This window comes from Rhyacophila brunnea, unplaced genomic scaffold (genome assembly GCF_057557595.1).
Source record: "Rhyacophila brunnea isolate RB1 unplaced genomic scaffold, BYU_Rbru_1.0 scaffold_3, whole genome shotgun sequence".
Taxonomy (NCBI): Eukaryota; Metazoa; Arthropoda; class Insecta; order Trichoptera; family Rhyacophilidae; genus Rhyacophila; species Rhyacophila brunnea.
The window spans coordinates 5,971,024-6,103,626 of record NW_028232965.1 but is presented as its reverse complement, the minus strand read 5'-3'; the positions used below and the strand labels follow the sequence as shown (position 1 = coordinate 6,103,626).

Here is a 132,603-nt window from a genome sequence, read left to right as displayed (position 1 = left end):
ATTCATATTACATTCTACATGGCCATACAAATAATGTAGCCATCCGTTTGCAAAAAAAAATACCGCCTTTTAGTTAAAAACATTAATTATTTATCTATACAAAAAGCTTATTTTATTAGTAACATAATAATATGTAAAGTTAGCTTGCTGACTTTCATGGACATACAATGTGAGAGAGGACATTTGGGTTTATCGGCGTAGCTCTTTGGCGTAGGTAGACTGAGGTTGGACAAAAAACATTATTTCTTCATTAATTGCTATTCATATCATGCTACCTATGTCATTATTTAATACAAATTAGATGTGCAAATCATCTGTTCCATCTCAATCTCAGTAAAATGTCTTAAGCGTGTACCCACAACTGCACAGATCATCATTAATTTTCAACTTAAAACAATACATACACTGAAATCATTCTACAGTGGCACCATGGACAATTCGTAGAAGTATATTTGTATGATTTGCTACAATGCCTATTTCAATGCTAGCAAACAAACCAATATGATTTCATCATAGATAATATGAATACATGTATTAAATAAGGCTCTAAGTACCAAAAAGTAGTATTGCCTGTAGTAACAAAATACCGAGTCATTGCAGTAAAATTTCATAAAGCAGACCTTTTGAAAAATGTAGTTTTACAGTGTGAAGCAATCACGGCAGCTTCTATAATTTTGGGTATTAAGAACTCGCAAGTGTCAACACACCATCGTCAGCTATTTTATATTGAATGCCGTTGACCATTGCAGTGCTACTTACACCATTATAAATAAAACACGCCAACGGACTTACAACGTCGACAGGTTTAATTATTTTGCTGTGTTTTTTTGACTTGCTTGAGGCACTTAGACTATAGTTGAAGTTATTGGCGTTGGTATGTAGAATATTTTTCTATAAAAATGTCAGTTTTTACTATTTTGGTACTTAGCGCCTTAATTAATACACGTATTCATATTATATGTAAAAATTCCAGACTAGGCCCCCTATGTTAGAACCCTATGCCAGCTGCCCGGTCGACATGACGTCATATGACATCATTGTGACGTACTACCGGAGTGATAATAGTATTTGAGAAAATAACGCTACTCAGACAGTGGCGCTATTCATTGTCACCATACACATATAGGTGTTTCATCATATTAATATCTATGGTGAGCACTGTGCGCTGGGCGGCATGCCTCGAGCGTGTATTGGCTGACGTCACAATTACGTCATGTCGTCTGGTGCCACACGAGTCGATAGTTAGGAAATCGCGGTCTAGGTATCCAAAATATTTTGTGAAGAATTACAAACAATGTGGTTTTAAATAACTCGATGATTTTTACGAATGTAATGAATATAAATGAAACACTAATGAAGATTACCCAGTGTAAAAGAACAAATTTAAGTAAGGTAAACGTACCAGTACTTGACCACTTCAACAAAAACAACGATTAACGTTTAGAATTACACCGAATGTTGGCAAAGCAAGTCTACTCATAATGGATCAAATGTCTTTATAAATATGATAAGACAAAAATTAAGAAAGGGTCTGTTACAAAAATTTTGTGTTCAATTTTTCAAAACCATGTTACTGTTTCAGTAGTTGACCATCCAAAAAATTTAAAGTTCCAGTAGTTGACCATGTCTAATCAGGGGGCTTCATGGCGAATCTGTCATCAGAATTGCCTCAGGACTTCCTGTCAGACCACTCTAGCCCATAGCTACATGAATCAACTTGAATCAAGTAGCAATGGGCGGTTCAGGAACAAGTTACATAGGAGAGGATTTTGTTTGACAGCCAATCATCTGTCTGTCAGCTTTGTTCGGGTACCAAAGGTACAAAAATAGTTAAGTACTTCATCAAAGTAAAAATACAAAAATATATTTATTTTAGCAACTACATACTACATAGTAACGCATAGGCGCAGTATTTACCAAAATAAAACTAAACATAAAAATCCTTAGATATTTCAAATAAAGTCCAATTCCGGAACTGAATAATATTACGAGTTTTGCTTACTTGTGTCGGGTCATTTATGTGGGATACTACCGCCTTCCATTCACAGCTAACTACATCGGGCCGCTCTGGCCATTTCCATAGTCTCCCGCACTTTTGGGTCAGGCTCGTGATTCGCCGAATCAAAGATCATGCGATCAGATTTGGCCAATCACGAGTCCCTTTTACTAGTCGGTGTGGGTACGGGAAAGTTAAAAAGAAAAGAAAGAAAGTTAGTAAGCGTCCCTTTTCCAACATGTACGGACCTGCGAAACTTATTGTAAAAACAAAATATATAAACCTGTAAAGAAAATTTAAAATATAAGATAATACCAAGTTACGCACGAGACAGACGTTTTTTCATTTAATTTCTCCTCAATTTAAAATATCTTTTTTTGTGAATCCGGGGTTCGATGGACACCTGAGCTAGCCGCTGGAACCCCGGACATCTCACTTTCCTCTGATGTAACCATTGAAGGCACACTTTCAAATTCTCCTGGTACTGTCACAGCTTGAGGGTTCCATTGACAAAGTCCACATTTTCGGAAATTTCTTTGGTACTTGTAGAGGACTGTTGTTGGTGTGACAGCCCCACTACTCCCTGTTACCATGACGGTTATGCATTCTTTTTCATCGGCATTTACCTGGTACACTGTTTTGTTTCTGTTTTTTGGCTATGACCCTGCTCCCCTTGGAGACTTCTAATTAATAAATAATCATTGTTCCACACTTATGAATGTAAAAATGGTTAAAAACTAAGTGATATAATCTTAATTAATTAAAATTTGAGTAGTTGATCCCCCCACAAACTTTCTTCCTTGTAAATATAACTTAAAAATGATATCGATTCTTCAATATTATGACTGGCACGGTAAGAAGACTAAGCAGCCGCGTGGGGCCCCCAAGATCTTGGAATGTCTTTAAAGAATTGTCATACAGACGGATTTGGATAATTTCTGTGATTTGGTGCAGTTCATCATTTACTTTATTATGGTCTCACTACTAAACAGTGGAATGCGAACTATAGAAAGGATCTATCCTACTGAAGTCATTAGAAAATTTCATCAATAATTTCCGAGAAGAATATGAAAAAGTTGAAAAAGAGGCAACTGATTTATCAGGATTATCCTTTAATGATGAATATGGACAAACTCGAAAAACAAAAAAGTCGGACATGAATAATTTACATTTTACAACTAGAGAAGATTTCAAAGTATATTCATTTTACGTCATATGTGATAAGACCAAGGCAGAACTATCGCAAAGAACACAAACATATGAAATAGTTATAGAGCCTTTTCGAATATTTTTTGATTGGAATCTATCAATGGAAGAAAAAAAAACGCGGTATAAAAGTTGATGGATATTTACAAAGAGGACATTCGTGTTTGTACTTTTGAAGATGAATTTGACCATTTTTTAATATTTCTTCAAGAAAACAAGGACACTATTAAAACCACACCAGACATCCATCGAGCCGCCAAAAAAATGTCCATGTAAAAAATTATTTGAGAAGTACTATGGGAGAAGAAAAAGATTAAAAAGTATGGCCATTTTGTATATACAGCAAGAAATTTTAAACCGAATTGACACTGCTAAAATAATTGACAAATTTGCAAGAAATAAAGCAAGACGAAAATTTATTTAAAAAATATTTTTTTTTTGAAATTTTATTTCTATTACCTACCTTTGTTATATTTTATGTTAATAAATTAATGAGAGTTTCTATGTATAAAACTTTTTTTTTCTAACTTGAATTTGGGGACCCCGAAATTTTTAGCGCTCTGGGCCTTCGCTTGACTTGATCCGCCTCTGTCCATATCCTCAACAATTTAATTAAAAATAAAATACTTACTACGTGAGGTGTTGTTTTCAAATAGCTGCTATGACATAATTATGGTGATGTGTTAGTTCCTCAATCCGACCACAGATGGCTTCACTTGTCTGAACTTTACAATTTAGAGCAGCGATACTCAACGTGCGGCCCGAAACACATTTATTATCAGGAATTTCGTATATCTTGAGATTCGTTGCGACTTTGACGCACAGATAGTGCACGCATTATTTTTAAAATCTCAAAAATGTTTTGTAAAAAAGGGGGGGTTTCATGATTTGTTTCGTCACACCAGTAGTGATGCGGCCCGCGTTACTTTACAAATATATGTGTTTGGCCCGAAGAAAAAAAAGGTTGAGTATCATTGATTTAGAGCAATCCCCCGTCTACGTTTCATATTTGGCACTGGCATATTGGGACTTTTATTGAAAAAAGGTCAACTACTGGTACATGGGCAACTACCTACCCAATGGTTCAGTGACACACATTTCCTTTTAACACGAACATAATTCTGCTGATATTTCTCAACATTTTTTTATTCTTCCTCCAAAGCATAGTAAAGCTCTATAACCTAGAGCTTAAAAACTTATCTTTACCTTGGAAATAGGTAAAGTAAATTGTTTTTCAATTTGTGTACGAGTCAGAGTATGGTTCATCCTCTCCTACCCGCCTCTCGAAAAAAAGAATCAAATACTTCCAATCCAAATAAAGACATTTTTTTAGGATATCAGCTACATTTTTGGTTTTCCTTTTTTAATCTTAGCAACACCCGTTCACAGAACAGATTAATTTTGTGTTCCCTGCATCTATCTCATGGAGGGGTTAGTAAATCAATCATCAAGTTGGCCATATTATTTTCAATAATAAGGCAGCCGATTTTATCTGAATAAATGCAAAACTAACTGCAACAGCACTTACCGAGTATATTTTTAGCCTTTGTGTCATTTGAATCTTGTGATTGTGTCAATTTCTCAGAACACTTTCCAAGTATTTATTTATAGAAAAACCATACACGATTTGAAAAAATTAAGGACTGATTCAGTGAACTTAAGTGAACAATCTAGGCACATGTTCTAGTCAACAGGTTGAATCCCACCACTGGATTAATGGTGAACTATTTAAACAATATAATTAAAAATATTGTATTGATACTTTTTCTTTGATTTACTATATTATTTAACCCCAATAAATCCGTATAATCAAGGTACATACCACTCTTAATATAATTATTTATTAATTTAATATCTTCCTCCGTTATGCTCACAGACTTGTGAGAGTTTAGTTAAAATCAGACGTGTGTAGACATACTAATGCATAAATAATTACTACTTATTATTTATGAATTAGTATTTCACCATTGCATTCCAGAAGGAGCATATAAATTCCTCAATGAGAAGATGATTTAACAGATTTTTATGAGGATTAATTGTAAGCTATTCGTTCAAGCCTCATCGGTGCCATGTGCAATGTATGGACCATAGGGGGGAATGGAGGAATATCACAAACATATAATATACAATGTATAACATTTTCACAATAATATGTATAAGCAGCATTTAACTCAATGCAGAATGTCTGGCACTCCCAGTTGTACTCGTTCAGAATCAAATGATACTTCTCAGTCATGGCACATTACAACTCACAGCAACCATCTTAACCCGGCACCTGCCTCAAAAATCGTATGACGCACCATAACTACGCATGAATTTCATTATCGTCTTTGTTCTATACTAAAAAAAGCAATAAAAAATATGTCACAGCTCCAGTCGAGAACCCAAAACCATTAAAATGATTTCGACACACTAAAAAACCGTAATAAATCAGTTATAATATCAGAAACACTCGAACAAACGAATGCTATCCAAATTTGAAAGAACTCACCGTAAGACGCCATTTTGTAGCCAATAGTTAGAGCTCTGCGCGGTGTGTACTATTTCGACACTTGTGCATTACGTTCCCACGAATTGAAGTGTTACTAATTTTCAAGTGCATATCGATAAATCACATATTAATGTCTTCGGGTTGAGTCGTAAACAAATATAAAGGGGACCCTTTTAATATATTTAAACTACACAAACACTTAACTTATTGAATATTATTGATAAATTAATACGAACTCACATATTAAAAAAAAAACAAATACAATAATAAACCTATTTTAAAATTCTTTTGACGTGTGATATATTTTAAAGCAAGGTGACAGACATAACGCAACATCACACGTTGGGCACATATAGCGAGAGAGTTTTGTTTTTTTCGGATTTTTTTTAGAATTCCCGCATACGAAACATCTCCTTCTAGGCTTATCGGTATTTTGTGTCGGTAAAATGTATTCTGGCAAATGTCCCGTTGCACTTTTGGGCAATAATCGTACGGGATTATCGCTAGTTGACGCTGTCGGCTTGGGCAGGGGTGCATTTGAAATTCTCACACAATATTTGTTCACTAATTGTTTTATTACACAGAGTTGAAAATCGCCCAATGTTTTTTTGTCACATTTAATAAATTTATATAAATAAAAAGCATTTAATAAATATAAGTCGATCATGTGGAATGCGACCTTTTTATACCACTTGATCGACTTTCTCATACACGACAAGTTGCTAAGCATCATGTCGGACTTATCTACCGTACCCATATTTTTGTTATAATCTATAACACATTTTGGTTTTTCGATGTTTTCGCCAGTTCTATAGTTCACTTTTCCCGTTGGTCCAAATGATGCATCGTGGAGGGTGGATAGCATGTGAACATCCCTCCTATCGTGCCATTTCAGAGCCAAAAGTGGACTATTGTACTTAGACTCGGTATCTCCCTTTTTCAGTTTGCTGAACTCTGGCATATCTTTACGATTTTTTCTCACTGTACCGCAAGCATTCGTTTTGTGAGAGTGAAGGTATTTAAAAAGCGCCGGACTCGAATACCAGTTATCACACCATAAGGTGTGACCTTTCCCGATGTAGTCTTTCATTAGCGTTGTCACTACCGCACCGGAAATACCGAGATTTTCATTGTCTTGTATGTCAGTCCCTTCCCCACAATAAATTATAAAGTCAATAATATATCCTGTCATTACGTCACACATCACAAACATTTTTATTCCAAATCGATGTCTTTTGGAAGGAATGAATTGTTTAAAAATTAATCTACCCTTAAACACGATTATGCTCTCATCTATGCAAAGATTCTGATACGGTATCATCGTTTCCCTAAAAATTGTTCTTGTGTGTTCTAACAGTAATCTAATTTTAGCTAGTCTATCATTTGAGGCGGTCACACTAGGATCAGAAAAATGAAGCATTTGTAAAATAAGTTGGTATCGATTTCTAGCCATTATTTTCCCAAAAATGTCTGCATGCAGGTAAGGATCGGTACTCCAATGTTCCTCTATCGACGTGTGCTTATTTCGAGTCATCAGCATTGATACGGCAAAAAATGTATACAACTCCGGCACTGACGTGTCTGTCCAATTGTGTGATCGCGATTTCGGTCCAAGGTCTCCCGCACTGTACGAATGGTTAAAAAATGTATTCGTTTGGTTCACTATTTCCGACATTATATTTTTATTCAAAAAATGTTCAAAGAAAAGACATTCGGGAGAGGATTCGTTCAAGTCGTTCGATGTCACGCCAGATCGACAATCATTGAATTCGTGAACTATTGGAATATACGGGCCAGTTCTCCACGACCGCAAAAATTCAATTGGCTCGTCAGAGTCCGTATCGTCGACGTCATGATCAGTCTCATGCTGTTCCAATTCCTCTTCCGACATATCATAATCTGAGTCCAATTCCTCATTAGTACGCACATTTTCTTCCTCCATATTTACGCACTATAAAACTATGAAATGTTTTTAAAATGTTTAACTACAGTATTAGGGAACGCCAAATCACAGAAACCATTAAACTCACACACAATAGTTATTGATATCAGTATTAATTTTCACATTCACTAAAATGGGACACGGTAGACAGTACAAAAAGTATTTTAAAAATCGCGGTAAAATAAAATCATACGTTCAATAGTTAATCATGCCAGTTTTAATGTGATAAGTACACCAGACAGCAAAAAAAGTATTTATCAACGATTGCGGTAAATATTCAACTTGTATGCGATAAATACAATCCCGCGCAATGGCCCGCTCGGTTGAAAGTCTGTCGTATACTGCGCAGTCGCGGCGCGCAGTTCAAACTGATTTCTGTCGACCGGCAAAACTTGGCCGTACGAATTGGTTCGAAACTTTGGTGATTATTTTATATTTAGAACCAATGCTTTTAAAATATGTCATAGGTGGCAGGAGAAGGACAAATCAGGCCAAATTTACGTGAAAAAATCAGTCCCGTATGATAAATATGGACGCGGTGGCATCGATTTATACACATGCGCATTGCGAATTTGGCCGATTTGTACAAGGTGTGTGACATCGGCGCCGGCCGGGTTAATATGCTGCTTGTCACTAATGAGGAGATAAGAAAATGGACCATCCAGTCTCTCGACACATCTAATTGTGCCTGGCTTGGTCACATGCTACAGATGCCTCCGGGAGTCTGAAACGGGCCTGAGTTTTCTTCAAACCATCTGGATTCCACTATCCTGGAAAGTCACTAAATACGATCCACAGGTTGTATATGGCAGAGCTACGGGACACAGGTATGGTCCGAGAAGACATATTAAAATGACTGTGGCACGTTGTGTCCATATTCATTTATTTATAAACATCATGTGCATATTAGAAAGAAGAATATGTAAAATAAAATCCTTTTTTTAGCACCTGTACACATGCATGGATTTACTGGTATCTATAGTGTAAATTCAACTATAGCGATAACAACTGTTTACACGTAAAAGTGCTAACTATCTCATCAATCTGATTCTTGTTGTCATTGCATGGTGCTATTTCACTGGTTGTGAAAATTGAAAAACGTCAAAATGCTCTGTGCGGTGTAGTTAATTTTTTTTTCCAACAGTTTTGCCACTGTCGTTCTACTGCGCAGGCGCAGATATCGCACAGGTCCTAACTGTCATGTGAAAATTCAGACGCTGCTTAACTTTTTTGATCCATGCACATATAAACAGGGTATTAGTATAATATTATCATAATATACACATCAAATTCAGAATCATTGACTCCATCATTTTTGAATACCAATAAAAACTTTATTTAAAATTTCTTTTATACTTTTTAAAAATAATAAACAAAAGTTATTTTAATAAGAAGAATAAACATGTTTAGAAAATTATTGCTGTGAAGCCCAAATATAGGCATTGGCAAATAACTTCTGCCATGGGGAATTAATATTTTCCTTATTGCTTTTATTTCCATTTAGCAGATATGGACATTGCCAGGTAAGGGTACATCTTTCAGGGTGAGGCATCATGGCCAAATGTCGCCCGTCTGTTGAACATATACTGGCAATACCACCTGCAAAATCACAAAAATACTTTTTTTCATTTCTTTCTTTCTTTCGACCATGTCTGATCCTAATTGGATCATAAGGGCCTTCACAGAGTAGAAGTTTGCTCACAAGAGAGTTTTTCACATGAGAGTAATGTTTTTATTAGTCAATTTCCTAATATTTACTGATATATTATATACATCCGTGTGTGTTTGATAATTGTATGGCAACCATAGTTTGCTGACTTAAATATATTGTCACTGAGCTGTTAAAACCTCTAATACACAAAATTGTAATTTTACAAGAGACTTTATAAGCACAAAAATGAAGGTCTCTGAATAACTTGAAAATATCTTAAAAACGAGTAAAAGGAAATCACCAACATCAAGTGTCTCTAATGGCTCTGATGTAATGACTACGTACATTGGAAGTATTACAGTCTTATTAAAATGCGACATTATATATCAGAGGTTTTTATAATTTATTTTATTTCGACTATGTGGTGCGATATGACTGAAAAGAAAATATAAAAAAACCCTTTTTTACTAAATGTGATTTCTCGACTTTTTTCATTTCTCGAGATTGGAAAATACTCTAATTCAAGAATATTAAATGCGTCAGCATTAACTCAGTAGAATTCCATTTTACAAAATGATAATATAAATTATATTAAATTCTGCAGTTTATTTTTAAATCAATAGCTATTTCGGTTGCAACACCATAATCAAGACTACAAAGTTAAAAAACTTGCCTACGCTTACGTATAAAACTCATAGTATTAGACGGCATGATCTATCTCCCTCACCTTGGTACTGAGAATATTACCTACATACTTACATGGAAACGGTATTGATTTAAAACAATAAATTTACTTTCATACAGGTTATTTAGTAGTATTTCCATAAATCTGTACCTTTCCATGGCCTAACTAAAGCATTAACATTATAAATAATTAACCCATATTAGACACAAGAAATTTATCAAATGAGATAATTTAATAAAGGTGAAGATAATGGGCTTTTGATTTATTATATTATTATTATTTTTGGATAATTCTTTATACAAAGCTATTCTAATAAATTCAATTTGAGTCTCTTAAGGAATTTGAATTTATTTTGAGAATGGAAAATTTTGAGAATCATCCTTTCTCATTATTTTTTTGAGAAATCTCGATCACAACCTCTACATCAGGGCTATTAACAGTTCCATATTTATTTACTTATAGGTATGAAAGTCTAATTATTATAAAAGTACTCTATCATTTACAATTAATGGTTATAAATTGAATAATCAGTAATCAGATAATGTTTTTATTAATATAATGCAGTTTTGAAAATAAACTGTTGAAGTTATTTACTCACATATACTTCCATTCGGATTCATAGGATATGCTTCGGTGGGCTTGCCTTGGTCATCCACATACTGCATGCAGATTTGTTTTTGGTCCATGAGACTTTGAAGGACTTGAGAATTTTTAAAAGTAAATCTTCCTTCCCCATGGGCGACCCAAATACCAAGTTGCGATCCCTCCATGCCGCAAAGCCAAATTTTGCTTCCCATTCCTTCAGTGATGGATACACATGACCAACGGCATTCAAATCTGTGATACATGTCAAACATATAAGTATAATCATGTATCGTAGTGAAAATTTGGGCACCCTAGGCAAACTGCACCTCTGTATATAAAATATTTTGTATTCTACTTACTTGAACAAAAATATAAAAGAAATAAATTAAATTATTCTTCTGTTTCAAAAATATTTCAATTAATGTATTATACTTTCGCTGTTTCATGTTATATGGAAAGAGTTATAAATGAATTAAATTGTTCTTGACTTCTCGAAGTTCATTGATAATTCTTAGACGATTCCAACAAAAATGTTAGAAATATTCTCAGTAAAATGTTTGTACCTAATTGGATAAACTCACTCTTTCAATAAGATATTGTAGTGGCGGGCAGTATGAAACACGTGCAGTGTTGCCAACACAGAAACTAAATTTAAACATCAAAAAACAATTGTCAAACTGAAAAGCTCAAAACGTCCGCCATCGGCAACACTGCATGTGTCATAGAAATAACAATAACATTCATCATAAATAGGGGTAAAAATGTGTCAAATAAATGAACAAATTGATTGTTAAAGTGGGTGCCTGGTATGGCACCCCACTCATTCAGCGCACTAGCCATTTGCCTACTACATCACTAAAGTTTTGCATATAATAAATTCATATACACGAATAGTCACTTATTTCTGAACTATGTATTATCTAATATAAATTACCTCTCTGATTTGTTATGCTCAAGAACAATCTTAGCATTCTCCTCTATATTACGCGGTTTACTTTCTGACTCTATCCAGCCTAGCAAGGCCATAAGCTGGCATCCATTGCAAACTCCCAAGGAAAAGGTATCTTTTCGACTCAGTGCAAAATGATTGAATTGCGTACGAAGCTTGTCATTGAACAAAATAGTCGCAGCCCAGCCTTTTGCGGATCCGAGAGTATCTGTGTAATAATCACAAAACAAATTAAATGTGTGTTTTGAGAAAACAAATTAAATGTGAAGATTTACAATTATTATCAATAGCTAAATTGCATAAGACATACCGGCGTAACTGAAGCCCCCTGGGAAAACTACACCCTTAAACATATCAAGGGAAATAGATTCATTCAATAAATCTTGCATCGTCACATCATAAACATCAAACTCTGCCTTCATTAATGATGCAATCATTTCCCGGTCCCCATTGGTACCTAGAAAAGAAATTGTAAACATAATAACAATACGACGATGTTCCTTCATATGAACCTTCTACTGTTTCCCTTATCAAAATTGCCAAAGCAAGTTCCAGTTTGCCGTAAGGGCTATTTCTCTATGCAACAAATAATGATTGCTTCAACATTAATATTTTGAGCAAATCTCATATGAATGGTGTTCTTAGTAGCAATTATTATCATGCAATCGTTTGTGGTTGAATAATGGTCATTTCAGTTCCAAATGTGGTGACAAATGGTAATTTTAATAAGCTGTAAGTTGAGCAAAATATAAATAAGAACATATGAAGGGTACACGGCAAAAATAAGCTCATCACATTTTTTTCAGCAGAGGAAGTGCTCAAGATTGGCATCATTAAAACTACCAAAATCGATTTCATTGGTTCATAAATGAAGAGACAAGTGTAGTCAAGGCAAAAATCAGCTCATTGTGAATATATGATAAACCTGCACAAAAACGTAGGATATATTTTAATTACTTTATTTCACTTTTATTATATTTCAAAATACCCGTAACCCAAAATGACCGTAGTATTTAAAGGTGAATAATTGTACATTGTCATTTAATTCAAGTAGTTAAAAATTGTAACGAACATTTTAGTGCAGTTCTGTCCAATTATAATTGATTTCATTAGCTTACCCTCTTCTCTAATGACGGCCACACGTATGGGATTTGAGATCTTTTTCAAAATCAATTCTGAATCAAAAGTTATTTTGTACATTGGTCCCGTTCTAGTTTTTAAACCTGAAAAGGATAAAGAATTAATAGAACTGAAATAGAAATTTTCTATGTATGCAATCTAAAAAGCAGTAATTTGCAGTTGTGTATTATTGACAAACCAATGTAAAATTAAAATTGAAAGGAAGCTCCAATAAAACATAACAGCATTTCAAGCCACTTTTATGCATAGCAAACATCTGCTGAATAAAACAAATTATGTAATATGATTATTTTATGTGAATAGTAACTAAATATTTTTTAATATTTCCATTTAGTTGTAAATATTAGTTTATTTTTTAAGTCATGTCAAAAAAAATATCTAATATAATAAGTTTGTATCTATATTGTCCACAAAGAAATAATTTTTATGTCAACTATTGTTTGTATTTTGATTCGATTATAAATTACTCCAATTTTTTCTGACTATTTATATGAGAAGTTTTCCGCCACAAGAATTTTGTCAGGCCTAGCTCAGATTTTTTCATGCATTTGATTATAGATATTGTAGTAAAATTATTACACATGATAACAAAACTATGTGAGTGCAAAAAAATAAAACATTCTAAAGTATATTTGACCCGGCACGAAAAAAAAGTCTAGAAAATGCTCTTTTTGAATATAAGGTGAAAAGGCATGATTTAAATAACCATAATAATAATAATTATGATATCGTACATTTAAACATTAGTGTTGCCGGAAGATAAAATATCATTTCACTAATAGTGGACAGCCTCATGCTAGAAAAAGTATACTTAATAATGCTTGGTCTTTTACAGTCAGTTATACATGTTCCATGAAATATATTTTTATGAATTCCATGCAACATTTTTTGGGTCATAATCTAGTATAAAATTTTGTATCTTTTTAATCGGCTATGTATATAGGATTATAATAAATTTGTAATTGATTGGGTGTCAAAGACAGATGTAATAAAGTACAAAGAATGTAAAATATTACCATCCCATTCCTCTTGAACACAATCTGAGTTAGCCTGCAGTAATTCGAGTCTGTAACTGGTTTCTTCCCACGTACGCAGCAACGAGTACACGTCACAGCTGAGGAAGAGCTGACCATTGAAGGTTACAGTTATCGGGGCTTCCATACCCACACCGACCGTCTTACCGATTGGTTGGCATACTACACCGCTCGATCTATAGCTTTCTATACAGTGGTCCACATTATCTGGATTCACTTCTAGAATCAGCCCCAACTCTTCATTGAATAGGGCATATAAATAATCTACATCAGAGATATCCAAATTGACTTCAACGCCGCGCAGTCCAGCAAATGCCATTTCAAGAACGCATGTTATGAATCCTCCGTCGCTGATGTCATGGCCAGATAATATTTGTTTATCTGCAAAAAAAAAAATATTATGCATTACTTTAATGTTCAATATTTTAAATTTGACAAAGATTAAAACTGAGAACTTAGACAATAGTTTCAATTGACATTACGGATTGTATTTAAAAACATTGTGTTCTTTCGATTTTACTCTTTTCAGAGGTTGTCCATTCAGGAGGTCTTTCTTTCACCACTAATTCCACATTCTACCGAAAATTATCAGATGCAAACTCATATTGGAATTATATAAGTAGTCCATAAATGATGTCACACGATTTTCGTCATTTTAATACCCTCCTCCTATTGTCACAGTATCTTTTAGCCCCATCTAAATTGCCATCACATTAAAAAACAAATTTTTTGAAAATTATCTATAACTTTACCTATAACGATCACAGAATTAACATAAAACTTTGTTTTAAAACCATTATAATGAAGTTCCACCGCGTAAACGCCAATTCAATTAATAATAATGATTATTACCTTTGATTAGTTTTTGTGTTACATTAAATGCATTCCGCAAGCAAATTGGATCATCAACATCTGGAGCTTGGTCTCCTTGCTGTTTGTAACATTGAGCTAGAGCAGTTCCGCCAAGCCTACCCAAGAGATTAGTAAAAAAAAAAAACCAAAGAGATTATTAATTAGTTTCACAAAAAATTATTAACAAATGAGAATTTGTATGGAATTACCGATACTTTCCTGGAGAAATTGGCACCCAAAGCAATGTAGATCCCATTTCTTTCAAATATGGCTCAACTTTTACCCTGATATCGGGACACGGTGCATATGTCGAGACAACGAGGGTTCCTGGTGAGTTCACTACAAACAAAATATAAAACACAATGTATTTTTGGGAGTACATAGTGTCATATATACAATCATACACCTACATTATAAACAAACAAAACTACAGGTATTAAAACAACATTATGTGTTAATTGTTGACTAAAGAAAAGTTACAGTGAGGCAGAATTCTAAACTGCTGTCAGTGGAGTCACCTGTAGGAAGCTAATGAAAAATACACGAATTTTAAACCAACAGTTCGATTAATGCATATTACTTATTATAATATGATGTGTCACATACCACAATATAGAAAGGGCAATTTATAACTCTTCACTGTAATACATATCAATGATATCTGTTGCAGCAAACTTAAAAATAAAAAAATTGAATGGATTAATAAATTGTTGTCACAGCAATGAATCATTAAAGTATAATATCTTGAAACCTTTTTCTCCTTTAACTCCGGCAGCCATTGACAAAGAATCCTTTCCACCATCGACCGCTATTCCCAATTGACTCATGATTGAACACATCGCTCGGCAAGCGACGGCCAATTTACCGCCAGCATCTCCTGTCTTCCCACTCCACATCCAATTTCCGGAACACTTCACGTCTTCCAAGCACGAAATTCCGGCAAACACCTACAATAAGAAATATGTCTAAAAAAATTACACCAAAGAAACATATTATGTATTTGGAATGAGATACAAATGTTTTACCCCTCACTATGAAATTATGCTAGATTTACAAGGGTAGTCCCAGAAGTACACGACCTAACAAATAAAACACAAAAAATTTGGGAAAAAATATCTTTATTTCTCTACATAGTCTCCTTTTAGTTGTTACACTTTCCCAGCGATGTTCAATAGCTTCGATACCCTGTTTATAGTGAAAATTGTCGAATTGTCGAGCTCCTCAAAATAGCCATCAACCGCAGACTCCACCTCTTCATTGTTGGCTAATCTTTTACCACCGAGCCATTTTTTCAAGTTTGAAAACAGAAATTAATCTGAGGGGGCTAAATCTGGCAAATAGGGTGCGTGAAGAAGCAATTCAAACTTTAAACTTTCAACTTTTGAAATGCCTACCATGTCTGCTAGCTCGCGCACTTTCAGTCGACGGTCATCCAATACCATAATTTTGTGAATTTTCTTCACCTTTCACCTCATTTGGTCGACCACTGCGATGTTCATCTTGGCAGCTCGTACGGCCTCGTTTAATCTCTGCCACCCAATAAACGAAGGAGCAGACACCCCCAGAGTAGAATCTAGCTCCGCTTTGATATTGGTTGGACTGAAGCCTTTCAAATGAAACTATAGTCAATAAACTATTTCTTTTATTCAGTCTTGTAGCATAATTGATTCAACACACAGGTTGGTGCGATACCATAATGGTTATACGGGATCCGTTGAGGTTCGTATTTTTTTCAAATATGATTTTTTCTAGTGGGTATGTATCTGAAGTGTTTTCAAGTTATGAAAGTATTATCACATAACGATGACCAATTTTTTCCATGTTTACAAATTCACAGAGAGGGTTCACTATTGATGGCTGTCAAACAAATACTGAACAATGTAGCGTCGTCAAACTTCAAACTTAAACTTTATAAGATTGGTATTTTCTAGCATAGTCATTATTTTCAAACAACAACTGCCATCTATACGTCAGGTCGGGTACTTCTGGGACTACTCTCGTACAATTTATATAATAATTACAGTAAAATATAATATGCATACAAACAACTTTACTTACACTTAGTGACTATTGCATCAATTGATGTCAGCTATCTTTTATGAATTTTTTTTTTAATAATCTTCTGTAAATGATACTTTCATGGAAATATCAGATTCTCTTGATTCATGATCTCAAGAACAAAAATGAAATAAAAGCTGTAATTAGAGTCTTATAATATTATTATCACCAAATACTGTGATACTTTTATTTTTATTATTTCATTTTTAGAATTGCAAATTCCGATAATTTGGTACAAGCTTGTAATTATTTTTTTATTTTAAAGTCTAAACAAAAAAGTTGGCCACCCTTAAAATACTGTATTGTGTGATTTAGTGTAATAGAAAAATTACCAAGTTGGTGAGTGCTTCTCCAACGGTCATTCTTGCTCCGATTTCGGGATCAACGAAACCTTTCAATGTCTGCGTTCCGATGGACGTTGCCGCACCGCAAATATCCGAATGGGAGAGAGCGATAATACCGTAGTCGGCCAAAGGAGTGTGCAATGGCCCCACACACTGTTGTTGAGCTATCAACCCAGTTACGCATCTGTCAACCTATCAGAAAAAAATTTCAACAGATTTTTGACGATGATGATGTCATCATTCACATAATATTATATTTCAATAGGTTAGCGTTAGTGCACAGATATTGATGTTTTGAGAAAATCCAAATTGAAAGATTCGAATCAATTAGATCGAGATGGACATATTATGTACTATGGTAGTTAAATGACATAATATCTTCTCAAATACCCTATTGTATGATATAGACAGGTGTTTTAGGTATAACTCAATTTCAGTAAAAATTGAAAATACAATACCTGTGCACTAACCTATTAACTTTTAAATCAAACTGTATTTTTATTTTACATACATAATATATTTTACATACATAACATACATACATCATATATTTCATTAATGCCCTACCAACATAACGACGTTGATCTGACAATAGTATCTATCTGCATTTTTGTCGAATTCTGGGTTATTGGTGTATTTTGTACAAAATTTGGTGACGGATCGGATGGAAATATTATTGTTCTACGAAAAAAATCCTAAAGTTAATTCAGCACTGAATAACTCTTACTAATGTGATTTTCGGAATGGCGAAAATATAATTTTTTATTAACAATTTAACCCCACTAATACGTAACTCATTTTCACCAAAATGTCACCTATGCCTTTTTCTGACTGACTGACATAGTAAATGTATTAGAGCAGCGATTTCCAAACTAGGAGGCGCGCCTCCCTGGGGAGACGTGGAGTGTCGAAAAGAGAGGCGCGAAAAGTTTAACACAAATGTAGCTACAGATTTCAAGTTTGCAAATACATAGTTTATAAAACAGCCGCTAGTTATAAACTATATAAAAAAAATAGTCCTATAAAATGTTATTTGCAAACCTGTCTGAAGATATGGAGACTAATTGGCTGGCTATCTCGAATCTAGGAACGATAACTTTGTTGGTAAACTTGTCTATTTGGTTGAAGTTAAAAAAAAATGAGTGAATAAATCAAGGACCACTAATGCATTCACTGATTTAAAAAGACAAAGTGAAGGCATGTAGAAAATGATAAAAAACGTTCATTGAGTCATGCGGGTGTCGATGCAGTGCGGTACGCATGAGGTGACCTCATTTAATTCAAATTACAAAAAAATAAGTTCGTCATGTTTCCACTTTTAAATGATTTCTGCGCCAGATATATTGAAGCAAACAAAAATCTATTTGCTGAGCACTTGGATAGTTTCTTGGATAGTAATAGACGGATGCACTTTCACATTATTTATTTATAAGATCTCGATTTTACAAAGTTCGTGTGGATATAGAATCCATGGCCCCACAAGGGGTGGGGGGGTTGACAGGACTCGGGCCGGGGGCCCGGCATGGCGGGTCCACCAGCTAAGTGAGATTGACACACATCACAAATTTACTCTAATAGTAAAAAAAAAGTCGCCCTTGTTTCAGTGCTATTAAATATCTGGTTGTGCGTTGCAATTTGATGTGATACCTATATGATGATTGATATATATTCAAAGATAAAAACTCCCGTATATAATTTAGTAAACACTACTTTAGAGCACCACACTGCCCTTAACGTCAGCAATAGGAAGGTGGGTCCGCTTCAGGATGTGGGGCCCCTGATAGAATCCATTTGTCAATGAACGATGATGAATTTGGATAGACTACTATTGAAAAGGAAAAATTGATAGAAATATCATGCGATATTTCATTGAAACAAAAACCCTAGTTCAATGTTGGTTGAATGCAAGTGAAGAATAATATAATACAAGAAAGAAGAATTCAAGAAAAGCAATGCAAGTTGTAAGCACTGCTACCATTTGTATCATCACATTTATGCGAAACGGGATTTTTGCATTAGCTGCAACGAAATCCAAATATCGATCCCGTTTAGTAGAAAAAGAGTGCTAATAAACAAGCACATCCATCGCATGAAAAACAAATTAATTTAAAAATGAATACGATATAAGTAGTAAAACTTTGTTTATTACTAAGTTTTTTTATTTATGTATTAGTACCAGAGCTCGAAATGGACTGGAGCGCACCGGAGCGCCGTTCCTACTCGTGAAATCGGTAAAATTATCGCTCCGTCTCGTAGAAAAAATAATTTGACCGTCTAAGCTAGACAGGCCATATAACAGAAAATCTAACACACTTATTTTTATGAAATATACATAAAATTTGATAACTATGTAAGAAATATCTTCAGAAAACTGTGTAGCGCTCCGGTTTGTAAACTTTTCCATTTCGAGCGCTGATTAGTACATGTCTGACTATTTAAAAAGGTGTCTGTATTATTTAATGAAATAAAGAGGGGGAGATGCCAAGATTAGATTTTTTTTAAAGGAAGGTGTAGTAACATGAAGTTTGGAAACCACTGAGAGCTTGTCCAGGACGCGTGTCTCGCCATGATATGTCGTGACTGCATGTAGACGGCTCAATGAAGTCACCTGTACCTCGACCGCGTGCAAAAAGTGACACGCGGCGATTACATGTGGACGGCTCAGTGAGGTCACATGTACCTGGAATGCGCGTGAGTTTTTACTCGCGAGTCAAATCGCGCCATCTGGATAAGGCCTTAGTGTAGTAAATATAGTGTCATACCTTATTTGTAAGAAATCGTTTGCTGCCAACGGAAACCAATCTCAGAACTCTGTCCAATGCCATCGGTAAATTAAGTTTTGGTGGGAACACGAGAGACTTAACGGGCACGGGAGTATTTGTTAGCATGAATTTTTTTCTCGGCATATTACCTGGTGAAATAATATTATTGATTTAACAAAATTAATCAACATACAAATGTAATTTACCACAATCAAAACGATTGATTACCTAAAACAGCTTCTAGATCAAGGTTGAAAGGCAATGATTCGTCAGTTTTCTTATTTGATTTGTATTTTTCAATATTATCTATTGAATCTTCAACAAGTTTAACGAATCCGTCACCCGTCACCTCGCCGACAAATGATACAGGGCATCTTTCTCGATTACAGATATCTGAAAATCATAAAGATTATTTAGATAAATAATTGCGGATAAATGCCATAAATAATACATTAATTGCGCGTATTTTTAATAAATGAGAAATGTATATTATAGTGAACAAATTAAAAAATATGCAGATACCTTCTAAGAGTTCCCTATGTTCTTTTTTACAAAGAAGTGCATTATTTTCTTGATACTCCGCTCCCCATAGCTCCATAACAGTAATGGTGGGATCACCGAGATTAAATTCCTTTGTGAATACAACAGCTCCTTCGGGTTCAACTAACTCTTTCAGTACATTTCCGTTCCCTCCGGCACCCTGGTCATGTATCGCTAAAAAAACATGTATATTAATTAAAATATACCAAACTACCGACAAATCTTGTTAATCTAAAATTTCCACTTACAAAATGAATAAACTATTTTTTTTTTTTCTAATTGAATTTTAAAATTTTAAATGAACAATATAATATCCAAATTCATCGCTCATCGTGGCCGAGCGGTTTCCACGCCAGCTTATAATGTCAAGGGTCCCAGATTCGAATCCTGGGTCTGGAAAATACACATACTGTTTTTCAATTTGTCTTTGGACTCAAGAGTATGGACCTGATAGGTTGAGCAAGTGGCTAACATCCATTTCTCGGCGGCTCTCGTGGTGCAGTTGGTAAGGCGCTCGCCTTCCACCCGAGAGTTCCTGGGTTCGATTCCCAGTCATGACAAAAACATTTATGTGTTTTTCTCAAAGCCTGGGTGTTTGTGATTGTTCAAAATTACTAACAACCACCTTGTACGAAAAAGCAAGGACATGGTTATTAATAATTCTAAAAAAAAAAAAAAAACATCCATTTCTCATAAAAACAATAATCTGTTAATACAAACCTCCACTCTGTAGATGCCCGTGTGATCTTATTAGGATCGGACATGGTCAAAAGAAAAGAATATCATAAATAATAATGAACAAATTAAAAATATATATCGACAATGTAATTAGTACAATAAAGACTGTTATGATCAGATTTAGGTAATAGACAATTAATTTCGAATTATGAATTTTGAATTAAAAGTAAAGTTTGTATAAAAATTATTTTGTAAAGTTGAAAATTCTGATTGCAGTAAATTTTAAATTATCTGTCATCGAGAGTTAATAGTTTCAAAATCGCATTAATTTCAGAAATAGTGAACCATTTCTCAATATACTAAAGTTCATTTCAAATATATATAGATAGCATACACTAAAAATATCATTTTACCTAAGACAGGGTTGTCAGAAGCTTCCAAGCATGCTCTTACAACTCGATTGAGACGGTTTCCCATTTCAGCGTCTCCTCGCTGTACGGCACCAAAGTCTAAGGCGGCAGCTCGATTACTATCACCCTGAACAGCCACCGATGAAGCTGCCCCACCCCCTACTCCGATGCGGTACACCGGCCCTCCCAATTTAACTACCAACATACCTGAAACCGGCAAAGATTTCTCATATTTTCATTTTTCATTGTTATATTATTTCATCAAAAAAGTCTCATTATGTCACTGGATAAAATATAGTTTTGTAGCATTTATTCATCCACCTTTACAGATACACAATGAAGATTTCAGAATTCTAATTTTCATAAAAAATACACAAGTGAAAAAAGATATAGGTTCAATATTAAATACCTTTCCAGGTAAAAGGCTACCATGTTTACATTTTGATCTCTTACATTTATTTATCTGGTTGATTGATGATTGAAATGCACAGATTGATATCAACCAAGCTTATAGAAGTTTGCACACAGTGTTTGTAAGTCACATATATTTATTGACGCCGAGAAATGAGAGGGTTTCCCATAATACAAAATTCAGATCTGAACATGGACCGTAACCAATCATAGCCATTTGTGCATTGTAATTGGGTAGGTAGGTCCGGTTGTAGAGTCTATGTAATGTTTAGGGTCTAGATTTAAATTACAAAACAAAGTTTAGTATACTAGATGTGCAGTAAAACGGACTTCACCCAAATATTGTCTCGTCCACCAGATATAAATACTTTACGATAATAATAAACTTTGTAAATTAATTTTTAATTTTTTCACAGCCCATTTGGGAAACGCTGGTTATGTATAAAGATGTTAGCCATCTGTTGACGGCATTGGAAACATCCTCAGTTATTGTATGTATTTGAGAATACGTGCACAAGTATTTGGGTCAGTAGGTAGCTAAGGGGTCACGCACTCCAAGGTATAACTAGGATTTTTTCTAATATGTAGTAATGTTTATGAGGTTTTTCAGGTTATGGATATCAATACCTTTAGATGGCTTGATTTTGTTTATCATATTGTCCGGCATGTAGCCAATGCCACCGCTAAACATAATCGGTTTGACGAATTCTTCCCTTACGCCGCCTCCATTTTTTAATCCATACGACTGTACGAATCCAGTGATGACCGGTTCGCCAAACTTATTCCCATAGTCAGACGCTCCGTTACTTGCTTCAATGATGATTTCAAGAGGTGAGGCAAAGTTTTCAGGGTACACCCAATCTTCATCCTCCCATGGTAAATCATAACCTTTAAATAATCATTGTTTCATTAGATACATATTTTTATTTAATATAATATTTCAACGCATACCTTTTTTAAATCATTACTTTCGTAGTAATTGTTATTCTCAAAAGAAAATTTTTGATTTGTGAGTTCAGTTTACAAATTATATATATATTAATTTTATCGCTAAAAAATACATATCGTCAGTCTATCAGTGTAAACCTCATAAATCCAAAACAAACTCTTTTTTCAGGAGACAGTAAAGTTGTGATTATATTGAGATGCACATTGCATACTATCACGTGACGTCACAGTAAGCTGCCGCTACGGGAAAAAGGTATGTAATGTCATTTTTCTTGGTGTTTGAAATGTTATCAGACTGATGTCCCAATCCCATAGCACATTTTGAACCTTTACACGAATATTGTCAGTTAGCAAAATCTGCCAAAATCACCAGAACAACAATGAGGTCACCTCATGCGTACCGCACTGCATCGACATCCGCATGACTCAATGAACGTTTTTTATCATTTTCTACATGCCAACACATTTTCGACTCATGTCAAAAACACGTGTTTTTTGTTTTTAGCGGTTTGCACTATGTATTTTCTATAAGAATGTTGTCTATTATTTATGGTCTGCAGGTTGGGTTCTGTTCAAAATATTATCTATGGACGCAATATCGCAAGTAATTTTAACAAACGCACGTGAAAATACTGTTTAAATTAATTGAAATTAGCATGAACAATGAATAGTAATTCAAAATACTAATATATTAGAGTTGGCACTCTCCATCATTGAATTTACAGAGATCGTGATTGTTTAAAATATCTCGCAAAATGATGAAACCATAGACTAAATTTGTTACCGTGACATCGTGACAGTACGCGACATGCATCATAATGTAATTGAAGCATAATAACCATGTAATTTTCATTTTAAATAAAATTTTGAACTCTTCCGACGACATCAGAGATTATCATTATTGTATTGAATAAAAGTATCAATTCCTCATATCCATATCAAATTGGAGATCAAAGCTGAAGTCTGAAAATTGTTATTGATCATCAGCAATTGATATCAATACCAAAAATTCAGTCAAAAAGTATTGATACTTCAACATTCCAATTTTCAATTACTGGATACCTGGCATTTTAAGATTTCCAACACAATAACCAGCTGTCCCGGCTATTGTGTGGCCTCCTCTTCCGACGGCCTGGACATCTCGAATCCTTCCACCGGTGCCTGTGGTGGCTCCACTGAATGGGGCCACGCCCGTTGGCATATTGTGAGTCTCGGCTGTGAATATCAGATCAGAGTCCACCGTATCCATGTTCATTTTAGATGCAGTAGTCACAGATGACGGTGTCATTTTTCTGTGGGTGAACCCGCGAATAGCGCTAAAACAATAATTCAATAAATCGATTACAAATAAGGAGGTTTCAGTTCAACATTACTAATTTTATTTATTTATTATTTTATTACTAACTTTTTTATTTGTATAATATGACATTATAATGGAACAATTTAACATGCTGAGATGCGATTTATTATAGTACGCACGTCTTATGTCTAGCCTATTGTATCACTTTCTCTCGCTTGGACTATGACTTATTTTCTATCATCTGAACTTCACGCTAGTGTGGTATGTATAGGTAGAGTGAATGTGAATATTGTTACGGTTGCTATTCTCGACTAACATTTATATCAAGCCTATTGCATCGCTTTCTTTCGCTCGGCGCCGTTCTGAGTGTCTTGTTTTCTGTCAAAACTATCAAACCTCTGGCTAATGTCATACGTTTATAGCAGCGATACTCAACCTGCGGCCCGCGGGCCTCATGCGGCCCTTTAAACTTTTATGTGCGGCGCAAAACACATTTATTATCAGGAATTTCGTATATCTTGAGATTCGTTTCGACTTTGACGCACAGATAGTGACATCCGAAGAGGATTGTCATTATGGTCCACATCAGATCTGGTATAAGAGTGTTGCTATTGCACACGATTAATTTAAAAAAACACGCATAATTTTTAAAATCTCAAAAATGTTTTGTAAAAAAGGGGGGGGGAGGGGGGTTTCATGATTTTTTTCGTCACACCAGTACAAATATATGTACTTGGCCCGAAGAAAAAAAAGGTTGAGTATCATTGGTTTATAGTTATCACCATGGATTGCCAAAATCAAGTGGGCTGTGATCTACTTTCCAGTATCAAAACTGGCAGTGATCTACCAGACTCCCATGTCATTCTTCAACTTGAACAAAGGTATTGTATTTGACTGAGGACATTGAGACGTTACTTGTTTTTAACCGTCACAAAGAAATAATCAATTTCCCATTTGTTGTGAAAATGTTAAGTTTTGGTCTTCTTTTGGGCATTTACTGTCCTCATCATCAAACTATCGTCCTAGGGTCCAAAGAGCTTAGAGCGCAACAGTAAGGGGAAACCACACCTCAGTTTAAAGCGCGAGGATTTTTCTCCTCCTCCTTCTCTCACTCCTGCGGCAGGTCATGAGACATGAGTGGTTTCCTCATGGTTAATTTGAAAACGATTTTCATATAAGCTGGTTAAGGAATTTAAAATAGTAATGGTTAACACTTCCCCTTCAAAACCTCAATGAAATTATATAATATTACAATTGAATGTACACGCCTTTTACAATTTCATGTGATCGACGGGTTGGACATGACTGATATAGAGACATGTATCGATCAAAACAAATATTTCTTCATTAAATATTATAATGAAGAAAGTAAAACAACATGGGAAGTTCTCTCTAATTATATGTCATATGTATACATAATTTTTGAAGTTATACTTCTTTTGGTGCGTTTGGGAAAACAGATCAGAGTGTATTTTTGGCGTGTGACAAAGTTGCGCACGCCGATGTAACAAATTTAGCGTGTGACGGAAGTTACGCGGGCCGATGCAACGCATAATTTATTATTTTGATTATATTCATTTCGGTCTCAAGGGTACATGCGCATGCGCAGTGTCATTTACTTATCGTTCAATACAACCAAGTAAACAGCATGTGTTGTAAACATAACAATATTGTGTCATAATAAATATATACATATGTTTATAAACAAATTTCTGGAGACTAACATTCTACACTGTTAATTTATATTCATAAAACTTTATTTATATTGGAGTGTATATCTATTTTTCATTGTAAAGTTTATTTATCAAGATTTGAGGCTATATTTATGTAAGTATTATTTATGAGTAAAATTATATATCAATAAATAATAAATAAACTTTGTGAATGTTGAGTTGTTAAATAATTCAAAAAATATATTAAAATTTGATTTTTTATTAATTCATCATGGGCACTTCTGCATCGATTATAACTGCTGTATGGCAAAGATGAGTTTTGGTCCAATATAATAATTAATAAATTACAATTATAATGTGCTATATGAGACACAGATGAATCACGTATGTTTTCATTAACCTAATCCATTGTAATATTAATAGACTCAGGTAACGGCTTATTTTGTTTTGTTACGCCAAAGAAGTATAACTTCTAACGCGCGTACATAAGTACACACAGCGATTTTTATTTTGGATGTGCACTTCTTGTGCGGTAATTGAAACTGACATGAATAAAGACGGAATTCACATAGCACAGAGTTCCAAAAATATGCAAACTTTCTTGAAGCAGTCATTTATATCTATAATTTTACAAATAGGGCTTTATACAAAAGAAAAATGTGTACCAATTTATTAAGTTTTTCAAATCAGTTGAGCTATGTGCGGCAATAAATTTGACATGTGCGCTCACCTAAAAATTTGTGTGTGGTCCGCACAAGCACACATCTTAGATGGAATACTGATGCTAAGGATAATATAATAATAATAGGCATACCTGCTGTTGTCTCCAAATTTTATCACATTATTCTTATTTGATGTCTTTTGAGTATCCATAATCATATCAATTAAAGATTCTTCATACTCGACATTGTCAAGTATTATTTTACCCTTAAAAAAAATTAAGAATTGTTTATAAGTATACATAATTTACAAGACTGTAATAATACTGTCTTCAAAACCACAATATTTGTGTAACCCCGGAGGAAGTGTACCATCTATCCAAGAAGAATACTTTCAGGAAAATATAATTTAACATTTTTAAGTGTTCAATGTCTATGGATTTTCAGCTGTTTGGATTTAGGAATTTCAGGTTTATATTATGAATAAACTCAAAAAATGAATTAGCTCTGAAAGATATGATACTTTAGTTACGAAACCTGTACCTCATTTTAGGCAAAATTATAAATATGACACACTGGCTCTGAGGTGCATATTTTATTATATTTTGTTGGTTTAATTTAAATAAAATATTTTGACAAAAATTTAAGTTATTATTATGCTATTGAAATTACATATTACCTTAAAAAACCAATGTCGAGAATGTTCACTATTACTTTGGGCAAGATCAAAACACTCGACGCTCGTTGGATTTCTTTTTAATTTATTCATAAATAAATCTGAATAGAAATCTATATCCCAATCATCAAATGCCAAGCCTAAAATTAAATTAAACACATTAATACAATGGTATTCAAAGCATACCCAAGAGTGAGTGATTAATTCTCATGGGTGCCACAGACTATTAAAAAAATAAAATAATTCCAGCAATATTAATTTATGCTTTGATGCGCGATCACAATGATACATTCGTAAACTTTGGCGGCTGTTTTCTTCATGCAATAACAATATTTAACCTGCTCTTCCCTTATCGTAGATATAACACAAGGAATTAAAGTAAAATATGACTTCATTTCCGAATGGCCAATAACCAATCGAAATCTTTCAGGAAAGTTAAATAAGCCAGAAAAAAGAAAATGGTCTCTAATCTAATTTCAAAGGGAATATATCTATTGGCTGCTGAAACATTATTTTAGGACAACATGAAATATTTATTCTTTATGAGTTCACTAAGGCGCCGTGAAATGAAAAAAACCGCTGTATTAATTAATAAATAGCTCAATAACTATTATTAAGATTTAGTAAAATCGCAATATATTAATTATTCCATGAATTTACCAAGTTTCTTATTCACGTCACGCATGGCTTTTTTTCCTTGCTCGAGTAAAGGCACCAAAAACCATTTTTCCAGATCCATGGGAAGACCTTCAATGAAACTCGCCCTGGGTAAGTTGTCTTGCGTGTAAACACATTCAGTCATTCGGTCATACAGTATTCGCGATAGTTGGTCAGAGATATCTTTTGAGAATGTTTCCTCTCCTTTCATTGTGATGAAATATCGCTTGGACACCTCTAGCCGGATGATATTTTTCAGTCCAACGCTTTGACAAATTTGAACTGAATTACTCGAATCAGCTGTTGAAAAATTGAATCTAAAAATTAGAAAAATAATATATATCTATATAATCAATGAACATGAATACATGAAACTAGATGAGGATTCAGTAACATTTAAAGCTAGCAGTGTAAATACAATCGGCATGGAAGAATAGACAGAGAGGATAATATTATTTTCACTTCATAAACAATGTCGACATGCAGTCTTCTGTAAGATTCTAGCTGACTAGTTATAAAACTGAATGGTTCATGATTAATACCAGTACATAATATCTAGTTATATTAGAAATTAAATGAGAAGTTCTTTGACAGGTAGAGGGCTGGATGTAAGCCACTTGTCCAATTCATATTAATTGAAAAACATTAGGTACAGAGTGTGTATGTAAATAAAACGAGTGAAGTTACTTGATGAAAATTGAATTATATGAATTGGTTTTTGCATGTCGGGTTTCACCTTATGGCACCTGGCTGATATAGAGCGTACAGAATTTATACGGCAAAACTCAGGTTGCTAAAACCGATTCCTATGGAGTGGTACAAAAACCTCATCAATCTGCATGTAAAAATGTGTATTTCACCCTGCCAATGTGTGTCAATCTCTTGGCTCATTAGCACTCCGCGGTAGACCCTATGTTGATTCTAAGTAGTATTAAATTATTAATAGATATTTGCTATTAAGATTTAACATAGCCGTCCGATTTGATTCAAAGTATATCTAACACACTTTTAAATATGTTGTAAATAACTGCATTTTTGGCAGCTTCAGGAAGAGCCTATTAGGTCCATATACCCTATTATATTATGCAACTTATTAGGGCCATGCTCTGGGTCTAAATACACATTGAAAAATATCGTGTGAATTTGCCAGACCCGAGATTCAAACACGAGACCCACAACTTCATAAGTAGACATCTATCTTGGACTAAAGTAGATTAAAATATTCAGACAATTTTTTTTCTTTTCCATTGATACGCAAGATTTAAGAATGTCGCATTGATTATTGAACATACATACCGAGCGGACTGGAACCTACATCCATTGAAATCTGGCCAATGTACTTCACCAATAATATTAAGCAACCAATATAACACTAATCATGCCAAAATCTACTAACAATGCGTTTTAAGTGTTATTTCAAATTCCGTTAATATAGGCGACTAGCTTTTATAATTCTCAGTCACTCTTGAACAATATATACTTATGTTCCTAGATGGCACAGAGATTTTTCCAAATTTCAGTTTTAATATACCCACTTTAATTTTTATATTTATATAATAATAATAAATTTTATACTATTTTTCTACAGTGTTCCAAATTATGTATGCAAAAAAAAATATTTATATTTAAATAAATACCTACCTAGGACCGCATTCAATTATCCCTTGACTCCCGTTCAAGTTTTGATAAAATGATTCGTTTTGTAAGTTTTCTGGGTATAGTGGAGATGACAGTATCCATTTTAGCATGAGAGTCTGTTGATCATTGAGTAATTTTGCTTTTTCATCCAATTCTATGTGATAGCAAAATTCGGTAGACAAATCATCCACATTGCTATTGATGCACTTCAATCGCGTCAGGATTTCTTTGCTTTTATGAGCACTAAAGGCTGGCGATCTATAATACCGTATAATGGTCATCCTGGATCTGTAATATAAATATATGTTTCAACCAACCAATGGGTACAATATGCAAAGGATCAGAAAGTCTGCAAAGCTAGTCTCAATGTCAAAGTAACTCGATAATGCAGACAATAGAATTATTTTAATTAATAAAATGACTCAATACAGAGTTATGCAACTGCAATACAAGCCTGTAGCTACTAATGACAGAGCAATCAAAATGAGACTAACTATGATCAAATATTTAAATAGGCAAATAATATTATGTTTCATAATAATATGAGCATTAAGTAATGTGACACTGGAAAAAATAATCCAATCAATATTATCATTATCATTTAGTTTTGTTTTTATGCTTTGCATGTAATAGTATAAACCAGGGAACACAAAATTAATACTGGGTGTGGTCTAACAGGCCACCGATCTCAAGTGTGGAAAAATATGCGATAAACTTAAGCACATTAATGCAATGCGCTTTCAATACTTTGAGAAAGTCGGCGCATTTTTTTACTTAGGTTTTATGGCCTGACTGTTATAAAGTACCTTGCTTCAAAACCTTGGTCTATACTTATAGTACGAAAACATCTTCTTGGCTACGCTTCTAGGCGCTGTTGTTTACTAAATGGGAGGAGCTTGTTAGTTTATAATGGAAGTGTGGCTAAAAATGGGCGGAGCATGTTAGTTCACATTTTTAACACGTAGCCAAGATGTTTTTGTACAGTAGTGATGGCTATTAAATTTTATATCTTATTAATCTGTTCTGTGGTATAAACATACTGTAATTATGTTTATACCTTTAGAGCGGCATGCACAATCTAAGATTTCGATCCTAAGGATAAGTCGCCGAAAAGCATGACTTAACTATAGACAATCCTGAATACAGAGTTAAGGAATCCTTAACCATAGGCTACTTTTGTTATGAACACGCCCCCTTCTGTATTACACATGAGTGTAGGACCGTAACAAAAATATCGATATTTTGCTATTGATAATTTCTTTCGATAACGATGGATATATAAAATTATAAATAATCCTTCGCAAACAACCATAATTTGACAACGGGGGGGGGGGGGGGGCTAACAGGTCTCTAGCCTGGGGGTTCAATCAGATAAGTGAGATAAACACACATCACAAATTTGCTCTAATACTAAAAAAGTCGCCTGCGCACTATTTTATTTCAACGATTTTAACGTCTTAACAATAGTAGTACGAAGCATTTTTTTATTATCGTATGTCGATACTTGACAACTCCGCAATTCAAATAGATGTAAATTCTAATGGTTTTAAGTTTTGTACTATTCCATTTGAATCGTTTTTTGCGACACGGGTATCGCCTTTCGGCATCTTTGGGCACTATGCACACTCACCAATGGTAAATACAATTGACACACCGACCTGGCTCGTATAAAAATGACCCATTTACTGCGTCCAACGCAACTGGTGCGTTGCCCATCAGGTGGCCATTAGATATAATTAGCATGTTATTTAAATGTGATAATTAAATATTAATTAAATGGTCTGCAGTGAATGGGGACTGCGGACCTTTTAATATAGAGATATATTAAAAAATACACAAAATCACTAAAAATACAGTGATTTTCCTTAATTTTACCTCGAACACCATTTGAATGCTGTATTTCGAAAACGTTGCCTGGCAAATTTTAAAAAACAGTGACAGTTGCAAAAATCTTCATAGTACCTAAATACACAAAATGTTAGTAGTTTTTTTAAAGACAACGGTTAATATTTGCTATAAAATAATATATTTTACATCTACCTACCTATTTATTTTTATACCTATAGGATTGTTTTCACTATTTTGGCTAAAACACAATAGTGACTTGTAATGTTTTCAAAATTCAGCATTCATTTTGAAAACGCTAATGTTGAGCGTCACATTGCTTTTAACCCTAAGTAAACTTAAAAATCCTGGCATGGGGAGTGGGGGCCCGGTTCAGGTTGTGTGGGCCACCCTTTCCTTAAAGGACGATTCGTCGATACTTTCTTTCGATACGATACCCATTCCATGTATCGATACTTTTTCAATGGGTGGACAGGTCTATGCAGTGTTACTTGGTTTTACGTTTTGAGTGTTACCATGTTAAAAAAATATCTTGCGGTGCTTGTAGAATCACTTATAATTACTTATAACGGAAACATAAGAGTATTATAATTAAATATTAATATGTATTTATAGTTATTGCATTTATAAAGTGCAGTTGTCATATTTTTGTCATCGTTTAACAATTATAAAATAATTTACCTAAACTTATAGGAAAGAGAATTTTTAAATATGGTATTGAAAAAAACCAACGAAGCTTTAAGATGATCTTAGCTAAGGACGATGTTTCTGCATAGCGTTTTGTACTGAGGAAATTTTAGTTAAGACAAATGTTTCTGCATTCCGCTCTTATACTGTTAAGATGTTTCTAATTCATTTGTTGATTATACTAATTATTGTAAACAAATCCAATGGTGATGCATCAATAACGTTGTCATTTAAGGTCATAAAAATATGTTGATTTGAATTCTTGACAAAATGATATCAAGAAATTTTCAGTATATTTGATTCCCTTACACCCATCGTCACAAAAAAATTTACACCCCTATCTAGATTAGGTACTACATATTTTTAAGTACAACCCAATGACATTTAACAACCCCATTCATTAAAAAAGAAATTGGTGTTACTGATATGTCACAGCATTTCAGATAAACAAAAAATAAAATCATTTCATATAATATATGTACTTATATGTTGACCATTCCTTATCTAATATTATACACGTCATACTCTTAAGAAATGCATTTTCTTGGTCAATATTTGTGTGATGATACCTAATATATTTATATTTTATTATACAAAATTATATAGGTTATATATGTTATATTACATAGGTCAATGCATGCGTACGAGTATCTGAAACTCCATTCGAAAACAAGTCAACAAATTGAATCTATTGATCTGAACAATCACAACAATTTTATCATTATGGATCAAGAAGAGGTCAATTCATCATAACAACTAAATATTTATTGAAAGTATTTGATGTCAAGATACAAGAGGCTACAGAAAAAATAAATATTATACAAACTGATTGCAAAACGGTAGGTTTCATCCAGGGGCATAGGCATTGCAAGAATCTGCAAATGATACACCTTCGTAAAGTAAAAAAATTATACCGTTAAAAATTCCCTAAATCTGGGTCTGATATTTTTTGTGTTCGGTGAATGAAATTCTTATTATACAATAGTACTTATATTACTCAGGAAGGATAATATTTATAAGTAGATTGAAAATAAATTGCTTATGAGTCTCATACCGCTGTTAGATCTGAAATTAAATTATATATATAAATTGGTTTTAAAATGTTTTCCAGCATCTGGCTTACCAATAGATCAGTAACGTCTTTAGGCAAAATGCCGCTCTTAAGGTGACGCATCAGTGAAACGCCAAATAATTTTCAACTGTATGCGCGACGAAATTTTGGACTCGCTTGCATTCATTGAGAAAACGTCGAGTCAGAAGCACGTCACTTTGCTGCGTGATGGCGACGGGCCAATTAATTCTAAAATCGTGTAAAGATTACTAAAAACGTTACCCATTTACTTTAAAAAGAAAACATGTCAATGAATATATTATTATTGTTACTAATAGAACAATAAACAGAACATAAAATGGACGTATGTTGGATTTATATGACAAATAATATTTCGTTTGACAGGCGTCATTTACACCCGCGACCCGCAATCCGCGCATCGCCTAGCAACGATCTTTTTAGACCGTGCCTCAACTAATGCATGGCCTTAAGCAGACTTATAATTTCGTCCTCTTTTAGTTTTAGTTTCAAATTGTCTGAAAATTTGTTAGGTACCTAATTACCTATTTTATTTTACCTTAGACAGATAAATATACTAAAAAGTTAAAGTTGTCATCGATACCATCTACCGAGATTAGGAGCATTTCCACGAAATTTATTCTCAAACAGTGATGATTCTAGTTACGTGGAGATCTGTAACACTTACAGGTTTGGAGGCACCCTTGCGAAATTTTCGCCTATGCGATCAACCACCAACCAACGATATGTAAGTATTATAATACATAGTTATATTGTCAGGATTTTTATGCTTTGATTACTTTTTTAAACTAGGATGTCGATACTTTGTAATAAATAGACCACATCGTCTCTGTCACTCTCAAAAGTTGTAATATTTGTTATGTGCCGCCCCCGTGCAACGTATGACTTACCTACCCCACGGGACGTCACTGGTAGAACCTGAAGATACTCATAAGGCGAAACCTGGGTCATTAAAACTGATTCCTATTGAAAAAATCTAAAGAAATTTCGTAACAGATTCGTTTTACAGAGAATGGATATCAGCCACTCGCTCAAACTATCAGATTTACATATTCTGGATCGTGATCTAGATGTGGGATCAAACCTACTAAGTCTGTCATATGTTAATTTTGATTTGATGTGACTTGTGGTTTTTCCAGTTTGTTTTTGACTATAATATGGGGTACTTGCTGTATCATTATTAATAAAATTAAAATAATTAAATTGTTCAATTTTAGGAAGGAGGTAAGTAGGTATATAATAAATGTACACATAAATTTCTTTAGTGCATAACTGGCAGCAGTCTAGACCCGGCAATTAGTTCACAAAAACCGGTTCTTTCTAATAAGTAGTTCAATATTAGAGATATCTATCGATGTCTATCAAATATTCTGACCGATTCTGGTTTCTGTATCTTTGAAGAAAATGTTCATTAACAAAATTAGTCACAAGAAACTTACCAGTAAATCAGGTAGACGAATTAATGATAATACTTTCAGGCCAGAATACAGTTAAAAACGTTAGAATATATCAAAATTATTGTTAGTTAAAAACTTATGTGAACGAAAACACAAACTGTCATCCTGAAGTGACAGTTCAAAAATTAACCAACACGGCCCGCAATTTTACAAAATACACGCGGTAAACAGCAAACCATTTAAAACTACAAACTTGGCAAAACCAATTTTAAAATTACCCCACATGAAATTGAAAAATAATATTCCTGAAACTCAGGTCATTAATTTTTACTACTATCGTATTTAAATTCTGTTATTTTAGATCACTTGCAATATTATTCGACATTCATTTTCATCCTAGAGAAGTCCAACGTGAAAAAATTATTTGTTTTCATATTTAAAATTCTTATGCCCCTGATGCATTGCTCAAGGGGCTATAGCCCGATGCCCTCGAATAGGTAGGGGCCTGAAACGAAAGATACATTGAATAAATTCGAAACGAAAGGTCATTTTTGCGATTTCGAGAACAAAAAAGCAAGAGTAGTAAAAAGTATGTAAAAATTACATTTTTTTAACTTTCGTATCACTCTATGACTCCTTAAGTTTAATTAATGCAGTACTGCATAATGTATTGTCAACCCTTTACCACATAAATGGTGAAATTATTTAAGGTAAAGTACAATGCGTCTTTCGTGCAGAAAAGGTTACTGATCTCTGCTCTACATTTATCTTGTTTTGGTGTGACACTGACAGGGCCAGATTTACTCTAGAGCTAATGCCTTGTTCGGACTGAGCCAGTGATTTAGTGAAGTAGCGAGTGATTGGGTAAAAAACCGTGTCTGAACAGACAAATTTAGTCCAGTAGTTTAGTAAAATGGTCAGTCAATCCGATCCATTTTATTCTATTATTTCTGGCGAGTAGCGATCCCCACCACCTCTCACTATATACTAAACAAGCCACAAACCAAGTCTGAACAGGCGAGTGCATTAGTTGTCGGCTGCCGTAGGAATGGCACAGCTATATTTATAACATCTATGGGCACAGCGTTGAAACAAAGATTACTACTCGAAAAAACATAACTTATATTATTATACTTCAATGCGACAAAAAGTCGCGAACGTGTGTTGATAGATCCGTAGATAAATGGCGATATTTCACAGAAAGCTTGTTGTTATTGAGGATAGGTAAAGAGGTACACATTATCTTATAATTATTATATATTATATTATATTCATTTATTATTCCGTTTAGGTACATTGTACACTCAGTATGAAGGATATTATGTCATGTCAGTATGTAGTGTGGATAATTTGTTGATTAAAATTTTGATAAATAATGGAAATATTGCACAGAAAACTTGTTGTTATTGAAAGTAGATAAAGACGTAGGTATGTAGGTACACATTATCCTAGTGTTAATCCTAATTATTCATTTATCATTCTGTTTATATTTTATAGTCAGTAAGGACAATGGAGCATAAAATCAGGGGCGCATCAAGTCAATCGGAGGCCCTGAGCGGTAAAAATTTCGGGGCCCCCAAATTCAACTTAGAAAAAAAGTTTTATACGTAGAAACACTCATTAATTTATTAACATAAAATATAACAAAGGTAATAGAAATAAAAAAAAAACATATTTTAAATAAATTTTCGTCAAATTCTTCAATTATTTTGGCAGTGTCAATTCGGTTTAAAATTTCTTGCTCTATATACAAAATTAAATCTTTTTCTCCCATAGTACTTCTCAAATAATTTTTTGCACGCTTTAAAACAGAAACGATCTTTCACCTGATGCATTAGATAAGGGGATTGTTAAAAAAATATTTCTACATTTGGGAATGTGTAAGACATTTCTTTGGCGGTTCGATAGATGTCTGGTGTGGTTTTAATATTGTGCATAAAGTACCTATTTATTACCTAAACAAACTACAAAAATACATAGGTAAGCATACAAAAATTTATGCAACCACAAAAATATAATAGGTAGGTATCCTATGTAAATTAGTATTCATCATTAGTATCAATAGGAATTTGGAGCATAAATCGATTTAATTCAACAACGCCGTTTTTGCATAGTGTAATTTGAATTATTTTTGAAGTTACGACAGACGGCAGCACTCTCGTGTAGCGCGAATGCGAAATACTAATTTACATAGGATACCTACCTATTATATTTTTGTGGTTGCATAAATTTTTGTATGCTTACCTATGTATTTTTGTAGTTTGTTTAGGTAATAAATAGGTACTTACTTTATGCACAATATTAAAACCACACCAGACATCTATCGAACCGCCAAAGAAATGTCTTACACATTCCCAAATGTAGAAATATTTTTTTAACAATCCCCTTATCTAACGCATCAGGTGAAAGATCGTTTCTGTTTTAAAGCGTGCAAAAAATTATTTGAGAAGTACTATGGGAGAAAAAGATTTAATTTTGTATATTGAGCAAGAAATTTTAAACCGAATTGACACTGCCAAAATAATTGACGAATTTGCAAGACGAAAATTTATTTAAAACATGTTTTTTTTATTTTATTTCTATTTCCTTTGTTATATTTTATGTTAATAAATTAATGAGTGTTTCTACGCATAAAACTTTTTTTCTAACTTGAATTTGGGGGCCCCGAAATTTTTACCGCTCAGGGCGTCCGCTTAACTTGATCCGCCCCTGATTTTATGCTCCATTGTCCTTACTGACTATAAAAAATATAAACAGATGATAAATGAATATAACTTATCATTATTATTCTTATGAACACTACGATAATGTGTACCTACATACCTACGTCTTTACCTACTTTCAATAACAACAAGTTTTCTGTGAAATATTTCCATTATTTATCAAAATTTTAATCAACAAATTATCCACACTACATACTGACATGACATAATATCCTTCATACTGAGTGTACAATGTACCTAAACGGAATAATAAATGAATATAATATAATATATAATAATTATAAGATAATGTGTACCTCTTTACCTATCCTCAATAACAACAAGCTTTCTGTGAAATATCGCCATTTATCTACGGATCTATCAACACACGTTCGCGACTTTTTGTCGCATTGAAGTATAATAATATAAGTTATGTTTTTTCGAGTAGTAATCTTTGTTTCAACGCTGTGCCCATAGATGTTATAAATATAGCTGTGCCATTCCTACGGCAGCCGACAACTAATGCACTCGCCTGTTCAGACTTGGTTTGTGGCTTGTTTAGTATATAGTGAGAGGTGGTGGGGATCGCTACTCGCCAGAAATAATAGAATAAAATGGATCGGATTGACTGACCATTTTACTAAACTACTGGACTAAATTTGTCTGTTCAGACACGGTTTTTACCAAATCACTCGCTACTTCACTAAATCACTGGCTCAGTCCGAACAAGGCATACCGGCCTTAAAGGGGCTATAGGCCACGCCTCGCAGCCCCCACAATAAATGCCCCCGGCCCCCTCATAAAAACTAAAATAATGCTGGAAATATATTCATGGCACCAAAGAGATTGGACTCCTCTCATCTCTTAGCATGGCACATAAAATGATAGCACAATAATACAACATTTCACAATTATTCAGTAAGTTATTATTTTAACAACTTGAATGTAGTTATTTAATAGAATTTACCAAAGCAAATATTATATAGAAGTTTTGAGTAAGAAAATATACTTATGAAAAGAAATTTATATGAAAAAATAAACATTTTTTAGTTGGTAGTATCTTTTAATAAGTCAATTGTTTCGGAGTCCCAACAAGACAAGTATTAGTTCAGGGCGCGTTCAAGTGCAAATTCGGCCCTGACTGGCGACGAGCTAACTACCTATTTTTAGATTTTTTTTACCATGACCGATCCGAGTATGATCATTTACACACAGTGTGGATGTTGTATTAACAGATTTTGGTTTTATGGGAAATGGATGTTGACCTATTAGGTCCATACTCTGGTCCAAACACACATTGAAAAACAACCCGGGGCTTGAACCCGGCCATTATGAGCCAGCATGGTAAACGCTAAATCGTCTGACTTGCGTGTCAATGGATCAGGTGCATAATAGCATTTATATCAAATCTTTCTTTCATGTTGAAAAATCTCAAGATTCCAATATGATTCCAATTTAGAAAATTGATTTATCTATCAATTTAATTTTTTCATTTAACTTTTGTTTCTTCTGTACTATTACATCTATATGGTATTGACAGATATGTCAAAAATCGCCAGATAGACAAGATTTTTTAATTTTGTGAATCACAATACTCAAAACAAAGTCTAGAAATCCTCAGTACCTAGAATATGTAAAATATTATTAACTTCCGAGGTACATTTTGATATCTATTTACAGTATTCAATAATAAATTAAGTTACTTGCTTAATTAATAATACTAGGTACCTACTTACAATCTGTATTTTACAAATTATCACAATTTTTTATTAAAATCCTACAGTTATTTTACCACAAAATGACCAATGAAAGAATTAATAATTCTTGTAAAGTTTATTCGGAATGGATTTTTATGAATGGTGTGGATTCATATATTGGAAAGAATTTGTGTTCGGTTAGTATCTACCTATGATTTCCTATTAGACATAATTATTTTTCAAATATTGAAGCGTAATACATAATTACCTAATCCGTCTTTATCATATTTTTTTAATTATAGCTTCTACTATCAGAAAAATGTAAAGACGCTTTAAGAAAAAAGCTAGATGATAACCTCCTATCCTCTGACAATATCGGCATCGGAATAATTGGTAAGTCTACAGATTTATTTTAGATTGGTTAAGTGTATACAGATCATATTATCAGAGGGGTAGGAGCGCAGGCTTTTCCTGGGCCTCACAATTTTAGAGGGCTCAATTTTCAACTCATAAAAACGTCTATAAAAAAGTCTCATTGTTTTAAAAATTTCGATTAATGCAGTGTTATATGGGCAGGGCTTTCTTTAAAGAAAAAAAGTCCCGGAACTCACTTCTCGTCAAGCTTTTTACTAAAGAAAATTATATTCAAATGTCATTTATATGAAACTTTAAGCAGATTTTCCTATGCCACGAAGCGCATGAGAAATTAAACATTTTGTATTTTATTTTTGAAATGAGCGCCAATTTTGAATCCATCCACATTTCCTCCGGTTCATAACGATTTTGATGAATTATATAAATATGGATTGTAATTATCTAAGCACAAACATTGTTTCGTCTGCTTTTGAACCATTAAAAATATGTGATAAAAGGTGCTGGAATGCCGTTCCACTTCGTTACATGACAAAAAAAATTCCGGTATAAATAGGTATTAATTATAATAGTGTTAACTAAATTGTGGTTCGGTTTTTTACCATGATTATGGATGTAGAAGGAGAAATAATATCATTTAGTGTACCTAGGGATTGCAATATTGGTATTTCAAAACCGGTATTCAATTATTTATCGATACCGAAATACCGGTATTTTCGGTATTAAGAAAGCATACACATTTATGTTATCGAAAACGAATTAATGTTATTTTTTCATTATTTACTAGATACTTTATTGTATAAATATAGTGTATAAATTTTATGCTGCCAAAACGCAAATATATTGACTGAAAGCAACAAAAGTTACATAATTTAAAACAAAATCCCTCAAATATACTTATAGAATTGTCGCGATGAATAAACATATTTTGAAAAAGAAAACATTCGTGGCAGATATCTCCAATTATTCTATACCTATTGATCCAATGTTGATAGTACATCCAACAAACGTTGTATTTCAGAGAGATTTTCCTGTACCCGGACTAGTATTTTGTAAAAATTAACAGTTCTAAAATATTGTCATCTATACATCTATCTATCTATATATATAAAAGAAAGTCGGGTTAGTTACACCATTTATAACTCGAGAACGGCTGGACCGATTTTCACGATCTTTGATTTGTTGGATTTGTCTTAGCCCCGAATAGCAGAATAACTATTAAAACATCGGATAAATCACGGAAAAAATAAATTATGAAGAAAATTAATTTTCTCATACATTTTGACATTTTGAACAATGAACGCGCAATCGAAAATAAAAGAAAATCACAAAAAATTTAAATCCATATACAACGATACATGACAGAAAGAATAAACAAGAAACAAACAAACAAATGAAAGGCGTTGTGTGCATTATCTATCCCAATCTATCCTTTGACAGTTGATTCAGTTCAGCCTCAGATAATCCCGAAAGACTGTTGTATACTCCAGCGAATTTTGGAGGAAGTTGTCCTGCCTGAATCTTTTTTACTTCTTCGACAGCGTCCAAAAATAAAGCCAAGGATAAAATTACATGATTTCATTGCTGGTATTGCTCATTATTTACCTACCAATTTCAAAATCCATCCTTCGAACTTCATTCGACAATCGATCTACGTGAATAATCGAGCCGATTACCAGCTAGGTGCGCAAATAGCTATTTCGATCGTGATTTTCAAACGGTAAGTTGCCTTCGAAGATGTTCACTTTGTGAGGTTATCAAATTTGTGATTGTGTGTGCATCGATTACTGCTTAATTATGTAATTTTGAATTATGTGATTAATTTTCCAGTGTTTATCATTTGATGATTCGTCAAAATGCTGACAACTATTTGCTGCGATTTCGTCGATTGCTTAAAATCGAGACGGAGCGCCTCACTTTCATTCAGTTGAAACAAGCCAAACTGCGATCGGAGGAGTATATTCATCTACGCGATGCAATCAGCACCGTAGGAGATGCAGCTAATGTTGGTTGATTGACTATTCTATCGGCGATGTACATTGGCAGCCCACGTCATATGCATGCATATGCGCAAGATGCAATGACATATGTTCATCATTACGGTCGTCCAGATCTATTCATCACCTTTACATGAAATCCGAAATTAATAGAAATTGTTCAACTGCTACTCCCCGGACAAACATCAAGTGATCGGCACGACATCACCGCACGTGTCTTCAAAAAAAAATCCTGTCGCTGATGAACTACATTGTTAAGCATCGCGTCTTTGGGAAACTCGATGCTGGATGTATTCGATTGAATGACAAAAACGAAGCTTGCCGCATGCACACGTTCTTATTTGGTTAGTCGAAAGAATTCGACCAGACCAAAAAGATGACATCATATGTGCCGAGATTCCTGATCCCGAAACCGATCCAGACCTGCATGATGTTGTAATTACTTACATGATTCATGGACAGTGTGGCGCCATCAACCCCCAATCACCGTGCATGCTCGACGGTAAGTGTTCCAAGCGTTATCCATGAAGTTTAACGGCGGAGACTATCACTGTCAATGATGGTTATCCACTGTATCGGTGTCGATCACCCAATGATAACGGTAGAACTATCACAACGAAAATGAAGTGAAACGATATCGTGGTCGACAACACTTGGATTATTCTGTATTCGCCACTTTTTTCCAAAACATTCAAGTCGCATTGCAACGTGGAGTTTTGCAATTCAGTGAAGTCCATCAAATACATCTGCAAATATGTCACCAAAGGCAGCGATATTGTAGTTTTTGGCGTTCAAACTCCCAATACCAACGATGAAATCACGCACTATCAAGTTGGTCGATATGTGAGCTGCAATGAAGCAATTTGGCGTATTCTCTCATTCCCCATTCATGAACGTCATCCCACTGCTGTACATTTGGCGGTGCATCTGGAAAATGGTCAACAAGTTTATTTCAACGCATCGAATGTTGCTCAACGTGCTGAAATATCTCCAGAGCCAACATTGACCAGTTTCTTTTCGATTTGCCAAAGCGATCCGTTTGCACGAACGTTGTTCTACTCTAAGATGCCACGTTATTACACTTGGAACGCTCCATCGAAGAAATTTCAACGTTGAAAGCAAGGCGATGCGGTTTCTGATCATCCGGACGTGCATTCTACTGATGCTCTTGGTCGCATTTACACAGTTCATCCGAAGAATAGCGAATGATTCTACTTGCGGTTGCTGCTGGTAAATGTTCGTGGGCCGACATCATTTGAATCACTTCGAACTGTCAATGGTGTAGTCTGCCCAACATTTCGTGCTGCATGTCAAAAGCTCAATTTGTTTGAAAATGATACTCATTGGGACATGACAATCGCTAAAGCATTTGTTTCTGCATCTCCAAGTCAGATACGCACATTATTTGCTATCATTATTTCGACATGCTTCCCATCGAATCCACCTGAACTGTAGAAAAACTACAAGGATGACATGTCAGAAGACATTTTACATCGAATTCGTGTTATTTCAGGGAATCCTGATCTCGAGGTGAATAAGGAGATACATAACCAGGTTTTCCTTCTGATCGAAGACATGTGTTACCTCATGTGCGGCAGTTTGTTAGTCAAGTTAGGAATGCCAATGCCACATCGTGGAGTGAATTGCGCTTTCAATTTAGAATTGGAACGTGAACGTTGATACCGCCTAAACCATGGCATCCTCAGAGGATCCAAGGCCATGAGGTCTGAATCATCATTGGGCTGATTCATGCAAACATGAACAGATCGACTGCGAAGCAAATTTCTAGCCCGTAAGCAAATAGTAATTATTAATATCATTTTTTAATATTGTTACCTACATTAGCCTTTATCCAATTTTGACCAATAGGTATTAAATTCGTACACTACCTACATAAATATTGAAAGCAAAGTTCCCAGCCATACAATGTACCTAGCACCTAGAATATCTGATTTGAGATTACCTACTTTAAAAAAATATGTATTTGTACCTAGTTCAAATAATTCAAAATATGTACCTACCTAGCAAAGAAATACAGCCTTTTCAAAGCAGGTACCTAAAAAAGGTCTAGCTGACTATTTCTGTAGTGAGCGAAATTCTCAGAAATAAGCCAGGTACATAATATCGTCGCTGCATATTCAATATGACCTATGTGCAGTTTTTGGTCAAAATGAGTTATGGTGACGCATCAGTGAAACGCCAAATAATGTTCAACTGTACGCGCGACGAAAATTTGTACTTGCTTCGCATTCATGAGAGAACGTGGAGTCGGACGCACGTCACTTTGCTGCGTGATGGCGACGGGCCAATTAATTCTAAAATCGTGTAAAGATGACTAAAAACTTTACCCATTTACTTTAAAAAGCAAACATGTCAATGAATATATTATTATTGATACTAATAGAATAATAAACAGAACATAAAATGGACGTATGTTGGATTTATATGAGAAATAATATTTCGTTTGACAGGCGTCATTTTCACCCGCGACCCGCAATCCGCACATCGCCTAGCAACGATCTTTTTAGACCGTGCCTCAACTAATGCATGGCCTTAATGATACCACTCGAAGCGGATTTTTTTTCCCCACAATCTGAACGTATGCTTATATTTAAAAAAAAATCTGAGACAGCATGAATACCATATTAAATAAATCGTATGTGCAGCTATTCTAAAAATGCATCTGAATTAGTAGTATGTGAGCAATGTTGCACATACGATCATTTCATTTCGCACAAATTTTTTACCGTAGAGCACATCCGATTTATTTCACACTGACTATGATTTTGACGGTTTGCTACAAATCGACTTCGTTGCCGTTGAATGTGTTGTTTCAGACTAAAGACATCACAATTTATCGATTATTATTTATCATCTTTCAAAGACTTAATTTACAATACATTATACTTACGTATTGACGTTTTATAAAATCCTTATTATCCATTAATTCGTCAATAATACTGTGAAAATATTCACGCATCGTTTTTAGATTATGTTCTTGAAGCGCTCGGTACATATGTCATGTTTATCACAATGTAGTGGCCTTTCTTTAGTATTATTTAAATATTTTTTTTCAAATTAGGGAAAGATTTTATTTTTACATATAAACTGTTAATAATACATCAACATTACGTAGTATTCTTATTTTATGCAGGGAACTAATAAAGGTGTAGGTAAGAATCGAGTCGCGGGTATAAAATATTAGGTACCTACTTCTTTCGAGGCAACAAAATGGAATTGAAGACACTGAATCGTCAGTATCACGTAAAGTAAAAAATGTTTCAAATACGATATATTTTTAACGTTTACCCCACCCTCGCAATGTAATGAAATTAATCCTCAACCTTCAACATCATATTAACCAGAGGATATTTATAATATGCCCACACTCTGTAAAGACGGTATATTATCAAACTGTAATAACATACTGTGTGAATCTGCAGGAGAATTGATATTACAAAAAGAGCCAGAAAATGAAAACCAAATACCTACATCATCATCATATCAACCAGAGGAAATTTATAATATGCCCACACTCTGCGAAAAGGTATATTATCAAACTATATACTAAGATAAATGTCTCAAAGACAAAAGTGATGAGGAACTGTTTTTCGGACCCTGCGATTATCTGTATTTCTGGCACCCAACTCGAGCAAGTCAGCCGTCTGAATAGTATCTTCAAGAGTGACCTACCATTATGTCTTAAGCGTAGGGTGTTCTAACAAATGTGTGCTATCCGTGCTCACGTATAGCTGCGAGACGTGGACCCTCAACACGAGAAATGTCCAAAGGCTAAGAGTCACACAGCGAGGCATGGAGAGGTGCATGTTGGGCATCACGCGAAAGGACCGTAAGAGAAACGAATGGGTTAGGAAGCAGACAAGAGTACGCGATGTAATAGGCGTTGCCAAACAGCTGAAATGGAGATGGGCGGGGCACATTCCGTCATCCAATGGTACCCAAGGGGTACGAAACGGCCACAGGGTCGCCTTAAAAGCCGCTGGATTGACGAACTGATAAAGTTCGGCGGAAATACGTGGCAGCGAACGACACAGGACCGAGAGAGTTGGAGAAAGCTTGGGGAGACCTTCATCCAGCAGTGGATTGACCCCGGCTGATGATGATGATATACTATGTGAAACTTCAGGAGAGTTAATATTATAAAAAGAAGCAGAAAAAGAAAACGTAATGCCTCCATCATCATCATCATCATCATCTGAAGACAATAATTACTAATATTGTGCTTTGTGAAAATACTAATGAAATATTACATACTATGAACAGTATGGACTATACGTCATTGTCGTTGGACATTCCTGTTACGCATTTGATGAAACGAAATAAAATAAGGAGAACGTTAGGAGAGGCATACATTGGGTACAGAAAAGTGAATGATAAATATGTACTCGATGCTGTGAAACCTAGAAAAATATTGGGCGAACGGTGTCAGCACAAACTACCCAATAAAATATTGAAAACCTCATATTTGTGCCATTTAGTTACGGAAGACGACGGAATGACATTATAAAAAAATATTTTTATCCTGTTCTTATTTTTATAACTGTAACAATGTAGGTATTTCTAATAACTACCTAAGTATATACTTTTTTATATCGGCACAATGTTTTCTTATCTTGTTCGTTTATATTAATATGTTTTTGTGAAAAAATAATTATTAAATCTTTCCACAAAAAGTTTCTTTTATTGAATGATCATACAAAACTCCTTTTGCTACATAAGCATACCCACAGGTAGTCAATTTCTGGAGCATGGGTTGAGGGTTAAATCCCTCGGCTGGCAAAATATGCATGTTATTTTATCAATGTATGTTTGATCGAAAGCGAAGACCCAATAGGTCGGGCTGTTGGTTAAAGACAATTCTCCCAAAAAATCTTAATAATATAACCACTACTCTGTGGACGCTCTGACTTGGCACAGAAAAATGGTGACTTATTTTTTAATATTTTTTATAAGTATAGGTACACCAATAATATTATAATAATATCACACACAATTTTCGTTCATGCTTAAATGCACTATTCTAATGTTTAGATGAATCTATTTTAGTATGAATTCTAACAAATTGTGTCAGTATAAAATAAATCGTATGTGCACAAAATGATGCATAGAATAAGTCGTATGTGCAAAATAATCGGAAAATCGCGTATTTTATGTTGAAATAGTTGTTTTTTTTGTTTTTCCAAACTCAAATAACATGTGAAATATTTAGGTCGAATTTAAAAAAAATAAAAAATGTATAAAATATTTTTAGTTATTTTTTAAAACAGTTTTTTTCGATTATCTCAGAATGTGTCAAATGACACATACGATTTATTGAATATGCAGCGACGATATGCAGAGTGTTTTTGTCATTTTTCAGAGATAGAATTGTGAATTGTTTGTTGGGTATTATTACTACCTACTCGGCCCTACCAGCCCCTAATAGGGTCATTCGGGTTTTGGTCTCTGCGGACGTCGGCTGTGGCGCCGCGCTCCCGGCGTCACCGCCATTTTAAATTTAATTATTTTTTTTTTTAAATATTTTTTGTTAAATATTTTGTACGCTGTACTTTATTGTATTTATATTCCGAACAATAAACGCCCTGTTTTCTCCTGTACTTCCGCGTTGTCAATCAACACAAACATGTCCCCGAAAGAAGCAGACGATACCACCGTGACTTGACATGACATTCATCATCAGGGGGGTCCAGCGCATTTACCTACACCCCCCCCCCCCTTTCGGAGGTGACAACGTGAAAATGATCGAGATGCATTGAACTAATTAGTTCGAACGAATGTACCAATGTTGAACCCCCAACAGAAGGTAGTGCACGATACGTTAATGAAGGCAATTGATGATGGAAATGGTGGCTTATTTTTCCTCGATGCGCCCAGTGGAACTTTTGGAGGCGCAATGATTCTACTATCTGGCGATTTCCGCCAAACACTACCAGTCATTCCAAGATCGACCGCTGTCGATGAAATAAATGCTTTCCTCAAATCATTGACTCTGTGGCGCCATGTGAAGAACCTTCAGCTGACGACAAACATGCAAGTTCCATTGCTAAACGATCCATCTGCCGAAGATTTCTCTAAGCAATTTCTGACTATCGGTAACGGCCGTGTTCCTGTCGACGAATCGAACGGATTGATTTCGTTTCGGCTGAATTTTTGCAATTTCGTGTCAACAATTGGTTGAGTGAACGAGCAATTCTTGCGGCAAAGAACAAAGATGTGAATCACTTAAACTTCACAATTCAAAATCAAATCGTTGGTCTACTGCATTCCTTCAAATCTATTGACTGTGTAAGTACTCGGCCGTAGTAATTTGGCGGGCGTGGTGCGGCGGCGTCTTGCGAAACTCAAACGTATAGCCATGTGTATTATGCCCGAAAAAAAGACACTGTCTACGAACATTTTACTCACGGTTATACGTTTGAGTTTCGCAAGATGCCGGCGCGCCACCCCCGCGCGACCACTACGTTCTTGCACTAACAAACGAAGACGAAGCAACCAACTAGCCAACTGAATTTTTAAACTCATTGGATCTTCCTGGCTTGCCACCGCACAATTTACAACTGAAGGTTGGCTCGGTAGTCATCATGCTTCGAAATCTGAACCAACCAAAACTATGTAATCCATTTCATTTTGGTTTGATTTTTGCACATTTATTGAACTTAATTCATTTTGAATATTCATTTTAACTTAATAAAAAAATGAATTTAATTCAGCTTATAAGTTAACACAAGATTATTGATTCTGAGGCGGTACGAAGTTCGCCGGGTCAGCTAGTATTTAATAAAGGTCAACATAATAAATGTAGGTAGATTGCAAAAAAATAGTATTCCAAATAGATTTTATTAGTTATATTTATTGATAGGTACTTCTTTTTTTCTATAATACGTTTTGACGAATACTGGTATTCATACCGGTATTCAATAAGAAATACCGAAATACCGGTATTGATATATTCATTCGGTATTGCAATTCCTAAGTGTGCCTACATACTGAAAAGGATTAACAAGTGGGGAGATTTCATGTACTTTCGATTATTCTGAATTAATGTCTGATTAATTCTAAAATTTTTCTAAGTACCTAAATAAATAATATTGAACAGATAGTGTAGAAGTATCTTGGTGCCCATATTAGGTATCTATTCATACGTTCATAAAAATATCAATATTATTATTAATTATTTTTAGAACACAATTTCGATATATTATTTCGACATCGGAAGAAAATGCATGTAAAAATATATAATGTATTTGCTTGAAAAGTGTTGGGACAAATAAAATTGGAAATGGAAATATTTGGACCAGATACAGAACAACAAGTTATGAACACCAGCATCTTAAAATTCGATACGTGATAACAACTCCTTGGCTTACAACAATTTATCATAAAACCGCTTTCTCATTTCAAATAAGGAATAAACATCATCATACATATTTCAAATTGATCTCTGATTTTCAAATAAATAAAATACACTTTCATTCGATTCAATATACAACATTTTGCTATGCGGCCATGTCGGCCGTACAATATTAGTGTACTTACAAATATTTGGCACTGTACTTATCGCTTGCCAGAGAAAATTTAGTTAGTTTCTAATATTGACCATGTACATGATATGGCCAATTTTGTTATAAGTGGACTGTAATAGGGGATGATATGTATGCTGGGGGGGGGTTATACAGGGATTCCAGGCACTAACTTTTAATGTTGATAAGACAGGCGTGCTACTCTCTTATTTTTCTCCAAAGGAACCACTCAGACACCATCTCAAAGGAACAACAGCAATGGGTTGAAGTGTATTGGATTTAATGACTTTGAAAAATGGATCCTAAAATGTGGTGTGATTGTTTGTAATATTATTGACTTTGAACAGCAAGTGGAAGAAGTGAAGAAAATCTTGAAAGGTAATACAAATACTATTTATTAGTACACATTTCAAATATTAGACTTTTATAGATGTTGCAAAAATGCATTTACGATTTTCAACCATCATAGAAGAATGTGATCCCAATGGAGAGTGTATACTTCAAGTACCTACATAAGGCAATTGATAAATACCTACTCAACATATTTAGAACTTTTTATTATTTTTACTTAAGACTTATTTTCACTTGATGAACTTTTGAGGGCTTTAGTTAAAATTATAAATTTTAAGATTTTAATAGTTATATTTATTGATAAACACCTACTTTTGTTTTTTTTAATGTTCATGAAATACCGTATTAATACCGGTATTCAATAAGAAATACCGAAAAACCGGTATTGACATTTTCATTCGGTATTGCAATCCCAAAATCTGTTATCTATGCCTAGTTTCACACTTGAGGCTTTTCAATACCTGGGCAATTTATTTACTTTAGTAAAGTCAGTCAGTGAGCGACAGGGATTCTTTGAGGCACTGTGTGGTGTCCATATGTTCTAACTAAGAAGTATATATTGTATATATTATACAATATTATGGTGAAAGAGAAGAATGGTAAGAAGAAGAAGATGAAGAAAAAGAAAGTCAAAGTTGCTAAAACCGATTCTTATCTTACACAAACACAAAACTTTCGTCAATGAGAATTAAGATAATATTGAATTTTATCGTCTATGTATTGTTGGTGACTGGAGAATACGTTGGCTCTTATATATTCCCATGTTAGATGTGATGAGAGTTACGATGGACATATTGTGCAGAAAATACAATAAGTACTAACTCTTATTATGTTTCCTAAACTCACATTCACCAAAAATACCCACACTTTATTTTGTGCCAACCTAATTATACTAATTAATGATGTCCATGGGCCTATAACGCTGTAGGTCCCAGATTCGAGTCCTGGGTCTGGCAAGTACACATTTTTTAATTTGTATTTGAGTCAGAGTATGGAACTAATAGGTTGAGTAAGTGGCTAAGGTCCATTTCTCTAAACAACAGAAATCTGTTAATACAAACCTCCACCCTGTGGAGGCCCATAATATGATCTTATTAGGATCAGCAATGGTCAAAAAAAAAAATAGTAAAACACACTTATATTGTTTATTGGGTTTATTTTTTCAGCAGTCGATAAGGAATTGAAAACGTGTGATAAAAATTCCCCAACAAGATACATAATACTTATATCATCTTGTATGACATGGGCCGAGACTGCATTGGGTGGCACGGACGACACGGTTAATATTCAATCATTGATTTCACAAAACGATAACTGGCATAGGGTAATGCAAAAAGACTAATAGATTTCTCATGCAAATATTTTCTTATTATTTGAATGCAATATACATAGTGTAATAAAAAAAGTAAGTAATAAAATAATAATTTTCGACTATTAAAATTAACTTAATCCCCACAATCAGTATAGTTTGCGAATAAAGGGTATAATAAAATGGTAAAATTAGTTAAAATCAGTGGCGAAAACTGCCTGTTGGACGGAAAGTAATATAGTAAGCTAAAAGAATAATACCATGTTTACACGTGCATGGATTTGCTGCTAACAGTACGTATTATCGTGGCCATAACAAGAAAGTGCACATGTAAACACGTATTATCACTGTGAAATATTGTAATATATATATATTTTTTTTTTTTTAACCATGTCCGATCCTAATAGGATCATATGGGCCTCGACAGAGTAGAGGTTTGTAGTAACAGATTTTTTTTTACGAGAAATGGATGTCAGCCACTTGCTCAACCTATTAGGTCCATACCCTGACTCACACACATATTGAAAAACAATATGTGTACTTGCCAGACCCAGGATTCGAACCTGGGACCCACGGCATGATAGTCCAACGCTTATGCCACGCCACCGTCCAACCTCTACAGGTCGTATAGTACTGACATAAAATTCATGTCTAAATAAAACACGGTTCTTGTCGGTTTACACTTTACAGGAAGCCAGCAGCAAACAAATTTTGAAAATAGTCGATATACTGGATTATTTGTTAGTTTAGGTTAAGTTTGGTTTTCATTCTTGAATTCATGAATTTTGCCAAAATCAGCTATAAAAATTGAATTAATGTTCATATTGAATCTAATAAAATTAGAGACCTTACAGTATACGGTCTTCTCTTTCCGATAAGAAAGCTCACGGCGAACTGTGCCACGGTGAAATGTTTTACGTACAATTTACATGTAACCTGTAACTTCAGATGAAAGACAACTAGTTTTTCATGAAAAAGTAAAGTCTTGTGTTTTTTTTAATTAACCATTTTAATTGGAAGGATTTTGGCCATACCTGCTATAAAGTATGGAGTCTTCAACACTGCTCAGAATGATTAGTAATTTATGCCGTATCATCCACAGTTACAAATATTGGTTGAGAGTTATTCCCTCATTCAGTACTAAGAAAGAGATGGAGATTAGATGACTTGGCTGGAATATTTTTTGTCAAGTTACATACTTGGCCAGTTCGTGTAAGAGTATGCAATAAGTCCATTGCCATCAAAATGTCACTTCGGTGAAAAGTAACGTTTACGCCAATTGGCCTGTACAGTGACGATATTACGAGGGTGGGTCAATAATTCCTTAGAAAAAAGCATTAAAACAGGTTTTATTTTTGTATTTTTTTTTTATTTCTCAACATAATTTCCTTGGAGCTCAATACACTTGGTTAGACGTTTCTCAATTTTTTTTAAACCGTCAGAATAATAAGTTTTCGGAAGGTCCTCAAAATAAGCATTTGTCCGATCGATGACTTCTTCATTCGAAAAAAAAACGTTGTCCACTTAGCCATTTTTTTAAGTTTGGGAAAAGGAAAAAGTCACTGGGGGCTAAATTTGGCGAATACGGTGGGTGGTCGACCAATTCGAACTTCAATTCTCCAATTTTAGCCATTGATCGTAAACATGTGTGAACACGGGCATTGTCCTGATGAAAGAGAATTTTTTTCCTGTTTAAATGAGGCCGTTTTTCTTCAATTTTGTTTTTTAGCTGGTCCAATAAAGATGCATAATAATCCCCTGTTATTGTTTTTCCTTTTTCCAAATAGTCAACGAAAATAATTTCACGTGCATCCCAAAATACAGTAGCCATAACCTTACCAGCTGATTTTACGGTTTTCGCCTTCTTTGGACATGGTTTGCCTTCGCAATCCACTGCTTTGACTGTTCTTTCGTCTCGGGAGTATAGTGGTGTATCCATGTTTCATCTACAGTCACAAAGCGACGAAAAAATTCATCCGGATTGCGTTGCATGAGCGACAACAGGGCTTTAGAGGCCACCACCCTACTGCGTTTATTGTCGACTGTGAGCAAACGCGGCACCCATCTTGCAGAAATATTTTTCATGCCCAATTTGTCATGTAAAATAGAAATGACGCTACCTTTTGAGATCCCTGTAACCTCAATTATCTCACTCAACTTTAATCTTCGGTCACTTAACACCATATCGTGGATTTTATTGATCATTTCTGGTGTAGTCACCTCTACAGGACGTCCTGAGCGTGGTTCATCCTTTGTTGATGTACGACCACGTTTAAATTCATTTAACCAGTTATAAATAGTTGCAAGTGAAGGAGCAGATATGCCGTGAACTAAATCCAACTCATTTTTTATTTCCTTTGCTGTTAACCCTTTTATATTAAAATGTTTAATAACAGCTCTAAACTCAATTTTCTCCATTTTCCATTTTTCCATTTTCCACAAGCAAATTTTTTTTTTAAATGTACGAGAAACACACAACAACCCGACCAATCTGATTGAAACTTCGCAGCATACTGAATCGGTAGTGCCGCTGCATGAAAACAAACCGCTTGCAGTACTAGTCGCGCCACCTGTCGGCTTTTCTAAGGACTTATTGACCCACCCTCGTATAATATAATATAATTCTCCTAAGTTTAATATTAATGTTAATATTTTAGGATGAGGATACTATGCTCAATGAAGATATGTTTCAGAAACGTAAACCAAATTATAATTATAAACAACACTTTAAACTTGAAAATCGTCTTATTAAGATGGAAGAAAGAAATCCAAATCTTTTAAGGTACCTACTTACTACTTAGCGGTATTTCACCATCACATCAGCCGGGATGAATCCACCGCTATATGGTAACTGCGGTCCCAATGGATATTTTTACAAACTTATTTATTTAAGTTAATGACCCACAAAACCATACCCAGTCTTAATCAGGCATATCGTGGGATCCTACGTTTAGTGTGAAGCATCAGCAAATTTACTTACCCAAGCCTCGCCACGCAATCAGGTGCGCTTTGAGTGAGTTACACGACTTTAAATTTAGAATGCCCATGGGAGAGAAGAGCAGAGAGAATCAATGTTAAAAATAGTAATAAACAATAAACTGACAATAAATAATAATATAAGCTAATACAAAACTACCGAACAATCTTATTGAAATGATCTTCACGTTTGCAGTGTGACACCGAAAATTTTCTAAGTGCAACAAAATTGATCTTTGTGGCACCTCTTGCCTTTTCATATACATTTTAAGACATTCTCAGGGAATGTACTGAATTAATTCATTGTCCCAGTGACTTTTAGGCTAACCTTTTTGGCATTATTGCCGAATATCAATGTATATTGTTCAACGGTTTATCTACTGGCCTAGCGACCATTGCCATTTTTGCAGTTTATTTTTATAATGTTATTATTACATCACATATTCTTGTTTGATCTGTACTCATTAAGTCTAACATTCATCTTTTAATACCACACAATAATACTAATATTAACTTCTGATCTCTTCTGTGTTGAGGATTCATATTTTCAACACGTATATGAGCATTAGTAGCACCATGACCCCCACATCCGGAAGCGGACCCCCAGACCAGGATGTTTGGTGGGCCTCCCTACTGTCATATCCCGTCAAGACGAGAGCGAGAAGATGCATTCCTCTTCTCGGTCAGTATGCTGGTTGCTGGTCATCGTCTGTCATTTGGGACTTGGGAGTGAACAAATAACACCGAAATGGTCGAAAACAGCGATTTTTATTTGCTTACTACTATTTGGTTACTACATTTTATATAATTTTTGCGGAGGACGAAATGTACCTGTTTACAATTTGGATGTCTAGGAGCGTCTGCGCGGCAAAATCATGTTTACGCTTTCGACCGCTTTTAGCGAAAAGCGCTTTTGGATATCGCTGTCAGTAAAAAGGCGCTATTAGCATTGCAAGCGACCTCTTCTTCCGAAGCGGTCTCCCACACAAAAAAACGGTGTACAATTGCAGCGTTGCAGATATTTTTTTAATGACCGGGATTTACAACGTTGCCGGATATTTTTTTTTTTTTTTTTTCGTAATCCGCCATTTCTATATGTCAACTCGAAAATGGTTCCGGCTTCTCTAGACCCCTAGAGGACATCCCGCAATTGGTAACAATTTGGGGGTGTGACACTACCTATCGTTAAGATGAAGGGCAGTGTGATTTTTTTACATTAGTATTTCCCAAATGGGATTCTGCGGAACCCCAGGGTTCTTTGAGGTCAAATTATTAAGGATGTTTCGTGTATTTTTAGCGATTTTTCTATGAATAAATACAGTTGATATATTGAGTTGTCGATACTCAGCATCATATTATGAAACACTAATTGCGACCCCCTTTGTGGTGGCCAAGTAACAAGCGACTCTTTCGACATATTGGATAACTATTTAACTATATCACATCAAATTACATCGCACATCATGTAAAAATATTCTTTATATATTATAATAGCGCCACAGTCGACTTTTTTTACTATTAAAGCAATTTTGTGGTGTATGTATATCTAAGCCTGGGCCCCCAGGCTAGAGCCCTGTCAGCCCCCCCTTGTGGGGGCCATGAGTAGCATACATTGATAGAGTCCTTGAAAAAAATATTTAAGTAATAAAAGGAACAGCTGGTAGAGAGAGTTGTTAGAAGAAGCCTGAACACCCTCATCGTGATGACAATGTTTTTCGTATGTATGATCTTTTGGTAGTTGATAATGTATAATGCGGTAAGAAATATTAAAACCATTACTATTTCCTTTATTTTAAGGACCATTATTCTGGGCTCAGGAGTAGTATATGGTGGTGCAGAGAACATATTTGAGATATTTTTCCAAAGCATTTGGAACAGTAAAAAGGTTATTCCAATATTTGGAAATGGCCTTAATACCTTACCAGTCATCAATGTGTTAAATCTTTCACAGTAAGTATTATGAAACCAGATGTTTGTTGAAGAACGTAGGATAAGTAACTACTTACAACATTATAATAATTATTACGTTTCTATTAGAATTATTGTTCTTTAGTGGGCAACATAAGTAAATTTTTCTGTATTTACCTGACAACATGCTTCGCCAAGTAATATAATATTTTTAAATAGGTAGGTAGGAATATTACTAAATACAGATTGCACATTATTATAATTTAAAAATTTCTTTGTTATTAGTATAATTGCTGAAATTATAATGTATGAGCTTCCCCCGTCAAAGAAGTACATTTTGGCGGTTGAAAATGATTCTCCTACCCTAAAAGAGGTTTGTAATTACTAAATCCATATCATACTCGTAATATAGAATAAAGATTGTGCATGTCATTTTTTATAATAACATAATAATAATATAGTATAATTATACCCAATCAGGTTTTTAAAACATAAATGACATTTTTTAGGTAATCACAACACTGGGAAAAGTTTGTGGCTCTCAAAATTTCCGCCACATTTCGCAGCTACAAGCTATAAATTTACCTGGAATTAATGTAATAAATTATATATTTTATATACAAATACATTACTCATGTTAATGATGGCAACTGATCCAATTTAATTTACTCATATTATATTCTTTGTAGCTTTTGATATATGACACGCTAACAGTCAGTATGAAGATGACGCCAATATATTGTGTAAAGAAAGGTGCTTTGTGGGAGCTGATCGATAACTGCAATATTTTAAAAGATATGATATATTTGTATGAAGAGTTTAAGAGTTCAAGAAATCTTCACTCACTCAAAGTAAGGCAGCAATAGTATGTTTCATACTTAATACTAGTTAGTCAAAAGATGTTATCACCGGCCTTCTGCGTGTAAAGCAGAGATAGCAGGCCGTGATAACGTCAAGGTCAAAGCGGGGGTGGGGGACAGAAACGCACGGGGTATTTGGTCAAGGCTGGTTTATTTCATTGTATTGCAGGGTAGTCGTTACCGATACGATACAGGTTATTGTCGTCGTTGGCGGTCGGTTGGTAATTGGCGGGCTGCAACGTGGTGTCGCGGCTGGGCTGCTGATTGATTGATTGGCATCCGAGGCGAGTCAGTGCTTGCGGCGTGGCGATCTGCCGATGTCAGATGTGGTCTTTTTGGCGGGCTGTCCGGAATGCTGGCTTGGCTTCGCGTCCGAGGCGAGCGAAGGCGAGAAGAGATTTTGCGGTCGATGCTGTTGGTTCGGCGGTTGAGTTAAGAGAGAGCTTTTTGCGCGCGTTCAACTGACAGGCGGCGTCATGTTCATCCGTCGGTCGGGAACCTCTCTGTTTTACCGACGGATTGACTAGTGGCGGCGCAAGCGGCCGTTTTTGATAGACCGCGTCTGTTTTGGCGGGAGTTTGACGAATTTGAATTTCAAGGAGACGGGTTCCGCTCGGCCGAGGGTTGCGATCACCGCGAAGAGTGGACGTAGGCTGTGGTATTTTGGGAAATATGATGGTTCGGTCCGCCCTTTGAGGTAGTCTCCTGTGGGAGATTTCCATCTGGTATCAATGTGTCTCAGTATCTATATATTAAATACATACATCCAGCGTTCGAAATGAACTGGAGCACGGCTTTAGTTCGTAAAATCCTCGAATCCACTGCTTTGTCCCTTGGAAAAATTAAAAACAGCGCTCCAGTTTGAAAATTATTCAAATAATCAATTCATTAATTTACATATTTTAATAAAGTTTCATACAAACTTCATGTGTTGTATACACCAGCTATTTCTCCCAGTGACGAAGGGAGGAGGTATGCTTTTAAGATCCGCCATAAATAGTGCACATTAAACTTACTAAGTTGATTTAATTCACATTTTAACCTCAAATGGCATTTTCTCTGAACATTAAAATGTAGTCATCAATGTGGGATATATACCTATATTTTCCTTTATTTAATTGAAGATTCATTCTTTATAGGTGTTGATTTATGGTCCGCCAGCTGTTGGCAAAACTACACTATCACAAAAAATCTGTTCTGAATATGGATTACTGTATATTTCACAGGACACCTTTGTGAAAAATGTCATCAATGAGTTGGTAATGTATAATTTAATAAGCATTAGGTAAAATTTTTCCTAATTTTTAGATTTTTTTTACATTACACTATTACACTAAAATATTTTTGTCAGCTGAATAAACATTAAATGTGAGATCTTTCAGAAATGGAAAATAAAAATTCATAAAAAAATCAACAGTCAAGAAAATGATTCCGATTGTCAGTCCAAAGAAAATAATATCTACCTTTCATATGACGAAGAATTAAATGATATAGATGGTTTGCAGAAAAAATTGAAGTTTTTCAGTAACGATTCTTGTAACACTAAAGATATCTTTAGCGAGTAAGTAAATAACATTCATTCATTTTAACATTCTAGATTGCAATAATATTACACTATAATTATTTATTGCTAACTAGTTGTCTTGTAATAATATATAAGACATAATGCTTTCACTGGAGTCAAGTTATGGCGTGGCATGTGTGTCAGTGACTAATGCACAAAATCTAGAGAGAGCGGTGAGGCGACGACACCGGCGTATTTTGACAAATGGCATGAATACTAAACCGATACACAATACAAACTTATTCTGCAGAGCCCATTAAGTGTGACGGGACGCGTGGGTGGGTCAGTTTGTCACAGTTGGACGATCTGCTGAATGTCGTGGGTCCCTCACACCACTCATTCATATTTTTTGCTATCGGTCCAATCGATTTGAAATCTTCGACAATCGATATTTTGTGGTCGGTTACCAGATAGTACTTTAAAAAAATATGCAGTCGATTTACTATTCGAGATGATGAAAGGCAAACATTTCTACACTTCGCTACCTAGTAAGCTTGGTACTGTGATAAGCGTTTCCTTTGAGCTATGCCACATAAATCCCTCATTAATTCCACATCTCGCCATGCTGCTTCATGTGGGGCCACTGCCTAAGACTTAAATAATATTTTCAAGAAAACAATCATTCAAGCATTTCACTTTATAATCATATCTAATATTTATTATCTCCTTTAAGTCCATCAATAAAATAAGAATGCATAGTATTGTTTTATTATTATCGACTACTTTCACTAAGTATGTATTTAATTTTACTATGATCCTTTAATCTAACGTTTTTTGCACACATGACTATGAACATTCTTTCAAAATATATGAAATGAGGTTTTAGATAATTGAGCAATCATTCTATTTATAATGACAGAAAAAGCTTATCTTTATCAATTTACTTGATCAAACATGACTGGCGTTTATTATTGCGTGCTCATGTCCTAAAGAAGGTGCAGTCTAAAAATAATGTATTGTTTTGATATTATAAATATCTCATTCTAAATTAGGTACCTGCCAACTTAATTTTACATTTATTTATTTTTTAGATATGTACGACAGATAATTTTTGCCAATAGAAGTTTCAGTAAGGGGTGGGTGTTGGATGGGTTTCCGGCAACATATTCAGACTGCTATGAAGGTAAAAAGTAAATGTTATGAAAATAGATTTATTCATTAATAAATTTACTCTAGGTATGGATGATATTACATATTGTAATCTAAAATTATTTTTCACAGTTACTTAAATATTAAAATATATAAAAAAATCTTTCTATAGATATTCTTGCAAAAAATTCAAAATGGAATTCATTAGCCATATCTACTGTATATGTGGCTAATGAATTTGAACATTTGATCACTTTATCTTCCACTTCACTTAAATTTTTTAATTCTGTTTTAAACACTGAGTAGTTTTGCGCATACTTTAGGTAGAAAGCACAATGTCAACTGTCTACACTTAAGTCGTACATTAAATAATTTTCAATTTTTCATGGGAAACAGTGTTGTCATATTTTTATATTGCTGTTTTTAATACAAATATGTAAAAATTATAGTATGTATTTTGAAAAAACTATAATACACAGAACATTTTTCGTTTTGAATCCTTCAAAATCATAGTATTTTTGGCTTATTTGGTGTAAAATTATAGTGAAATACACTATTATTTTCGCGGAATAATTCGGTTGGCAAGACTGAGTCATGACGTGCGCTAGCACTTTAATTATGAAAAACGGCCATTTTGAAACCGGTTTGAGGCAGGCAATGCGCAAGGTACACATACACTTTGATGTGTTTATCTAGCGAATGAAAAAATGGCCGAATGTAGACAGGGCTTGCCAGTCCGGATAATATTGTTTTAATTATTTTCCTTCTATTTTGATATTATTTCATTTTGTGGAACACTTGATTTATAAATCAGCTTTTAGTATTTGAAAATGAACTCAACACTGAAAATAATCAAGAAAGTAATGAACTATTGTCAAATATATCAATCAAATATGAAAAAGATATAATATTACCAGGTATGTTGGAAGACCATTTGAACAATAATTATTATATTTAAGTATTTATCCATTTTTTCCAAAATATTTGTCATAACAGAGACTAATTTCAAAATTATCCCATATCATCAAGTAAATAATTATATTCTCTTGATATGAATTATTTGCATGTGAGAATACATAATATATAAAGCCTCCCACCGTGGTGCAGTTGTATATTTGATTGATCCAGAGTATCAATCCTAACGAAGTCATAAAATGTCGGTTAACCTTTCACAGTATTCTTGCTAGGAGCTGAAAAACTAAATGAATGGAAACGGAGATGTAGTGATTTTTCGATCAATAAGGACTAGAACAGAGGTTCTCACGTGAAATTTAACTGTGGCCGCACAATTGACATTGACAGTTCTATGGAAACGTCTGGTGGCCGCACCAAATTTCACTTTTGTTGTGATTTAAAAAATAAAGCTAAATTTCATTTACTAAAAAAATAGTTAAATTTATTTATAGACAAGTCCATATTTAATAAAAGATATTTGAACATTTTAGTACATATTATCATCTATTTATTTAAAAATAATGCAAGTCTTCAATTCTCCCTTTTTCCAATGCGAGCCGCATGGCTGCTTCTAAATTTACATCTGTTACTGACTTCGATATTTGTAAGTCATGTGTATTCAACCAATTTCATAATTTTATAAATACGTTTTTGAAATATTATTCTGTAAAGCACTAGTGGCTGCAGAAAAATCCTCTGGTGGCCGCACATGAGAACCACTGGACTAGAATAATTGTAGTATTACTTTGATTTATCTTGTTATCATTTTTTAAAATTTAATATGACGTTATTTTAGATATAATCATCTCACTACGGGCGTCAGACACATTTATTTGTGAAAGAATCATGATGTCATTGAGAGAGAAGATTGCCGTCATCAAAGATTACACTGAAAAGATTATCTTGCAAAGACTGAGAGAATTCAAAGAATCTGTAGAAAATGCTGAGGATTCATTGGAAGAGTTCTTTGATGAATCAAATGTTCACCTGCTAAGTATCGACGTAGCGGATAATGAGATCGTTGACTTTGAAAGTATTTATCAAGCAGTAATAGCTAGGAATTTCAGCAGCGATTCCACGAAAGGTGTTATTTTATAGATGTGCATACATACTAAAATATATATTATCAATGTTATGTACTTACCAGTGACGTCCCGTGGGGGTAGGCAGATTGAGCGTCGCTTGGGGGCGGCAGTTAATCAAAGGGCGGCAAATCGAAGAGAATCATTTTGTACATATAAAAAAAGCTACCTAAACTTATCTTTCTATTAAAAAACTGGCTCATTGATTGGAAACATAATTTATTAATTAACATAAAATGTTTAACAGGACTGTATTTTTTTGCCGGTTCGCGATATGTAAGAAGCCACTGTATTACCTACCAACGTCAAAAAAATCCCACATTTGGGGAAAAAGTATTTATAAATTTAATTGTGTATGTTTTAGTGGTACATATTTTGTTAGTACCTAGTGTATCAATACAACACATTTCTTAGACACTAGAGTTATGAAAGGATGATAAAAAATACTGGATAAAAAATGAAGCGGCATTCTGGCGCTGCCTAGGGGCGGCATTTTGTCTAGGGACGTCACTGTAGGGCACGCGTCAAGCCCTATGGTGGAGACTGGAGAGGTATTAGAAGAACTTTTTGAAACTCCTTTACTTGGTGTTGTATGGCATTTTGTCTAGGGACGTCACTGGTACTTACACATTTTATTATATTTAAATGATAAATAGAATGTTTTATTATATCAATTCTATGAGATATGTAGTGTATTACAACATTATCTATAAGAATTCTTATGAGACTCTCAAAAGTTGACATAACATCATTTTTTTTAAATAATTTTAGAACCACAAGAAACTGATAGTATTCTAAGCATACACAGTATGCAGAATGATTTGCCAGACGGAAGAAGTAAAAGTGATAAAACACATACTATTATTAAAGGAAAAAGTAACCATTGGGTGAGTTAGGACTTGAAGTGTTCATTGCTAGACCTCAAAACTTCAGAGAAATACATAAAAATAACAACATTCACTTTTGGCCCAACTGCTGGATCAAACCTGCGACCAATGGCTAATCTGTTAAGACTGCCAATCTACTAACTAGGACCCCAAGGGTGTAATATATTATAATATCAATGTAAGATAAATCCAAAAATTAAAAGTGGTGCAATGTGCCATGCAAAGTCAAATGGCAATTAATCAAATATGTTGCTCTGCTTATATGGATAACCACTGGACAAATGCAGTCATACTCTAGTACCTAAGGGGCAATAAACGGTAACAGATCCACATCGAAACCTGCGAGATCAATGAATTCATCATGTTTAACTGGAGTATGTGGCAGTGAAGAATTAGGGACCGAGAAGAATGGAAATGGGAAAGCCTTTGTTTAATTAAATTTTAAGTTCACTTGTGTACATTAACTTACAGCAAGTTATATTATTGAAATTATGAGATATCAATAGTTGTATCTTAAACAAATTTTTATTTTCATTATCAAATTGAAGTATTATATTTTATCTGTGTGCTTCGCTTTATCTTAAAATCACACGCTGCGTCATTGACTGTGCACTAAAAGCCCACAATAACAAGGCACATGGATTTTTTGATCTTGATTGATTAGTTGATATAAAAAGAACTATCTTTGTATTAGATATTATAATATGTATACATAAAATATTGTTTTTTTCATGAAAATTCTTGTAAAAATTTGTAAAAGTGTTTATACGTATAAGAATTCTGCATTGATATAATTGCAATATATAATTGTGTTAATTTTGAAATAATATTTAGATGGAACTGTTACTGGTGCTGAAGAAAGAAGAAGAACTGGTTTTATCGATTGAATCTGACACATTGCGGACATATATGATGCAACATGTTCTTCCAACGTTGATAGTAAATTTAAAAGAAGTTCTTTTGACTAGACCCAGCAATCCTGTTCAATCCATGGTATTACATTCAAAGTTTTCTAAAATATCTTCACCTTGTAGCATCCTTATAGGCACATATTTTATAACGATGGCCAAGAAACTTAAATTCATCCTTGCCGGTTGAATAGTTTGTATATATATTATGTACTTAATTCACGTTGGGTCTATGTTCAGGATCCAAAGATACAGAAAAATCAACGGAATTCAAACCCGCAACCTACGGGGTTAAAGGAGAACATTCTGTTCACTATTTCATTTCGAGTACAATGATCATAGTAATAAATAATACATAAATAACTGACGAATCCTATGTTATTTAACTCGTTCAGTGCGCTCACCGCACCTGGCCCATGGCCATTAGAGGTCATTAGCATGTTAACCAATTGGGGTAATTAAGGGGTAATTAGTAGCTCAGCAGTGAATGTATTAATCAATCCAATTCTCGCTGCAAAATGACTGCTTATTTTAATTTTGATAGAATTAATAGTGATATGGTACCAGTTTCTTGGAAAACATTTTCTTTCGCAGAAATAATTGAATTTTTTTGCAATTCTACTAGCTAATTTTATGCGACTCAAATAAAAACTATAAAAATGTAAGTGAGTTATAATTTTTTCAGTGGAAAGATATGACTATAAAAATTACGTATGCGTAATAGATAACTATATTATTATAAATCTTATCAATTTGATTTTATAATATAGGTACCATGCCTGTGTTTATTGTCATATTATATCAAGATAACTTATTAATCCTTTTATCTGATAAGTAAATAATTTGTTATTTTTATGGTATGTTTGAACGGAAATAAATTATTGTTTGATCATAATAAGATTGTGACCTATACTATGTGCCTCTTTAAAATAAATAGCCTTAACTCACATCTATGTTGAATCAATGTTAAGGTTGAGAAGTTGATGATTTTCTATAGTTTTATAATTCCAAAAGTAATCATATTAGGCATGTTTTTACGATTACCTAAAAACATATTTGTATAAATATTTGTTCAAAAATAGCTTCTAAGGGGAATTCTTGAATTGTGTTTCATTTTAATAAATAAGTAATTAATTTCATCACTTTAAGTATTTGCAAAAATATGAATATTTTTATGTCAAGATTTTACAGTCATTTATTTTGTAATCATCAATTAATATGGAGTTATTGTTATTTATTTAAAAAAAGCAGAATCAAATAATAATAAAGAAATCCTTCTTCAGTCATAACTTTTTGCGCATTATTATGAATGAGAATCATAATATGGTTGTAGATTAAAAGGGTACAAGTGATAGAATATACAAATGAAACGTGAATTGAAACCAGTTTTTACATTACCTCATACCTATTAATGTGTCTAAAAGGATTCAACCGCATAACCGCTGTTGAGATTTGAATTCCTTGATCTCCTGTGTGTAAAATGTTATTATTTTCACAGTAATGTATCTAATTTGAATGTTTTGGCCAGATTGATAGCCCTTCAAACGCTAATCATAAATAAATATTAATATTTAGGTATAGGTAAAATGTAACATTTCAAAGCCATACTTCATTTACGGAATGATAAAAATTTATAATTTAAATTTACTCAATTTGGTTCCTTATGCACTTTGATCCATTTAATTCTCAGCACATCAATAATTAATTAATGTCAATAAATTTTAACTAGGTAACTTGCCTATAGAGCGATCTTAAATTAATCGTTGACTTACTAAGCGTTCAGCGATATTTGTTTACTGTAATGATTTGAGAATGTTATTTATCATTTCAGGCGGACAGTCTCTTTCGAGAAAATTTATCAGGCACAAAATTATCGCCCGCATTCAATGATACAGAAAGTTATATAAACAATTGGATTATTGATTTCAATAAAACATTTAATAACTTATTTTCTTCATAAATAATGTTGGCTCTGAAAATCTTTTTAGAAATAATTAAATATTTTGCCATTTTTGAAACAATATTACCTATGTATTGTACAAATGTGATGAATGTGGGAATGGTATTTAATTCAATAAAAACTTCTTGGATAAAAAATATTATGTTTTATTATTTCGATATAAAAATTACAAATAGGCATTATTAAATAATTCTGCTTATTGATAATGAATACAATATTGCACTGGGTGTATTTACATTCATTGTACAATTTTAAATTGTGTAACATAAATAAAAATGTTATAAATTCAACAGTAAATTGTATCACTTTAAGCAAGAGAGCAACTTTATAAATTGTCTATCAAGATGTCTATGCCAAAATAGCAACGTCTGAGCATGTACGGAATGTTTCTTGGGGTCCACAGCCTTGATCTGATGTGTTATCTCCGCACGGTCCCCATGTGTTACCTAAACAGTAAATAATATAATATTCTATTTTCATGATTTCAGAAATTTAATATGTATAGTCATGGCCCTCACAAGGGGGGGGGCTCTAGCCTGGGGGCCCAGCGTGGGGGTTCGACCAGTTAAACAACACAGATTTGGTCTAATAGTAAAAAAAGTCTCCTGCGGCGCTATTTTACTTAACAATATTAACATTTTAAAATATGTGACTGCGTTGTAATTTGATAAGATATGATTGATAAAATTAAATGATAATTCACGCGTCGATTTTTATTTTATAATAATGTGTGTTTTCTGACTAATAAAAATTGGTGTTTATCCAATATAGCGAATGGTCGCATGTTACTTGGCTATCATAAAAGGGAGTTGCGATCAGTGCTTTATAATATGATGTCGAGTGCCGACAACTCAATATTTCAAGTGGATTTATTGAATAATAGAAAAAATCGCTAAAAGTACACGAAACACTCTTAATTATACCTCGCAGATCCGTTGGGTTCCGCGGAATACCATTTTGGGGAACTCTACTATAGAACATTAAACTGTTCGTAACCTTGGCGAATGGGCAGGGATCATAAATGTTGGATAATATTATTAAGAGTATCGGCATACATATTATACTTACCAACATTTTAAATACTCTTGTGTATACATGGTACCTATCTATAATATATAATATTCCATTAAAAATAAGTTGTTTTATGAAGATACAAAAACGATTGAATGGTTTTGATATATTTTTTATACTAGTAGATAAATCTATTTTATGGTTGAGTAAAGCTATAGCATCATATTACTGCTATAAATATAATTTTGTATTTTGGTCCATAAACATACTATAATATACTCGTAAGTGTGAGATTCAATAGTTTTAGCATGAAACAACAATGGGATGGGAAATAAGAGAAAGTGATACAATAGGTTTGATATTATGAGTAATGTCGACAACAGCAACCGTAACAAAAATCACTATAGCCCTGCATAATAAAATTACAGTACCTATCTTAAAACTTATACATAAAAAAATATTTAGCTGTTTTACAAAATAATGAATTACCTGCTGTGTATGTCCATTGCAAGATGCAGTGTTTGCATTCCGCCTGAGGTAATTGCAGAGCAAGTTCGAATATCCCCAATCTCGAATCGATTACAAACATATATTTTCCATCTGTCGTCTTTAATTGCAAGTCTGTAAAACATTCTAATGACTCTGTTTTATATTTATCCAAATTGCAAAGAGTAAAGTTGAAATATCCTAAATGGTTGGCAGTGATCATGACTTGAACGGGCATAACACCTCCTGGTTTGTATCTAAAATGATTAAAATACAATAATTATAATTCATTTTGCGTATACATATTTTGTCATCAGGTTTACAAAATAAACTATTCTTTGATTCTTACGTTTTTACAATTGTGGTGCCGGCACCATACGATCCTCCAATCTCGAATTTCCTTGGTGGTGGGTCGGAATAGCTATCTCCGCAGAATCCACATTTACCTCCATTTGAATTATGTTGCACCTATAATATGATGGTAAATAAGTTTTACAATAATTTATTTTTATTAATTTTATTTTTAAATAATTTTTAAAAAAAAAATATTTTGACTGCAATTTTAATATATTCAGAAATTAGAAATTCATATTCTTCACTGAAATTTCTACGTTACTATCGGCAAACAAAATTATGTAGTACCTATTCAAATAAAATAATTATTATACTATTTAGTTAAATTCATAATAATATTATCTCTATAATTTTATTCTCAGTTTAAAGTGTATAAACATAAATCTAGGTCATGATTGAGGAATCTCGTCTTGAGAATTTTCGAAAAAGAAACACAAAATTTGAATTCGATTCTCGAGGACATGATTTTCTGAAATTTCGAGAATTCATTATTGAGATCTCAAGAATTCGAGAAATTGTTACTACCTAAAACTAACAAAGGGAAGTTGAGATGGAAAAATGATAGCTGCCAGCTGCAACCAGAATTTTTAAAAATGCTGAAGAAAGCTATCAGCTTTAATTATTCTGAAATTAAATTTCTCGTAAATTTATTATTGCCGAAAGAGCTAAAAATTGAATTCTGAACGGAATTTCTTAAGTTCGTCGGTAAACATTTTTTTGGCCAAAGGAGGTAAAAATAAAGAAAAATTTCCTAAATTCTACTATATATTGTAGATTTTACGAGAATCTTGAGATATGATAAATGTCAAGAAATCATAAGCTCTACAAGAATCTCATTCAACTTGATGAATGATGCTAACAACTTATTCTCTGAAAAGATATTATGTTGTTTAAAAAAGATTTTTTTTAAATTTTGAATGAATTTTAATGAAATCGTTTTTTATATCGATACCTATATCAAAACCTTCTCTGAGTTAAAAGCAATCAATTTGGAAGTAGATCAATTAATTTACAAACTTGATGAACTTACTTCCCGACCACCGCAGTATTGTGCGTTGTCATCCCAGAATTCGGGCAAGCTCGGGTCGTATCGCCAGAGTGACCCTCTGTTTGGTGGCTCTAGTACCATTCCATGGCTATGGACAAGCACAATCATACATGCCAAAAGGCCTAATTTAACCAAAAGTTGAGACATTGTCCCAATAAAATAATAACACTGTTACAGTACTAATGCCAAAGAATTGAGTGAGTGTTTAAAATTTTTTGATGGCCTTATTATATGCCATGTGTTACAGGATGATTTGAAATTGGTTATCATTAATTTTAACCGGGCCAGTGGTTTGCAATTACCACTTGGGCATAAAATAATTTAATTTGTTTTATCACCGGCCAAGTTTCTTCAAATCAAACTATAATTCAAATTTTTGTTAAGTTAATTATTAAGAGCGTACTTCAGTGAAACGGCAAATAATTTTCAACAGTAGGTGTCACGAAATTTCGCACTTCTCGCCTGGACTCGCCCATCGGAGACCGACAGACGAGGTGTGCGCACGTCGATTTGTTTTGTCTTGGTGTCGGATGAACATATTCTTAAATCATGTAAAGATGTCTAAAAAACTTTACGTATGTACTTGAAAAAGAAAACATGTCAAAGAATTTACCATTATTATCATTAATATAACAATAAACATAACATTAAATGGACACATGTTGAATTTTTATGACAAATTATATTTCGTTCGGCACGCGTCATTTGCACAATCCGCGCATCGCCTAGCCACGATCTTTCCTGAACTAAAGTATAGCCTTAACATATTTGGTATTAGCAATATCTGAATGATTTCTTGTTGATTTTCTTTGCACAGTTGCATGAGCGAAAAGGAAGGTCATTCGTGAAATGATATCAAAAGGGAAAATGGACAAAATAGGGTGCTGTCAATTACATGATGCCATCCACATGTCGCAAAATTGTGGTACATGATAGGAATTTGAAAATGGATAATTTTTTTCATGGAATTACATATTTTTAACTACAGTAGAACCTCGATTAGTCAGACTAATTTGGGATGAAGATAGTCTGGATACGATAAATCCAGATAATCGAAAATTAATATAACATCTATTTTACTTCCAAAATAAACCTTTTTAATAGCAATTTATAATAACTTAATTTTTTACTAATTGTATATTTATAATTGTACCTTATACGAAACTGATGATCAAAAAGAAATCTGGATATCGAGGTTCGGGTAACCGAAAGTCTCAATTCGCGCATTACTTATATAAATATTTTTTGCATTTTATTGGTGAATCCATAATATATTTATGATTAAGATATTATAATTATTAATATAATATTTACATAAATTCTGATCCTCTTTTTGTTCTAGGTTTTGGCAATTATTCCAAGTCTGCCACTCGATGGAATGCTGAGCTGAAAGCAGTCTCTGAGATTTTTGAGTCGAGGCCATTTTCATCTGCTGCGAATTCGTTCACTTGAATAATAAGATACGATGTAATTAATACATACTCTGCCATTTTATTTTTTGCAGTAGAATCGATAACATTGTGCTGTCATATGATAAACTTATGTCATAATATTTTTTTTTAATTTTACGACATGAAAATAAATTCATTCGTATTATGATGTATTTTACTGTAACATTTGCTTTACTTTATATTATAAAATGACAATATCCCACTGATAATTAATTTATCTATAAAAATAATTCCTTGTGTGATTTTCTGATAAGAGTAGGTATTTGTTATCTTGCATCTTAAATAATAATTTTATTATAAGCATTGCAAATTAACGTAAGGAGATTTGTAATTATTATTATATTACTTTAATCTCAAAATCAAGTTGACTGTTTTAATTTTATGGTTATCTTTATTTTAATGTAACAATTATTACCTAATACGATTTTCGATTATCAGACTATTTTGATTGATGACACCTTTTTTACTTTGATCGTCAGCGTTGTTAAAAAAATATTCCATTTGTTCTTTATCTTCTATCTAATGAAATCATTGATTATATTTTCAAAACAATAACAAATATGTATCGTTCTTTTTATTATATTGATGAGAAATGCCTGGTTAAGTGTATTTTTGTGCTATTTCCACTTCAGATGGAGCACACGGACTGGACCTTCCACAATGTTAGAGATGGCTAAACAGATTTTTTTAAATGAAGATTGAATGTAAATCATTTGCTCAAGCCATATTTAAATGGTAAGACTGGCAGATTATTCCAAACATTATCTACCTTGGACTCTGATAGGTACTCACATTTATTGTAAAAACAACATGTGGATTCAACCCATAGAAGAGGATCCAAGCACATCTCTAGATCTTTTGAGTGCAAAAACTATTAACTTTTTCTTTTGATGGCACTACAGCTCCATTGGAGTTGGCCTCCTCCACCGCCATCCTCTATTCGACCTGTTCCTCTGTGGCCCCTATCCCAACTTCCTTCCTTTCTCCCGCTACTAACTAAACAACAACAACAACTATCTAGTATCACTAATGACACCCATAATGTAACATAGTCGCGAATTGGAGGAAAGAATCTATAAACATTTTTTTCATTGAAAATGCTGTTATTATGAGTTTCAACTCAGGTATAAATACAATAGAACAGTCAGGTTCTTTTAATGATAGTAAAATTATCAGTTTATTTTCTTTGAAAGGAGATCATATAATGGGCTATCGATAATACAGGCGGTCCTTGACTTTTGTATATTATTGGTTGCTAAAAATGTGTACGAATGTTGAATGTAAAAAAAAACATCAAAAGGTGTATTTTAAAATATTTCTTTATCAGAGAAGAGAGGAGCGACTGCATGGAAACGTATAGTTAATTGCATTATCGACAAAAATCTAAATTTTAAAAAATGTATGAAAATAATAACAAATTGTACGAAAGTAGAAGGTACGAAAGCTGAGGACCGCCTTTATACACATATCTATACCCATACTACACTATAAAGCCGTTTGTTATATTGTTATATGGGTTTTCATTAAAACAGACTTTTTGATTATACGAATCTGGTATATGGCCCATTTTTTTGCGAAATGCAGGAAAAAAAAAACTACTTATTCGATATATTTTCAATATTGAGAAAAAATATTGTAGGTATCCATAAAAATAAATGTATGTAGAATACAGTAAAACCTTGATATAACAGACTAATGCGGTTGAGGGGGTGTCCGTTAAAGCCGAAAGTTCGTTATATAAAAACACAAACAAAATCCTGTTTATCGTCTTCGGATGATATATTCAGATACAACCGTTATCGAGTGACGTTAATGTTTGATGTCGACGCGTTTGCTTTTGGTAATCCTGCTTTGAAAAAAGAATCAAGTTTTGTTTGTACTTATACTTATAATCAACTCTCTAGAATTACGAAAATGTGTGTAATATAGTTGAATTTCATTATCTGACGAATAGTCAATAAATGTTTTTAGATCGTCGAGATGCGATCTTGATAACTTTGTTTTTGGCCATGTTGTTTCTTCTTCCTCGCTATCTTCACTTCTATCCTCATTTTCCAAGATCATAACTTCATCTGCTATTTCATATTCAGGGTCTCCTTCATCAACTTCTACCCATTGAAAAAAACTTTCACTTTGACTAAACAAATTAAACTGGTGTGTAGCATTGCAAACGTTAGTGTTACATTTAATCTGCGAGCAGGACGGCATTATGACTTGAATTTGATTGCAAGAGGTATGACGTGATTATCATACACAGCTTTCTTTGCATGCGGTGACACTTGAATTTAAACATACATAACATTAACAAGATTTTTTTAAACAATTTTCACATTTGACATTTTGTCCGTTATATCCGAAGTCTGTTATTTTCTATTGTAAATGCATAAAAAAATTGAATAAATAAACAATTCGAGTTGGAAATATTTTGATTAGATAGATTGTCATGAATACCTGGATTATACAATTTGACAAATGCCACATGGCAAGATCAACCTGGTGGATAGTTAACTTTGAATGATTTATCAAAAGCGATTTCTCGTTTCGGAAAAATATTTCATACTTCAAATTGATCCAGATGAACAACACATTTTTTTGTATTGGAAATAAGATTTTATAATAAATCCAATGCATTTTCAAGTATAAACTTTGAGATTTTCTATTTTTTTTTCTTCTAAAATTGAAACTGATAATAATAGTATGGTTCATTCATGGTAGATTAAATAATATGGTAATTTAGTTTTACTTTTTACTTGCTCCAGAAATTTTCTTGACAGTACATACTTGGTTTTGAAATCGATTAGAAATTAATAAAACATTAATAACTACTAATACTAGTCCCTAAACGATTAGGTAGATAGTATTGGTAATTTAGTTTATTTACCAAAAAACAAAACAAATCACTGTATTATTTAATCTAATCCAACCAATAATTATTGTTAGATAGCTATAAGACTATAAACATTAGATAAGAGAAAAGCTTTGCGTAATAATGAAAAATGTCCTTTAGTAAAATTTGAAAGCATACTACTATTCCTAGTGACATAATTTATTGTCAAGTATTCGTGATTCATTGTTAATTAATTTTGTATTGACCTAAATACATTACAAGATAAGCCCTTATTTTACAATGAGTGATTCCAGCAATATTTTTCTGTAGGTTAATAATAAATAACTAGTTCAAGTACCCGGTTTCAGACGAGGTTGCTTCATTGATGGATATACATTTATTTTCAGTAAACATGAGGGCTATATGAAATATGTTGGGAGGAGATTTTTTAGTCCAAGATGGGGTTAGCTCTGCATTTTTCTGTAAGAATATCCTCACTCAGGTTTACTTTATTTTTATACCGAAGACGTGGATTTGAGAGCACGCAAGTAGTTACTATTATAGTGAAAAGAGTTGAAGTGGAAAGCGTTGTAAAAATTATTTAAAAATGTTATGCTCTAATATTGATTCTTGTCAAGTAAATTTCGATTTTGACGTACTTCTCTGTATGTTTGACATTTCACTGCATTGAAGGTTTTCAGATATATGAAAGAGATTGGGTTTCAAGTAATAGCATTCGGCGTTTTTTGGATAAACTACATTATGACCTGTATGGATGAAATATTTTTTATTACCTACAAGCATTCATAATACCACCCAAATACCACATTAGTCTAAATTTATCTATTTGTAAAATAATTAATCAATAGGTTGTTACCCAATTTTATTGAATGATAATAAAACTTGATATCAAATCAGATAATCATGTAGAATAAAATTGATAGTGCCATCTACTGGAGAATTATCATAGCTGATATAGCAAGTTGGAACCCGCAATATAATAGTGTATAATGGAAAAAATAAATAATTAACCAGGAATTTATTCAAGTTTTAAACTAAGCATGACTATTCACATCATAATTAATATCTTATTGGTTCCATAGCAGCAACTGATTTGGCCACTCCTGTGCGAAATCGAAAAAGCTGTCCTTATTCTTTGCTTCCATTAAAAAAATACCAGAACAAAAAACTCAGATAAACATTATAATTAAGTTTATTTGTACATATTCCTGGGTATAAAGATTTATTAATAGCCATGTCCTTGCTTTTTCGTACAAGAAAGGTGGTTGTTAGTAATTTTCAACAATCACAAACACCCAGGCTTTGATAAAAACACATACATATTGTGTCCTCACCAGGATCGAACCCAGAACTCTCGGGTGAAGGCCAGCGCCTTAAGCACTGCACCACGAGAGCCGCTTGGGGTATAAAGTATTATGAACACTGGTGTAGCATAATGAAATGAATTACAAACTAAAATAATCATATACATAGGTTATAACAAGCTACCCTCATGGCTCTGGACGAATATGGTAAGGAATCGCGGAAGAGAGGGTGTGAAATGGTGATGGGGGGGAGGTTGCTTCAGGTTGAACACTGATTATGATAAACTATTTATTGGCACAGTAGAAAGATGGTAAAGAATATTTTGTTTGCACAACACAATATGTGCGAGGATAAAGGTTTGGAGCGTTTATAATGCGTCTAAATATTATTTTTCTCTTTGTACAGCGCATATAACAGAGAGGAGTATGTATCAAAAACGAGTCTTGATCTCGCCGCTAGAATTCAGATTCTCGTTTGCACAATGCGTTTATGGGGAAGATATTTGGTGTATGTATTTAGAATGCTTCTAAATATTATTTGTGTGTCTGTTCCTCAATTATTGAAGTATTTGGACAACATGTAGTGAGGCCACTAAATACCTTTCACAGGGTGTATATGGAAAAGCTACGGGATGCTAGCATGACCTGAGAAGATACCTATAAGAAAACTGGCAGGCGACAGCGATTCTTTGACCTACTATGTTGAGTCCATTTGCTACAACGGAGAAGTGGAGATGGACTAAAAAGAAAGTTAATGTTATTAATTTAACATTTACTTACTTACATGATTTGTAAATCCAATTTTAAACGTCGAAATAAATAATCTGAATATTTTCAATGTGCGGAATATTCTATGTGCGCAATTTTCTTTGTGCAGAATAATCCTCGAACCACAATATTGTAACGCATCAGTCAATTTATCATCGGCTGAATTTTTGTTTTCTTCACATTTAGAAAAAGGTATGTACCTACCTACCTAACTATAACTTTTCTTACTTGAACGTAAAGTTAATTTTTCAATTAAAGATCAAGCATTTATTTCTATTGGCCAAAAAAGAATAATCATAAAATATTTACCGTAATTTCATAAAAAAATCAATAAAAATGGCTATCAATAGAAGAAATTACAAATCTGTCTTTCATGGTATGGCAATAATATTTCCAGTTTAAAATTTTCCCACATTTGGTAACATTGCAGTTGCAGATTACTAATGTCATTTTTAACATTGGTATAAGTGACGTTAGGTGATATTTTTTAGTAAAACACAGTTAAAAAAATGTCTTAGCGAATATACGTAGTGGATGTCAAACCCACTTAAATAAAAGTTTACATTTCGAAAAACTATAATTTATTCAAAAATGTACAATGCATCTTCAGAAAATAATGGTGAGATGGTTTCTTATACGTTCGCTAAGTAGCACGTTTTTGTAGCTTTTTATGCTTTTTCTTTTAAATATATTGTCATTGTGACGCTAGAGTCGATTTTTCATGCATTTTTATACATATATTAGTAATTTCAAAGATAAATTATTTCAGAAATCTAGAATAATAATAGCAAAATGTCAAATATTTTTTTAGCAGTTTCCATGTAATTTGTCAGATGATTCATACATTTTGCACAATATGACTGCAATAGGTACTTATTTATCCTATCAAATGATGATGATTCTAAAATTGTATGGCGATCTCGTCTAGGTCAAAATGTAGGTATTTGTTTTTTTATTAGATCGCTATAATCAGTGGGGATAAGGCATCTGAAGGCCGCAAAAACATGTAATAGTTGAATATTATAATATTATATTATAATATACTTATTTATTACTATTATCAATGTAATTATTCTTTGATTTAATTCCTAAACTTACAATAATAAGTATCTAAATTTTTTCTCCGAGTGTAATATTTTTAATTTCCATGTAAGTACTTACTTACCTTTTTTTCGGGTTCTGAAATACATGGTCAGAAACATCAACATATTTTTGTTCATTCTCTTTGGTATGTATCCCTTTAAAAATCACTAAGCAGTTACTAGTTGAAAAACTCATTTTGATAAAGATACATAGCTAGATCACATCATTAAAGAAACGGTCCAAATTCACATTTTTCAACGTATACATCAGAATGAACCTACATATATCAGACCAATTCAATTGAATGTAAAACAATTCAAAATTACTTACTAATATGCTATTTTATTTCATTAATTCAACATGATTCAACTAGTCAATGACGGAAGCAAATGCACCAATGGTGGTAGGCAGATTTTAATTGACACTGCATTGTTTTTGTGGTAGTGGTCGTTTGAGACCTAAAGCCGCGTTGACACGGTCCAAGTACGATCCAAGTAGACTTGGATAGGAATAATTAGTATGAAGATGTCTCATCGAAGTGACAGCTTCATACTATTTATTCCTATCCAAGTGACAGCTCCATACTATTTATTCCTATCCAAGTTAACTTGGATGAGTAGGACGCGGTCCAAGTAGCTTGGATAGGAATAATTAGTATGAAGATGTCACATACGAGTGCACTTGGATGGCACTCGGTCCAAGTGTACTTGGATCGAGTGTCATCCAAGTTAACTTGGATAGGAATAAATAGTATGAAGCTGTCACTTAGATGAGACATCTTCATACTAATTATTCCTATCCAAGTCTACTTGGATCGTACTTGGACCGTGTCAACGCGGCTTAACCCAAGTTATTGTGACTAGTAAACTGAATAAGTATGTTGTGTTAGATTTTGGCTTGTTTTTACTTTTAGAAAATAATGGCAGCTGCCATTGTTGATGTTGCTTCTGTCATCAATTAATATTGAATCGTGTTTATTATTGTTAATGAAATGCAATTTTTAATTGTGTTACATTGCATAAATTTGTCTGCCATACATTCATTTTGACTTCTTTTTGTTTATTGGGAAGCTATTTTGCCATTTGTGTTAATATATAAATATTATGATTTATGGAGTCTCAAGAATCATATTATAGTGCTAAGTAGAAGACAGTATTTTGTCATTAGAAATTTAGAAAAGCTCTTATAATACATAATATTCAGATTTAAATACCGAATCAATTTTATGACAAATCATCAAATTCTTAACGATATTTTTATCTATAAGCTAAGTACCCACACACGTTCTTGCTCAATGGTTTTACGCTCATTCGAACATGTCTCAACATGTGTACCATCTTGCTCGATGCTTTTTTGTTCAATATTGAGCAAACGGCTCAACGCAAAAAAGATTCAAGGGCCCTAATACTTGCTCGATGTTCAACAGAAATTCACTCGAGCATGTCTCAATGTGTAGCGCTTTGACTGAGCGTCTTGTGTTGAGCTGCTCGAGCGTGTGAACGCAACGACGAGCATGATTCCAAGTCAACATGTTCGATCGAGCGAAACCGTTGAGCTAGAACGAGTGTGGGTACTTAGCAATAGATTATTCCTTCAAATTGGGGATGTTTATTGTCCATAATTTCATTCATTATATTCAATTTCTACCTTATAATGTTTGTGAGTTAAGGGGGTGTACAACTTCTGATTTCAACAATATATGAAGTCAACCAGTGCCCGTTTTCTAAATTTTGGCAACATTTGAATTGAAATTTCCATTAAGTACCTAACTACATATTTACAATAATTATACAATGACTAATATATATTGGTAAAAATGACTAACATCATTCATATAAGAAGTCTTGAGTCATATAATTAAATGCTGCTCTATGTTAATATTGGGCTTATTAATAGTTACGATGCAATAACTACGTATAAACAAGAAGTAAATATTTTTACTTAAGTATTTATAAAATATTCATATTCATAATTTTCCTATGACTATCATATAAAAATGTTACATTTAGTAGATATAAAATGGGAAATCGAGTATATGTGCTTAGATGTGATAACTAATTATTTATTGTCTATGAGTCTGCTAAAAATATCTAAATATTTCCAGTTTCCGTATTACTTATTATTATTATCATTGTCATTGTTTAGATATTCTTATTATTAATTCAACATTGTATAACACTGGGAGTTCTGTCGGTGTGAGGATATTGTGTGTTCCATACATAGATGCTTTTGATCATTCACAAATCTTACACGCAATTGCACAAAAATGATTATGCACAGTTCCATCATATCAATATAAGTAGTTGCATAAAATTATTTTATACACCTCTTAATCATCATTTGTAGTAAATTTTATTGCTATTCACTCATTTGCACATTATAAAACAATGATTTATTACTTAAAGTAATAGATTTTTATTGTACATGTGAGTAAATATCTAAAAGAAATACTTTAGCAACTCGCTTGCTTTTTATTTGGCTTTGTTTGTTTTTATTAATCCTTTTACATGTTGCACCTATTGTCTGTTCTGGTATTGTGTACGTTGTATGAGAGTGTATAGTGAATCGCTATTTATTTTATACATTATATATTTTAGCCATCATTGTAAATTTTCAGCTTCCGTATTGTAATACTTAAGTGCTCTTTTATATATTTGTTTTTGTAATTTAAAAATACAGCTTTATCACCTGACATTTATTATTTGTTTTACTTTACCTCAAATTTAACAATGTGTTTTAAATAACAATTATATTAGATAGGTCCAAGAACAAAATAGTCATTTGGATAAATAAAAAAAAAAACAATAGTAGAATGTAGAAGTCATTCACCTGCATATGAAGCCATATTTGTCACAGAAAATAAAATTCCTACACAAAACACCATGTTTGATCACATTGAATAAAAGAAAACGCATCATCATCATTTGTGGGACAACAGCCTGGCGTGAATACAATCTTTCTTCTGCTATCCTCTTTCAATCTGAAATACTGACATAATCGGTTACACTATGAGACCATCCCAGGTTACACCTCCCATCACAATCATTGCTCCGACCAGGCGGTAATGCATAAAAAACTCTTTGGGCTGGTCGGTCCTTATCCAATCATTGAAACCCCTTGATTATGTTATTAATGGTGGGTTCAACAAATTTTTCGTAGAATTTATTGTTGACTACTCCAAATATCGGTTTCAGAATCTTTTATTTCGAATATTAGAAGACAGTTTTCCTACTTATTACTGATATAATCCAACATTTTCATCTGTACTGGCCTCCATATCTTGAAACGAAATTCAAAATTATTTATCCTTTCCACATGTTCTAATTATTTTATAACTTACTAATTAAGTGGAAAAATTTGGGTTTGATTAATTTTGGGCATGTTTAAATGCCCATCACAACATAGACTCGAGTCGTTTGTTCTCATGCTCAGCGTAGTGTATGGATTAATTACATTTAAACAATATTGTAAAATAAGAAGAAAGAAAGAAAATACAATGTTTGAGAACATATGTTTTATTTAAATTTAATGGCTGCGATTTGTCCCACATTGTGTATTCACCGTAATATTATGCAATTATTGAATTTATTTAAAATTTTACCATTTTAATTATCATCCATAGAGTTAATATTTAACAAAACTAATTTAAGAAGAAATATAATGATTTAAAAGCTATTTTATTAACTTAATGCCACCATATTAAATATGCCAGCTTTCATTTACTAAATGCGAATACTCATCCTTCAGTATAAAAGTTTAATTTGTTCAGTCATTAAGTTTATACTGCTTTGTAAAAATATATGCATGATAATAAATTTGTAACATGCAGGGACGGGTGAGAAAAGTTAACACCAATATACTGAGTGATTGTTTTGCTGCATTCATATCATAAGGGAAGACGGTGTTTGTCTTTTGGTGACAAATTAAAATAATATTCGAGTTAGTTATTTTCCTGAATGGAAGAACGTATTGATGGCACTGTGGTATATCATTTTTGTCGACAGAATTCCCGTGCTCGGAATTTAGACCTTTCTATACATTTCAGGTGAATATGAAGTGATAGGAGAAGCTCATTGGCAAATCTTAGAAAATGCTCAGCAAGGATCAGATGAAGTGGTCATCAAAGTCTACGGCTACAAGCGTAACTGGTTCCGGAAATTCCTTTTTCATTTTCTAAGCATTCTGCTATGTGGATTTCCCTATATATTTTTTAGCTGCTATCCTAAATATGGTATGCTAAAATATTCAAAATGCGGACTTAGAATAGCTGAATTGGTTTTCTGTAAGTATACTTATTTTTGTAATCTATTATCAAAAATGTAATTATTTACCATACAGGTACAGCTACTGTAAATCTAATTTATTTAGTTGTGCATAGTTTGATATCCTGAGTTATGTCCTATGTTAGTGGTTTAACTAAGAGCATTTAAGGATTATGAGGCACCCTAGTATTTGGAGAATGTTCATAATAGTCTTTTACTCTATTATAACAATACTGTAGCATTGCATACATTGCACACTTTCAGTCTACATAGTCAGTTAAATAGAATAAAAGGGTAAATCATTTCCTCTCCAAGACAAATACACCTACGCAGTGTTGAGGTATCTTACCAGGCTCTTTACGAGGATTGACTGTTTGCCATTATCTAAACCCATCCGGATCATATGTAGGAATTGACTCACCCAGTCTGAAGATTATAACCTGCAACTCATGAGTCAAAAGAGGAGTGTTCTAGCCCCTACTTCAGGATGGACGTTAACTCAACCCATTGGTTCCTCGTGTCAAGATTGAACAAAAAACATTTTTCAGTCACCCACCGCTGCAGTGAATTGCACTCTGGCACCATTCCACAGTTGAGCTTAATTTGTTTACTTAACCCATTGGAGACAGATAGAAAAGGAGAAAAAAGTGGACTGACAGCCAGATTAAATTTTGTAGTAAATTTAATAAGAGTTTACTACACCGACTGCCTCCAATGGGTTAAGCCGAACTGATACCAGATACTTACATTATAAAGACTGGTCTGCATTGCTTTCGAGCCGAACTAGACATAGTTACTGTACTGCCCGTTGTTTATCTATTTCAGTTTGGGCAATTATTCACCTCTATATTGGCTTCAAAATTAATACGAATATTATGATTTAATTTTAGTGACTGATAATGAAGGTGCATGCAAAAAAGAAATGATCATAGAATCCGAAATTAATTTACCCCAGTTTCCCGACAGAAAAATTCGTTACTTTTTATATCAATTGACAAGGTACATATGGTCAAAGGATACAGCATCTTTTGTTAACGTACAGAGCTATAACGAAAAGGCCACTGTTGCTAATCTTATGGAAAATACAACTGGAATCAATAGGAAACAACAGAACGAATTGTAAGTAGTTGTATTACATTAAAATAAACACTCCGTAAAATTAGAGAAAAAGTAGTAATTTGGTGCATTGATAATGTTAAATTATGGGTTCCTAACCCATAGGTCGCGACCATGGCCCCCACAAGGAGGGGGCTGACAGGGCTCTGGCCTGGAAGCCCAGGTTTAGGAGGGGCCCGGCGTAGCGGGTCGACCAACTAAGTAAGATAAACACACATAAGTCCACAATATGTTAAAAAAATAAATAAATTGAATAAATTAAATGAATTAAAAATTTGCTCTAATAGTAAAAAAAAGTCGCTTTCGGCACTATTTGACTTCAAAAATATTAAAATTTAAAAACAACTCAATAATTCAACTAGGGTTTTCAAAAATAAAAAAATCGCCAAAATTACACTTGAGATTATAATTTTACCTCGAATTTGGAAAATGCTTGTATAGCGTCACATTGCATTTAACCTTAGCGAAGTAGGGGGCCAGCCAATGATTCCAGCCTGGGGGGCCGTTTCAGGATGTGGGGGTGTGACTACTAAATAATATAAAAAACTGAAAAAAAAATTATGTGACAGAATTTCATATTATTTTTATTTATATATTGTGACATTCGATTAACCTCGTCGACCGTAAATCAGAGAGTTATGCTGAAAGTAAAAACAGACAAAATGAGAAAATGTGATGTTTGAAAATTCACAATATGTGAACATAGACAAGTGGTAAAAAATGTGAAAATCATGAATTTTCATTAAATATACATATAGCGAGGGGTAACATGTTACTTGACTTTTATAAAAGGGGGTCGCGGCTCAAAAAATTTGGGAGTCCGTATGTTAAATGATATTTCTGTAGTAATTAGCTTTATTATTTAATTGTATTAATTAATTTATTCTATCATAAGGTTATTTATGCAAATAGACTAAGATTATTGTAAAAGTGTCAAACGTCATACCTTAAATTAAAATCTATAAATGGTAGCATTGTTTTCTGGACGTTATTTTCTAGTGTTGTTTTTAATATCATTAAATATAAATAAAATTCAAATTAATATTGTTTTCTGTCAATTATGAATGGATTGGTATTGCATTATAACAGAGTTTTTTTTAATACCTATTTGAAGAAACGAATCCTGTGCAAATAAAAATTAAAACTACCTAGGTACTTAATGTTTGTATTTTTTTTCAGAACAAAATTATATGGAAACAACGGCGTTGAAGTCGAAGTCAAAAGTTATTGGTCCTTATTCGTCAATGAAGTTTTCAACCCATTTTATTTGTTTCAAGTTTTTTCAATCATCCTTTGGTCTTTAGATGAATATTACCACTATGCCGCATGCGTTTTCATACTATCCGCAGTTTCAGTCATAACGTCTCTCTATCAAACAAAAAAGGTTTGTTTTTTCATCATGTTTACTGTATTAATTGTAAGTTCAATATTTTCCTTTTCCTATACCGGTTCAATCTATCGATACTGAGGGTAAATGTCCAGGTTTTTTGTTTTTACTTTAAATTAAAATGTAAGTATGTAGGTCAATGGAATATAACATATTCCATTGACCTACATACCTATGTGGTTTTAATTTAAATATTATGATTTATATCATATCATTTTATGATATACATATTAATTTTCTTTGCACACAAGACAACATTGGTGGCAAAAAAATCACTATTTATTTATTTTCTTCACATACTATTTAGGAACTTTACAGTAGGGTTATGAATTAGTATTAAAATATTAACACATACGTATGTTTGGTGTAAAAGGTAGCACTACAGTAAACCTAAATCCACAAAGTAAAATCAATTTGAATAAACGTGTAAAAGAAACTCGTAAATCCTAATAAACCTATTTTTAATTATTATACTGAAAATGCATTACAAATAGTTACTGAATACAATTCTTGAATTAATTTAGTAATTAAATGGATATTTGAAATTTCATTTAAAACGAAAATTAGACAATTTTCGAGACAAGCAAAGATACTTACCATGTGAGCGAAATTCATGTTGTAGAAATAATATCTATATGTGGTAAATACCAAATAATAACCCATTTTGTAAATTATAATGAATTTTACAATCAAGTAAACACTGAAGCTTTAGAAACGATTATATTTTTAATTCATCAGATTCTCTGTTATTAATCCTTTCTATGCCGCAATTAGTTAATTGATAGTAATTAACGTAAGAATCGGTGTAATTAAGGCGTGCAAAGACGCTCTGGGTACTTAACCGGTTAAAGTATTCAACATTTTTTGCGTGCCTTTGGAAATTATAAATCATTATAATATATTGCGTGAGATGACATAGAATACGTACAAAATTTTTGTTAGATTTTAACCATTAAAGGGATCAGTTTTTTAAATATTGAAGGAATGTAAATATTGTGTTTTGATATAGTTAGGATACAAAATTGATAAATTAAGTTGGTGTCAGATTTTTAATTATTGCTGTAAGCAGTGTCGAAGGGTGGCTGTAAGCAGTTCCAATCTGTAAAATCCTACATATATAGTTCATACTAAACTTAGTCAGTCATTCTCATTTGTTTTCATTGAACTAAGAATAAAAATTGCAAAATTGAATTTTAAAAACTAACCAGCACTATCTGCAATTCGTAGTCTAAGTTCAACTAAAACAAATACTTATGACTGATAAAGTTTAGTATGCACTATTATTGATGTCAGATCTTAACAGTCTACCTCCACCCTTCGGCACTGGTATAAGTAGTACATTATTATTATAATCAGTAGCTGTTGTGAATTTTAGTGTAAAAGTTTTGGCTTCCCGATATTTAATGATAAATGATTTAATTATGTTGTTATTTGTAGTTAAGTATAGCTCTACACGAGTTAGTAGAACGTTCCAATTGTCCGTCAGTGACAGTGCAAAGACCCGGTCAACAGGAATGTCTCATTGCGGCGAGAAGCTTAGTACCGGGAGATGTTTTGGTGTTGCCACCGGCCGGCTACAACATGCCCTGTGATGCCCTTTTATTGACGGGAACGTGTATTGTAAATGAAAGTATGCTGACAGGTTGGTTAAAACATACGACATTGTTAATAGCAGTTTTGATAAGAGCAAAACTGATTATGGTTACTTATCGGCTTGTAAATTTCCAGGTGAAAGTGTTCCAGTATTGAAAGCTCCGCCAAACATGAATTCTGAATGTTACTCTACAGCTACCCACAAAAGGCATACTCTGTTTGCTGGCACCAATGTTATTCAGACCCGTTTTTATGGAAACAATAAAGTAAATATTATCACTAACATTGAAGCTATTTATAAGAATCTCAATATTGCTTTGAGACTTTTACATTCATTTATTATTATTTTTAGTTATTGTCGCCGTGTATACTTTCTTCTCCTTCTCAATTTTTATACCCCATTAATACGTGCATGGATTTACTGCTAAAAGTATGTATTATCGCGACCATAACTAGAGAATGTATTATCCTATAGTGCCTGTACACGTGCATGGATATACTTGCAGCAATAGTGTGTATTTTAAACTATCGTGACAATAACTGTTTACACGTAAAAGTGGTGACTGCCTCTCAAATTTCATTCTTCAAGAGTAAGCTAGATGTGATGTTATCATTTTATGGTACTATTTGACAGGTCATGAAAATCGGTTAACCTCAAATCAGTCTCCGAGATGTAATCCGTTTTTTTGCTGGCAGGTTTGCCACTATCGTTCTACTGCAAAGGCGCAGATTGAAAACATCCCAACTGTCGCATGAAAATTTAGAAGCTTATGAACTTTTTTGATTCATGCATGCAATCTTGCAACTGCAGGATAATACATTTTCTTGTTACAGCCACGATAATACGTACTTTCAGCATTAAATCATGTAAATGGGGTATTGGATTCAGTGGACATTTATGCGCTAAATGCCACAGGCGTCAAAGAAGTATATTGGCCAGACCTCACCAGTAAAAAGCATGTGGGTGAATGCGAGATGACGTATCAGCTAAAACATTAATATTAGGTCATCCCATAAATAATGCCTTATTTTAAGAAAGTTTTCCCATCTTGCTCATAAATTTTCAATTCTTTAGAGATGGAATTCTCTCAGTTTTGAGCTGAAGAAACAATCAATCGTCATCTTTTCTCATTGCATACAGTAGTTTACAAACCATTTTAATATGAAACAGTTTAGTACAAAAAATGGTATCCGAAGGAAGCTTGATTTATTCTTAAGCAGAAACAAGACACTTTTTGTGCTTGGTAAATGAAATCATCGATTAATAGTGACTGCCTCTTTCAGGAAAATACAATGTCCGACCCTGCATCTCTGCGCATCTATTCTATACACAGCTGCTATTGGCAGCTATCCAGGGTAGTTTTTCATTTTTTGTATCGAAGTATTAGCACTTATTTTAAAAATTACAATAAATTAGTTGTAATTGTTACAATAAGTGCTATGTTTTAACAGCACCTCTCTTGGCTGTGTGACAGTTATGATTGTTTTGACAGCTAACTTATTGTAATTGTTAATAATACTTTGATACATGAAAAACTACCCTCGATAGCTGGCTATAGCAGTCTTGTGTATAGAATAGATGCGCTGGTGTCAATTAACACAGTAACACAGTAACCATCACCATTTTATTTTCTGAACAATATTCGCTATCAGCTAACCATGACATTTTTTGACACACATTTCTTAGTGTAAGGCTTCAGTGGCAGCGTTTTGCGGAGTGGGGCGTGCGGCATGCATGTTAAACAAGTGCCGACAATATGCATGCTCTGCACCACAAAACGCTGCCACTGAGGCCTTATGCTTAGAGTAGTGTTCGCATTCATATATCTAACAGTACACTTTACCGCATTATCTCTTGAGAACGATCTCTGCCAATGAGCCCCAAATGTCGAGGAAAGAAGGAGAAAGAATAATTCACGATGATAGCCGAAATAAATACAATAAATGTGTCAATACTTTTTGTAATTTTAGGTATTAGCAAAAGTGGTTCGCACAGGATTCTACACTTCCAAAGGAGAGCTAGTCAAAAGTATTTTGTTCCCGAAGCCAATGGGCTTTCAGTTTTATAAGGATGCAGTCAAATTTGTTATATTCCTATTTTCTATATCCGCCATAGGCATGGGTTACTGTATTTGGATTTACGTTCAACGTGGGGTGAGTTTTTCTATATATATTTTATTCTATCTACAATATTTATTTTGTCTACCTTATAACCTAATATGTTTCTGTATTGAATGTCATAATATTGCAATGAAATATTATCGGATCATTAATAAATAACTATACTACTTTGTTTAAAGCTCAGAGTAATAATATATAATTATAGAGCGCCTATTTTTCGGCAATATGAAGCCGTGTTTCTCGCGTATAACGCACAGTAGAACCTCAATTTTATTATTATCAACTTAACTATGAAACGTTATACCATCATGTTGCTTCTCAGTACGGCTACCAAATTTAAACACAACGTAGTTAACAATATGTTCTAGTAAAATAACTAAAAATACCACTAACTTTATATTTAACACAAAAGCAATATTTTTCAGCAACACGTCATTCTCACAGTTTTTAAATGAATGTAATAAGTAAGTCAAATCCATTTTTACCGGCGACGTTTAGAAAAAATATTTAATTCAGCCGTAGAAATTCTTTAACTCTAACGCAGTGGTGCCCACCCTCTAGTCTATCTCGAGCAAATTAAGAATTTAAAGATTTTAGGCGAGTCACACATAGGACGATGGCCTTTTTTTTTTTTTTTTTGAAAAAATCAGCACAATAGGTAGGGGAGAGCAGGTAGGATTCGTACACTTTTTACTCTAAGCCGTATAAAAACAAAACTGTAAGATATTTTTAAATAACTTCAATGCTGTTATATATCCAATATATTTGGCTTTAATAATAGTGAAGTATAGTTTAGATACAAATCAGCATGGCGAAGCTACGGTAACTTTTCTGAAAAATGGAAAACGTACGAAACTACCCCACACGTGGGGTAGCTTCGTACATAGTGTGGGGCACATTCGTACATAATGGGGAACCTTCGTACAGTCAAATAAAATGCTATTTATTCAATCTAATATAATCATGTATTGAGATCAAAGCTAACACAGAATCAGCCTTCATGTAATAATAATTAACAGTTATTGTTTTTAAAGTGCTTATAACTACTTAGTCATAAAAACATAACACTTTTATTTATTTTTTTGTTAATAAAGGAACGAATAAACCAACATTATAAAATTAACCATTAGAGTAATAGGTCTTAATCGTATTTAATAGTTGTACTATCCAACATTATATATAGATAAGTCTTTTTCGAAGCTAAATATTATCCGGGCTGTTCTTGCTGTAAAAGCAGATTTTGATAACGGGAAAACACATACCACATCTGATATGTAAACTGTTCCTTCATCTTTGGTAGTGGGAAAGACAAATTTCCAGGTATGAGGCTTCTTCCTCAAAAATGAAACTTTGTATTCAACGGGACTATATTTTTTAAGCACCTGCCCAAGATAATTTAAACGGTCTTTGTTTTCTTGAACTCTACTATCACAAAGCGTTCTTCTTTGATGTTCTTTGACGTAACTGGAGTTTCATTGTCAGTATCCAATCCTTCAGACGTCTCTTCGATGAGAGAACAAGAACTTTCTCTTAAACTCATATTAGCCTCATCCTCACAATCAGTTTCATCCTGACTATCAGTCTTTACAGTTTTATTTTGCCTCTTTGGTTTAGTTGTCCCTGAAGTTTTCTTCTGTCTCTTTGTTTTGGTTCTTGTATCTGACAGTAAATGTAATGCTCGCTACATCTCCTTAGCCCTTTGTTTCCTCTCTTGCTCTTGCTTCTTCAACTGTTTTGCTTTTTCTATTTCTTCTAGTCTATTTTTTTCAGGAGTATCTGTATATATTCTCGATTTTCCTGGTAGTTTTCCTTTCTTCGACTTTTTAACGCATTTCTGTCTACTCTGGGATAGGGCTGGATAATTTCTGGAGTTATTAATCCTACAGTTGATGAAGATGCAGGTGCAGTTGTAGGTGATAGCAAGGAGGGTGATACTGGCGCTGAGCTCCATGGAAGATCTTGTTGAGTAATCTCTGTTTCTGCAAGTAGAGTTTCTGGCACATTGGCATCTTGGCCCGCTGTAGAAGTTGATTGTCAACCTTACGTGGATTCTAACGGCTGCATCTTGCATCATTGCATCTTCATCAACGTCTCCTGTTCCTGTCCCCTTTTTCACATATATTCGCGGCATGGTTCTGTAACAATAATATTTTTGGTGAACAATCTTTCTACTGCCACGCAGTTAGGAATGGGGAACATTCGTACAGTACGAATCTACCCCACTCATAACTGCACGAAGGTACCCCAAACCGAGAAATCAACAAATTAATTGAAAATAAAAATAACCGCTATAGTTAGCCTAAAATGACTATTTACATATTAAACAAAGTTATCACTTCATAAACTATACTAAATCACTTATAACATTCGTGCAAAACTTATAACAGTTAAGCGTGTTCAAAAGTGAATACAAAAAATACTTACGTAGAGCGAAAACACGTATCGGCGTGCTCCGTCGAAGCTGTTGGCCGCACTGATGCCCTGCCCCGCGGTTACACTATGCGTATGAGCGGGAGTCTTACACACAAACGTGAGCACGCCAATGAATTGGATAGTGAAGATATCGCCACTGTACGAATGCTCCCTGTGTACGAATCCTACCTGCTCTCCCCTAAATGAAAACACAATAATATCACACTTTACTGTTTATTACTACTTCTAATCTATAAATTAAAAACAATGCAGAACAAACAAAACTTATTAATAATCAATGTGAAGATTGGCATTGCATGTCTTCGGCCAGTTTATTATACTGCTGTTAATAGGATTTCAGTACCATATTTTTTATGAACCGTTGTAAAATGTCGTTCTACGTTGCACTTTTTTCCAATAGCAACTGTTGAACCGCAAATCAAACAAATACACTATTTGTTCTTAATAAAAAAATATATCTCTTCCCAATGTTCTTGAAAATTGTAAGTGTATGTCCGTTTTTTCTTTTTCTCTGGCTCATATTCAGACATAATTATTAGGATAACTATACGATAAATATAATTGTCAAACTGACATTTGTGTCAGAACGCGCTTCGTCTCGCCCATAGTCTAATATACTATTACTTTCGCCTTTTCCCCAGTGGTGATTACCGACGAGGTGTTGCCACAGTGACTAGCAATTTTGCCGATTTTTGACATATACTGCATGCTTAATACATAATCTGATACGCGAGCCGTGAGCCACATTAAAACAGTACGCGAGCAACTCGCACTTATGGTTCGTTTTTGTTCAGGCCTTGGTTTAAAGCATTTTACTGGCATTATTGAAACAATATGCGTTCATCTATATTATCTGTTTTTGTTACTCAGCACTTCAATTTAGACCCACGTATACAAAGTTATTAAGTAGAGTAGCTCGGAGACATTATTAAATCTTATATTTAAATTTGTTTTGATTTATTTTCCGCAACAGAGCAGTGCAAAGACTATAGTACTGCGTACCCTAGATATAATAACAATAGTGGTGCCACCCGCCTTGCCAGCCGCCATGACAGCAGGCACCGTCTACAGCCAGCGCAGATTGAAAGCCCACGATATATTCTGCATTAGCCCTCTACGCATCAACGTGTGCGGAAAACTCAAACTTATATGCTTCGATAAGGTAAGAGTTTTGTTAATTGGTTAATTTTTATTATGTCTCTAATTCACAGCTTCTGTAATTGTCATATTGACATTATTAAATTAATGAATATTTAAAGCGGTTGGATTTAGTAGCCATAGACAAAGTAATATTTTGTACACTGGCGCATTGGAAAAATTGCAGTTAATAAACTCTTATTTTTAGATGCCATCTCTGTTCAGTTTCAATGTTACATTATTAAGTATAGGTAATGAATTTTTTTGTAATTGTTCATATAAATATATTAAATAATGATAGTTTGGTGTATTTAGATGTACCTATATCTATGTACAATAAGTGACGAGGCCTGTCTTTACACAGCAGTTACAGGTACATTTGTATTATAATGTGAATGCTTTGGTTGCAGTACAAGACGAACTTGTTTCTTGTTCGAAATGGCCAATGTATGTAGTATTTAATAAAACAAAACCAAAAAAATCAAGTTTTAGCATTTATCTTAGCAATATCTGTACATTTAATGATTTATGTATATTATGTGAATCTACAATTGTGTTGAAATGGTTATTGTTTTAGACAGATATAGGTGATAACAGTATGAAGATTGCTACAGATGAACCTGCAATACGAAATAACTTACGGCTAATTTAATCGTTACCCGTAGTAATCATTTTTCCATATTCACTTTCATATATTTATGCTTCATTTATATAGAAAAGACGTTCTTCAACATCTTTATCCCCACTACAATTTAATACTGATTTATTAAAATTTTACTACCTGCATATTTGGAATATACTAATAATTTTTAACGTATTTCAGTAAATAGAGATTATGAGCTGATTTTCTTTGTTTTCAGACGGGGACGTTAACTGAGGACGGTCTTGATTTGTACGCAGTGCTTCCTCACACGGATGGTATCTTTGGTGAGCCGGTGCACAATGTGGCGTCGCTGCCTGTCAAATTACCTCTCACCCAGGTTCTGGCTTCTTGCCACTCCTTGACCAGTATTGATAACCAACTCACTGGTGACCCCCTGGATCTCAAGATGTTTGAAGCAACCGGATGGGTAATTAAAGATATATCTTAATATAGACAATGCCAACCACCATATTTTTTCAAACTTTCTATTATTAATCGTAAATTAATCATTTAACTCATTTAGTGCTAACACACGCGACTGGCGCGTTTGGAGTAGTTGGCCATTCGATATAATTAAATGTGGTAATTAAAAGGTAATTAAAAGGTCAGCAGTGATTGTGTTAGATAATGTAGTATTATAAACAGTAACAGACTTTAATCTTGTCAGATATACATATTGCCTGAAGTGAACTGAAAGACGAAACCTGGGTCTCGCTAAAACTGAATCCTATGGAATAGTCCTAAAAACCTGATTGATTTAAATTCAAATTCAATTTCTCTCATGTACCATCAGTCAATAGCATTAATATTTTATCACTCTATTCATTAGGTTTTGGAAGAGCCTGGTCCAGAAAACACGCGTTATGACAGCCTCGCTCCGACCGTTGTGAAGCCGGCCAGCACAAACGAAGCGTCACTTCTCGGCGAAGACTTGGATCCTCTCACTTTGGACATACCGTACGAGATTGGACTTCTTCGACGGTTTCACTTTTCCTCTACACAGCAAGCGATGGGAGTTGTGGCACGCGTTCTTGGGCAAACACAAATGATGTATTTTGTCAAAGGAGCACCGGAAAAGGTAATCTATAAATTCTCAGATTCAATCTATTAAAACTAAAACTACCATCGGTTCAATTTCAATTCATAGTGGAATTGTTTACTTGGATTGGATTGGAACTTTACCAAGGCGCATGTGGATGTAATACATTATGATTGAAAATAGATAGGCTTCACCATAATATATATAAATTATTTTACGACACGTGTTTGAGTTGGGGTAGGAAAAGAGCCATGTAATGTGAGAAAGAAATTCCTAATAAAATTTTCAATTAGCACTTAAGTAGAGGGGGTGGAATCTATTAACAGGTAAATTGTGAGTTGTGGGGAGCAATTATGATATTAAATGTTGTTAGTTTATGTGTTATTGTTGTTAATTAATAACATTTTAAATCCTATTTGCTCCCCCCACCTCACTTTCCTATTAAAAATTCCGACTCCCTCTACGCAGTTGCTTGCAAATTTTACCAGCTGTCCCTTTGTCAGAATACATAGCACTTTTTCTACTCCCACTTCACAGTGGTGACAATATTATACACAAATTTGATAGTATAAGCCTGCAGAAGAGATAAGTAATGTTTACGTTATATTTGAATTTCAGATATCAGGAATGTGCAGTCCTTCTTCTATGCCAGAGAATTTCAGCCGTGTTTTAAACGAGTATGCATCAAGTGGCTTTCGGGTGATCGGATTAGCTTACAAAAAATTGGACAGAAAGATGAAATGGATAGAAGCGCAAAGGGTGAAACGAGAACAATTAGAATGTGATATGACGTTTTTGGGTCTTCTAGTCATGCAAAACAGCCTTAAACCACAGTCTGCACCAATAATTAGAGATTTACACAACGCAAACATGCGAATGGTGATGATTACAGGTCATTAAAACATTCCGATTATAATATTACTTCCAAAATAATAGTCAGAGTTGTTGAAGAAAAGCTTTCCTACTAGACGGATCCTAAATACAGTAAAACCCCATTAAGGGCGGACGTGCTCAGCGCGGGTCAAAATGAAGCTTTTTTTTCTATTTTCAAAGCATGATCCTGGCCATACCTTTAACGTTGTAGATAATGTATTTATATAATTTTGAAGCCTTATTATCCTTTATATTTATTTTGAACATTGGATGACTGCATAAAGTATTTTTATTACATAAAATAGTATTCTTTTAAACCTCAAATGTAACGCATTAATTTGGCGTGGGAGGTGGGACGGAAGTTTTGCCCGGCGATGCAACATAATTTATTTTGCGCGGCGACTTTCGGGTGTTCCAAATAATGTTGCAACTTTTATTATGATTTCATTATGATCATTTATTAAGATTTGAGGCTATACTTGTGTAAGTATTATTTATATACGAAATGTAAAAATAAATATGGCGGTTATATGACAGGCCTCCATCTTTGAATTCTATTCCACCAACATTATATTTGCTCTGGCTACTATATCTATACAAAAAATCGTTTCAGAATATTATAATACTATAATTTATTGTTATAATATTATATTTTCATAAGGCTCACTCTTGTTATAGTCAAACTCTTTGTACATATGCCGTTGTATTTTGTTATTCTATGACAGAGTGTAATTTTATTATTTATTTCCAGGTGATAATATAATGACTGCAATATCGGTATCCCGAGATTGCGGCATGGTTCTTCCAGACGAAAAGATAATCCTCCTATCTTATTACCACAATCACAATCAGGCAAACATGTCTGCCGGGGCTAATGATGCTAATTCCACGCCGTTTCTTCGCTTCGAAGTTGTCGGTGAACCAAGAGACCAGCCGGTTCACAATCAAAATCCTGCTCAAATTTCTATTAACATTTCCTCGTCTCTAGTCAATGAAAAATATTGTTTCGCTTTAGAAGGAAAAACATGGAATGTTATAAGACAGCACTATCCAGACATCTTGCCAAGGATTTTGACAAAAGGTTGCCATAAGTTAATATTTTATTATTATCTTATTATTTTCTCCCATCATCAATAACGTTCTACTATAGGAATTGATGATAATGTATAATAAGCTGTACACCGAACCCCTATTCAAGGTGTGATTTGGGCGTCTTCATTGAGATTATACTGTCAAAATAATACATTGCAACACATAATTTGTATTGTTCTTTTTCGAGTGCTATATAATAGATAGATATTCCTGATGTTGGTAATGATGTTCATCAGTCATTGTCCTTCGAAGGATAGTACAGGTGTTTCTGGCAGAATATATTTTCTACATAAAAATAAATATTCTTCCTGTTTAATATTCGAGATTTATGTATAATGAATATTTTCCCGAGGATACTCTTTCTGTCTACTGAATACTATCTAAACCGGATTGTAGAGCCAATGTGTTCGATCCAAAGCAACGACCCAATAGGTTGTGTTAGTCAATCCTTTCGATGCAAGCCAATTATTTTATAATTTGTTGATTAATTACAGCAAAATTTTATTGTAAAAATTGTAATTTGCCTTCTTTTACCAATAATTAATTGTGTTTTGAAATTTTAGGGACAGTGTTTGGACGTTTCGGACCTGACCAAAAGACTCAACTGGTAGTGGCCCTTCAGCAATTGGGGTATGTTGCTGGCATGTGTGGGGACGGGGCAAACGACTGCGGTGCTCTTAAGGCTGCCCACATTGGGATTTCACTTTCTCAGGCTGAAGCGTCAGGTAATAAATTTTGTTCAACTTTGAAGGTATCAGATGATACCCTATAATCCAATATGATCAAGATGCTGGATACGTCCTCTGGGACTGCCTGCTTATGGGATCCGACCGAGCGGAGCCGTTTGCCAGAGTCCGTCCACACACGGGCTCAATTGGCCATGCGGTCTTGACATGAACCATGGCCAACTTTGAGGCATTTGAAAAATTTGCTGCGTCATTGAGGACAGAATAGTTCTGATCCCTCTTAAGATTCATCACTTTCAACTCCTGACTCCTCTGTTTCGGCAAAGTTTCAGTACACGGGTATAGAGGACACTTCATGTCACAAGATAAATGACAGCAGAGCAAGTAATTTTTTTTTTTTTTTTCTAAACACTTAAGTACCAAGGTGCATGGTTTCTACATCAGTCCTGGGACGTTTCAGGACAAGGAAGGGTGGCACTAAAATTTTATCATTCAGACACATTTATAGCGTCATGGAAGGTGGCTGTGCACAAATCGCGGCTGCATATACATGACTATATATTTTAAATATTAAAAAAAAACTTGTAGCTCTTTTCAACTCCATTGTGTCAACTGTGTCCATTGCTACATGGATGTCATATTGGTTTTCAATCATTGTCCAGATTTTTCAGTATTGTTATGATAATCCAATATAATAATATACTATTTTTTTTCTTACTTTCATTTTTAAAGTATCCTTCTCACTATCATTGTCTTATCTTCTTGCAGTTGCCGCACCATTTACATCTAGAATCCAAGATATCACATGCGTTAAATCTTTAGCACTCGAAGGACGGTGTGCCTTGAGCACTTCTTTTGCTATTTTCAAATACATGGCGCTCTATTCACTTATCCAGTTTTTCTCTGTCCTAATTCTTTATAATGTAAGTATAACCAAATGTTTTGATAGAATTGGTAAATTAAAAACTTGGGTAAACGATGGCCGAGCGGTTACGTATCAGATTTATAATGTCGTGGTCTCGGGTTCAAATCCCAGGTTTGGCAAAATTTTCATGTTTTTTTTTAATGTGTGTTTTACCCAGAGTATGAACCTCTCATAAAAAAACAAAAATCTGTTAATACAACCTCCATTCTGTATGATTTCCCATATGATTGATAAAGAAAAACATGACAATATAAATTATTATTAGAGGCAAATGGGTGACCTTCAATTGACTCAAATTCGGATTTTTTGAAGTCAATCTGCTCAAAATTAAATTGTACATAATAATACTGATTTTTTTTTCAATAAAAATATTGTTTGAATACTGAATGGCTCGGAAGTTGATAAAAATGTAATAAACACTATACACATTATAACTGGACGACTATTTTTTTTGGATTGTATTTTTACCTATATTGCCTATCTTTTATTCATATACCTACTTATACGATTATATGTTTTTTCAGTATATTTTATTTTTCACACATAAAGTAATTATGTATTTTTCTCGTTCAATATTTTTTAATAGCTCTATAGTGTATTTTTCACAACTGTATTCAATATTAATTGATTTAATTTATGCTCTCTGTGTCCGCCTGTTATTGGGACCAACACTTATTCTTTTATTTTTTATCTCATTGTACTTATTCTCCTGTGATTGATCATGTTGGTTTATCTTAACACCAAGAATTATTGCATATTTTGACCATAGCAGTTTCAATTTTTTCTGCTTTTTCATTTATATGGTGGATACAAACGTTGTACATACAATAAAAATGTTCAAGAATAATTTTTGCATTTTAGACCCAATGGCTTACCAAAATATCTCATGGTGTCCCTAGGGCTATTATTATTATTTAAAAAATTATATTATATATCTTAATAATACATATTACAGTAGAACCTCGATATAACAGACTTCTTATAATATAACGGACAAAATATCCAATCAAATCTGAAAATTGTTAAAACATCCTGTTAATGGTATACATGTTTAAATCCAAGTGTCACTGCTTGTAAAGAATCTTTTGCGCATGATAATCATTTCATACCTTCTTCTTCTTCGATGGCGCTACAGCTCAAGTCGAGCCCTGGCCTCCTCCACCGCTGTCCTCCAGCCGGAACGGTCCTCCGCACGTCCTTTCCAGTTCCCGACCTTTATCAGCTGGTTGGCATCCTTTGCAACACTATCACCCCATCGTGTGCGTGGCTTTCCCACTGGCCTTTTCCCCCCTGGGTTTCTTTCGAGGATCTTCTTCGGTATCCGTGACTCAGGCATGCGCTGGACATGGCCTGCCCAGTTTAGCCTCTGGAGTTTTATGAAGTTGGAGAGTTTTGTATCTTGGTATAAGCAGTATAGTTCCGTGTTGTACCTAATTCTCCACTCCCCACCATCATTCATGGGTCCGTATATCCGCCTAAGGATCTTTCTCTCAAAGCAATCCACCATTTCAGCTGCTTTCACATTTAGCGTCCATGACTCGCACCCGTATGCAACGACTGTGCGTATGACGGTTTCATAGAGCCGCGTCTTGGTTTTTCTGTCATACCTCATCATCATACATCATGTCATACCTATTGCACTCAAATTCAAGTCATAATACCACCCTGCTCATAGTACTGATGTTTGCAACGCAGGCAGCTAATTCACACAGCTGCACATCAGTTTAATTTGTTTACTCAAAGTGAATAGATGAATTTATTACTCCATTTAATGAGTTTACAAAGGTTAGAAGTAGATGGAGGTGACCTTGGGTATTACATCATGACTGAAAGTGAAATAGTAGATGAAATTATGACCTTGGAAAATGAGGATGGAAGTAAAGATAGCGAGAAAGAAGAAACAACACGCCCAAAAATAAAGTTATCAGTGATAAGATCGCATCTCGACAATCTAATAACATTTATTGACTATTCGGCAGATAATGAAATTGAACTATATTACACGCATTTTTGTAATTTTAGAGAGTTGATTATACGTATAAGTACAAACAAAACTTGATTGGTTTTTCAATGCATGATTACTGAAAGCGAGCGTGTCGACATCGAACGTTAATGTCACTCCACAATCATCCGAAGACGAATAAACAGGATTTTGTGTATTTTTATATAACTGACTTTCGGCTTTAACGGACACCCCCTCACTCACATTGGTCGGTTATATCAAGGTTCTACTGTAATTCAAAATGATGTTATTGTTATTGCATATATTACACTGCAAAATTCAAAACTTTCACAGTAACTGATATTTTAGTAACTCGTTAATATTTTTGCCTGTATCTTTTTCTTATCAAGTTAGCTCAATTTTTTTATTGAATGTTTTGTTTGGTTTTCTGTCTATAGCCAGTCCAGTTTTATTTTTTCACGAAAACATCTGAAATCGAGAAGTAAGCTGAGGTTATTGGAATAATGCAACTTTTTAGTTAAGGCGAGAAACAAAATTCTGTTGTGTGTGGATGAAGAAAAACCATTCTCTTATTTAAAAATGCATATCAGTATATGTTTTTCATGCACGGATTTCATATAAAACTATATATTGTTATGTGCCTTTTAAATCTATTAATTTTGTTTTTAGTTTCAACTGAAAACTTTGCATCTTTCGAAGGAATCAGTTGGCAGAAAGGCCCATCTGTCAATTTCGAGAATGTTGACGAGAGCAATAATATGATTTCAATTTAGTCTAGCAAACAAAATATTTGAGTGTTATACACAATATTTTAGTAATATTTAACCTGTGGCTGTTTGTTTAGTTTGTGAGAAAAAAATATGTATATTCGTTTTAACTGATATATTCGATATTACAAGGCAAATGGGCTCTTTTGCCATCAAAATGTTTTTGCAATTGTTACAAATGCCTCATTTTTTTCTTATTCTGATTGGTAGTAAAAATATTAATTTTACCATTATTATGAGAATGAGTATTTAAATAAGAATTTTTTTAAGATACCTATAGTTTTTACAAAATTGTACCAATCCCTCGGTATAAAAATGGCCGTGTCTTTTGACTTTGCCTTGTCTATCCGTGTATGGTGTGAATCACACTCAATATGCTTGTGCCTGGCTTAAGAAACATGTAGCATTTGGTTTGTAATCCACCGACAGATGTATCCTTTTGCCACATTGAAGATTAGTTTTGTAGTATTCTAGTTTTGTAGAAGTAAACTTGAAAATAGAAAAAAATGCAGATGGGTCCTTCTTCCATCTGAATACCAAAATAACTTATCAAGTATACTTGTGAGTTGAAATATTTATAAATATAGAAATCATACTAATCAGTATAAACTTGTGTTATTGGCAGAGTTATTCCATCTTGGGTAATATGCAGTTCCTATACATCGATCTGGTGGTGACGACATCATTGGCGATATCGATGGGTCGGGCGGGTCCTCCGCGGACACTGTGCGCAAAGTCTCCACCCGTGTCCCTCGTGGGGCCTGGCAACACCATCCCGCTTCTATTGCAGGTGGCCACGTGCCTTCTCGCACAACTGGCTGCCTTGTACATTTTGTCATTCCAAAAATGGTATGTAGACATTATTTATATGATCAATCACGTAAAATGACAAATAACAGTATGTTGGCAAATAATTTAATAGGCAAGAGCATCTCCAGCAGTTCGCCATTTACATTTTATTTATAAACAATGTATTCACTGCTGTTAATCGTTAACAAGTAGTATAATATTTTTCGCGGCTCTAGTAGTCTTATGCCAGATATAGACGTGACTGCTTACTTGAGCGGTTACACTTCTGCAATTTTTTTGTACAAGTGAATACGTGTATTAATTAAGGCCCTAAGTACCAAAATTTTCAAAACTGACATTTTTATAGAAAACTGTTCTACGTACCAACGCCAATACTGTTAACTATGGTCTAAGTGCATTAAGCAAGTCAAAAAAATACAATAAAATATTTAAATCCGGCGACGATGTAAGTCCATTGGCGTGTTTTATTTGTAAGGGTGTAAGTACCACTGCAGTGTTCAACGGCATTCCATGTAAAATGGCTGAAAACGGTGTGTTGATACTCACGAGTTCTGTTAAAAAACGTCGCCAAAAAGATGAAGGAAGTGTCCAAAATGTAAAAAAAAAACTAAAAACTAGTGGCCAGAAGTACTCCACAATTAATAGTAAAGCGATTCTAGACAAAAAACCTCGAACTTCTGAGGTAAGTACATTTTTATAATTGTTTCACACAATCCGCTAATTTGTCAAGAAAGCGCTAGTGATGATCAATGCGTATCGATATAAATGTTATAATATCGATATTAAACATTTTTTTTTTTAATACAATTTTCTTCTTGGATTGAAATTCAGAATATTAAGTATATCTAATATATAAAAATCAATATTTGTTTGTTCTTATTTTATGCGCTGCCATACCGTTCATCCGATTGCGATAAAACTTTGTCAACTTATTGCTTGCACTTGCGCGAAGAGTATAGGCTACATCTTATATATAAAAACAAATGTTTGTCTGTCTGTCCCGTATGCGTTCCTATACCATTCATCTGATTGCGATGACACTTTGGTAAGTGGTTGTATGCACACCCGCAAAGGTTTCTGAATTATAAAAATCATCATCTTCTTCTTCTTCTTCATTCTATTCTCTTTTATTCGTATGGTTCCTATACCATTCATCCGATTGCGATGAAATTTTTGTTAGTTGTTGTGGTAACACCAGCAAAGGTTTCTGAATTAGTACAACCATCTTCTTCTTCTTCTATTAGACTATTAGACAATTATTGCATTTTCAATCAATCTCTGATTCGGTCTTGGTTTTATTGAAGAACTCAGAACAATTTTTGGTGGGTTATAAGAAAAAAAATTAAAACCTTAATAAAAAAAATTTACCACTAATATCGCCTGACAACATCGACATTATAATATATCTTTGTGACCCCTAGAACCTATTCCAATTGTCAGAATGCGTTCCGCATATTATGTATACAAAAAGTCTATGGGATCCTGTACTATATTATAATAATAATAATGTTATCTCTTATACCACATAAGGAAAAAGGCGGACATTTGAGTAAAGTTGTACGTACTTGATTTATGATACTCTATAGTAGCGATTTCCAAACTGGAGGCGCGGGATGTTGCTAAGGGAGGCGCGAAAAGTTTAACACAATTCACTTAAAACCAGAATCCATATTTTCATACAGTGAAAGTGACGTGACATATATTTATTTGAAAATGTTGATGTTGAATTTATTTAAAATTTAAGAAAAAAATAATGTAACCATAAGCTTGAAGTTTGCAAATGGATAGTTTATAAAACGGTCGCTAGTTATAAACTATACAAAAAAACAGTCCTATAAAAGGTTGTTTGCAAACCTCTCTGAATATATCACTTCTACACTATTGTGTAGCGAACTGGGTATCTCGTGAAAAAATGAAGTCTGAATAAAAGGGTCAAATCATAATGTTGAAATTTGACGCGAGTTTGTTTAGGAACGATGATTTTGTTGTAGTTGGTTGAAATTAAAATAAGCATATGAATAAATCAATGCAAGGACCACTAATGCATTCACTGATTTTAAAAGACAAAGTGAAGGCATTCATAAAAATTTGGAGCTATGGAAATCAAAATTACAAAAAAAATAAGTTCGCCATGTATCCACATTTAAATTATTTCTACGCCAGATATATATTGAAACGTACAAAAATCTATTTACTGAGTTCTAGAATAGTTGATAATGCACTTTTAACATTATTTTATTAATTGTAAAATCCTGATCTCGGGGCCCACTTCAGGATGTGGGGCCCATGATAGAATCCATTTGTCAATTAACATGATAAATTTGGATTGATTACTATTGAAATTGATTGTGCTAATAAACAAGCACATTCATCGCATGAAAAACAAATTATTTAAAAATTAATAAATAAGTACTTAGTAAAACATTGTTTATTTTTTTTCATTTTGTGTTAGTACATTGTTGACTATTTAAAAAGGTGTCTGTATTATTTAATGAAATAAAGGGGGGGGAGGCGCCAAGATTAGTTTATTTTTAAAAGGGAGGCGTAGTAACATAAAGTTTGGAAACCACTGCTCTAAAGTCTCTAGGGTCATATGCACATCGCCGAAATAAAACGCAGAATGATTGTATTAGGACTAGGTAAATACATAATTGAATTATTAAAACAAAAGTATCGAAAAACCTTATTTTTTAAATTTATAATATTTTACCCATCTCTATTGAAAATATCATCATTGTGTACTTAGATCCCACCAGCGTCCCTGAGCTAGTACTTAGAGCTTAAAATAAGATTCTTTGCGTGGTACTTACACCGTGACCGGAAATGTCAATTTCAAAGCTATGTACTGTGGAAATTCAAAATAAATTTAAGTTTTAAAATTATAGAAGCTGATTTATTGCTTCTTTCTTGAAGATTGCTTCATACTGTGAAACTACATTTTTCAAAATGTCTACTTCATACAATTTTATTTGACAAATCAGTATTTTGTAGCCACAAGCAAAACTACTTTTTGGTACTTAGCGCCTTAATTAATACACGTATTCAAGTATAATACATATCAGCCATATAGCCTTCACATGGCATAAGTATACGTATACACGAGTGGTGTGAGTTTACGCTTGAACTATGTCGTTTGAAAAATGAAAGATACGCGACTGGTTCAGACTTGTGCAAGTCTCTGCTACACACGTTCAGTTATACCTGTGTAAGCATGCATGCACAAGTATACACTATAGACATTCTTACATTCTAATGTCGCTTGTATAATCCCGAGATGTGTGCAACCTTATCATTCACTTACTCGTGCAAAAATATTGTGCTTAATGCGCAAGACGCTGGCTTCTCATTTTGGGGGTACTGGTTTCGATTCTCAGTGAGGTCACAATACATGAATGTGATTTTCTGAATCCTAGGTGTTTCTGTGATGTGTATTACTACTGTGGTTGGTGCCGTCGTGGCGGTGAAAAAATCATGATTGAAAGGCTTCGTCTTTATTAGTTTAAACTATTTGGTGTGGAAGCTAAGAATGAATTTATGTTTTAAGGTTTCAACCAGTAGTCGGTGGAGCAGATGTAGAAGAGGTATTGTGTTGGGAAAACACAGTTGTCTTTGTTGTCAGCAGCTATCAGTACCTTATACTTGCCGGTGTTTATTCCAAAGGACAACCATTCCGTGAAGCATTTTGTTCTAACGGTATGTACCATGAAAAGTAATCTCCTTAACTTTAATTGCATCTGTTTATAGATCCTATTTACTGAATGAAAAAATAAAATGAGTGTCATTTTATTATCCAGTTTCATAATTTTGTAAGCCCTGATTGTCCATCCCATGATTTGGTTGCAGTACACCATTTTGCCCAATGTTTATCATTCAATACTCGTTTCTAATTGTGGACTCATTTTTACCTGCCGAAATTGGGACATGCAATTACCCATTTTATTTTATCGTTTTCTTTGCTTTAAATTTAAATAATTTATTGGAACTTCAAATGTATATATCCCATGAACTGGACCACATCATGAGCTAGAAATCGCCTAAATAATCTTCAGTAAAAACTTTTGTTCCCTAGAGCTTGTTGTTCAGAGCCTTTGTGTCCGAGATAAACTTTCCGGCTTACAATTGAATTGTATGACCATAAAATGTTTTTAAAATTCCCTTTCAGTCTACCTGGTGGTGACCATTGTGGTTTTGACTGCATTTACGTCACTTCTTCTGATGTCTCCTTGGGCGGATCTATCGGAATTCTTCGAAGTTGAGCCATGGGATCCCAATGACAAAGAAATGAACTACTTCAGAGTATTTTTATTGATGATACCGTCTTTGCATTTGGTGTTTGCCATCACCATTGAAGTAAGTCATCTTTTTCATTACTTCCGAAATTTTATACAATAAAAGCTTTATTAGCTTCGACATGTATATAATAAAATTATTAATAGAGCATTTTAATTAACATAAAACTTATTTCAGAAAGTAATTTGCAAAAGTGGTCAACTCCAAAAAAAAATTTTTGTTAGTAAATTCAAGATCAAGTTATTTAAAAAACCTACTAAGTATGTAAATATAAGACTAATTTTTAATAGGCAAATCTAGCAGGTTTTTTTCAAATAATGTCAAATCCATTTAATCTTGTCGTCTCATCGGAAAGCCAGACAACATCTTGCTGAATGCCATACATCATGAAGGTGATCAGAGTGATACAATGTCTTTCCACCAAGAATAGACATTGAACACCGTCAAAGCGATTAGTAGGGTGCATATTTATTACTTTGTTGATGAATTGACATGTGCATTTCATAACGTTTTTATTAGGTCCTATTTTTATTTGTCTGGTGGTTGTTTATCCAGTACAAATCTTGCAATCGATTTTTAACTAACTTCCTGACAAGCTAGACATTTGAAACTTTTAGAATATATCAGAACACGATGCCAATGCATTCTTTTAATACTTTTAGCCATCTTTAAGTAGAATTGAATTCATTTTCAGTTAATTCTGTTTTGTATGAAAAGTTATTCCGGAAGAAATCCGTAATCCAATCCTCTATTATTGATTGCTAGGGGGTCTGGGGTCCTAGCAACTAATATATAATATATTAATATATACGATGCGTTACTATGGAAATCAATATTAAATGTCAAAATGACATTTCAGTATTATTTTTATCAAGTACAATTTTTTTTGATTGTTTAAGCTAGTCAAGTCAAGTTTTTATGATTCAAGAGGAAATTTAAAAACGTATATAAAAAGTTCTTTTTATCTTGTAATTATTATTTTAATCATAAAATAAATATATTTTTTAAATGGGCCAAATCGGAACAATTACTGAAACTAATCAATCAGAGAACAGACATGTCAGACACTTGATTTTTTTATACACCTGTCAACTCTTAAAGATTGTTAATTTACATACTGAATTTTTTGGATCCATGCATGCAATATTGCAATTTGCACGATAATACGTGTTTACACGTGCATTTTTTTGTTATGGCTGCGATAATACGTACTGTCAGCAGTAAATGTACGTGTAAACGGGGTATTATGCTAAAACCAATTAATTACATTTACAGATTTTTGTTATTAGACGCCTCATATTAAAATGTTTTTTTTTTATAATGTACATGTCTTATTATTCATGTAGGTACATATGTTATACTTTATTGTTTTTTTTTTTTTTTTTAGGCTTGTCTGTCTGATACGGCATGGTTTAAAGCAGTCATACATAATCTCACTCCTCAAAAAGCAAGAAACAAGAATTCCTACAAGACGATAATGAAGCAGATGGATGGAACTCAATGGATGGATTCTTTAAAAGGCGAATCGGCCGTCTGCTGACATTCATTGTCGGTATACATCACATTTTTGAGATCTTGTAATAGTATACTTAATTATTTGAATTTACATATCAGTTGCTGACACTTAATTATCAATAGAACTAAGTATTTACTGTGTTTTACCTTCTGTTAATTATAGGCAAAAAGTGATAGGAATGTGTTTTAAATTTTAAGTAGTCAATTTATTAAAATAGTCTTGGAGCCAACTTGCGGAATTTTAAAGACACTAGAAAAATTCACCAAGGTGAGTGAAAGTACTTAATTTTCCTATCAGATTCAAATTACATGATATTATATAGGTACATACATCTTGAACGCTGTCTCCAGATGAAGGGTATTTATTTGTAATCATATTGAAAACGGAGAAAAAGCTCGGTGATAATATGCATTTCGCTTCAATGATTACGTGCAACCACCATAGTAGCTATTGTTGTCAGTTGAAAAACTTATAAATGGATCAATCAATATTCTTGTCTTTCCTTGATAGCTTCTTGTTCCAAAAGCTGTATGTTTTGTATCTGTACATAATATTGTTATCTATCGATTGAGTTCTATTCATACTTAATATGGTTATAAACATACTAATTTTTAATGGTATAGTGAGTTGGAGCGTGCCGGGCTAGCAACCTGGAACGTTTTTAAAATGGGATACGTTCTAGAACTTATCTTCATACTACACAATATCTCTTGCGTAGAATCTTACTTTAATATCACCTTTGATACATATTATGTTGATATGATATTGAATTTCATGTTTATACTAAAACTGTTGTAAATAAATCCATTAAAATGCATTCTGCTGTGATTATTATCGTAGGATAAACAGGAATAATCGAAAATGTATTATTTCTCTAGCTACTTACTTAATTATTCTGTTAAATTGACTGTTCCAAGACTATCAGAAGGTTTTATCATTTTAATATTGGTTTTAGTTTTCAAAATTGACGAGCACAGTAAATAAACCATTGATTATATTTATATGTTATAATATATTCGAATAACATTTATGTTGATTATGTTTTAAATGAAATTTACAAAACGTTATACCAAAAATTTATGTTACCCCTTTGGCTTTAATTGCATTACTCAATTTTATTACATTATATACATTTTGTTTTTTGATATGTGCAATTCCAATTTTTGGTGTCGTAAAATATTTATTAGAAACATAATGATGTATGAAGGCATTTTTGAAGTGTACTGGCGGCGTACGTGCCTTCTCTCGAATCCTTTTGGTTTGAGAAACTTAATGGATATAGTCTGTTACTTAACAACTTGGTCCACTTAGAAATAATGGTAAAACTATTGCATAATAACTTAAATTTCCACAAAAGACACACTTAATAAAAAATAATAAAAAAACAGCCGTAGAAATAAAATTTTATTGGGAAAATGTTCACCGCCATTGCATATTTTTTGTAGCATTTGTAGTAATTTGTCTTCAGGGTCAGAAATTGATAACTGGTGATTTTTTTTTCTCTACATGCTTATAAGTTGCTTATATAATATTATTGACTAACACATAAATGACAAAAATGTATGAAATAATAATATTATGTATTATAATGTCTATAATAGTGGAGATTGTTACAGATCACACCCATTGTGCTGTGAGTTCTTGGTGGGTTATGCATAATATCAAAGATGTTGAAGAAATCCTTCTTCTGTCAGGTAGAGCCTTCTGTGGAGTTCCTTCGCTGAAGCAAGTTCCAGTTTCTTATAAATCCTATTTTCCTATGCAACATCGACAAACTACATCTCTATCTCTTTAGTTTGTATGAAAATTAATAGACATGGGGTCTTTTTTTTTGCTTTTTCTAGAAAAAGGTTTTTTTCAACATTTCTACATAAACATGTCTGTATCAGTGGCGTGCGATCCATAAATGCGGCGCATCCCTAAATCTATTCACGATTTTTCATAATATATTATTTAATATATTTATAAGACCAATAAATAGATGCCTAATTAAAATTATAATCATTATATTAAAATAATATGCTATTAATACTTCACATACCCACATTACAGAAAATATATTTACTATCCATATTTTATATATGCACAAAATTCATCAGTCCGGCCAACTGACGCACACAATCGCTCGATTCTGCTTGATGCTTGGAAGCACACACGGTAGCATACTCAGCATTCTACCGAGCTGCTTGAACGAGTAAAAGAATTTATGTGACTACAATAATTCGCTTATTTTGCCCAGCTCATATTAGTATCTTGCGTATGTGATTATTTTGTGTTATTCATTTTTTATAGTTTCATTTATTTAACCGGTTAACTGCCGAAAGCGAACTTATTCGCCGTAAGTACACCAATTCTTAAGTTAATTACTACCAATTAACTAATTGCGGCATAGAAGAGGTTAAGCAACTGGGTATAATTTATACTATATTAAAAAAAAATTATATGAAATCAAAATAGGTAGTTTTTGTAACAAATCAATTATGTCAAATTAAATAATAAACACCTACCCTAGGTACTTAATATTGTTTTAGAGAATATCTACTTTCTACATACATAAATCCTGTGGAAGTGGTGTATAGAAAACAAGTTCAATTAACTTTTTTTTAAATACGTATTTCTTGTATTACTACCTAGCTGTTTTCATTAGTAGAACCACTTATTTTTAAGAGCATCTGTCACCTCAGAAGCCACCGCATGCCACTGGTATGTATGTATATCCAGGGTGGTGCGAAATGTGTGGATTAGTTTATTTTCTCTTTAGAACGATCCAGGGTGGTGTGAAATGTCAAATCAGTTTGTTTTCTCTTTAGAATGAAATGTAATAAATGAACAATTTAAACGGTGAATGAAAGCCTTATTCTTGCAAACCTCTGATAGATGAATTTTTAAAATGATGAATGAAATTACACTATATACCATGATATTAAATTCCACAAATTCAGTTTTTGTTATTACCAAGGTTTGTTTTGCGGAATTTAATCTTATACTATAGATTGTTAAATCAAATGTTCTCAATTAATGAAATTACATTTTGACCGTGAACTGCCAACTGAGTGTTTTAATGCCTTCTTGCAGCTGCTGTTGAAATACATAATAATTATAGCAAAAGATAATAAATCTGTATACATGGTTAGTTAGGAGTTACATATTGGCAGTTCAGGTTTATTATATAAATATGTCTTTCCATCAAGAAATGACAGTTGACACCATTAAAGTGATCAATTACATATTATGTGAAGGTTGATTAACGTATGGAAAGTCCATGTGATGCAGTGGCGAAGGGTAGAGGTAGACTATGGAGATACGACATAAATAGTTGATACTAAACTTTTTCATTAATACTTTTTGTTTTCATTAAACTAAGTATATAAATAGCAGGTGGTGTTGGTTGGTTTTTAAAATTCAATTAAACCCTGCCTAAGCCAAACCATATAATAGTGGAGGTAGTTATGTAGATTCGACGAAGTTTAGCAAGCACTATTTATGTCAGATCTTCGCACCCCACCTCCACCCTTTACCCCTGATGTGCTGATGTTTACATTAGTTTTATTTGATATAATATTTATAAGTATTATTAATACTTGAATAAATGTAGTGTTTTTAAAGTTATTTATTTTTATAATTTTTGTCTACAAAACTACAACTAAGGCTGATTTTCCAGTCACGCTGAATGTCGGCGCAGATCGGCAAATATGTATTATCACAATCTAGCGTTTTCTAATAAAACTGATTGCTCAGCGCTGAGTGTGTGCGACTGTATGCGCCTTCACCGCCAGTGAGCGTTGCAGTGTCACGCTGAAAATGCGTCACGATAAGTATAGTCAAAATGAGTCGTGATTTATAGACTGCGGTGATCGACACGAGACAAAAACGAGTCTAGGCTGACAGTCAGCACCGAGCAGCTACGCGATCATCGACAGCGCCGATGTTCAGCGTGACTGGAAAATCAGCCTTAAAAGTTGTGGTAACATTTGTACCAATAACATAAAATGTAACGTCAGAAAAAAAATCAACTATGCAAGGTACTTTCTTTGTATATTTTTTTGAAGAGTTATTTTTATTTAATTTATTGTATACAATATTGGAATATTCCACCATTGTTAGCATAATTTATTATTATCATAGTAATAACTATTATGCAGATGTCTAGAATAAGGTCTGTAATATTTTAGCGGCATTATAATTGTAATTAAATAAAAAAACTGTCTTAAATCATCACCGGAACGCAGAAATAATATAATGGGTCGAACACATTACCATCACGTTACGTGCTGTCATGGTTACAGTCGCGCTACGGGGAAAAAGTGTACAATGTCGTTTTCTTGGTATTTAAAATGTTATAAGACTGATTCCATCCCATAGCACATTTTGAACCAAAAACGAATGTCAGTTCGCAAAATCTGCCGAAATGGCCAAAATAACAATGAGGTCACCTCACGCTTATTACGCTATATCACAAACCGTACAAGTCAGTCAACGTCTTTTTTATTTTCTGCATACCTACTAAAATCAATTGAAATTACCATGAATCATTAACTTGTTGACCGTGGAGCATTTAATTACCACATTTAAACATGCTGATTATATCGAATGGCCAATTAATTAGTGTACAACAGGCGTACCGTCCGCGTGGAAAGGATTAATAATATTTCAATATATCAAATGTAAATCATTGCTTATGTTACCTTATCGAATTTTTTTTTTTTTGTTATTTTCGTCTTTAGATAACACATCAATAAAATTAAAGACCAAAAATGTAATTTTTGGTTTGGTTAATCAACTGGCAGTGTATTTATCTACCAAGCAAGAATTGTCAGATATTTTTTGTAAAAATAAAAAGATGCCACCATAAAAATGTTTATTCAAAAACGCACGCAAAAACGGAAATTGCTGTATGTGATTTGACTGCCAATAATTGTTTGACCCATGCTTCTCGTTTTCTATTAATTTTTATCATGGACCCGTGCTCTTTTCGCTTTTTTATTTTGTTGATCTCCTCTTCGTAATCCCAGGAATACTCGAATTGGCACTTTCCATATTTATAGAGATAGTGATCATTCAAAATATATTGCAGAATGACAAAACGAGACTGAATTTATAACCATGACAGTAATGTGTTCGCCCCATAAGTCAAATTTGAAATATATTTAACCCATTGGAGACAATCGGCGCCGCTGCTACAGGGTGCAGGACATGGTCGAAATCAAACATTTTTAATATTATATATATATAGTTGAAATTACTTAATAGATGTAGCTACCATTTTATGGTATTAGTTATATAGAGTCCAATATACTTTTTAAGAATTATTTGATTTATAAAGTCTATTTTTATTTAAATTTGTCAAAAAAATTACCAGTTTGGTAGGTATGAGGTGTTTGAGTCAGTAAGTATCTTGAAAAGTACTATATTTTGCTCCAGTTTTAGTATCTTTATTTTATCATTTACTTTTATCATTTTTTTTTAAAAAAAAGGCTAAAAAACACAAAAACCTATATTTGACATAATTTCTTGATTCCACTGATACAAAAAATTAACTTGAAATAAAAGTAAACAATAGAAGAATTCAAAACCTATAAATATTTAAAGGATTTATTTGAATTAATTGAGTTAGCATTTACTTGGTAGAATTCCATTTTACAAGAAATGATAATATAATTAATATTAAATTCTACAGGTTAGGTAAAACCTGTAGAATTTAATATTAATTTTATTTTCATTTCTTGATTTATTTGAACTAAATGATAATAAATGAGTTATATTAATTTTAGTAATCATTGCATCTTTTTAAGTGATCCTGAAAAATACACCCTGTCTCAATGGGTTAAAAAAGTTATTATTTGTGTAGATAAATATTCGCATCTTATTTTGATAACTCTATTGTTGAAAAAAATGATGCATACATTTCGTCGCCTTGACGGTAAATAGAGCTAAAACAGTGAATAAATAACTGAAGTAGGCTGTTTCAAAGAACTCTCATGTAAAATATTTCAAATGCTCCTGAAAATAGTTTGCTTTCAGCTTTTTTTACCTGTTTTCGACGATCAATAAATGAATAAATGATTTCCAAATGTAACAGAATGCGGGAGGCATTTTTTCGCAACTTACACAATAATAGTTCCTATTTTATATAAATATTGTAGTCGTTCTGCTATGATACTAGTATATCAATGGTTGAGTTGGTATATCAGTGTTCGATCCCGTGGCTGGGGAAAAAATGCATGTTGTTTTTCCATGTGTGATTGATCCAATGTGATGGGCAAATGGCTAGCAACCATTCCTCGTAAAAAAAACATTAAATTTTTTATAGTTTTTTGCTCAATCTAGTTTAACCTCATAATTGGTAAATACTTAAAAACCCTTCATTTGTCTATATTTAAAAAAATATTTATTATGTGTTTTTTGATATTATGTATTGTCCCAAAAGTAGGCTGTTAATTATTATGGAACCTTGTTCACTATGACACCTGTATATTATCTTTAACATTCTAAATGTTATAAAATATTAAAAATAATTTATTGTAGTTAATTTAAGGTGATATAATCCTTTATTTAAATTAAAATAGAATTGTTAATGTGTATTTTAGTTTGATACATACAATTTACAAAAAATTGTGCATAAATAGTTGAAAAACAAATATCAAGGAAAACTCAGTGAAGGATATTTATTTCAGTATTTTATATCACATAATAAATTATTGAGTATTAATCGTAAAAATGTGTACATACAGCATTCGGCGACCGTTGTCATTTTATAGAAAATACATATTATATTTAACCGATGAAATTTAAATACCGTTTTATTTATCATAACCACTCTCCGATGCCTTCTGCAGCAGTTTTCAAGAGACGAATATACCTCCCGCCTGATACTTTGTGGACTATGAAAAGGCATTTGACAGATTCTTCCAAGTTATAGGCCCACGGAAAGTGGTCATCGTGATAAGTGGTCCACCCAAATACCGAATGCTACATGACAGCAACTGGAACATCCTCTAACCTCTTCGAAATCATGTCAGGAGTCAAACAAGGCTGTGTACTTGCACCATTTCTCTTTATTATCATGATAGATTTCATAATGCGCAAAACAGTTCACCCCAACAGTGGGCACAAACTACGGATCCAATTGTTTTCAGATATTCTAATGATACTATCAGCGGCAGAACTACATTGCGCAAGATCCCGCAGTGCAGGAGGTCAAAGCCTGTGAGGAACCATTTTTAAATAAATATGTAAACTGAAATAGGTAATTAAAATATTATAGCTTGTCGAAACTTACATAGAGAATGACTCGAATGGACTATTCCATTGTATGAGATAACACAGATGTTTCTTATACAATCGTAAATATCACATCAATTATAACCTTCTAAAAATGTCATCCTACTTCACTTATATCATGCAAATTTTTATAAAACGTCTTAGATGGCGAATAGGAGAGGGGAGTATTAAAATCCAGCTGGTGCCACTGACTCCTGGGTACATTCCACATATCCAGACATTCCGAACTTTGATGTTATCGATGGACATTTGGCTTGCATATATAAAACTACAGATGCATATCTACAGGTAGCTAGTTCGGTTGCGGCATGAAACTGTTGAAAAATGTTACAAAGAACACCACTACAGGACATAGACCACCGTTTAATTCAAGTGGTTTCTTAATAACCTAAGCGTAATCATATTATGCTGACTGAAAATCGTATTTGCGCCGGAATCGCTCTCAGCCCGTATGACGTTGATACCGCCTAAACCATGGCATCCTCAGAGGATCCAAGGCCATGAGGCCTGAATCATCATTGGGCTGATTCATGCAAACATGAACAGATCGACTGCGAGGCAAATTTCTAGCCCGTAAGCTTAGATGTATGGAAATTTATAGTCACCCTTTTGCAAGTTCTACAAAATTTAATAGAATCAGTCTAGCCCTTAATATAAATAAAATCCTGCATTTTTTTATACCTACATTAATTCTATAAGCAAGCCAAGTAAAACCTAGCGTCATTATAAATTCTATACTTAGTCAATTTAAAAAATACTTAGAAGCAAGCTGTAATTTTAAAGCCAATCAATAGCAAACGATTTTGTAGTTACCTATATAACTTAAAACAATTGTCAGCACAATATTTTAGATGCCAAAAATAGTAATTATTAAAACCTATCATTTTTAATATTATTACCTACATTTCATCCAATTTTGACAAGCAGAGTTTTCAGCCATACAATGTACCTAATACCTAGAATATCTGATTTGAGAATATTTTGAAAAAAAAATGTATTTGTATAGGTACCTAGTTCAAATATTTCAAAATATGTAGCTAACAAGCAAAGAAATGCAGAAGGTAATAATAATTCCAAGAAATTCACAGCCCCTTTCCAAAGCATGTACCTAGAAAAGGTCTGAAATATGAGACCTGCAGGCCGATGTTAGAACTTGCGAGTCATGTGGGATGACAAGTTAATATCGCCCCATACGGTATACCATACTACCTATTTTTGAAGCCACTCGCTACGGACTATTTTAACTCGCGAGTGACCAGTTGGCAACATCGCCAAAACCGAGAAAATCGGTGTCTATGGTACGAGATGAAACGTCAAACGAAATCATTATTTTTGTTGGTTATGTTTGTGTATAATTCCTACAATATTCGATTGATTTAGTATACGAGGGTGGGTCAATAAGTCCTTAGAAAAGCCGACAGGTGGCGCGACTAGTACTGTAAGCGGTTTGTTTTCATGCAGCGGCACTACCGATTCAGTATGCTGCGAAGTTTCAATCAGATTGGTCGGGTTGTTGTGTGTTTCTCGTACATTTAAAAAAAAATTGCTTGTGGAAAATGGAAAATGGAGAAAATTGAGTTTAGAGCTGTTATTAAACATTTTAATATAAAAGGGTTAACAGCAAAGGAAATAAAAAATGAGTTGGATTTAGTTCACGGCATATCTGCTCCTTCACTTGCAACTATTTATAACTGGTTAAATGAATTTAAACGTGGTCGTACATCAACAAAAGATGAACCACGCTCAGGACGTCCTGTAGAGGTGACTACACCATAAATGATCAATAAAATCCACGATATGGTGTTAATTGACCGAAGATTAAAGTTGAGTGAGATAATTGAGGTTACAGGGATCTCAAAAGGTAGCGTCATTTCTATTTTACATGACAAATTGGGCATGAAAAAAATTTCTGCAAGATGGGTGCCGCGTTTGCTCACAGTCGACAATAAACGCAATAGGGTGGTGGCCTCTAAAGCCCTGCTGTCGCTCATGCAACGCAATCCGGATGAATTTTTTCGTCGCTTTGTGACTGTAGATGAAACATGGATACACCACTATACTCCCGAGACGAAAGAACAGTCAAAGCAGTGGATTGCGAAAGGCGAACCATGTCCAAAGAAGGCGAAAACCGTAAAATCAGCTGGTAAGGTTATGGCTACTGTATTTTGGGATGCACGTGGAATTATTTTCGTTGACTATTTGGAAAAAGGAAAAACAATAACAGGGGATTATTATGCATCTTTATTGGACCAGCTAAAAAACAAAATTGAAGAAAAACGGCCTCATTTAAACAGGAAAAAAATCCTCTTACATCAGGACAATGCCCGTGTTCACACATGTTTACGATCAATGGCTAAAATTGAAGAATTGAAGTTCGAATTGGGCAACCACCCACCGTATTCGCCAGATTTAGCCCCCAGTGACTTTTTCCTTTTCCCAAACTTAAAAAAATGGCTAAGTGGACAACGTTTTTTTTCAAATGAAGAAGTCATCGATCGGACAAATGCTTATTTTGAGGACCTTCCGAAAACTTATTTTTCTGACGGTTTAAAAAAAATTGAGAAACGTCTAACCAAGTGTATTGAGCTCCAAGGAGATTATGTTGAGAAATAAAAAAAAAAATACGAAAATAAAAACTGTTTTAATGCTTTTTTCTAAGGAATTATTGACCCACCCTCGTAATATGATATAGATATATGTACGTAGAATATAACCTTACATAAATGCGAAACCATATAATATTATTACACTGTAAAACAAGATTTAACAAAATAAACACAGTGTCTTCAATAACATTTATTTTTATGTAGGTATTTATTCATTACAAACCATTATAAAACATTAACATAATTAATTGAACTCAAGATAACAGAGTATTAAGTAACATTGTGAATAGGTAATATAATAATTCGGCATCTTTATTGTTTATAAATTGGTAATTGCCGTGTTCTTTCCGTCAGCGAACTCATTCATTTTGACGTTTTGATTTTCAAGGTCACTGTCACATACGAAACGAAATATCAAAATAAACGTGGAAATCGGGAAATAGGTACATGAATTCACGTCCTTCGTCGTGCAAAAGTAGCAAAAGAATGGAGAGGTTTCAATTAAGGGATCTTAATTGAAATGATGTATAGGTAAATCGTTTTACAGTGGCACCATGGGTATGGCAAATGCGACTTGCAGTTGTAGTGGTATTGTTTGCTAGCATTGAAACAGGCATTGTCGCAAGCAATTCAATACACGCGCGAATCGCCTATGGTGCCACTGTAGAATGATTTACCTATACCTAGGTAAGGTTATGTCCGTCTCAACATTATACCTGCCTACGACTTTTTAATTCTCCATGGATATAATATTATAAACGTAATAATGTGTCTAAATATAACATACATCTTCTATGTCTTTGATTAATTTTAATCTATACAACCATATTCATTTTTTCACATTGTAAACTCTTCACGCTTGTAGTAACATTAAACTTACGATAATAAACCTATATGGCGTGAGAATTTGTAAAATATATCTCACAAGCTCTTTGTTTAACCGAAAATTACGTATAAATAGTGCTTCACTGAGTGAAAAAGCATTTTGACATAAGTTAACATAATTATTTGATCTGTTTCGCGGATGATTCTTGACATAATTATTTGATCATGACGTGATCCTAAAAGTGCAGCAAAAGTAACTATTTATGGGATTGACATATTTTACAATAATTGGGTGAACGATACAAATCTATAGCAATGCTTTGGCGAAATATAAAATAATAATATGTAGGTAATTATTCTCGCGAGCCAAATAATAAAATACTATCTTTTCGCAGCCTAACCTTTCACTTTTATTTGACAGTTCAAAACTAAACTGCGTTATCGGCGCGAGACATCAGTGCGCATGCTCACATACTCAACTCGTATGGGGACTATGATCACGAGTGCCCTATGGTATGGGCAATAATGTCGACACGGATTATGACTAATTCAGGTAGTGATAAGTTTCGACATGCCATATTTCGATAACCTACGTCACTTTCGTGAATAACTACGATGTTTCACACGAGTCGCAAGTTCTAACATAAGGCCCCTGAGGTACCTACTTACAAGCCAGGTACATATGCCAGAGGCTGTTTTTGTCATTTTTCAGAGATAGAATAATTGTGAATTGTTTGTTGTGTATTATTACTACCTACTCTGCCCTGCCAGCCCCTAATAGGGTCAGTCGGTTTTCGAACTCTCGAGGAGCGTGACGTCGGCCGTGGCGTCGCGCTCGCCGACGTCACCGCCATTTTAAATTTAATTATTTTTTTTTTTTAAAATATTTTCTACGCTGTACTACTTGACTGTAAATGTATTCCGACAAATAAACGCCCTGTTTTCGCCTATAATTCCGCGTTGTCAATCAACATAAGCATGTCTCCGAAAGAAGCCAGCAGACGATATCACCGTGACTTGACATTACATCATCACGGGGGGTCCAGCGCCATACCTACCCCCCCCCCCTTTCGGAGGTGACAACGTGTCAAAGGCATACGGTTAATAATAATAATGCTATAATATGTTCTACTTTGCGAAGTGAGTAATACACATGAAAAACAATGAAATGTTGAGCGATGTCTGAAAAATGCAGGCAGTGTGTTGCACTTGAATGGTATTAGAAGAGCCGCCACTGGTCACAATATATTTATGTGATTTTCTTAAAGCTTGGGTGACACTTCTATTACTATACTACTGTCATCGAGCCTCATGGCCTGTTGTAGTGTTAAAAAAAGAATATATTATATACCATTACTGGGAAACAATGGCACTAGGTTAACATATTGGAATTTAATAGAGAATTAACTGATGAGAAATGTCAATAAACATACATAATACTAATAACAAAATATAACAATGGATATTATCCATAATCGATAAACTTTAGTATCAAGCGCGGCACTAGTGTCAGGCTTTAAAAAAAAGGTAGATTTGTTGAACATAATATAATTATGAGCGAAGTTTTTTTTTCCATTGGAATTTAAATTCAAATTCCATCAAGTATTAATATTATAAACATTACTTATGTTGAGGTATTCCAAAAAGTAACTAGGTATATCCTCAAGTATAGCACCAAAGGGATCACATTCATCCAATTAGATTCAGCACATGAACAAGTACAAGTTGAAAAAGTCTTTCTACATTCTACCTGCACATCTATTCTACACACAAGACTGCTTACGGCTGCTATGGCAGCTATCTAGGGTAGATTTGTATCGAAGTTTTAGCACTTATTGTAACAACTAACTTATTGTAATTGTTACAATAAGTGTTATGTTTTAACAGCGCCTCTTTTGGCTATGGTAAATTTTACGACTAACTTATTGCAATTGTTACAATAAGTGCTAATACTTTGATACAAATCTACCCTAGATAGCTGCAGTAGCGGCCAAAAGCAGTCTTGTATCTAGAATAGATGCGTTGGTGGGTATACGCCAGTGTTACTGAATCAACAATGGTGATTAACTGTTTGATGCTCAAAGCCCTTGCCTTGATTTGACAATAATATGGTCGCCGAAACTCACAGATAATTTTTGTTCCGGGCCTTACCTTCCCTCTTTTAATTAGTATACATAATTGTCTCAGCCGAACGATTCAGTATTTTTATAATAAAGCACTCCTTTCTCTCGCGACACAAGTAATAATAATCACAAATTATCTAATTCAACTTATGTAATTGCAACATTACTATCTACATAATAAATGTTGAATCTCAAAAATAAATGGCACAGTACTTTAAAAATCGTACAAATATACTAGTTAAAGGACATGTTATTTGGTCTCAAACCCTTTCTGCTACTGTAAGTAATGCGTAAAAATGTTTTCCACCAAAATATTTTCAGAAAACTCACCAAACACAAGAATGCTCGGCCATCGTGGGGATTACAATACAAAAATATGCAAAAATAAATTAAGAAGAGGAATGAAATCTAAACGCCTCCACACACATAGCCACAGAACGCGACCACAGCTCAGCCACTAGTGGACGCGTTCAGCTACGATATAATTCTTCAATGGATTTCAATGCACGCTCCTCGCACAATAGGCGCTCGAGTGGATGCGTTCGGTCCACAAGCTTTTGGAGACGCCAGTGCTCGCTGCTAGCGGTCGACACTAGTGGACGAGCGCTTGCGCATACTAGGCAGAAACACCGATGACTCTCAGTCTACCTGCGAGACGAATGAGCTTATCTAGTGGCTCGATCCGACCGCTAATGATGGCCACTAGTGGTCGCGTTCGGTGCTATGTGTGCGCTGGGGCTAACGTTTTATTTTTTTATTTCGTGATATTTAAAAACAAAGATATCTTGAGATGTCCAACAAAAAATATCACAGCTGTCAAATCCTTCATGTATATCGATTCCCTTGATGCGAGTATTACCAAAACATTTCAAACGAATTCTGGATGATGGCTTATTGATGTTAATGGAAAGCAAATCATCAGTAGTTTTGATTGAGAATAGCAGTAACTAGAAACATAGAACAGAATATAAAAATTAAATAACATATCAAATTTGATTACGTGTCATGTGGGTCAAAATAGAGATTTTATGATATTTTCAGAGTATAAGGACATTCTTTAAACATTGTAGAAAAATAATTTTGAAGCCTTATTATTTATTTGTATTTATGTTAAACATTAATTGATGTATTTTTATTACATAATAATACAAAAGTATTCCTTTAAACCTCTTGAAGGCCTGGGCAAACTTTTTGGATGAAGGGCCATATTAGGAATATAAAATGAACAGCGGGTTGCAAGTTAAATACCTACTATTTTTAGACATTACATTATTTAGTATCATGGAAAAAGAATTTTCAGATAAAAAAGAAGATTCTCTAATAGCCAACAATTTAATGAGAATAATGAAACTGTTTTACATTTTTTTAATTTCAGTGTTAAAAGTTGTAGTTGAGATTCTTAAAACTGCTTGTAAATGTTCATAGGTGATGCTTGATCGAAAAAAGATTTTATTGATATTCATAATTGAAAATCTTTGATCACATATTATTATGTAGGTTGATCCAAAAATAACCAACAATTTTATAGCAGCATCTTTAGTTGTTCGAATTGTTGTAAAATTTGCAGATTTCTTCTCGACGGTTCAAATTTTATTTTTAAAAGGTGTTAAAATGTAGAAAAATGTAAACTTTTTTCAGAAATACGATTAATGCTCGTGGCCTCATAGAAATACTTGGCGGGCTGCAGTTAGCCCAGGCCTGGTTTAGGATAAGTCATATTCTATATATTTTTCACTTTTTTAAATTGTTAATTTTTAACACATTCAAAAAAACCATTAGTAAAATTGTTGTTAACATTATAATAAAGTAAAATATTTACAGTAGAAAATTATATTTATAATCTCTGTGAACCCAAATCTGACATAGATCCGACAAGAATTCAGCTGTAACTAGTCTGCCATTTTTTTCTGAATGTCGGGTCATAAAAATATAAAAGGCTATAGATTCGATGAAGATAATTTGTGTATGAGACAGAGTATGGACCTAATAGGTTGAGCAATTGGCTGACATCCATTTCTCGTAAAAACAAAATCTGTTAATACAAACCTCCACTCTGTGGAGGCCCATAATGATCCTATTAGGATTGGACATGGTCGGAAAAAAAATAATATCGTTTTCATTTTAAAATGCAGTTCAATAATAATTTTCGTAGTTGCTACTTTGAAGGAAAACACAAAAAACATTGTTCACACTTGTCTTTTATGTGTTGTGAAAAAAGGTACCTAAGGTTACCTCAAATTTGCAATTCGCACGGCTAACTTCTAGAATTATTTTAAACATAAAAAAGCGGCTTAGGCAGCTGTGTATAGTTATATTTTATTGTGAATATAGTATACAATCACAAATATATTTTATTTTTACTCAAAATATTTGGGATCGGAAAAGTTTTCAAAATATCCGCGAAGAAATGGTGTTTTTTGTTAGTTGTGATATCAATTATTATTGAATGCTGAAGTACTCCATTACTATCAATATCGCAACTTTCATGGAGTGTATTGCATTGTATTATATTTTACTGTAGAAGTAACATCATCATCCGCAGGGGTCTATCCACTGGTGGATGAAGGCCTCCCCCATCATACTCCATTTTTATCGGTCATTTCGTAATATGGTAATATTGTAGGTCGATAGGTACTGTTACGATAATATGTTTTATTTTTGTTTCAATTCATCATGCGTAAATCTAAGAAAAAGAGCTGTCGATGTGGTTATTGTAGTACAGTTAGAGAACCAAAACGCACATCTTATTTTTGTAAGCAATGTAGCGTACCGCTTTGCATACTATGTTTTATTACGTAAATGGGTGTAAAAAAATAAAAATTTAATTGTAACTTCTCTTTTTAATTAATGATTAAATAAATAATATGTCCAACCATTATTTAGTCGTTTCATTTGAAAAAAATATATAAAAAAATCAAAAAAAAAAAAAAAAACACCTGAATGGGCACTGGTTGATAAAAAAAACCATCATAAATTAAAGTTTTACCAAAATTCTGATAGATATTTTTTATTTTTATGTTGAAATTGTTTTATTAACCCTTATATTAAACCGTCACTGTTCTGGCAGAAGACACTAATTCGAAAAAATGACATGTTGAGTTAGTTATACCAAAATGTTCCTTATTTCAAACTTTACCGTCTGGAAACCCTCTTAATAAATAAACAGTCTTTATTTTAAAGTCATCCTTTTTACGATTACTTAATAAACTCACATGATGGACCATTTCAAACATTTTAACAACTTCAAAGTCAAATTACTCAAAACTAGTATTCTCCAGTTAATGTGTTTTGCCAGAACAGAGACGAAATATATAATATATATTATAAAGATATTAAATACCTAATGCGAAATGATAGAGATCGGTTTGAAATGAAGAAAAAAATGCTTTGCCCTATAAAGGGTTAACAAAACGTGGTTGAAGGAATAATTTTTTTATATTATGTTCGATACATGTCAGAAAATATAGAATACGATTACAAAACTAGATACCTAAAGATTGTAGGGATATCAAAAAAAAATGTTAAATGGTCAATATAAAATATGGTGCACTTTTTACAATGTTCTCTATAATCAGGTTTTTTAACAAGAAATGGTTGACAGCCGTTTGTTCAACCTATAAGGTCCATGCATTGGGAATTATCGCATGTTGAAAAAACATGTGATTTTGCCAGACGAGGGACTCGAACCCATGAGCCACTGCTACGGAAGCAGACATTCCACCACGACACCACATATACCTTCTACATAGTAAAAAGTTGTAATACGTTACCTGCCCACAGATTGTCCCAATTATGAAAGTATTTCCATGGAGTAATAGGTAAGTAATTTTCACTGAGGTGTTGTTGTACTGAACTTCTTTTCCATTTTCAAGGTAAATGGACAAATATTTGAAATCTGAAAAAAATAAAATAAATGAAGATTCATATCACATAGAAAGAAAAATGAGGAGACATCCATTAGAATCCGAATATATTTGTACGAATAGAAAATTGTATTTTTAGGATGTCTGTTGTGGGTACAATTTATATAATACTAGCTGAAGTACCCGGCTTCGCACAGGGTCGCTTCGAGGTTATATTTATTAGATATTTAAAAAATAATAAGAGGTAATTATTTTTTTATTATTAAAATATCTGTGTTATACAATATGGCAATATGAAAATAATTCTAATAGGAGTAAAGGTCAAACAAAAGACCACTAAATTAAAATCGAATCCAAAATATGCAAACGTTATTAATGTTATTAATATGTAGTAAAAAAAAATCAAAATTGCATGGAACAAACAAACAACAAACGTTGTATTTTATATAATACTAATTTAGAAACCTTCGCAGGTGTGCGCACAACAACTGACAAAAGTTTCATCGCAATCGGATGAATGGTATAAGAACGCATACGAATAGAAGAAGAAAAAGATGGTTATTCTAATTCAGAAACCTTCGCGGGGCTTGACACAATTATTGACGAAAGTTTTATTGCAATAATCGGATGAATGTAATAGAAACGCATACGAATAGAAGAATATAAAATAAAAGAAGAAGATGGTTGTACTAATTCAGAAACCTTTGCGGGTGTTACCACAACAACTGACGAGGGTTTCATGGCAATCGGATGAATAGTGTAGGATCCATACGAATAAAAGAAGATATCATGAAGAAGAAGAAGAAGATGGTTGTACTAATTAAGAAACCTTCGCAGGTGTTGGCACAACCGCTAACGAAAGTTTCATCGCAATCGGATGAATGGTATAGGGACCATACAAATAAAAGAAGATAGAATGATGACGAAGAAGAAGATGGTTGTACTTATTCAGAAACCTTTGCGGGTGTTACCACAACAACTGACGAAGGTTTCATCGCAATCGGATGAATGGTATAGGAACCATACGAATAAAAGAAGATATAATGAAGAAGAAGAAGATGGTTGTACTAATTCAGAAACCTTCGCAGGTGTTGGCACAACCACTAACGAAAGTTTCATCGCAATCGGATGAATGGTATAAGGACCATACAAATAAAAGAAGATAGAATGATGAAGAAGAAAAAGAAGATAGTTGTACTTATTCAGAAACCTTTGCGGATGTGCATACAACCACTTACCAAAATTGCATCGCAATCGGATGAATGGTATAGGAACGCATACGGGAGAAGAAGAGAAAGACAGACAGACAGACAGACAGGCATACAGACAGACAGACATTCATTTTTATATATAAGATATAGCCTATATACTCTTCGCGGAAGTGCAAGCAATAAGTTAACAAAGTTTTATCACAATCGGATAAACGGTATGGCAGCGCATACAATACGAACGAACAAACAAAAAAACAAACAAATATTAATTTTTATATATTAGATATCGTCACTGTTCTGGCAGAAGACACTAATTCGAAAAAATGACATATTGAGTTAATTATACCAAAATGTTCCTTATTTCAAACTTTACCGTCTGGAAAAACACACTAATTTTTATAAAATATACATTTACCTAAAAACAGTTTTCTGCAAACGCACTAAATGAAAAATTACGAAATGTTGCCTGGACAACTAATTGAGTTAGTGTTTTCTGCCAGGACCATTTTTGCTTTTCACCTTATACTGGCAAGCGACTTAGTGTCTATATTCTCTACAATTCTACAACAATATTATGATCTGAGAAATTGACAGAGCCTGATTAGCAATTATAAATATTGCTTTTAATCATCATTGTCCTTTTATTTATACATTTATTATTTTATAATCAAAATCGACAACAAGCCCCTGATGTATAAAATACATTAAAAAGATTATTTACCTACATGTAGTCCAGGTGCGTTACCTAACAAGCCGTATACATAATCATAGAGACATACTTTTGTGATTTGTCTACTTGAAATGATAGTATACACGAAAGGTTATGGTACCAGGTCGGGAAGTGGTCGTGACTCCCAATCCTCACCTCCGTAACTTGGTACTTGATGAGAATCCCGCGCGTACATCGGATTCGTCGGAATCATATAAAGTTTGTTTTGCAATTTGTCTACCTGAGACGATAGTACATATACACGAAAAGATATAGCACCATGCCAAGGAGTCGACGTGGCTCTCACTCCTCACATCCTCGATGGGCACCGCGAACGCACCTCTGATTCACCTGCACAATATAATATACCTACACGGTCTATTTTGTAATTCGTCTACCTAAGACGATAGCAAGTAATACACGAAAAGTCACGGTAGCAGCATCGGAAGTAGTCGTGAATCCAACTCCTCACTACTTAACTTGGAACTACAATTACACTGTGTGAGCATCTTAGTTTCGTATGTATATGAGAGATGCAGTATGACTTTGTATATTATTTAACGCTGGCCATTGTCAAGAATATAGGCATGGTGCCATTGTATCCAGCCAGTGTATTGGTTACTTTGGTGTTAGCATCATTCTTCTTCTTCATAGTAGGAACCTCATGGCCGAAGGTCGTGACTCATATGGGCTCCACCCCTCTGTACACCCAACTTCGTGTTCAAATTAACTACGAATTTAATATGTGCTTCTACTAACAAAGCTGACGTGACTCTTCTAACATGAAAGACGCAATTGTTTCATTTGTGATATATCTACCTGAGGCAATAGGAAACCAGGAAAGTCATGTTTCCAGTCGTAGAAGTGGTCATGCCTTTCACGAATCACCACGTAACTTGACTACATGCACACGGTTGATTTTCTATTAAGCCACTGCTGAAACACTTTTTCGTAATAATTATGAGAGATGCAATTTATTTTATGATTCGTCTGCAAGAGCCATATGCACAGTGACGTCCCGTGGGGGTAGGCAGATTGAGCGTCGCTTGGGGGCGGCAGTTACCCGAAGAGCGGACAATCGAGGAGAATCATTAGGTATATATAGAAAGAGCTACCTAAACTTAGTTATAACGGAAATATCTTTCCTTAAAAAAAATCAGCTCACTGGTTGGAAACAAAGTGTATTCATAATTACTAAAAAGGTTTAATAGGACTGTAATTTTTTGCCGGGTTCGCGATGTCTCGCGATGCCTAGTTTACTTCCGTTGTCCTTGGACGTCACGTCCTTGCGCACATGCGCAGATTAGCGAATTGCATTTGAATTATAGGTAGGTACCTACATACTTACATACCCTAATTTTAAAAAAATCCAAATATTTTTGCCAGTCATTCGCGAGCTTTGGAAGTTGTATTTTAAAATGTATCTGAAACCGTGGACTCACAATATTTTTTGTCTATTGAAGTAGACATGTATTTAAATTAGATTTAGTGGTATAGGTATTGTTAGTAATGTATCCATACAACACATTTCTTAGATATTGGTGTCATGAAAGGATGATAAAAAATACGGTAGGTATAAAAAATGAGATTTGGATGGATGGATTGGAAATTGGATGGATACATAGCCCGAAAAAGGGACAACCGATGGACAATTGTAGTCATCCAGTGGTACCCAAGAGGTACAAAACGTCCGCAAAATAGACCTAGAGGCCGCTGGATCGATGAAATGGTTAAGTACTGCGGAAGTACGTGGAAACGCAACGCACAGGACAGAGAGAAGTGGAATCAGCTTGGAGAGGGCTTCATCCAGCAGTGTATTGATTCAGACTGATGATGATGACTCTAACGATGCTACTTTTCCACCAATGATAGTTACTCTGAAATTCCCTTAATTAATGTCTTCTACAAGTCACTATTTACACATGTACCTACTTATAATCTCTACGCTTTATAAGAATATACTATTGCAGTATGTATCTATCTCATTTTTTTTATAAAAATACCTAGATAATTTTACGTACTAAAATTTTTCCCTAAAACTATGACAATGGCTTGAGAATATTCTGCATTTTTCTCCTGGCAGAAAACACTAAATAACACAAATTAACATAAAAAAAGAAAATTTTACTTTTTTTTAAACTTTAACATTCTTAATAAATAAATAGTCTTTATTTTAAAGTCATCATTTTTACGATTACTTAATAAACTCACATGATAGACCATTTCAAACATTTTAAAAACTTCAAAGTCAAATTACTCGAAACTAGTATTCTCGAATTAGTGTTTTCTGCCAGAACAGAGACGATATATTATCTGACATTGGATAGAAAGTGTCAAGAAAAATTCAATGCAAAATCAAAGTTTCATTTTCAAAATATTATGCACAAGCTCTTCAGCCGTTATATTTTCTGCGAAGTATTCATACAATGCAATAATTTAATTTCATCACACCTGCTTTTCTTCAATATCGATTTCACTCAAAATAATTCAGATTACTTACTGCTGTGCATTAAATTGCATCCTCGAAACAAATAACGGATTTCTTCATCCAATGATGCTGCCTCAGAATGTGGCAATCTAAAATGCTTGATGGCATGCAATCGGTTGTTGAAATATTTCAAAACTTTGTTGGAATTCGTCAATAAATACAAATGTTTTTTATAATAACTCATATGTATTATATGATCAGAATTATACCATTTTATTCTGCCTTGTATCGGATCAGTTTTTGTCAAATTATGGATATATATTTCTCCTAGATATGTTACATAGTAGCAAAATTCCTCAAAAGCACTGTAACATAAGAAATATAATAAAATAGAGATTATAAAGATCTCATGCTAATTACATATTCTGAGAGATTAACATTTGAAACTTTCAAAAATAAAAGGACGGGATTAATTAAACTTAATGTAACATTTATCAAACAAAATGAATATGAAGAAGGATTTCCTTTAACCACTGTATTTGTTTTGTGAAGCTCCATTTTTGGCAAAATTTACTTTTTAATGCAGTTAATTTTGTTGTGTATAAACGCATTGAAATCATTAAAAAAAATATTATATTTTTCATTAGAAAAAGAGATAATTTTTCAAAATATGTCTAAGAAACCATGGTACAAAACAATCATTCGGAATTATTAGCCTTTCCAATGTGCAGACCAAACGGCGTCGAGGTTGTTATACAGTTACCACCCCCTCTACTATGTGATTGGTCAACGGATCGCTTGTCCTTGTCTAATATTATCATTGTCTAGCTCTACTAACTACGTCCTCATTATACTGATTTCAGCCGTTTGAATACATTGTATATTTATGTATACATATGTAAGTTATTGTACATTTTTATACTTAAAGTGCAGAATCTGCTGTTAAATAAATACAAATTCTTCCTAATTAAATGAGTAATATCGCTGGATTATTCTTTTAATATGTTCTAATATAATGTATCTCTCACTAAATAAATAAATAATATGTACTATAAAATAAATAAATATCAAAGATCTTCCAGCATTGAAATATAAGGTAATGAATTTTGTTTTTCGTCTCCTGAACATTTCACATATTGTCGCTTTGGAAAAACAAATACTAGAGCGACGACTTGTTAAAAGTTATATTATATGAGGCAGTATTCACATAATATACTTAGCCAGATAATTTTTGTGGTAAAATAAAACATTGTACGTAAAAACCAACAAATGGAAATTCAAAATATGTATTCAATCCTAAATTACCCAACTAAATATTCTAAATAATGTCAATAAAAAAACATCTTTATATAAGTACTTACCAAACCAGATGTATATTGTCTATGGAATATAGGCCTCCAGGGCCTTCTATATTATTAAATTTTATACATAACTTATCATTGTCCGTTATAAAAATTGCAGCCAAGTCATTTGTGACAACTTTTCTAACTGTAAAATAGATAATAATTGTCAATTATATAATAGTGGCCAGGTTGATAGAACGGCTGTCTATGAAGCCGTGTTTTTTTTTCAATATGTTTGATTTAGTGCAAGGACCTAATGGATTGAGTGAATAGCTTTCACCTATTCCCATAAAAAAGTCTGTTAATAACCTTCACTTTATGGAAGCCCATATTATGCTCTGCTTAGTAGCGGACATGGTAATTTACTTTACTTAATTATTATATACTTAAACCAATTTAACTGCCAAAAGAAGGCTGAAAATTAATAAGCAGATTATAGTGAATGCATTTTTAAAAGTTGTATGTTCATTAAATAATCAATATATTAAAACATGAATCTACACTGCAGCCAATTAAACAATACTCATCCTGATGTGGCACTGTTATATTATGTAATCATAATTAATGTAGACATTTGAAGGCATTTTGAATATTCAGTTTCACAAACAACCATTAAAGTGCAATCATGTTAAAGTATTTATTCGATCAAAGTCAATCTGTTCCATAAGATATGTCTTAAGTAATAAATTAATTTGAATTATACTGACAACGTCCGTTAATTATGTCATTGATTGGTTTCAGATCTACTGCATTATAATATCTAGCATGATCTTCGAGACAAATGTTTACCGTGCCATCTGTGAATCATAAAAAGGATAAGTTAAGGAAAACTGTTCTCAGTTTTAACATAGATTAAAAAATCAATAAGGAGAAGAGAATTTTCAGAACATGTTTCTCATCCGTGTAGTCGACGTGGACATCCTTGCATTTGGCCATAATACCAATTGGCCACAGACTGCAACTTAGATTTATTCATTTATACCAAGGTTAGTGAACCGTTTTACGTGCGCGTGCCAAAATTTCCCAAATGTTATTTTTCGACTGTCTGATGTGCCGAGCAGTTTTTCATGGGGAAAAATATAATAAAAGGTTTTTAACAATCCTATTGAAAAAGTTTAATAGTTATAATTGAGTTCTTGAGATTCTATCTTTTACCGTGTTTCTAGCTGAAAGTATATCTTTTCATTAAATAATTTTTTCCTTGTTTCAAAAATTTCAAAGAGATCTTGGGAGGATTTTAACCACGCTTCTTTCATATAATTATTCGCCATCACTGAAAAAAATATGACCCCCAGCGGGTTTCGACACACAGCTTAGCGGTAGGGCACATCCCAGGTGTTTTCAAATTATGTATGTTTATTTAGTAATAATTTGTATTGTCTGCGCCAATAAATTAGTTCTGTATACTTTATCAGTGATCATCCTGAAATCAACGATTTTCACAAAAACATTTATCACTTCACTTCCACAATTCCCCGGAGTATTCCTCCAGAGTTGATGTATTAGTAGAATTGAAAAGGCTGGAAGCAGCTTGAAGAGGCCTTCATCCAGCAGTGGATAGATTCAGGCTGATAATGATATTACCAAAAACAGGTTGGTTAGCGTATTACTGAATCGATTGAACCTTGAAAGGTTCCAATTATTCAAAATTTGTAAATGGATGGAAATTAAATATACAACAATAATAATAGTATACCTATATAAAAAAAAACAATTCCTGCTACAATCTAAATATTATGTTGGGCAGTTACACCATTATTAAAATTATTATATTATACCTATCTAGGTAGGTATCCAAGTCTATGGAATTCTGTATTCAGGTCTTACCCCGTGACACTGATAGATCTAATATGGTAATCGGATTGTTTGAAAACTTGATGGACTGCTGTTCAGGAATCAGTGAGTTAATGTTGTACCACATGTCAGTCCTAACATATATGTGATGCGATGACAGTTCTCCTTTATAATTAATGGATTCCCATGCATCTGCACATTGTTCTACACAGAAGCGTTTCCAAACATTTTCATTCTGGAAAAAATCAGAACACAATAAGTATATTACTACTTATATTATTATTAGACCATTTCAGATCCTAATAAGATCATAATATAATCCGGGGTGGAGGTTTAGTATCAATAGATTTTTGTTTTTAAGAGAAATGGATGTTAGCCCTTTGCTCCACCTATTAGGTCCATACTCCGACTCCAAACAAAAATTGAAAATGTGTATTTGCCAGACCCATGATTCAAACCTGGGACCCAAAACATTATAATCCGACGGGTAAATCGCTCAGTCATCGTGAGTGGCGATTATTAAAAAAAAAATAGCATAAACATAAGACGATAAAAAATAATGGTTATAGTACCACAGATGCCAGCATGAGCTTTTATTTAAATTTTTTTACGAAAACAGTTTATTCCATGTAGACAATTATGAAATACCTTTTTCTGTCACCGCAAATGTTTTTCGATCCACTAATAATAATTTGTTACCCAATTCAAAATTTTCATACATTTCGATGCATCATTATCACACTAGATTGTGTTAACCCTTTGAACACTGGCAACAAAAAACAAATATATTAGGTTAGGTTTGGTCTAAAACATGGATGGCCAACCTTTTCAGCAGCCGGGCCAGATTCTAAAAATGAGATTTCCTACCAGGCCACACAACCGATTTTTTTTATTATACATAACAAAAAAGAAATATATATTAAGTACATATTAATAAAATAAAATAAAAATGAAAATCAAACATATTTATTAGATTAGACTTTTTTTAAATAAAAAAAATTAAACAAAATAGGTAATTAAATAATATTTATTATAAATATTGGCGAATATTGAGTGGGCCCTCGCCACTGTATACATGAATTAAAAAAAATAGGAAGTGATAAATTTGATATTTCATTCAGCTATTTATAATTCCTAAAAATTGAAATAAACTTAAGTTACGGAAAATATTGTGATAAAATAATAATAATTTGAATTGCCAATGCACTACAGATGGCAGCACAGTCGCGGAATATCGCCAGCTAGCGCTGGAGCTAGCGCTAGCCATACTGACAGCTCAGTCGGCAATCATGAAAAGCTATATATAAGTAATATTTTTTTTTTATTTAAGTTGTGTTTCTTATTTCAACAGTCTTTCATTCATATTGGTAACACTTATAAAAATATATTTTTTATTTCAGTTAGAACAAATAAGACAGCATAAAGTAGTTCCACGACTCGCCACTAGGGAATCTGAGCATTACCAATATTTATGCCCTCTTTTCTCCAAGACAGCTAAGGTGGGTCCCAAGATTGGAAATTTTTGTTAGATGGGTCGGAGCCCAGTCAACTTTGGGAACCACTGATTTATTATATTATATTAACACCTCACCTTTTATTATTATTGGCAATTTTCTTCAATTATTTAATTTAAAAATAATAAATTTTAGTGATAAGTTTGATTTTGTGTGGCAGAACTAAGTGCATCAATATCGATATCGTGTGAGGTTGTTCCTACACGCAAACAGTTTTCCAAATGCACATCAGTGATTCGTGTTCTCACTCGGGATTTGATATGCTTCATCCGACTAAAAAGCTGTTCACACGTGTAAGTAAGTGTTTCCAAATAGCGAAGTCATTATTAGAGCATGTTTGTAAAATGCAGGATATTTCTCCTTGTCCAAATATGTTTTGTAAAACACTTCCAAACCAACCTGATGGAATTTCTCTTTTAACTGTTCATCGCAAAATATTTCACAATGTTCCACTTGTAAATTTCCCGGTAATAAATTCACGTCTACGGAGAATGGCGTTGCAAATGCAGCAAAAACCACACCGTGCTTTTTAAAATCTTGATCCAATATCGAATCTCAATTTGCGAAATTAGCACATCTAGCGGCAGCATTTAATATTATTTTTATTTTCTCACTGCTCCACGGGACACAAGTTGACACCCAGCGGGCCGCATCTGGCCCGCGTGTTGGCTATCCATGGTCTAAAAAGAAAGTTAGGTGCTTGTGACTGGTCGTCCGCCGTCTTTGGCTGTCAGTCGCCATTGTTGAATTCTGCTATTTTTTTGTCATCGAATTATAGTACGCGGTCCAAGAAATGATAGTATTTCGGCAAAAATTATAGGACGTGTTGAAAATGTAAAAATATGCTAACCGGCGAATTTAATTGATTCCATTTTTCAAAAGGGGAATATATATTCGCAGAATTGAATAGACTGTTTTCACAAAGCGCTGACAACATTTAAAAAGATGTTCGTCACATCGGAAATGGATGATATTCACAAATCAACTACAACACTCAAATGATCGATTTGCACTAAGGAAAAAGTAGTCTTCACGTATCAATATACTATTGTAACCAATTAATCGTAAAAGAATACAAACACTATGAAAATTAGGTTTAATGATTTTAAACAATATTTTGGCAAAACATAAGTATGTATTAGGCACCTACTTTCAGATTCAAATAATACTATAAATACCTATTTAGAAAGTGACGTTAATTGAAACTTAGGTAATTGTGCCGCAGATGCCGTCATGAACTTTTATGATTTTTTTTACGAAAACAGTTTATTCCAGTAGACAATAATTATAATAAATACCTTTTTCTGTTGGCACATAGGTTTTTCGATCCAATAATTGTTAATTTAAAATTTGAAATGCTCATAGATTTTGATACTTCATTATCACAATCTAAGATTATATTATTAGGTACCTAATATTAGGTTGGGGTAGGTTAGGTTAGGTTAGGTTGGGTTTTTTTTTTTTTATGACATAAAGGGTACCTTGCTTGCTATGTACAAGGTTTAGGATCTGGAAGGGTAATGATTTTACTTGGAGCTAGCTTTTGTGTGAGGAACGGCTTGACTTTTGGCTATGGCCTTGCTGGGAACTTCTCCGCATTCGCTTTTGAGACATAGGGAACCATAGAAACCTATGTCAGAGAAGACGGAACTTAAGCTTATTAGACACTTAGGTTAGGTTGGGTTAGGTTAGGTTAGGTTAGGTTAGGTTAGGTTAGGTTAGGTCAGGTCAGGTCAGGTTTGGTTGGGTTAGGTTAGGTTAAGTTGGGTTAGGTTAGGTTAAGTTATATTAGGTTAGATTACGTTAGAATAGGTTAGGTTAGGTTTAGTTCAAAAATGATACTTATACAATCTCATGACGGCATCTGCGCCACATTTACCAAAATTTATATCGATGAACCGAAAAAGATATACCTAGGTGGTGTTATTTGGTTGTAGATTTACATCAAATAATATATGAATGATAGCAGCACGAATATACACATATTTATATTTCTGCGTTAAACATTAATTATATTGACACCTAAGCATCATTTTTGCGATTGCCTTCTAATAAATTGTATTGCTGCTACAATTATTAGCTTGACATTTGTGAATTTCTACCTTTTCTTTGTGATGAACAATTTTACAAATGTGTGCAGTTGTCAAAATTGAGTGAATTTATATTTACAATGAGTGATTTATGATTTTTGTTTTGTGAAACAAACTATTTTATGTGATTTCATCTATTTATTTGTGAAATCATTTAATATATGTGAAAACTACTTTCCAAATGTTAAAGTTATTTTTTTTTGTGAATTTTGATTATTGCATTGTGCGATTAATTCCCACCCTTTTCAAAATTGTGGTATTTTTGACGTACTATACTTTTTTAATAGTAAGCGGGCCAAGATGTACTATAATTATAGTTCGGTTGGCAGCACTGCGTTCACTGACAGATGGCAGCGCGCGACGGCGGACACTGAGTACCATAGACTAATATACTTCTAAGTACTGACTACTGACACTAGTCACAAGAGTCGCAAGACCCGAAAGTTATAAAAGCTCATGTGGGCATCTGCGACACTATTACCAAAATAATATTTAGGTATGTACCCTAGAAAGTCCATCAACTACTTGACACCAAAATTTGCAAACTTGTCGGCAATTTAGAAATGATTTACAGTCCAAATTTATTATGATTAGCTCAACAACTTCTGCTGGAAATCGTTCCATAATTATAGATTGAATAGTAATACAATTTACTTTAATATGCTACAAAAGGTTGACGAAATATGACAACTGATAACTGTCGTCCGTCTAAAACATAGACTAATATCAGTGTTGCCATATTTTAAAAGTGGAATTATAGTACAGAGCCTCCAAAATTATAGTATTTGGAGATAAAATATAGTACGCGTTGTCATCTGTTGAAAATGAAAATTTTCCCATTTTTCATTGTCAGCTCGTTTTTATTAGGAAAAATATTTCGCCGCGGGCCGCAGGTTCCCAAATTTTCATGGTCGGCTCGTTTTTTTTAGGAAAAATATTTCGTCGCATTGGCGAGCCAAAAGTCCGACGACAATAAGTCTTCAGATTTTTCTACGTTCTGCTACTGGCCAACAGACGTTCAACGAAACGAGTATATAATTAATTTGACGAGTAAAACAGTCGACTTTGACAGCATAGATAATATACGTATATCTGACAGTTAAATCGTGATGGCGTTAAATGATACCGACGTTTTATGTTTTTTGGGTTATTGGGTGGCAGATAATGTAATAACGAAGCAAAGGGTACACAAATACTGGGTGAAACATTGGATAAGGAAACGAACGACATTATCCCACACAAATTTAATACGAGAATTGCGTTTGCAACCGAGCGATTTCCGCAATTATTTGCGAATGTCGGAGGATGTATACACAGAACTGTATAATTTGGTCTCCCCATTTATTAAA

At 33.5% G+C, this 132,603-nt stretch overlaps 5 protein-coding genes across 6 annotated transcripts; 2 read left to right on the top strand and 3 right to left on the bottom strand.

Annotated features, from left to right (window-relative positions):
- Positions 1-8,952: 8,952 nt before the first annotated feature.
- Pfas (phosphoribosylformylglycinamidine synthase) lies at positions 8,953-34,568 on the bottom strand. Its single transcript, XM_085952013.1, has 21 exons — positions 34,347-34,568; positions 29,289-29,573; positions 27,651-27,964; positions 26,994-27,130; positions 26,470-26,582; positions 23,745-23,998; positions 22,362-22,622; positions 21,327-21,530; positions 20,218-20,409; positions 19,924-20,088; positions 19,696-19,844; positions 16,922-17,125; positions 15,283-15,478; positions 14,741-14,870; positions 14,532-14,647; positions 13,662-14,060; positions 12,624-12,728; positions 11,816-11,962; positions 11,491-11,713; positions 10,570-10,808; positions 8,953-9,234 (listed from the first exon to the last, which is right to left on the bottom strand). Exons 2-21 carry the CDS (start codon positions 29,564-29,566, stop codon positions 9,050-9,052), a joined length of 4,011 nt encoding a protein of 1,336 aa, XP_085808139.1. The 5' UTR covers positions 29,567-29,573; positions 34,347-34,568; the 3' UTR covers positions 8,953-9,049.
- Positions 34,569-57,403: 22,835 nt separating this feature from the next.
- LOC147067782 (adenylate kinase 7-like) lies at positions 57,404-64,592 on the top strand. The gene is made up of 6 exons (XM_085952387.1): positions 57,404-57,578; positions 58,613-58,704; positions 60,421-60,708; positions 61,478-61,593; positions 62,428-62,586; positions 64,333-64,592. The coding sequence occupies exons 3-6, from the start codon at positions 60,471-60,473 to the stop codon at positions 64,459-64,461; spliced, it is 642 nt and encodes a 213-aa protein (XP_085808513.1). The 5' UTR covers positions 57,404-57,578; positions 58,613-58,704; positions 60,421-60,470; the 3' UTR covers positions 64,462-64,592.
- On the bottom strand, positions 64,589-67,563 carry LOC147067781 (uncharacterized). The gene is made up of 4 exons (XM_085952388.1): positions 67,343-67,563; positions 66,308-66,426; positions 65,962-66,215; positions 64,589-64,907 (listed from the first exon to the last, which is right to left on the bottom strand). Exons 1-4 carry the CDS (start codon positions 67,505-67,507, stop codon positions 64,810-64,812), a joined length of 636 nt encoding a protein of 211 aa, XP_085808514.1. The 5' UTR covers positions 67,508-67,563; the 3' UTR covers positions 64,589-64,809.
- Positions 67,564-74,148: 6,585 nt separating this feature from the next.
- On the top strand, positions 74,149-105,021 carry LOC147067780 (polyamine-transporting ATPase 13A3-like). The gene is made up of 18 exons (XM_085952263.1): positions 74,149-74,350; positions 78,860-79,096; positions 79,967-80,195; positions 81,372-81,576; positions 83,017-83,221; positions 83,308-83,438; positions 85,144-85,326; positions 88,700-88,888; positions 89,724-89,933; positions 90,336-90,584; positions 91,164-91,437; positions 92,170-92,499; positions 93,074-93,235; positions 93,965-94,119; positions 97,477-97,700; positions 101,206-101,354; positions 101,824-102,011; positions 103,339-105,021. Exons 1-18 carry the CDS (start codon positions 74,323-74,325, stop codon positions 103,489-103,491), a joined length of 3,501 nt encoding a protein of 1,166 aa, XP_085808389.1. The 5' UTR covers positions 74,149-74,322; the 3' UTR covers positions 103,492-105,021.
- A 10,038-nt stretch (positions 105,022-115,059) lies between these two features.
- Positions 115,060-131,982, bottom strand: LOC147067779 (uncharacterized). 2 transcript variants are annotated; one of them, XM_085952180.1, is made up of 8 exons: positions 131,909-131,982; positions 129,564-129,844; positions 127,684-127,885; positions 126,564-126,653; positions 125,875-126,001; positions 124,586-124,878; positions 120,073-120,197; positions 115,060-117,249 (listed from the first exon to the last, which is right to left on the bottom strand). In XM_085952180.1, the coding sequence occupies exons 3-8, from the start codon at positions 127,775-127,777 to the stop codon at positions 117,049-117,051; spliced, it is 930 nt and encodes a 309-aa protein (XP_085808306.1). In that variant the 5' UTR covers positions 127,778-127,885; positions 129,564-129,844; positions 131,909-131,982; the 3' UTR covers positions 115,060-117,048. The 2 variants fall into 2 exon arrangements, with proteins under 2 accessions (XP_085808306.1, XP_085808305.1); XM_085952179.1 differs by lacking the exon at positions 129,564-129,844 and having other exon boundaries at positions 131,759-131,982.
- Positions 131,983-132,603: the final 621 nt, after the last annotated feature.

Bases quoted from the DNA above. Each gene is read 5' to 3' on its own strand.
- Pfas (XM_085952013.1), bottom strand. From the start codon at position 29,566: ATGACCATTATACGGTATTATAGATCGCCAGCCTTTAGTGCTCATAAA. The intron at 12,729-13,661 runs GTAATATTTTAC...TATCCTTTTCAG, and splicing joins TGTTCAAGAGGAATGGGATG to GTTTAAAAACTAGAACGGGA. The intron at 9,235-10,569 runs GTGAGTAAATAA...GTGATTTTGCAG, and splicing joins GAATCCGAATGGAAGTATAT to GTGGTATTGCCAGTATATGT.
- LOC147067782 (XM_085952387.1), top strand. From the start codon at position 60,471: ATGATGTCATTGAGAGAGAAGATTGCCGTCATCAAAGATTACACTGAA. The intron at 60,709-61,477 runs GTGTTATTTTAT...AAATAATTTTAG, and splicing joins CAGCAGCGATTCCACGAAAG to AACCACAAGAAACTGATAGT. The intron at 62,587-64,332 runs GTATTACATTCA...TTATCATTTCAG, and splicing joins GCAATCCTGTTCAATCCATG to GCGGACAGTCTCTTTCGAGA.
- LOC147067781 (XM_085952388.1), bottom strand. From the start codon at position 67,507: ATGTCTCAACTTTTGGTTAAATTAGGCCTTTTGGCATGTATGATTGTG. The intron at 66,427-67,342 runs GTAAGTTCATCA...ATCATATTATAG, and splicing joins AATACTGCGGTGGTCGGGAA to GTGCAACATAATTCAAATGG. The intron at 64,908-65,961 runs GTAATTCATTAT...TTTACTGTTTAG, and splicing joins GCAATGGACATACACAGCAG to GTAACACATGGGGACCGTGC.
- LOC147067780 (XM_085952263.1), top strand. From the start codon at position 74,323: ATGTACAATGCATCTTCAGAAAATAATG. The intron at 74,351-78,859 runs GTGAGATGGTTT...TATACATTTCAG, and splicing joins TGCATCTTCAGAAAATAATG to GTGAATATGAAGTGATAGGA. The intron at 102,012-103,338 runs GTAAGTCATCTT...TTTTTTTTTTAG, and splicing joins TGTTTGCCATCACCATTGAA to GCTTGTCTGTCTGATACGGC.
- LOC147067779 (XM_085952179.1), bottom strand. From the start codon at position 131,878: ATGGAACGATTTCCAGCAGAAGTTGTTGAGCTAATCATAATAAATTTG. The intron at 120,198-124,585 runs GTAAGTAATCTG...TATTTTTTTCAG, and splicing joins ATGCAATTTAATGCACAGCA to ATTTCAAATATTTGTCCATT. The intron at 117,250-120,072 runs GTAACGTATTAC...CTATGTTTCTAG, and splicing joins TTGGGACAATCTGTGGGCAG to TTACTGCTATTCTCAATCAA.